The sequence below is a fragment of the Sinohyriopsis cumingii genome, chromosome 8 (genome assembly GCF_028554795.1).
Source record: "Sinohyriopsis cumingii isolate HCF-2022 chromosome 8, ASM2855479v2, whole genome shotgun sequence".
In the NCBI taxonomy this organism is placed as follows: domain Eukaryota; kingdom Metazoa; phylum Mollusca; class Bivalvia; order Unionida; family Unionidae; genus Sinohyriopsis; species Sinohyriopsis cumingii.
The window spans coordinates 109,045,507-109,167,402 of NC_142968.1; the positions used below are offsets into that span (position 1 = coordinate 109,045,507).

The 121,896-nt window shown below is 36.3% G+C and overlaps 3 protein-coding genes across 13 annotated transcripts in view; 2 read left to right on the top strand and 1 right to left on the bottom strand.

Moving 5' to 3' along the window:
• Window positions 1–12,941, top strand: part of LOC149794356 (uncharacterized) — a 59,928-nt gene extending 46,987 nt beyond the window's left edge. For 3 of the 4 annotated variants that reach the window (XM_089968511.1, XM_089968509.1, XM_089968508.1), the window contains 3 exons: window positions 473–643; window positions 6,043–6,154; window positions 12,250–12,941. In XM_089968511.1, the coding sequence (XP_089824637.1) occupies window positions 473–643; window positions 6,043–6,154; window positions 12,250–12,277 (311 nt within the window). In that variant the 3' untranslated portion in view covers window positions 12,278–12,941. The remainder of the gene's footprint in view (window positions 1–472; window positions 644–6,042; window positions 6,155–12,249) is intronic. The other variant, XM_089968510.1, reaches the window with a different exon arrangement.
• Window positions 12,942–35,405: 22,464 nt separating this feature from the next.
• On the top strand, window positions 35,406–54,635 carry LOC149794357 (uncharacterized). Of its 4 annotated transcripts, none has more exons than XM_089968513.1 (5): window positions 35,406–35,717; window positions 41,638–41,744; window positions 43,201–43,236; window positions 44,879–44,905; window positions 50,808–54,635. In XM_089968513.1, exons 3-5 carry the CDS (start codon window positions 43,229–43,231, stop codon window positions 51,733–51,735), a joined length of 963 nt encoding a protein of 320 aa, XP_089824639.1. In that variant the 5' UTR covers window positions 35,406–35,717; window positions 41,638–41,744; window positions 43,201–43,228; the 3' UTR covers window positions 51,736–54,635. The 4 variants fall into 4 exon arrangements, with proteins under 4 accessions (XP_089824639.1, XP_089824638.1, XP_089824641.1 ...); XM_089968512.1 differs by having other exon boundaries at window positions 41,638–41,705; XM_089968515.1 differs by lacking the exon at window positions 44,879–44,905.
• Window positions 54,636–65,190: 10,555 nt separating this feature from the next.
• LOC149794358 (E3 ubiquitin-protein ligase TRIM45-like) lies at window positions 65,191–121,506 on the bottom strand. Of its 5 annotated transcripts, none has more exons than XM_089968519.1 (2): window positions 120,788–121,506; window positions 65,191–69,929 (listed from the first exon to the last, which is right to left on the bottom strand). In XM_089968519.1, exon 2 carries the CDS (start codon window positions 69,564–69,566, stop codon window positions 67,659–67,661), a length of 1,908 nt encoding a protein of 635 aa, XP_089824645.1. In that variant the 5' UTR covers window positions 69,567–69,929; window positions 120,788–121,506; the 3' UTR covers window positions 65,191–67,658. The 5 variants fall into 5 exon arrangements, with proteins under 5 accessions (XP_089824645.1, XP_089824647.1, XP_089824646.1 ...); XM_089968521.1 differs by lacking the exon at window positions 120,788–121,506 and adding an exon at window positions 120,229–120,577; XM_089968520.1 differs by lacking the exon at window positions 120,788–121,506 and adding an exon at window positions 119,959–120,192.
• Window positions 121,507–121,896: the final 390 nt, after the last annotated feature.

Here is a 121,896-nt window from a genome sequence, read left to right on the forward strand (position 1 = left end):
TGTGTCGTTATCAATTTTCGTGCTTTACCGCGTCCATCAATCTTTAACAGCACTATTATCTTCATGGCTCGAAACATTTTGAGTAGAAATTCCATTCTCAAGAGTAAAGTCAGAAAGCTTTATCATTTTGTAACCTGTTATAATAGAACTTGCTAGACCTTGTCACCTTTGGTTCCTTTATGGACTACTGGATTGCTAAATTATAATTGTACCTTGTAATAAGTATCGCATCACTTATAGGTTTGGGACTTTTTTTTGAGTTTCTTGAAGCATTTCGTGAAGTCATATTGTTGCTACATTGTCTTTCATCTACTTCTGTATCAGACCGTCAACACGTCTATTTCTGGACATTTTAGTCGTAACAAACTTGCGTTATCTGTATTAGGCCATTTTCCGTCAGAGGACATCTTAATCGAATGATTTACTTTATTATCGAACATGTTATTCATGATCAATCTTCTTTATCGGGTAGCTGCTGGAGTAATCTACCCTCCTTTGGAACCAAGGCCCATCAGGTCAGCTGAAGTCGTGTCAAAGGGGTGCAAGAGCGCTCCGTTCGAGAGAGTCAGTGTTAGCAGCCTTTCCGGTGACGTTTTCTCAAGGAGGAAGTACATCCCCCCACCGTTGGCCAACATGACTACCGGTAAGTTTAAAATAGATTTGTAGGTGGTTATACGATGGACTTTTGGTTGGAGATGCTATATACTCTCTTTGTTGATTTATGTTACACATTTTTGATTTTCTTTTTTTATTTTTATTTTTTTCTTGTTTTCTTTTTGCGCATAAGAGATTTGGGCATGATCTAAAATTTAACGAACTGTCAGCCATACTTATCGTTTGATCTACTCTAGAGACTGACGGTTTGTAGAGGTTTCTTCCTAGACCTAAACTAGTTTTTCCCCCCGAAGAAACCAGATCGCCATCATAGTGCAAAACATAGTAAGCTTTGAGAGTGTTTATGAGTTATTTCCTTCCATTATTTACAAACTGTGAGTTCTACATTAAACGGTACTTATCGAAAGAAATTCTAACAGTATCCTGACTTTTTTTTAAAAAATGGTCTCTTTTCTTCCGCAATTAAACTATAAAGTTTCAAGTTACAGTCGTCCAAAGTTCTATTTGTTATGATCTCAGTCCTGAAAAGATTGTAGACATTATAAACTTGGCGACTATTCTATAAAGAGGAAATTGCTACAGTGGGAAAGACTCCTAAATTTTGCCTATCACGTGATTGATAGTACCCTTTTCTCCTTCTGTACTATATAGAAGGAAATCATCAAATGTATTGCTATTAACTTCATTTTTAATGTAGGAAAACGCAGTAACTCAATTGGTAGGACGTCTAACACTTAATCCATGGGTCGCAGGTTCGATACCCTCCCAATCTAGCAAGGATTTCCTTCCTCGGCGTGTCCTTAGGAAAGGAATATCATTTCCTCGGCATGGCATAGCCAATAACGCGTTAAAAGTGTCCTTAAAACCAAGAAAAACCCCAAGTCCAATTAATTTTTAAGAGAACAGAATTTAAATGTACTATTAAAATGATTAACAATATCATATTATGAAATGCACGCAAACAGGATTTTTATGTAACTTATTGCAAATGATACAGTTTTGTTGCTAATTTAGCGAGGTAAAAACACAGTATTTTATCCATCATCTAAGGTAGCTTGTCATAAATATTTTATGGTGTTAAAATGTTTTGACATTAGTTTTTTTTTCTTCTTATGTGATTGGAAGTCATTATTCCAAACCTCTAGAAATAAACAAAGGCAAAGTGATGGCACAAAAAATTAGACGTGCAATTGCAATGCGTGATCGATTGCCTCGGCGACAAATACCAGAAGGGTTAAATTTTTGTTTCAAGGGCGATAACTGTAATTGTCCACATCATATACCGTAATTTCCTCCCTTTCATCTTGACAATAACTAAGATACTTAACAAGTCTTAATTGGAGAAAGAACTTTTAAGATATTTATTGAAACGTGGAGATCGAACTGTGACAGTCAGATATTTCTTATTCATGGATATATTTTGGGCATTTGATTTTGATTCACGATTCAATGTTGTAAACGATGTCCATGCACAAGGTCTTGTTTCTGAAAAATGTACGTAATTGATCATTTCAACAGCTATAGACCATTGCTATCCTTCGCCATCTCCTCAGCATCAAACCGAAACTAATGTGTGCTTCATTGAATATTGAATTGCTGAATGTATCATAATCTATCTAATTATCGACATTCAAATTCTCTGTTCAATATAGGTATTAAAAATCTCTTCTGAATAACAGTTTGCATAAATTACGGAAAATGCCCCGGTCCTGGTTTTTTCACTAGAAGACATTACGTTTGAATGCAGAAAGTTCCTCTTTAGTTTTTGGAAGCATTGTAAGTCGGTTCTGGTACCTGAACGTAAAAGTGAATCAGGCAGATTTTACTGCATATCCATTTTACCGTTTAGGTTTCGTTTACAAGAAGGAAGAGAAACATGGTTGACGTATTTGGACAACGTAGGCACTGTATTAGAATGTTAGACCTTTCCTCACACAAAAGACATGGACAATAAGTTTACAAGCATTTCAGTGCCACAGCCTATGCGTATAAATTTTTTGACCAAAAGCAAAATAATGTATTTCAAACCAAGTATTTTAATGATTTGTTAGTATAGCAATCATCCTTGATATGAGAAACATCACTCCATTATTTCATGACCAGTGTTTTTACATTGAATATACGCAACCACTTTCATTACTGTTCGCTACTCGGCGAGGGAATGCCTTCGTTATTCTATTCTTGCTTATGACGAAAAAGGGTCTAGCTACGCGACTGTATGTTGGGATATTTGACGTGTTGAGTTTGAAAACGAAATAAAAGTCATACATTTCTTTCATATGTAGTATGCATCCAGTTTCCTTTTTCCCCATCAGTTGGAACTGCAGTCTACAGCTAAACCAGTGCTATCGACGTATTTCAAACTATCACCCAGTCTCATCGACGCATATGTTTTAACAATCAACCAGAATTATCGACGCATATCAGTTTAAACAGTCGCCCTCTAATATCGACACATACCAGTTTAAACAGTCAGTCAGCACTATCGAAGCATTTCAATTTAATCAGCCAGTACTATAGAATTATATCAGTTTAAAGCACCCCACCCCCCAGTACTATCGACACTTATCAGTTTAAACAGTCGGTACTACGTACACATTAGTTCAAACAATTAGCCATTACTATGGACGTATGTCAGTTTAAACATTCCCCCAGTACTATCGACGCATATTATTTTAAAAAATCACCAACAGTGTTTTAACCAACGTTTTATTCTTGCGCACGTTTATTGGGTTTTATGCACACTTTGAGTAAATAGACTTTTGCTTTGGTGCATAAGCGAGGAAATTCAGGACCCTTTTAAAATTTTTGGACCCACCCCCACCCCAAAAGAAACTTTTCTCCGCTTACTACTCGATAGACAAGAAAAAAGAAAAAAGAAAAAAGGCATGCCATATACTATGAGAGCAATTTGCTCTGCGCGTAGACCTCATATTCAGGCACACAGTGAAGAGATTTAAAATTGAAGGAATCCAAAGCATCGTGTCTTTTTAAACGAACTTTTCGCTGATTTTAAATGCTCTTTAAGCTTTCTTTTACTCTGATGTTATGATTCATAACGAACATTTAAAATTAAAGAAATTATACCAATGTATTAAAAAATGAAAGAACTGCTGACTGCAAAAAGAATATTCTTAGTTTGCAAAAGCGTTACCTTGGCTGGATTGCTTGTTGTCAATTCTGGCGCCATACGGTCTTTAAACTGATTCAAATCTCCAGAAGATAATGTACGGTTAGGGTCCTATCGTCTGCCATGCTATCTTTCTGGCCACGTTTTAACTGTTTAGAATCTGCAGAAGTTAACGTACGGTTAGGGTGGAATCTCCAGAAGTTATTGTACGGTTAGGGTCAAATTGTCTCCCACGTTGTCTTTCTGGCGGTCTTTCAACAGCTTAAACTCTACTGAAGTTATTTTATGGTTAAGGTTACGGTCCAATCAACTGTCATGCTGGCGTTGTTTAAACTGTTTTAAGTCTCCAGAAGTTAATGTACGGTTAAGATCCAATCGTCCAATCGTCTGTCATGCTGTCTTTCTGGCACAGTGCCACACAGCGTGTATTTATTTCATTAAAACATTTTGAAATAGAAATAAAGAAAAAATGTAATAAAATTGGTGTTATTATGGAAATCATTATTTGAAGGAAGAAAACGTTCTTTGGCATAAATGATACATGGATATACAAACTTTCTTCATCGGCACAAGTAGACGGAACATCAGTTTAAAATGAATTTAGAGAGAAAAAGAGAAAACTGATAAGGTAAACCAGACAGTCATTTGAACTTTATAGCCAATAAAAAGCAAACCTTGAACTGAACGTCATAAAAGTCTCTCTCTCTCTCTCTCTCTCTCTCTCTCTCTCTCTCGTATCTAGCACGTTTGCCTTCTTGTACATTCTTCAATTATTGGACACTTTTTCATGTAGTAGTTACAACTTGCATATTTCTTACACTGTAAGGCAAGAAGTCTGTGTCTTATCATAAGAGAGAATTTACACAAATACCATTCTAAGTTTGGAATGTCAGTGTAACGCTGCCATTAGAATACCATCTGGACTGAATGGATATATATATATATATATATATATATATATATATATATATATATATATATATATATATATATATATATATATATATATATATATATACGTGTGTGTGTGTGTGTGTGTGCAATAAACTGACAACGAAAAGTGCAAAGCTAGTATCTAACTAGACTGAGTGCTTTCGACTTTTAACGAGTCTTTTTTAAAGTCAAATACAAAAAAAAGACAAGACAAACAAATAAAACAAAAAGTTTGGTGTTTGCAAAGGCTCGTTAAGAGTAGAAAGTGCTCAAGCTAATCAGATACTAGTTTTGCACTGTTTGTTGTCAGTATATTGCATTTATCTTACTCAATCCCTGACACACGTGATCCCTTGTTGTGTCCAGTGCACTTGCACTTGAAAGGACTGTTATTCGGCATAAGATTTGTATTCTTTATATATATATATATATATATATATATATATATATATATATATATATATATATATATATATATATATATACACACACACACACGAGTCTGTTTGATTTTTAATAAAACAAATCGATCGATTTATGCATATTTTATGCTGAGCTCATGCTTTGGATGTTGCACTAGGCTGTGTCACGTTGGTATTCATCATCAAGTTATTGTATGAAAACAACTGAGAAAACAAGATCCAGTCTCTTCGTGTTTTTCGGAATATGAATTATTCGATGGCTTTTTTATAGCATCTGTGTGCGTCTAAATAGACGGTGTTTCTGTGGATTCTCACTGTGATAATTGTGTAATGTTTTATTTATTTATGTCACGTACGTCACGTAAGTCTGAGTTTCCTAAGTCACCCTTTGAGCTATTCATGTTGTGTCAGTTTACTATTTAACATCATCCTTTTTGATCAGACGGTTGACATGTTCACGATTCTATGGTATCTTTATTAACTTGAACAACATATTTACTTTTGTGCTGCACATGCTTATGTTTGTATTCTTAGCAGTGCAATTCAATTCTTTATTGCCAAAATTACGAACTAATAGGCACATAACAGTATGCAAAAACAAACCAATCAATGACGGTCATTCATAAATGTGTTATTAATATATTTCCAATGAAAGTTTCAATTGCGTTTGAATTGTGAATGTCTGCACCTGGATACGACGTGGATCAGGGATGCCCATGTTTAGTAGACAGTACCCATACATTTTGGAGCCAAAGTTTTGGTTTGTTAAGGAATCGGAAAATATTTATGAAAAAAGAGCCCCATCACCGCCAGAAAAATGCTATCCACATGACACTCTTAGCAAAGCTTACGGTTCAGAATTGACAGAGGGAACTCAGTCTAGTGATTGTTGTTGCTTTAATCGTTCACTCATACATGTTTTGTGCACGTTTTTCCGTGTAGATAACCAAGTCAGGGACCTAGATTTCTGGTGCATATCTAGCGTTAAAGGTCTCGATGCCAGCCGCCGACGCTTTATTCGTCCTCCAAGCAGTAGAGTAGACCTTGCTTCTGGGTGGGTAGCAGTGATGATCATCCGAATGTTTATATTCACGTTTGCAGGCTTTTATACAGCTCCTATGGGAAAAAAATGATTTTCCCATCCGGGTATTTTTGACGCCATCCTCATTGGAAGGCAATACAAACGATCTTTAGCAGAAGGCTTTTAGCAAGTTTGAGACATTTAGTTTGACCTTGACTATACAAGTGTGTGTGTGTGTGTGTGTGTGTGTGTGTTTTAAGCGTTCTGTTGAAAAAACATTTAATTGTACTGATTCCTGGCTGTGTTAATGTAGCAAAGTCTATAAATAGCAGAAAATGCAGATTGTTTATCACCTGTAAGAATCATATCAAGGATAACATTAGAATAAACATGTGTAAAACGTCACGGTGTATTCAATGAAATACATAAGTAAATTACTTGTGAGCAGACGAATTACGTATACATGTAATATACCAGTTTCTTAATAGGCACAATAGATGGCTCCTAGACAGGTCAGAAATATGGATGGACAGGTATCCTAGACAAATTATAATTCATCAAAAACTTCAACAATATACAAGTATTAACAGCAGGGAAAATCACATAGTGAAGTAAATTTCAGAAACAAAAAAGCGGCTTCTGATTAGGCAATTCAAAAAATGACTCGACTATTCAATCTCCAGCAAGATTTCGAAATTACTACGCTAAATGAATATTACGTGTTTCCAATTTTTTTTTTAAAAACTGCTATTTCCAGGGAAGTGTTTTCTCTGGAAATAGGAGCTTTACAAATATAAAAGATATGAAACACGTAATATTCATTTGGCGTAGTAATTTCGAAATCTTGCTATACACTTAAACACTCACCATTCATTAAAAAATATCACTATTTTTTCTCACTTTTATGAATGGCTTTGAGCGATAATTTGAACTTATGATTACATTTTCTTTGTTTTGAAAAACTTTGTTTTTAAATTTTATTATTGAAACAAATCAAGGCTAATGTCACGTTTCACGTTACTTATATGGGAAAAAACTTAGCAGAGGAACTATCTGAGTTTGCATTCACCTAGAAACTTACAGAGTTAGTATACAAACTGTGGATCATTTCGAACTGCTTGTAGAATTAGTATGCAAACTTTATCACTTCGATTTGCTTGTAATTATTATACACACTATGGATAATTTAGGATTGCTTGTGGAGTTAATATACAATCTGTGAATCATTCGAAAATTCTTGTAGAGTTAGTATACAAATTGTGGATCATTTCGAATTGCTTGTCGAGTTAGTATACAAATTGTGGTTAATTCCGAATTGCTTGTAAAGTTAATATACACATTGTGATTAATTCCGAATTGCCTGTAGATTTAATATAGAAACTATGGACAATTTAGAATTGCTTGTAGAGTTAGTATACAAACTGTGGATAATTCCAAATTGCCTGTAGATTTAATATACAAACTATGGACAATTTAGAATTGCTGGCGGAGTTAACATACAAACTGGTTCATTCCGAATTGCCTGTAGATTTAATATACAAACTATGGACAATTTAAAATTGCTTGTAGAGTTAGTATACAAACTGTGGTTCATTCCTAATTTCCTGTAGATTTAATATACATACTATGGACAACTTAGAATTTCTTGTAGAGTTAGTATACAAACTTTGGATCGTTTCGAATTGCCTGTAGAGTTATTGTAAAATCTGGATAATTTCCAATTGCTTATAGAGTTAGTGTACCAACTATGAATCATTTCGAACTGCTTGTATAGTTAGTATGCAAACTGTGAATCATTTCCAATTGCTTTTATAGTTAGTATACAAACTTTGAATTATTTCCAATTGCTTGTATAGTTAGTATACAAACTGTGAATCATTTCCAATTGCTTGTATAGTTAGTATACAAACTTTGAATTATTTCCAATTGCTTGTATAGTAGTATACAAACTGTGAATCGTTTCCAATTGCTTGTATAGTTAGTATACAAACTGTGAATCATTTCGAATTGCTTGTAGAGCTAATGTAGAAACTGTGATTCATTTCGAATTGATTGTATAGGTAGTATAGAAACTGTGAATTATTTCGAATTGATTGTATAGGTAGTATACAAACTGTGAATCATTTCGAATTGCTTTTAGAGCTAATGTACAAACTGTGAATTATTTCGAATTGATTGTATAGGTAGTATACAAACTGTGAATCATTTCGAATTGCTTATAGAGCTAATGTACAAACTGTGAATCATTTCGAATTGATTGTATAGGGAGCATACAAACTGTGAATCATATCGAATTGATTGTATGGGTAGTATACAAACTGTGAATAATTTCGGATTGCTTGTAGAGCTAATGTACAAACTGTGAATAATTTCGAATTGATTGTATAGGTATTGTACAAACTGTGAATCATTTCGAATTGGTTGTATAGGTAGTATACAAACTGTGAATCATTTCGAATTGATTGCATAGGTAGTATACAAATTGTGAATCATTTCGAATTGATTGTAGATTTGGTACATATTCAGTTAGTGTAACGGATACAAATGTTTTGTTTTTCTATTTCTATTATTCATACTTGTTTCAGTTCAATATGAAACCAATTAATTTGTTCGAGTTAGGAATGTGCTTACGAATATAAAGCATGCAATATTCATCCAATGCAATTTATATATTTTTGAGGACGCTTTCAATCAACGATCCCGGTACGTTGAAATCTTCCATATAGTTTTCCCCAAAAGTATGACAGACTGGTTAAGTAATACATTTTAAGAATTATCTGCCATCTAGTAAAGTTAGTGGACGTATTTCATTGGATTCATTCAATTGGCCTGTACCTGTGTAATTGAGTTGTTACATCGAGGATCCTTCATTTCTCCTAGGACCGCTCCGGTGGTCTAGTGGTCAGAGCGTCCGCCTCGGATGCGGGAGGTCGTGGATTCGTACCCCAGCCGAGTCACACCAAAGACTTACAAAAGTAGTACTAACAGCTGCCTCGCTAGGCGCTCAACATTAAGAGGCTAGTGTTAGGACTGGTCGGCCTGGTGTCAGGATAACGTGACTGGGTGGGACATCATGCTATATGTCTGCTGCATGATGTCCAGTGCTAGACTTCACTATGAACTGCCACACTGCGGAAATCGTAGTGATATGACTGAAAATTGTTAAAGCTACGTTAAAAATCCTAATCACACACACACACTCATTTCTCCTAGCGAAAGCAAACGTCTTTCTTGAACATTTTATGTATCCCCCCCCCCCGCCAAAATTCATCACTGATTAAATGGGTGCTAGAAAAGGGTGGTGGTACTGATAGTGGTGGTGCACTCACATATTTTGGTGCTACCTACGTTCGTTAGAAGGGAAAAAAACTACAGCAACTATATCCAAATGAAATGAGGGATCATACCATAAAGATATCAACACAAACTGGCGTTCTCTCCCCAAAGAAAATACGAGAAACACTTCGCAATGGTAATGGTTTGGCAATTCCATGATGGCATGCCCGCTCTTGTCGTAGACGACAATGAGTAATCTGAACCATTCTCAGTCACTAATGCAGTCAAGCAAGGTTGTATGTTGTCCCCAACCCTCTTCAGTATGATGTTCTCTGTTATGCTTAGGTGGCGCTCTACAGTTTCGTATTTTGCATATGGTTAGAATTTTAAAGAAAAAGAATGTCCCCGGGTTTCCACACTGGTTATACTGGTTATTTAAAAAGACCTTATATAGCTTAGGTATTGTTCAAAGAACCTTTTATTCCCTTTAGTTTGGTGCATGATTGATGGGTGTAATATGGGTTATAGACTATACAGCTTGGCCTTACTCCTATATGTGCACCTTTCAAAACATTGCTAGCTCTACTTGGCTATTTTTGCTTCCGGGGCTTCAGAGGTAAATTGTGAAAAGGGTCGACAACGATTTTTGTTACATATGTTATATTTGGTAATTCATTCATTGCACTTTCAGAAGCTGGTATTATCTAGTCTGGCACATTTCATTTTCCATATTTTAATAGCTGCTAAATATAGTGTACTTTAGACTAATTCAGCCTGACTTTTAGCACAAGGGAGTCATTTTAGTTAGGAGTGTGCTTAGATCATGTACACTTTCCAAAAGTACAACATCCAAAGAAATATCATCCACATTACATTAATGTAGCATTGGGTATGCCGACATTCTTTCCATTATGCATGTTTTAAATGCAGACAACTTCACCTTTCATATTTTCTCTCTCTTAAAAGTGTATAATAACTGGTGTGCGCCACCTTACGAATTCTTTCGGTGACTATGACCCCGGGATTGACATCAGATACCGAAATGACGGCAATCACTTCAATTTGATGAAACTACAGGCAAGGACGAATTTACAGGAAGTGACTGTTCGTAATCTCATGTTTACTGATAACTGTTCCCTGAATACCAAAAGTGACGTCTGACATGATTCAGAATATGTATCATTTCTTTTCAGCTTGAGACAATTTTGGTTTCACAATCAGCATCAAGAAGACACAGGTGATGCACCAACCTATATCAGAAACGACCTACCTAGACGGATGCGGGAGGTCACGGGTTCTAACCCAGGCATAGTCATACCAAAGACTTATAAAAAATGATAATAACATCTGCCTCGCAAGTCGCTCCGCATCATGAGGATAGTGTTAGGATTGGTCGGTCTGATGTCAGAATAATGTTACTGGGTGGGACATCATGTTACATGTCTGCGGCATAATGCCCCAGTGCTATATATCACTATAAACTATCACACTGTAGACATCGTCGCGATATGACTGAAAAAGTGTTACAGCTACGTTAAAGATCCAAATCACACACACACACACACACACACAAACCTCTACGTTGAGCCTGCCATCACAGTAAATTGCCAAACCTCATGGCAGTGGGCAAATTGACTTGTGTCACCGTCAGTCTACATCTACGATGAAATCTACGCCAGAATTACCAAAGTAAGTGGCTATTGGCAACCTAGTGCAAAAAAATGGGAGCCCAGAAACATAAGTCTGAAAACAAAACGGAAGGTCTACTTAGCTAATGCATTGCCGACCCTGCTTTATGCATGCACAATATAGATGATGTACAAACGCCATGCCAAGAAGCTAAACCTTTTTCTCATGGACTCCCTGGGGAAACTGATGAGAATAAGACGACATGACATCATCCTAGACACTGATATTCTCACACGAGCACGCAGTTCAAGCAGCCAATGAAATCACATATATGATGGGCATACAACATGACCTGTATGTCAGAAAAGCAACTACCAAAGAAGACATTCAAGGGTAATGTGAAGGAGGGAAAAAGATCTCAGGGTGATCAGAATAAACACTTTAAAGATTCCATCAAGTCAACCTTGATACACTTCAACATAGACCATGAATCTTGAGAAGATGTCTCACAGGATCGCTTCACACCTATATTGGGACAAAAGACTTTGAACTGAGGATAACTGCAGAGGCCGTCCATAACGCCTCCTCTACTGATCAAGCGACACCAAGCGGTGTCTCCAGTCAAGTGTGACACAGACAGTTCAGAGCACAAAGTTGCTTGATCAGCCATTTACATACTCACTGAAACCAAACCAGTTAGAGATGTCATATTCGAACTCGAAGGACACACAAAAACATGCTCTGAGATGCATATTGTAAAGTGAAAAATTACATAACAAGATTTACCCAAACATACACCAAGATTGTATTTAGCCTATCCCCACAAGAAAGTAATACTGGTTAAGACTTGAAAACCATCATCCCCGACCTCCTAGCAAGCAAAATTAAAAAGTGAACATCCCGAAGGACTATAATATAAAATTACCTTCCCCCCTCCATTAAAAAATATTACGAACCTATGTTTTGCTCAGGCATTAGAGTAACCTCCGCTCCAGATAATTACTTCCGCCACAAAATATCATCACCAATTCCACCACCACCATCACTAAACTATTTTTTACCTGTGCATATTTTTACAAGACTGCTGTATGTTATCGTGGGTCAAAACCAGTATCACAACTTTTATCTTACAAATGTGTAATAAGATGTAAATACGCCACAAATCATCAAAGCTAATAAAATATAGAACTTATTGAACTCATTATTAATTTCATTTTTTCCAGGTTCCGTCGAGGTACGTCCAAGAAGTGACAGTTACAAATTCGATGACAAATATTTGCCGTTCATCAGATGCAAGACCATAATCCCATAGAATAACACACAAAAGAGCTAAGCAGCTCCTCGAAAGAATATCAGTATTGACGTTGTTAATGCTTTGAGTGGTTTTCCTTTTTATCAGAACATATATTACGCATTTGTTTGAATTTACGCAGTTAGCATACAAATAAGAAAGAAGTCGATGGAAAATATTAGTTTTACAGAATACCACGGATTTATTAGATTTTCTTACATTTCCTATGTCAACTTAGTTTTTAATTTGTAAATATGTTAATGTCTTTATGTTGTTTTCCTCGAACCCTCGTATGAGTCCTTCTCTTTTTGTATTCGACATCATTGCTCGAGATATTGAACCAGTAAGATTTTCTCGATCTGCATGAAGTGCGGTTAAATTTGTGTATCTACGTATCCATTATAACACCATATTATTCATATTTGATCATAGAAGAGGACAAATAGAAAGTCTGAATACGTTTGTTTCACTGCATAATCAATTAAGGTAGTTCATAAAGAATGAAGTCGTTATTGTGTGAGTCTATTGCAGGCATGTATTACTTGCACATTGTACATTATAATATTATTTTATTTATGATTTTTGAAGATAAAGTGTGTTTTTGAATTAAAAAAGTTGAACCAACGGCTGATAATTTCTTTAAATATCACTTCTTTGTTTCAGTTGGTTTATGATGTGGTTTTGTGTCCTTTGAGCGTGCAGCTGCAATGCCTCATTTAATTAGACGCAATTCACTGTGTTCAAATAATTAGTCAGAATCACTGTGTTCAAATAATTAGTCAGAATCACTGTGAGAAAATCAATGCGCGTGAAATCTGCATTGAAATTAGTTCAGTTCATATACTGTATTTCAGGTATGTATGCCTCGGGTCCGAAGAACCTACATGTACATATGAATACATTTCACACGAAAAGTCATAAATAAAACAAATAAGTCGAGTTCTAATTTTACAAAAGTGTAAGGCATTTGACATAGCAAAGTATTATGTATTACACATAAACACTCCCGTTTAAGGTAAAAGTATACAAACAAATATACGATCAGTTTACAGCCGGTTTTACGACATCAATTAAATGAGTATAAACCATTTCCTTACAAATATATGAGGGAGCTGGGGCCAGTTTTATGTACAAATTTAATGCCGCAATCAGCGACATAGCATAAATAAAATCATAAAAAATCAAATGCACAAGTGAGGTCAAAAAGGTCCATATGTTTGGATACCTATATTAAAACAAATCATAAGAATATTATCTACTTGACCAAAGAAGTCAATGGCAGCTCATAGCAAAAGAAGCTTTGCACCCCAACCCCAATTTTCTACTTGCAATTTTCATATCCGATGGTTATTTTTGACACAATGTGATGCTTACAGTGCAGACACAAGCCCTTTTCCTAGATGACAGTTCTGCAAAACAGTGTGTACTAAACAGGCTGATGCAATTGAAAATAGTTGTCATCCAAGCCGCTTTTGAGATATTGTACTTGCCCCAAACCCGTATGTTTACTGCTATGGGAGGCTAGCTCGTTTTCCTAGCCGACTATTGGTATTTCACTATTAACACACTGCAGAGTGATTATGGAAGGTGTACATGCCTGACATCAATGTCAAGAACAACACACGCCCAAAATACCCAGTTCACAAATATATCCATATCTTTAAATAGTATACCAAAATAGCTGAAAAAGTAACACCTTAGCCTTAAATTAATAAATTTGCCAGGGGTCAATTTTAGAAACTGTACCCAGCCACCTTAACATAAAACTATTTAGGTTCACCTCTAGAGCCATTTTGTGCATCTGGGAAGCAGGACATATATAAGGCGAAGTTGTGTGCATTTGGAACAAGTTCAGTCTAGAACTTGATATAAACTATTATTTTTTTTTTATATAAAGCAACATCCAATTATTTTAGGCCATAAGAGCCGCACCCCGTGCTTGCGCGAGCCGCGCTATGGCCACCCCTGCTAAATATCTAAATTACACCCATACACCAAAATAAAGGGAATTTAAAGTTATTTTAACAATATCTATGATATACTACGTGTTATCTTAACCAGGATAACCAGTGAGGCAAATGTGGAAAATTGTTTTCTTTAAAATGAAAACCCTCTGCAAAGTATGAAATTCTGGATATGAGCCTTATTTACAGAAGAAAAAAAATGATCGAGAAACAATTTCTTTGAAATACACTTTTAAATTATTAACTCATTTTACGACATACCGTAAATGGTATAGCATGAGACAGACTAATATGTCGTCTTGATCAACATTTGTTGCTATGCAGTCATGTTAAGATCTTAGACTAACTGCAAATATGTTAGCGAAACTTACTTTCAAACTGAAATAATTCATGTGGACACGTTTGCTTGGCGAAATTAAGAAACAATTCAAACTTGTCTCTTGGTACATGCATTGCGTTTAGTATACTTTTATTCTAATTTTACACACAAACAGTTTATACACGTTTATTTTAAGCACAATGACATGCGATTTTCTTTTTTTTTCTTCTTCTTAAAAAACGTATACTATGAAATCTGGATGTAGAAAATAGATGAAATACTATAACAATATGTTTCATGAAGGGCAAAGCTTTATTGTAGTAAAATACAGTAATATATAGCTAGTTAGGTAACCCCCCAGCTTTTTTTCACTTTTACCTAATGTTACCACTCTATGGTCTTATGCAAAGAAACTAAAAAGACTAAAAACCAAAAAGTTTTCTAAAATTCACGAAACAATTTATTTCTGTAGAATGCAAGGTGAAAATTTAAACAAGAACTTACAGTGTTGTGAATTCAATCCCAAAGTGTTATCACACGTTCAAATGTATAAAGTTGTTCCAACTGATTTTTCCAGTGGTATTCCAAATAAGTTCCACGTTTAATGTAGTACCTGAAGTCTTGAAAGTGGTAATGTGCCAATGGCTTACTTATGATGATATGCTAATAGTATTTTGGTGAATGACAATAATATAATCCCAAACTGTTCTTGTCTGAATTCACATTAATTTCCAAATAAAGTTCCAGTCCAAGAAAATTATAGATGAGCACTTTGTATTTCCAATGAATAAAAATTGTAAGATAAAAATAATTCCACCCGAATGAATTACTGAACACAATAATATAGCTGATTCTGCCTCATATGTACTATGCAAGAATGAGGAATTTCTCAAGTAAACACTATTATAAATTATGCTAAGACAGAAACGTAGAAACAGGATGAGGGGCAAAGGCTCTTTCTTGAATATTCCAAGTTGTCAACAAAAAAAAGGTCTATTACTAAAAGTATAATAAAGAACATGACCAACTTCAGGTAGACTAGGTTCATCATGGGGATTTCAAATGTCCTAGACTTTTATTAAGAAAACATGTTTACTTCCATTAATAATGATCATAATGTTTAATCGACACTCACAGAGAAATATTAGCTATGCATTATTTGTTTTCAAAATAAAAGTCACTGGTCAGGCACACAATAAACTTGATTTTGGACAAGGTCAAGTCCAAAATACAATTATACATAACATATAATCTTGGAGACAAAACACCAACAAAAATACAAATTAAATATACGTAACAGTACTTATCTTGGACTAATCTTGAACTTATTTCGATATAAACCATTTATGTATGAATAAAGTCTGGGTAGTCTTAACAAAGTATCTATGTGAACCCTGTATTAGCTGAGATGCTGAGTATTTGTGCATTTAAAGGTTTTATGGATATAAATGTTTGAATGGAAAATGATTCTCTGCTTCCCTGTACTATCTTCTTAGTATTCTATGGACAAATCGAGAGCACCAATCAATGAAATACCATGTAACAACTATTTCCATTTTATCGTATTTAATATTTTAAAAAACTAATGATGCAGACAAATCTTTATCTCGCAGACGCTTGACTGGTCAAGACGCAACTGATTAAAAATAGTCTGCTCAAACTTATACTCGAATCAAAATTAGAGTTCTCATCGGTAAGTACCTGGGTGTTAGCAAATCAAACGTCAGGATTATCAGTAGAGTATAAGTATAATACAATTTAAAAATTAAATAGTTTGCATACGCTCGTGGGCAGCCCTCCTATTATCGAAATTTACTTGAGCACTATACTTGAGCTCAGCACAAAAACGTCAAATAAAATGTGACACGTACAATACACATACATCATTGAATTAAAACATGCAACATGAAGCGTAAAAGTTCCACTTGCAGAATATGAAAATTATCTGACTTCGAGGCTGAGGTTCTCGCTGATAAAAAGAGCAATACAACACATGGCCTTGAGATCGTCAGTATCTAAACTTAATTACGAGACTGAGTTTTGACATTCAGCCATTTAAAATTAACATTTTAACAGTAAATCTCAGCACGATTCTTTGACATAAAATCTCAAGGGTAACTTCACGTCATAGTCGTACCACCTCATGATCAGAACCGGATAAAGCGAAGACCATTAATTAGAATAATGGATCAATGAGTTTCAAACGAATCAGACGTAACATGCTACCACTCTTTGTGTCAGCTCAAGATGAATGGATGGTAGACAGGAATTTAGAATGGATGGAAAGATAGGGGAGCTATTATCTGGGTGGTGTGGGTGATTCCAAAAGGACTAATTTAACAGTAACGAACTACGGGGAAGTCAAGCAACGATAAAGATGGGTCTCTGTCTTCTGTTTAATTTATTTTAAAATAACTCGTTCAACCAGGTAGTGCTTCAGTGTGGCAAGAATCATCTTCGCTAGCTAAGCTTCCGATATGTTAGCCCTATCTACACATTGGGGAATCGATAAAATATTTATGTGCTCCGGGTCTGTGAATTTCATTGGATGTAGCTGCAAGCCACCACAATTTTTCACTGCCGGTGCGTGTCTGTACAAATTGATGCTTCCACTCAAATTCACCTGTTATGGCTTCTCTCTGGTAAGCAGACATATTTTTGATTTTAAACTGCCTGTTATGACTTCTCTCTGGTAAGTAGTCATATTTTGGATGTTAAACTTACGTAGTGTCATTTTTGAAGTCCTTTCCTCCGCCATTTTCGTTCGATGTACAATGCACTGTTGTTACACACTATTGGTTAGTTGGCATTACATACTAATGGATGCAACTCATGAAATGTATTACATGTCGCTAGGACAAAGCACTGAAATATCTGATCGATCCACTAATGTGTAGATAGGGTTAACATATCGGAACCTTGGCTAACGAAGATGAGTAAGAATTTCTGCTATGTATCAGAGTACACTTTGTAAAGCATCAGTTAATAACATCACCACCAGAAGAAACATTATCCATTATTAGTGCAATTTACTACTAAAATTAAAAGAAAAGAGTAAGGCAGAATGAATTGTATTTTTAGGACGATACAATTTTTTTATTCCCTTAGTTCACCCGTAACGTGCAAGGCAATCTACACTAGTAGTGTAGTGGGGCACCCTAACCTAAATGGAAAATCCAGTGTAAAAGGTGTCGCGGCACTCTAGCCTCAAGATTTATAGCCTCAGTGGGAATTAGCATCACAGGTCCCCCTGGGCTTGTTTAGCCTCAACACTTTGAAGTACACCCTGGGCCACTATAGCAGCAAGGGAAATGTAACATGGGGGACTACTGGAGTTGTATTGGGACAAGGGAGAGATAGCGTCTGACGTCGCGGTAGGGGAGAATGGTAACAATGTTGCAACTAGGGAAGGTGACGTCACAGTACTGAGCAAAGGAGTGGGACTTAGTTTTATATAACACAGACAAGACACAAACACTGATACAACATTTTTTTAAAAATTGGGAGGGTTAGGTTCTTCTTCTATTTCCTCCATTTCTTCATCCATCTCCTGACCTTTCCCAATATTTGTTTCTTCTTCTTCTTTTCCGACTCTGTCTTCCAGTATGGATGGGCCAATGCTCTAAACTTATCCTGGACTTTGATCCAGTTATTGTTCAGTCTTTCAAATCTTTCTTTTGTCTTTCTATTCTCTTCTTCTTTCCAATCTTTTGCCCGTCTTTCTTTAATCTTATTAACTTCTTCTGTCAGCACTTTCCTCATAATTTCTTCTGCTTTCTTCAGCTGGTCCATTCCCCATTTTACAAAAGACCACTCTGTCCATTCCATCATATCTTCTAAGAAGCACCTCACTCTCATTACAATATCTAGGGCTTCTTTCAAGTTACCCACTTTCACATACTGTGGGTTAATGAAGCATCATATTCTCTTCACCCCGTCCTCTATCATCTCTTTCACAAGATCCATGGCTAGTTAGAGGTTAGTTACTTGTCTTGTGACAAAGTCTTTGTAACTGCATGCCTCCATTCCTTCTCAAGCCTCTCCACTGCATAATAGCCATCCACTATCCAATACCAACTCTCAAGTTGTTTATCAAGTCTGATACTGCTGTCATCTAATTTCGCTTATTCAATAGAATGGCGGACGCACTGAATTTTTATCTGGAAAACACAGACGTGAAGGAAAACATCCCTTACTTTTCTCTTCTCATATTATTTAATGTCCACACGAACGTAATGAGACAAAAAATTTATATAACCAAAATCTACTATCCACACACGGGGAGAAGCAAAATCAAAACCAAACTATACTATCCACACACGCCAAGAAGCAGAAACAAACCCCAAGATATACTTTTCACACACGGGGAGAAGCAAAATCGAACCCAAACTATACTATCCACACACGCCGAGAAGCAGAAACAAACCCCAAAATCTACTATCTACACACGCCGAGAAGCAAAATCAACCATAATCTACTATCCATAAAAACGTACGTGAGCGCTTACAAACACACACACACACACACACACACACACACACACACACACACACACACACACGCACACATCTACATCAGGAAAGGAGTGAGTGTTTATGATTACACTACTCCACATTCACACATTGGCAAATTGAATAGTGTTTCTTTTCTAGAGTTTTGGTTAGCCCTGAAAAGAGCTGTTTTTCCAGGAACTCCAGATGCACCTGTCAGTGATGACACCTTCTAGGCCTGGAACCACAGACACAACGTCTACTCCAATCATTCTCCCAATTTATATTTGTCATTGGGAGTGCTGAAGGAGGTTGATTCGCTTCAATATCCCAGTCTTCACTTTCAGGGATAGCGAAGACTTCCTCCCTTCTCCTATTGTTTATACGGGGATGTTGTCTGATCTCTATTTGTGAGGCGATAGGTCTCTGTGCTGGTTGTGTCGGTGGTACTGGAACTGGTTGTGGAGGCGTCCTCGCCTCAGGTTTCACCTTACACCCAGGTCTCACCATTGGGTGAAACCTGATCCCTCTCTTCTTTTCCTCTTCTTCTTTCTTCCTTCTCTGCTCCTCCTCCTCTTTCATCCTACCTTCTTCTCATTCAGGAGGCGCCTGATGTATTCCAGGTGCATCTGGAGTTTCAACAGTTTTGGGACTCTACTGCTGATTTTAGCCAGACTGACGAGCGTTTCCCAATATATTACTGAAGCATGGGCGTGAAGGAAAACATCCTCTGATACCTAAACTTGCTTGCTTAGTTAAACTATAGAGATTTTCGCTCCATTGGAGCATGTATCACTTGTTTGTTCATGCACCGCGTGATTTTTAATTACTCCTGGCAGAAGGAAAAAGAGCATCATCCCCCAGGCTTTTATGTACTCAAAGAGTACTTTTAAACTTAGCCACTCAGGTATAGGACTAATTAGTCCTTAACAACCTGACTGAAAGGCTTTAAATATGAGTGGGAATAGTCTCATCACACACTCGTGTCACCCGATGCAAATTCACGTAGGCTTCATTCAACTTGGCTAGTCTTGAGCACATGTTCGTAGGAGGATGAGTCAACAATGGATGGCCAGACTTAACTTAACTTACTTGAATTATAGTGATTTTCGCTCCAGTGGAGCATGTATAACTGTTTTATTCACGCATTGCGTGATTTTTAATTACTCCGATGTCAGAAGGAAAGAGAGCCTCATCCCCCAGGCTTTTATGTACTCACAGAGTACATTTTAATTGAGCCACTCAGGTTGTAGTTAGTCCTTAACAACCTGAATGAAAGGCTTTAAACATGAGTGGGAATAGTCACACCACACACTCATGTTTCTTAGTTGGATGAAATGCCCCAGGTGTCAACCCAAGCAGTATGTAACGCCCGCTACGATTGGTCGGCAGCGATGACGGCACATTAGGACACCTGGGCGTGTGGCAGGTGGAAATGGTTCCACATCCTGCCATGTGTACAATGTCCGAGCGTGACAAAGGAGGAAAAAGGTGATCGGTAAGCCGCCATGGACGTCAAGTACTCCCCAAAACGCCAGCCCGTACTTATTTCAGATCAAGTCCAGTTTTTACTAATGGACGATAAAAAATACCAATAGTGTGTTAGCCCCCTATGCAATTAGTTCAAATCTTACAAGTCTGTTAAATTTTCTACTTCCTAACGTATCTATCTAATATTAGTACATAGTGTACATAAAAAGGCCGTAATAGTCCTATTTAAATTAATATGTCTAAGCAACATATGAAAGTTGTGTCACTGTTAGGTTTAACAAGTTGTTAAGTTTGTTGCGGTGTTCCAATGTATCAAGTTTGGTCAGGGAGGGAAACCAAGCCAAAGATGGTTCCCTATTTAATAATAGGCAATCTTTTGAGCTCTAAAAAGGGCTGTTTTTTACTGCTAGAAAGCGCCACGTCGCTCGTTCGCCCTCAAGATCTTTCCACACTCCTCGTCTCTTGACTCTTAATGTCAGGAAATGCGTAGCCTTTATGTGCGGCAATGTAAGCAGCGGAGTCTACCAGTTGACTGAGGGGGTATTCAGTGTTCGCACGTCTGCAGAATTGGGGGAGAACTCTGACCCCAAATCTCCATTGAGAAGGTCTTGGTTTGAAGGTGTCTAGAGATTTGTAGGAAACGTATTGTATAGCTCTTAAGAACTGCCCTGCTTTATTGACGTCATACAATGCCTGATCTAGCCCCATTTCTGTGTACTTCTCATTTCCTCTTCTGGTTCTGATAATTGTTCTTCGGTTGAGGTTGGTAATTCTAAATCCGCTGTAATGGTGTCATTCGCTGTTATTGTTGTTGTGGTTAATCTTTCAGCTGCGATCGCCTGTAATATCGGAGTGAGAGAAAAACGTAACGCCTCCGATAATTGTGTTTGGCATACTGCTTCTCTAACATAATTGGCCCTTTGTTCTTCCACCACTCTTTCCGGGGTGGGTTCTTTGTTAGGAATAGATGGCTGTTGGCTGGATGTTTTTTGTGGTCTCGAGGTGGGGTGTGTGTGTGCCAACTGGCTGGGTCTGCATAACTTGCTTCCGCTGCTGTTGCATATATTTCTTCCCTCCACGCCGAGTTTCGGGCCTAATTCTTTTAACTTCTTTGTCCTCCCATATTAGTAAGAGCGTGGTTCTGTTTTCCTGTACTCTTAAATTCCAGCCGGAGGCTATCTTTAGACCTAAGCCTTGGATAGCGCTCAACGCCTGTGTAGGGATTAATACTTCCGTCGACAGCTCCATTGCGTTGCTCCTTCTATGTTCGCTGCAGACTGAATGAATGGAAAGCGGCACTGCTACGATTCAGTCTCAGGCGGATATCCACTCCGTTCAGCAAATACTTTTCTTGTAACCAGATGTTCAAATGCAAACGATGCAACAGTTCTAAACTACGTCCTTGGAGAATTTGTGAGGATCGTCATCTGCTGTCAGGACTGTGTCGTTAAACGTGTTCTTACCCGCTGTGTCAGGTTTCCATACCACGCAATCATCCAGATGAGTATTTTTGGCTTCTTTTCTGTACGTCAAGAGATTTTCCAGGTACGCTCGATAAGGGTAAGTATCCATGCTGCTGCTGACCAGTTTCTTATTCAAGTACAATCCACTTCGCTGAACAAGGAATGCATGAAAATGTTGACAGGAGCTACTCTAGCAAAGTCTGCGGAATTAGTGTTGTCCGTTTTGATCACTTTGACTTTCAAGTACAGGTAACTGCTATTCAGATCAATGTAATCTTCGGGCTGACCTTTGATATCAAACTCAATGGGAGCGGAATCCGTCAAAGTGGAGACGGGATGAAATTCGACACACTGGGATTCTTGCATCGTCATCATGGTGGGTGGCATGGCATACAGATCCAGTTCCGACTTGGAACAGGCGCAAGACTCTCGGTGCATCATTTTATGTTTCTCAATAATTTAATAATCGAAACGTCTAAGTCTCGAGCAGTTCTTCTTTTCTTTGTCTTTCTAGCTTTAGAATTGTGAAGTCTTCTGAAGGGGTGTTTTCTTCGTCGTCTCTTTCTGCCTTGTCCTTGCTGTTTCTTCAGGGAAGTAGGAATGCCTGACTCCGTAGCGTTCAGGGCATTTATAGAAGTTTCTCGTCGGCCATAAATGTCTTTGCCTGTTTGCAACAAGACATTTTTGCCTGATCTCAAGAAAGCTTCTTTAGGGTTTTGTTTGTCAATGATTGCATTTTGGAGAAATTCATTGCGTTGCGTCAGTGGGGCATCCTTCAAAGCGTGCAATCCTCGTGTCACCATCGGTTTCAACACTGGAGCCACAGAACAAAATGCCGATTTTAACATATCTCCTAAACCATGTCCTCGTTGTCGAGCGATACTTCGGTACACTGGATACATGACTTACAACTCGTTAGAGAACCGTTTTCGAAAATAGAGTTTCACCGTGACTTTTCTTTTGGTGAATGGAATATTTTGTCCAAGATCTTTTATAGCAATGTTGACAGTGTCAAAATACGACTTACTGACGGGCAAATAATGAGGATGTACAAATTCGCTGACAGGCATCACATGTCGTGAAGGGGTTCGCAAGGGACTAAATTTAGCCAGTTCTTGCGTGGACAAATCCAGTAAACTCTGTAACATGTCCGATCTCTTGGACTTTGATTTTGGGAGCAGGTACTTTGTGAATAGCTGCCACTGCAGTTAAAGAGGAGGAGAATGTCGCCACTGGAGGAGAAGTTCTTGGAGACACGCGCTTCCATGGTGTCATTAACGGAGAAGTGGACGAACCTGAGGCTACCGGAGACGCGGTCACCGTCGTTGCAGGTCGTGGTTTGGGAATGTAAGGTTGCGTCCTGGCAGAAGTGCCTCTCTTGCGAGTAGAAGCTATTTTCTGTGGGCTTTACTTTGTTGAAACAAATTTTGAGTGATGTAAATGACACTGGCATTACGGTGATGCCCTTTGCGTGTAAACCAAAGTTTAATTCCTTCTTCGTCTTCTCCTAACATGTCGTCGAAAATGCGCAAATGGGTATGACGGGGGTCAGACAGGATTCCATCGTCTTCGTTAGGAATGCCTTCCACAAACACGATGGAATCGCCTTGACTTTCTTGCAAGAGGCTGTACTTCGATTGCCACTCTTTGTAACACCACACGATTCGTTGAGGTGGACGATCGATCAAATGATGTTTATGCTCAATCAAACGTTTGACAAATTCGGTTTTGCCTGAACCGCTAGGTCTAGCAATGAGCATGTTAAAAGGATGGCGAAGATACAAAGCCTCCCAAGTGGCATGATCTAAGAGTTCGTCGATAACTTTGAAAATGGAGGAAGAGGGAGCAGAGACAGCAGAGGTAGCCATACTGTCAGGAATGTCAATTGTGACACGAAAACAGAAAAGAAGAGTTTTTATACTTTTTTCTTTTCACGTTTATTGATGTTTCAAAAATAAACACGAAAGACTAAAATAAATAAAAGCCAAATGCTTAAGTACAACGATAAAATGCACATTAAAACGATCAAAGTGGAATAGAAACAATTCTCTGTACAACATGTTTTGGGTAACCAAGATGTCCTATGGACGGGGTGTAATGTTCTCACAGATTCTACAGGGGGAATATCCATGACGGGTATTCTGGTACTGTCACTAACACAGGTTGAAAAGTGACTTTTTTTCCTTGGACGTTGGATAGAAGGATCACAGCTCTTGAGCATAATAGGCAACTTCTTCGGTCCAAGCCTCAAAACCCCATTTTTTCCAGTCACGTACATCTGTCCAATTGGGGTGCAAGTCTCAAGCTACACGCACATCGTCATACACCTCTTCGGTACCTAAAAGTTGACGAATCTTTATTTTCCGTAGAGGTCTAGAAGTATCCAGATGAAAACGCAAGGCTTTGAGCAAAATGAGTCTCTCGTGACCATTTAAAGGCACTACTTTCATATTTGAATGGGTGGTAAGTACTGATCGTAAAGAGTCCACAAGGAGTCGGCTGGTAAACGAAATCCCAGAAAACAAGTCACTAAGACACACACCACACGTCGACCCAAATTCAACGGAAACAGTTGTTGTAATAAGTGATGGTAATCATCCAGGGTTTGAATAGTGTCACTGAGTTCCTTCCACGGAATTTTTTGAATCACTTTTGATAAAAGCCGCGGCATGGCAACCTCTTTTTATACCCTCTTTTTGTCGGAGACAGTAGGTGCTGTCTGGTCAGAGACGGTTTTACTCCAGTAGCGAGTCTAAATTGTTTAGTAAGTAATTTGCACATCACAGTTCGTTCAGAAGTTTCCTCTCCCACTAAGGTGACATTGTGTAACTTTTGGTGACTCTCTAACTCATCCTCTGGAATTTGTTGCAGTAAGTCTACCTGGTAGCAAATATAATCATCAATAACAAACCAATCCTTTGAAACAAGGGGTAGTTGATGAATGTCTGACCAATGAAACACTTTCAACTGAATCAGTCTTTTTATAGCTTTCATGTACCAATGGTTTAAACATCGGTGACGTAACGGATACAATTGTTCTTTACGTTTCACTTGTATTTTGATCAGTTCTCGGTAAATGCGTTCTCTCAACTCCACAGGGAAGCCACGAATATTCTCCTGTAAAGTATCAATGATTAAATCAGTCGGTATTATTGTATTTACAATCTTACCTAGAGCGAAAGTAATCAACATAGTGAGTAATTTCAAGCCACTGACATTCAGGGTAACGCCTAAGAATGTCAATGAAATCTTCTATTGTAAACTGTCTAAAGCGGAATAATAGGATGAACGCACCCTTGATCCAGAGAAATCTAACACATTTGTTGACTTCTTTCACTTTCCTCTTGTGAATTTCTCGACACAAAAGTTCTACAGTCACCCATTGGAATTTCGCTCCGGCAAGACCCTGCCAATCTTCCTTGTAGATCTTCTCTTGCAGTTCGTTTGGTAATGATTCAGTATCATTTTTTTAAATGGGGTTTAAATACTGGTCTCAGTGGTGTTCAACATTTGACTCATAGCCAATCTGGTTTCTTCAACGACATCGTAGGTCAATTCAATGACTTGGTCCCACTAAAGATAGGTAGTGACAATTCGGAGACCATCGAGCATGTTCCAGGTAGGCTGAATCTTGCTGTTACCACTGGTGTAGTGACAGACCGCGATTGAAGCACTTTAATTTATCCCCTTCGCCCAAGTAGAAAAATCCGGATCTGGCTAATTCTTGAGGGGTTGGTCCTCCCAGATACTTAGGCCATTTTCCTTTGAACGATTGAAGACGATTTTCAAAAATCGCAGAATTCAGGCAAACGCACAGGGAAAGAAAATTTCGTCTTTCACAGGTTCTCGATGAGGGTAGGGTGACAGGGCTGAATGACATCCGTAGGGTGGTAGACGTGACGGATGACATCCACAATGAAAACCAGTAAAGTGTCCACGATGACGCTTTCGCATCCGTGAGGTTTGACACGCACAACATCACTTTCCATGATAGGTGTTGTGGTAGTAGTAGTAGTGAGAACAAAGTTCCCATGATGCTTCACTGCATTGCTCACATCGCAAGGCTCAGCATTGCACTCCACTTCAGAGGCCCCAAACTTGAATTGTGCCTGTCCGAACTTGTTTTGTGTTTCTCTGAAAGTATTCATCTTGTTCGCACGGTCTTGGTAGTCACAATGAACTATCGAACTTGCACATTGTCCCTTTTTATATGCTGACCAATATCGATGTCACCGTACGGTAACGTAAAGTGATTGGGAAGCCTCACTCGCATCTGGTACACGATTTGATAGACTTTTTCCAAGGGTCGACTGACGATTTGGTGAGTGGGTAAACGTACAATCTTATGCGGTTGGTAGGTGGTCAATTTAATGTTTTCATCCTCTCTAGACTGCAAGGCTTCTTTCAATACGCAAAGTTTACCACTCGACTAGTGCGATAATTGAGAGTCAGTCCTTTCTCTTTACACTCGGCGTGCACTTCTCCTTGTCTGTCCCGGTATTCGTAGCCGTAATTTTAAGGACCACCACTACCAAAACTTAAAATCTTCTCGTCGGGGTGTTCGTCTGTCCAGGCTCCTAAACGGTCTCCTTCGATGTTAAGGTCATGTTGACCCGGGCGATCGATGTAAATGCAACTGTCCGTGTTAGAGTACAAGACGCGATCCCCTAACAGTTATAAAGCTTGTACAATTTTAAGCGAGGATGGACTGTCACGTAAGCCGCTATGATGACATTTCCAAATTCGTCGGCTTGTACAAAGTCCAGACCTTCTTCGTAATTGACTAACATCAAATCCTCGCGAAGCGAACGACGTCCACGAGTTCCATGTATTTGGTTTTGTCGTGAATCATCTGGAAGTAGCGGGAAGGTTCTGTCAAATATTCTGTCTTGGTAAACACGGTCGTTGCGCCATTTTGCCCCACAAACAATTTAACATCACTTTGGCAAACGATCGCCTGCCTTCGTTTTTCTCGATGTGGTCTAAAGTGATCCCTTCCTGGTCCAAGTACTTCTCTTTGAATGTCTTTTCATCTTCGGGAGTGTGACACCAAGAAGGATAGCCACTGGCTTCTTGTTTCAGTTTCAAAAAGGCACCCATGTAGTCTGAAAAATGCCTTTCTGAGTTGGGTCACCCTTGTGGAATTGTTGTGTTTTGGGAAAGTGGTAAATTTCGTACACTTCTAACTGTTGGTATCCTGTGTCCAGAGCTTTAAACAAATCCACGCTAACCCACGTTCCCGTCAAGGCATGTTCTTCCTGGGTGTGCTGACAAGACTGGTCTTGGTAGCACGTTTCGGCACAAGTACGGCACAGGGGAAAGATCAGTTTGCCTTGACAATAGTGAGGTAACACGGGATGGTTGTTGTTGTTGTGGGGTTTAACGCCATTTTTCAGCACACGATAGGCTGTACATGGCGGCCAGTATTAATGGTGGAGGAAGAACACAGGAAAACCCTGGAAAGAACCACCGACCCACGAGAAGCTACCGGCAAGCTTTCTCACATACCCACACTGGCTGATTCCGAACACGGGATGGTACAAGTCGGTGGGAGGCAAGACATTGCATTTGATCAAGCCTTTGTATTATCCAATGTGGTCCAGGTTGATGTATTTCGTCAACAATTGTGGGTGACCTGCAGGAAAGCGACAATATTTGCACACGTATGGATACAGTGAGCACACGTCCAAGTATCTGATTTCTTCTCCTTTCTCTTTGTCATGTTGGTAAAGTAAACAGGTGGCATTTATGCTTCCACCGTACGAACTATCCTTCGGCTTCAGGGGGTCCATCAACTTGTAACTTTCCACGATGCGATAAAACTCGGGATTTGTTTTCAAACGGTGATCGTACTCGTGTTCCCACATTTCCACCACTTGATATCTTTGCTGTTCTAACTTCAAGCGTCGTTGACAAGTGGCCTGGTACACGTCGTCCATGGTTCGTTGTAAAAACTGATTTTTAGTGCCACGTTCAGGGTATCAGACAGGACATCCGTGAAATAAGCAACCGTTCAACTCGTACACGATCTTGGGGTTTTCGAAGTCTCAGCCATCTAAAGAATATATTCCGATGGTCTTCTCGCCCCCTCCGTTGCGGGCGTGCTTTATGATGTCTTCCTTGTCGCAAAAGTAATGTAACCAGCGTATGGCTTTGACCGAGTATTGACGTTTGACTAAGTTGATCGTTTGAGGACTGATGACAGCCAGGGTGTTTTTGGGCATGAAGTGTTGGCGGTACACTAAGGAACACGTTTTGGCAATGGTTAAGGCTTCTTTCAAAGGATCGACACCTCCGTGTTCCATGAACAGTTCTCGAAATTTTCCACAGCAACGCCGTAAAATGCCCACGTCGGAATGACAATACTTTAATATTTCTTCCTGAAAGTCGAAAGGGTCTGAGACTTGAGCCTGGTACCAAGCGTAGAAAGCTTCTCGTTGTTCGATACGCATGTTGTCGGGGTCGTAGTCGTTAGCCTCAGGCAAATGGGGTAGAACGGCATGTTTATTGGCTTTGGTATTGAAAAAGTGTGGAAAGTAACCTTTGGCCATTTCTGTCATTCCAAACGTTTTAGTCATTCGACTCAAAGGCATGGCCAAGTAGCTAATCGAATCTTTAAACTGTATTTGTCCCACTTGCATGGAAATGATTTTGGCTCCGTTCAAAGTCACTTTAGGACGTTCGGTGCCATGTTCCGTATAGTATCTGAGAAGAAACTGTCCATCGTATCCCGAGAAATTGTGAGCCATCACCGTGGCATAGCGATGACAATCTCCGTAACGTTCGATATCCTCTGGCTCCACGTCTCGTCGATGGGGTTTAAGAGCCATTGAGCGAATTCGGCTAGCGTGTTCGGTCACCGAAATATTTTTTTCACGCCCTCCAAGAATCTTGGTGCAGTGAGGGCAATGACTAAAGTTAGGCTCTTGAATGCACTTCTCGCACGCTCGATGAGCCACGCAGAAATTAGGAATGTGAATGCCAGTCTCTTGCATGCATTTGAAATCGAAAAAGATGACAAATATGACATCGTTTCTTTCCTGAACATACGTGTGCCTTGACATTATTGGTAAGTATGCCTCGTCCACACGTAGGACACAATCTCATGAGTTGACAAGCATAATTTCTGCTGTGAACCTTGCGTTGTTAGATGTTGTTGGTAACAGACAGGGCTGACAAAAGTACACAGACAAGCAGGGCAATGCACTCGTTCTTGTCCTTTGTCCAGACAGGGTTGAGAAGCCAAACATCCTGAGCATTTCGAACCACAATGTTTGTATTGCTCTCGATTGTTATAGACATAGTCACATTTCTCACAGTAACAACTGTATCCCAAGAATGCGGTGATACTAGAAATGGTATCGAAATGTTCATGACGATAGACGTGAATGTATTTTACATCCTAAAAATCTTTGCCTCGAAACAACAGAGACCCGCACACTTCTTGAGGGTGCACTTTCGAGGTGTAGCGTGGAGCTAGGACATCTTGTATTTATTGCATTTCAGGAATGCCACAGGGTGTGTCCTTGGACAGGCCAGCTTGTTGTAACAGGAGTTCTGCTTCACTTCGTTGTTTGGCTCGGTTCAATTGTCGAGTAGTTTTCCAGGCTCTTTTCCATTCTACCGTGTCTTTCTTGTTGGCATACGTTCGTCCCACCACGATGGCACGGGCTAAACACATCTGGTATTGAGGGTTGTGAATTCGGACGAAGCTTGTTTTGGTGCTGCGAAGATCGTCCACCAATAACACGTTTTTGCGTCCTGTCCCTTGAGGAAGATAAACGTGGGTCATGGACAGTGTTGCTTTACCATCGGTGATGTCAAACTGGTCATTGAATTGTTGCACGGGTTGATCTGTCGATGACTTTGAAAGGTTTCAGTTCTGCAGAACTGCTAAACTCGATCCAAACAAGGGATTTCACACCACCGTGATGAATGGAAAGTCACAAGCGATCGTCTTATGTGGCTTGACATTGGTGTTTCATTGTGGTTAACAAAGAATCCCACACCTCGGTGATGAAACCCTCTGCTTTCTCCAGTGGTACGTCGATCTTGAAATCTTTAAACTTCACCCTGTAAGTGGAAGCCGTGGTTCTAAATTTTCTAGAGGAGCGTTTTTCCGTCTCTCGAATGTGATAGTAATTTTCAGGGTTTACTAAGGGTGGTGAACTTTGACTGAGTGTAGAATCGCTGGGTCTGGATTCTTGTTCACTCATGTCAAAATCACTGGCATGAATTTGTGCCAAGACTTCAGCTATGGTACGAGGCGATACATCATGTTTCTGCCTCTTACTTTCTTCTTCTTCTTTCTTCTCGAATTGATGAAATCGTTTCATCTTGACTGCGAAAAGTGAAATGACTATATGTTAAAGACCATAGGTCACTTTATATCCATGGCAGACCAGCGTATATATAAAGGGTATGTGTCTTGCCTTCCACTGTTCATTTCACTCTCAAACCGAGCAGAACGATGTAAGAGCCTACACAGATTGAACTTTTTATCAGAGCTTTGCGAGGGGTCATCAGAAAATTTTCGTCAGACAAGCCGACGGACTACTCCCCCTTCTTTCGAGATAAAAGTCAAGATACTTGCTATATCTGTAAGAAGAAATAGCATTGGTCTTCAGAGTGTCCAGACCGTCAAAAAAGCAAAACAGGGGCTAGAAGAGACAAATGTCAAGATACATGTTAACATTGTTCTTCAGATTTCCCTAAGAAACAACAGGAGCAAGAAGAAGAAGAGTGGGATTCTGGAGAGGAAGAAGAGGTACCCTCCCCCAAGGAAGAACTCAGACACGTGCAGAAAGAGAAACAAGAAGAGTAAAGAAGAAGCGGATAAAGTGAGGAAGAAATGGAGGAAAAAACTGTGAAAGTAAAGAAATTTTAAAAACAAACAGAGAGAGTGAAGACAGACACAGACGAAGCCAAAGAACTTTTTAAAGTATTATGTTGTGCTGTGAATTGGATTGTAAAATTTGTACTAGAATAGACCAGGCATAAAACGTAAGTGTCTCTTGGTTTTTGGTTTTTAGAATAAGAACCTACACTCATGCACTCATACATTCACACGTACCATAGGAGTAAAATGGGCTTTTGAGTGTTAATTGATGTTGGTAATTGAAAAAGTATCTCTTTTCGAGAGAAATGGGTGGCCCTGAAAATGGCATTTTGGGTATTTTTTGTTTAAACAATAAACTTAGGAAGAAGTCAACTTTAACTGTCTTAAGCCTTTGCCACGGCCAAGGCCTACTTCTGGACTGCGTACTGTCGATGATGATCTGGTAGAAATCACTAAGGGTGGTATGGCAGGCGTAGTCACAGGGTTGGGTTGTTTAGCTCGGGAAGGTCTTTTTCTCTTCGGTCGTAATAAAGAAGTCTGATACATTTGCTTCAGACTTCTTAACTCTGCTAAAATGTCTAACAGTACCGTGACCGTTTGACTTTTACACCCTTGTTTCTTTGCTGCTTCTTCTTCTTGTTTCCTTCTTACCTCTTTTTCTTGCTGTTGTTGCTGAATGAGAAAAGCTTGTTCTGCTTCCTTTTGCTGATGTATAAATTTCTCCAATTCCTCTTTCTGTCTCTGTTTAAAATTCTCCACGTGTGGTAAAGAAGGAGAAGGTGGTGAAGGTACTGGTTCCGGAACAAATTCTTGCGAAAGAAAATCCTTAAAATCCCAGTTAAAATTAACCTCTTCTGGAAGTAGGTCTGTGTTTACTTGGGTAGTCCCTGCTATTGCATCGCTTTTCGTCTCCACAGCCGGTGCACCCCAGTTCATCGTCTTCTTAGTTTCCGTCATGTTTGAAAACGGTGTCGCATGGATTGAATGCGCACAGACGCTAGCGTCTCTGTATAGGGAATGTGACGTCACAGACTGCTCTCTTCGGATTGGACGACTGACTCCGTGTGGTGACTGTATTTTGTAACGCGTGTTTGGGTTGGTGAATGAACTCGATCCCTTTCGATCCTCCCTTCCCCTATAAATAACCGCAGTTGTTCTCGTCACAAAGATGTGGACCAACGTAGAATCCTCTACTCTCTTATCTTCAATGATGTTCCGTACGGTCTTACCCATGTATGTCAGATCGTCGTGGACCATTGTCAGGATGACGGATAAAAGCGTTTGGAAAAGAAGAATTTATGTGGAGAGGCAAGGCTGTTTAAAGAGGATTTTGATTTACGGACCAGAAGTCAGACAAAGTTTGAGGAAAAGAAGGAGACCTATATGATGCCATCTATGTTAACGTAATAATGTTAACATAAACCCAAAGGCCCTTTTCAGGGCCACTCCTTTGCCTCGAAAAGAAATTGACTTTCTTGCCTAACCCTCCCCAATTTTTTAAAAATGTTGTATCAGTGTTTGTGTCTTGTCTACGTTATATAAAACTAAGTCCTACTCCTTTGCTCAGTACTGTGACGTCAAATTCCCTAGTCGCTACATTGTTACCAATCTCCCCTACCGTGACGTCAGACGCTATAGTTCCCTTGTCTCTATACAAATCCAATAGTCCTCGTGTTTCATTTCCCTTGAGGTTATAGTGGTCCAGGATGTGCTTCAAAGTCTTGAGGCTAAACAAGCCCGGAGGGGGGGGGGGGCTGTAATGCTAATTCCAACAGAGGCTATACATATTGAGGTTAGAGTGCCGTGACACCTTTTACACTGGATTTTCCACTGAGGCTAGGGTGCCACACTACACTACTTACACTTTTCTTATATTTTCACATAAAAAATTAAATAATTAAAAGGCAAAATAATTTCTTTATTTCTCTTTTTTAGATTACCCAGCAGCACTCAATAAAGAAAGACACTTTTTCCTACCTAATTATTTATCTTTATAAATCTTGATCGTCCACTTTTTTTGCGAATGCATTTACTTGTATCAGATGTCTCCCTCAAATTACAAAAAAATCTCACTTTCCTTTATCAACTTAAATGCAAGCTTTTAGCTAGTAGTACGTGTATAGAATAGCCCCGTATCATGATGATTTGTCGAGATGTTTTTTCCTTCTGTACGATGTTGTATATCTTCCAGCTGTAGAGCTGAGGTTCACTTGGGACATTTGAACCAGCAATATAGGATCAACCATTTACTTTTCAATGGGGTGGGGGCTGAGAAACTAGTTTTGTTAATTTTTTAAGCTCAGACTCCCAAATTGCTAAACAAGATATTCTTGCTTTGATGGGGGGGGGGGGGATATTATCCGTCTTATTAGTTGAAAAAAAGTATCTTGGTATAAAAGGATGAAATAAAAATTATGGTTGGAAAGCAAATCCTTCAGTCTAGTGTGGTATGATAGGTCGGCGTTTAGACAACATAACTTTCTCGACTGCATGGAACTAAGACTCTCCGACGTCGTTCTCCAGCAGACGGGAAGAAGTGACGTGTTTGGTATCATTTCTTAAGCATTTCACGTCTGTTATCTGATCTGCACGATTTAAATTGGATTGTCGGTTATTAAAAAAGAGCAAGATTCCATTGTTTCACGTCTGTTGTTCAACAGCATAATCGCACAATTTTATATCCATTATGTGAGTGGAATTCGGCATCTATTGCATTTGGATCACTAGTCGCTGGAATGGCCTATTTCATAGGCATCTTGCTGGCAGGAGTCGTGATCTTTCTCAAGGAACTTTTTCTGAATGTTGACTCTGAGTTAAAAGGAAATTACGTTATCATTGCTAGACTGTCTTATATTCTTTGTCGATTTCTTCCAAGCTGGTGAGAAAAAAGACAAAAAATAGTCAAGGACAATGACCGCACGTTTGAGGTTCACACGGAACAAAATTTACGCATATTTAAAAAGTGAATGCAACAAGATCTCGATCTCTCTCTCTCACACGCACACACACATACAAATACACACGCGAGACAAACAGCATAAACAGTAGTTCTGACTAACTAATAAAACAGAAGTTACGTTTGTAAGATAGGACAGAGAACGTGATATTATAATTATGTAAAGACAAATAAATTATGGCAGAAAATAATTTAAAGAGAAAGAGAAAGAGAGAAAAATAATTCGTAGTCATGATACAGCTCATTGTGCACACGAAAGAAATGATCATAAACGCACAAAATAAACGAGGGCTTTTTAATTGTAAGAGTACGGTGCGGAAGCAGATTCAGGAAATGTTTTGGGTTTCAATAGAAAACTTACGCAAAGCATAGTAGTTGACAAAGAGCACCAGATTTTTACAATGTAAACTAGAGATACCTAACCCTAGCTAAACCCTTTCAAACAGTTTTCTCATGAATATCTCTTGATTGGTCCACTGAGCACTTATTTTTTTATAATTCTTTTCAAGTTAGCATGAACTCTTAACAAGACTGATTTGATGCGATCATAATTTCACGTGTACGAATGGTATTAACTCCGCTTGTACTTTATTTATTTATTTATCTATTTATTCATTTATTGACTTATTACGCGAAATGTAAACGAGGATGCGAAGCGTGACATCATAGAGGGAATGAACGCGGATGGGGTTGTGACATTATTATAGTTAAATGCAGTAGTTTTATTAATGATTTGCGTCTGAAAAGATCAACATGCATGTATATTTCTCCTTCCTTTTCTTTCTTTCATTGATTATTCCAACCGCTCTCTCCTTATCTCTTGACAAAAAGCATCGATCTGTCCACCCATCTAATCATTATATCCATACAATGATTTACCTTTTTCCGTTTTTCCGTCAGTTCATTTCTTTTCGAAGTGTAACTTTTAGCTCAGTCTTCTGTCGCCAATCTCTTTATCGCACATCACATTTACGATTGCTTTGCAATTTTTCAGTCTCTACACGTTAAAGCTATCCTTGATACGTTTATTGTGTGCATGATATTCTAAAGACCTTTTCAATAACTCTGGTATTCCAATCGGCAGATGTGTATGATTTAGCAGCTTCTTTTTCAGAGCAAAAGGTGCAGATTGCTTCAACTGCAATCCCTCTAATCAAGACAGGTACACGGTCTTCCAGTTAAGCCTGATGTACATAACCAGTCCAATTTTCAAGGTCAATAGCAAACAACTGAGTCGAAAACTGTAATCTTGTACAAACCTTCAATGACTTTAAGTCCTTTGACTGATAAAACATATGTATCGTATTAGCACGTGTTCAACGAGCATCGTGCTACGAACGGCGACGCAGATTTACTTCAGCATAATGCGTTATTAGTCGTTTACGTTTCTCCTACCAATGATTTCATAACCGTAATCTTTTGGCGCACTATGAGGCTACATATCATGGTCTGTGCAGTTCGAGGTTGTATGAGAGTTGTATGCATGGGGATAAACGGTAATACCGGTGAAGATCGTGTCTAATTTCGGGTCCGTCAAAGACACACAGGTTGATCTTTATCAGGTGCTTTATCTATGTGGTGTAGAAACTAATGGTACCGTTTCTCACATTCTCACAACTAAGGTAATACGGATCCCCAAAATCAATATTTGCAATCTCGGAGTTAACGACTGTCGGTATGGAGAGATTTATGGCATGTGACAGCTGTAAACTCGAATGAGGCGATCATATAAAATATTCAAGCTTCCATCTTTTTGGATTTTATTTATGTACAGTTAATGATAAGAGCCCGTGTACATGAATGGACGACTGCATACCATACATCTACAAAGGTGCATCCGTCATGGAAACAATATAACATTCATCTACCACAAAAACTGTAAGTATCATCTTCAAATGTATTCGTCAAAGAGTGAATAAGAATAAGGCACTGCGTTAAAAAATGTTACTCTGTCCTCGAAGACACATCTCATCAAGGTAACAAAGGAATAATTTTCTTTCGAAAACTAGCATTATTTAAATCTTTCGTTCATAGGTAATAATCCATCCTATTTGCTTTTATGAATCATCATTTCCGCGATTGAATTTAGTAAGACAAGGTAGAAAGTAGGCTTATCTTTCTTTTACAAATGGTGCTTATATCTTTATCGTTTCTTGCTCGCCAATGGAATGATACTTCATCACATACTTTTTTCAGACTTATGGCAGATGTGGTTTTTGTTCTGTTTTTTTTTTTCTTTCTTCAGGATGATTCCGAATCCTGGGCAGGACATTCAGTATTAAAATAATATATATTCTTTGAACTCTTCTCAAGCTCTGATCGTTCAGCGCGACTCACTTCTTGGTTGTTAACCTGAATTTGTGATATCCAAAATTGCCAGTGGGCAGTAATTTTAAAAGGCTACTTAATATGACGAAATAGTCTATTTTGGCTACTGATTTTGCATCCTTTGTCCATTGTAAAAAAAAAAATACAGATGTTGTGATGTTGTGATTACAAAATAAATTTACATTACAGACGTGGGAGCATTGTTTTATCGCTTTATCTTTGTTTGCATTTATTTCTTCATTTTAAACGTAAATCTTCAAATTCATATTCTTTATTTGAGCTGGTATTCCAGTATCTAATGTAAGCTCTATTTCCTTAATTGTGTTACTTTTACGCCAACCATCGGACCAGCCTGGCTCAGCCACCTTGGTGTGTCCTTGGGCAAGACACTCTACTGCAAATGCCTCGGCACTAAATAACCTACTACCTACTTGTGTTACTGTGCCTCAAAACACCAAACCAAACACTAGCCATGGAATGTATGTTGTCCGCCACGTTCAAATTATCACAACTGATATCCTAAGTTACCACTGGAATCTATAAGGACTGAACCTTTGTGTCTATTTTCGTTCAAGTTCAAAGGCTTACCAGGGTTCATCCAAGTTCAGTTTCTTGTCAGGTTTTGCGTTTGACGATAAAAACTGTAGTCATGACCATGTGCATGAAATGTTGATTTCGAAACTTCTTCACCGCACTTTATTTGATGTTTATTGTGCTCATATACAATACATCACATCTCCAACATTATTGTCAATTCTTAGTTTTTTCCTGACATTGATGGCTCTGGTATTGACACTTATTGTAACACTCAGGACGGCTACCGGTTAATACAATATATCCAATATTCCTTCAGATTCCAGCATTTTACACTGATTTCCCTGTGACACTAGAACTTCACTTCACTCTATCTTTAACATCAAAATCGGCTTAAGATTATCAGCATTTTGCCTCGGATCATGTCAGTAATCCATAAATAATTATTCCGCGTTTACTTCTACTGATACTAGTACTGTTACGTTAAGCCATAATGTGTCTAATTATAAACGCACGTCTGTCAGAATTTACAAATCTATGTTGGTTTAGATCTTATTTTTGATATCATATATAATATTCCGTTTGTTAAATTATACTTCCATCATTATTAAAATAATTCTTAAAATAATTATAACTTGCGGAATTGTTACGATGTTTTCATAACACGGTCGATTTATGCAAAGTTCCGGTCCCGTATAGCTATGTAGTAAGTAAAAGACCAAGGAAATTAACAGGAAATATAACATTTCCTTTAATCATTGTTATTATTAAATGACAGCCTTTCACGTTTAAATATGGGGGGGGGGGTAGAGAGGAGGAGTTAATGCAGACTTGAACAAGTTCCGTGATCCTGAACTACACCCAATCTTGGATGTACAAGTTGTCGGATACAGATAATGTCCACCTGTGTTGGATCCCCACAATTTGTGTCAGTACAAGACATGTAGTAAAACCGGTATACATCAATTAGAAGATACATTTACTCACTAGAGTATTTCTGCCACGGCATACAGCTGTAAGTTGCTTTCAATCTTGAAAAACACAAGAATGGAACAAACTGAGTTTGGACGTGCGGCAATTTCGATTTTTCTTAATTGATTCGTATTCTTTTCGCCAGAAAGAATGCCCCTATTAACGAAAGATTCGGTATGGCACCAAATCGTTCGTTACAGTTTAGAACAATTGTCTCAAGATATAAATGCAGACTGTTAGGATTCGATGGGTATAAACCCTCTGATTAACAAGATCACAGGGAAGCTTGCCGTTTAGTGCCAAGGTCGTAAAAGGATTTGATGGATATAAACCCTCCGATTAAAAGATCACAGGGAAGCTTGCCGTTTGGTACCATGGTCGTAAAAGGATTTGCGTTTGATAACGATTGGAAGGTGTAAAGAATGATTTATTATATTTAAAAAGATGGCATGGATAAATGCGGAATATCTTGCATTTATAGTGAATACCACTTAATTGTTATGAATCCAGTCTTTATCTTGTTTGAAAGTTGAAAGTGTTATATGAAGCATCTTAACACTGGCAGAGTTAGTTTAAAAAATATTTATTTACGTGAATGTTCATATAAGTTGCTGTAATTGTTGTGTGCTTAACAAAATTTGTCAGTACATGATAGGCTCTATATGGCGGTCAATTTACCTGTTGGAAGATGAACCCTGAAAAACAGCGGGAAGAACCACCCATCCACGGGAACCAACTTGCAAGCTTTCTCACATACCCACATTGGCCTATCCCGAGACGAAAACCCCACGCGAGACAGATGAAATGGCAGTGGTCGATAAAGGTGGGCGCTTTAGACCACTAGGCAACCCGGGGAATAAGGTTTTACAAAAAATAATTACAGGATTTGGAGTAAAATGATAATGGATAAAAGTAATCGTTCTATTTGACACAACGATTTTATATTAATGTCATGCACCCAACGAATCTCAAGGAAACTACATTAGGGACGTTTAATTATTTTGGGGCTTGGGGCCATCCCAGGGTCGGGGCCTGTATTTTCTTTCGCAGAGTCATTGTTTTTATTTTACATCAAGATAATTTTTGTTCAGTTAATATAATTGATATAATTAGTTTTTTTTTCTGAAAATCAGCCCATGAATATTCTTTCATATGCGTGAAAGGTTCCAAATTATTTAACTGTTTATACGAGTATGCATGTAATTATTCTACGTTCTGTGAAATCATTATATAATTACCACAAAAATTCACAAACATATGATTTAAAAAAAATTCATATGTCAATAGTTGAATTATCCTATTGCATCACAACTAAAACTATCACTCCATTCTTCTCTGCCCTTCATCCATCTCTGTTAATTATATTTTTACGTCACGGGTCTTGACATTTACCACAACGCTTTCCTGCATACTGATTCATTATTTTGTGAAGTTAATAATGGAGAGAAATTTGTGAGTTGAAAATCTTTGTTTCCAATTCTTTTGTCTGTTATACAAATTTGTGATCTTATTGGCAGTGAAACATGTTTAAACCACACCATTATGTTCAACACACGAGTGAATCTTTTTTTCCACTAGACTGGTACACATAGACATCTAAATAGCCTTTTGAACTGATGAAAACAACTGAGTCATCAAAAGTTTTTGGGGAGCTAATTCCAACAAATAAGGGACCTATCATTTTTTGTGATCTTTGTGTGTGTGTGTGTGTGTGTGTGTGTGTGTGTGTGGCCAAAGGCTTTGATTTTAAAAAAATCCAGCCCCCAAGAAAGCTTAAAAAACCTTTTTACTGTTTTGTGCGGAAAATATAACTAGTTGTATCTATATTTCTTTTGATTAAAAGATATCCTAGGTTGGAAAGAAAATCATGCTCCCCATAAAAAATAAAGTGGTTTATACCTAGTGAGAAGACTGTAAGAAGGATTTCTGACGAAGTTTTCATCTGACCCTAACATTAGCTATGTATTCCGCTGTCTAGACATTTAACGTGAAAGAGTAAGGGACAACGATACTTCCGTGAGAAAATCTCAACCCCGATGTGATTCCTGTGTGACTATTGTCCGCATATGACGTGTAGTGTTGCCTATAGTAACGAAATCAGTCTAAACTCTCACCAGTCGTACGTGCTCTGACAATTTGGAACCAAGCTCCTTGTGCCACACTCAGTCTAAAAGTCTTATGTCACACTCAAAGGCCTTATGTCAACGAAAATCACTCGAGTTTATTTACTTTCGACAAGGGCATCACATAGTCCGTTATATAGATGTGTCAGTTAAAAGAGAGTTGAATCTTCAGGAAGGAATCAAGATTGTAACTTGGTTATTAATTTGGTTTTGTCAAGAAGTTAAACGTCCTTTTAAATATGACTATGATTAGTTCCAACCCTTTCCGTATGACATTAAATAATGAAATAAATCGATGAATTGTTATGTATTGATACAATATTGACCATATTCCAACTCTCAGATACCCGTAAAGAGATTTGTTAAAATAATTTTGGAGAGTAAATGAACCAATTCATATTTTCCGTGTTTGAGGAATTTCAGACTGATCGGATGGGGGCCTGAAGAATTATTTGTCTTCAAAGACATAATACACACATTCTTCACGTTGTCGGCTGAAATAGTAACATGGCTCCGAGTAGGGGTCGTACCATGAGGAGTAAAGACTGGTAGAATGACACCATCATCCAAGTAATTAATGGTGAATGAAATTCTTGTTGAACAAATCCGCCTTAAATCGATTGTCTAATATGACAGTGCCATCATGTTGACACGGTGGAATGAAAATTTTCTCATTTGCTTCAAATATTTTAATACTTAGTTGACCCAAGTTCTCTTTGATATTCCTGCTCCATTAGCGGGATTCTAAGTGGACTAAATGTTTATTTACACTCTACTGTTGACATACAGGAGACAGTAGGCTTTTAAAGCTTTCGATTGCTTTGTAGAATGCGGGTTTATTTATAAGCATGTCTGTCCTTCTTTGACCTTGATTCAGATGTCAAACATCGAGGTTTGGACGTTTCATCAATATTTCTTCGAATTATGGTGGAATTCGTAACTTGATGGATTTTTAAAGACTTTCGAAAGTGGGTAATTTTATGTTTGCGAAATCTTTTACAATTTTTAACACAGAAATGGAGTGATCTTAAAATTTTCATTTTACATTGCAACGATTAAAAACCTTCAATCTAATTAAAATCAGACCTCTGCTGTCTTAGGTGAAGAGTAGAGATCTGATTTTAATCAGGTAGAAAAACCTTCAACCGCTATCCGTTCATATATTGACTGTAAGAAAGGAAACGATATACCGAGGGATCGTAGAGTGAGGGATTACTGTACATGTATTATATATAACGGCAATGCCTAGTACTAACGCTTACTACTGGATATCTGATACGGGTAAACTAATAAAACAGTATATAATCCGTTATCAATATATTACATTAAGTACCGCGTGCGGATAACATCAACGCAAATGCATGGCTATAAGAATTGTATGGGTTTTGTCCATGTACAATTAACATCAACACCGTCTCATTGTGACGAGTCCTTAAATGTCATGTAAAGCAAAGCAAGTTATTAGAACACTGTTTGTAACAAGATATTCGTGTCGTAATCAGTTTGTGTACATGTGATGAAATTAGGTCGCCTTTATTGCTTGGCAAATTAAAAATGGAATGTCACAGTTATATTGGTGATTAGCAGCTATATAAGGATCCCAAAATATTGTAATAAATATGCACCACCCCAACCCCCACCTCGTGCATATGGTAGATATTGCTACAAAGCGCATGACTATACACACTTATATCTGTTTGTAGGTATGTTTATGTATTGGTATAATGTTTATATATTTATATTTATTGTATTCCTTAATGAAAAATGCAAAGTAAAAAACAAAACATTTGCTTTATAGTGTTCATGCTTAAGCTTCAACATTAGCTTGTATTTATTTCCAGGAGTGCGTGATCTAGACTTTGGGTGCAGGAATATGAAAGAAGAGTTCATCAACAGAGAAATCGATGAGGTAAATAGTCAGCCGATACTCTTAGTCACATAAAATAAGGTAAATTATTCATATATCTACTTCTGAAAAAATTTAATTCGTATATTTGGTAAATTTTCACTGACTATCAATTCAAGAATGGTGTGTTTAAAACTTAAAGATTTTACAGCATATGAGAATTGAGTGATACTGTCAAAACTGTGAAAACTTCTCAAAGACAGCCCACAAGATCTTAATAAACGTTGTTAATAAATAAATTGCCTCTCTTTAACGGTTATCAGTGTGGATCGAATGAAAAGAAAAGCTTTTAAAACGGTACTTTAAATATGTTATACTTTTTTCTTTAAATATGGAAATAAAATATCCATTAAAAATGAACTATATCTACGTATTCCGTTTTATCTGTTTACATTTATTTATTGTCAATATGATTAAAACGGATATCATCGACATAATGGACATCTGCCTATATTATAGGTAGATTTTGAATTTAATCAGATTGGGTTATTGTATACATTTCAATGTTTCCTATCTATTCATTATATGCATATTTATTGCACGACAAGTATAAACATTTATTTGGTCATTAAATCAAGATCACACCTTGAATTCAAAACTGAACGACTGGGTTGCCAGTGTATCTTGAATGAGACAAGATCTATACGACTTGTTTGCCAAGTGTATTTTGAATTAGACATGATTCAGACGACATGTTTGCCTGTGTATTTTGAATGAGACAAGATCTAGACGATTGACTTGTCTGTGTATTTTCAATGGAGCATGATCTATACTTGTTTGCCTATATATCTTGAATGAGACATGATCTAGACGACTTGTTTGCTATGTGTATTTTAAATCAGACATGATTCAGACGACTTGTTTGTCTGTGTATTTTAATGGAACATAATCTATACATGTTTGCCTATGTATCTTGAATGAGACATGATCTAGACGATTTGTTTGCCTATGTATCTTGAATGAGACATGATCTAGACGACTTGTTTGCCTGTGTACCTTTAATCGTAGATGATCTAGACGATGTGCTTGTATGTGTATATTGAATGAGACATGATCTCTACGACTTCATTGCTTGAATGAAACATAGTAGAAATAAATCGACGGTAAAAATCTATTCAAAGAGCCTAACGACAAAAAGAAATCACAACATAATCCGAAGCAGTAATGATATATATATATATATATATATATATATATATATATATATATATATATATATATATATATATATATATATATATATATATATATATATATATATATATATATATATATATATATATATATCTGATATATTTATAACTCAGAAGCTTGGAGAAAAAAGGAATACGAACCTATGATCTTTCTAAAAGCGTGGAATCATATGACAAATGATAAATCACTTAACAGTCTTTATCCTGTGAAGTTTTTCTTGTGCTTTCTGAGTAATTCATTTTTGCTGCAGCATATTTTACATTACTTTATTCCTAGCTTTCAGACAAATTTAATTTTTATTCAGATAAAGAAGTTAAAGGTCAAAGGTCAGGATGTCAAGGTAAGTTTGTTTCATCTGTTTGAATACATCCCATGAGTTGTTGGGTCCATTGTTAATATATTCATTTTCTTGAAGCTAAATTTGAGAATATAGCACAATAGAAATAATTTAAATGTCTGCTACCATAGAGTTAAGGAATTAACAAGACCGACAATGCAAAATTGTAGCATGGGATGCTTTTCTGAAAGTGATTTTCTCAATGCAGGCCTTCAATAAAACAGATTTACTCAGATGGGATTAAATTTCTTAAGCTACTTTACTTATATGGGATTAAGTTTCCAAAGTTACGTACACGCTTGAGTCTTTAATAAAGGTCAGTTGAAGTTGTGACTATACTGCTTTAGACGAGACCCGAGTGTATCATTTTATTATATAAGAAATCAATAATCCGAAGGCATTCCATTCCCGGAATAATAGACCCTTATGGGGTCGATAGATATATATACAGCTGATTTGAACATCACAAAAAAAAAAAACAACAAGTCTCCAACAGAGAATCTTAGAGCAACTAAGATTATCTTCATTTTATCGTTGTAAAGTATGAGGCGCCGTAGCGGACAAAAGGTGGTCCAATGAGAAAGTTGCTGTTGAAATTTCGATGTCGTATGTCGAGAAATCCAATATCACGTGGTAGATCAAATTGCATGTCCTTCAAGTTCCATTTTCTAGATCGAGATTTTAGATTTTATATGTCGACTTATACAGTGGTGGTTTAAAGTTCTATTTCCTATGTCGAAGTTTTACAGTGTATATTTTGAATTACACAGCGGTGGTTGAAATTCCAATATCATATGTCGAGAATCCCTAATTCATATGTTGTATGCAACTGTTTGGGATGAAAGTTCATTTCACATGGCGAGTATTTATTCATCGGTTGAATTTCACAGCAACGGGAAGCAGCCTCCTTGTTTAAAAATAACCCTGTCCGTTTACGAGAGCGACCTCTAGCAATAAATTCATAGTAATTCTCGACCTGTGAATGGTAACTTTCAAACTGTAACTGCATGAAATGTAATGGCGCCTCATAATTGAATACACGAATGATGTATCTTAATAATTGATATTATTTTGAATTGTTAAAGTGGACATTGTGTAATGTTACTTTTAACACACACACATCATTTCACCATATCAAAATAACAATTCTGACAAACACAATAAAATGTCCAATCACCGCTGTGTAATTCAACAGATACAATCTAAAATCTCGACCTAGAAAATGGAACTTTAAGGACGAGCATTTTTGATATAACACGTGAAATTAGAATTCTGGACATAATGACAGTAAAATTTCAACGGCAGCATTCTGATTGCACCAGTATTTGTCCGCTACGGTGCCTCGTATTTTGCCCACCATTGGTATACTTGAATCTCAGGAAAATGAAAGAAACAAGCAAAATCAAAGAAAAGACACAAAGAAAAATTAATGATCTGATAAAACTCAGATAACTAACATTTAATATAATCCACTTTAAACAAATTACAAGTATGCGTTGTAACAGTGGGATAAGACGACGACTGACCTAAATACAGCCATGACAATTATCACATAAATATGAAATATTTTTTACAAACTCATTTTGTTTTTATTTTTTGAAATGTTGGCTTTATTTTCATCTTTGATATTTATTTTGCTTTACAGAGAAGTTTCGGCGTCTAGAGCACAGCGGTATTATTATATGTTCATGTCATGCGTGTTAGCATTTGCAGATTTCATCAGTGTCAAATTAACATAAGAGTGAAGTGTCCGTTCTTTGACTTTGACAGAACTACTGCCTTTCTAACTCTAGCTACAACTGCTAACTTTTCCCCACCAGACATACTATTATTGAAGTTATTCCTACGGTGACAGTTTGGATTTTTAAAGGTGATTTTTTTTTTCGCAACTGATCGGCGTCAAATTTTCTGGCTCTAATCTAGGATTATATATTAACTAGATTTGTTGAAGTACTTTGATTATTGGAAAACATTCTTCAAAGCATCCAAACTAACTTGAATATCTCTATTAAACCCAGTTTTATCCTTTTTTTATCTTTTCGATGTGTGTGTTTTCGTTTATTTATGGTGAGTAAGAATAAACGGATGGTTTGATTTCTTCAAATAATTGATTTCTATGTATCTTGGCCGACACACCTGAGCAGGTAAATTTCAGTCCTTCCGGGTGGGTACTTTTATCTTCAGGTATGAGGTATATTATGCAGTGTCACCTTTTGAACGGAAGACATGTGGGGAAAAAACAGATAAAAGCCATTTCCGTTAATGAAATTCTGCTGTGCTAACATCCTAACCGTCTATATCAACCCATTGATACAGGAATTCTTCTAATCCATAGACTACACAACATTCTATAGAAGTTCGTATTGAATATTTACGTAAAGAAAGTTTTCCATTGAAGACACAGCCAACGCAGTATGAATTACCGTATTTAACAGTATAATATATTTGCTCTACATTCATTGTAGTCCGCAGGAATTTTTCCGGGGCCCTTTTCCCCTCCCCTTCCCCTGCAGATGTCCATGTCTCAATTCGTAATGAGCTGGTAAATAAAGTTATACACGCAGTGGCGGCATGAAAGGGGATTGGCGGCATTGGAAGGGGGTGCAATTGCCCCCGACACCAGGCAAAGGGGCGCCGTCGTTTGCTGGGGTGGGGAGCAGCTGAGATTTTCATAGTATTTTACCTTCATCTTAGTCTAACGGGGACACTTCTTCACAAAACGTACATGGAGGGAGGAGGAGGTGGGGGAAGAGAGGTTGGCAAGTGACAACAACTGCTCAATAGCCAATTATGGGCGCCACTAAAGAACATTAGCCCCGGACTTTTCGGTACGGATGCCACTAAGGAAAATTCCCCACGGGCTTCTCGGTACGGATGCCACTAAGGAACATTCCCCACGGGCTTCTCGGTACGGATGCCACTAAGGAAAATTCCCCACGGGCTTCTCGGTACGGATGCCACTAAGGAACATTCACCACGATCGCCTCGGTACGGATGCCACTAAGGAACATTCACCACGATCGCCTCGGTACGGGTGCCACTAAGGAACATTCACCACGATCGCCTCGGTACGGATGCCACTAAGGAACATTCACCACGGTCGCCTCGAACTATCGCGCCGCCACTGTCTATACGGTTCGTTTTACCACTAGGGCAGAGTCTTAATTTCCGCAGCTAGGCAACTTAACTGTTGCACTGGTAAATATGTAAATACATGGGTTCATTGAAACAGGTATAAAATATCAATCGCACCATCCTACGTCAGTTGCACGTGACAAACTTAAAGCTGATTTTGGCAGTGGCTTTATGTCTTAGAACTTAACTGGACAACAGTGCAATAATATAACATGTCATTGAAATGTCATGTCATGTCAGTGGCATCATGTCTCAACCAGCTGCAACAATCACTTCAAGTATTTTAATAAATCAAACCGACCCATCAACCCGCCTCAATAAAAACAAGAAAACTAAACAAAAACAGCCGAGGCAGAGGCAAATCACTGATTCCTGAAAACTATGCGTTAAGGCGGGTTATTTAAGTATAAGCTACTTAGCATTGCTAATTTTCTTTTCTGAGTTGATTTTTGCTTACTCACTTCAACTTGTTTGCTCTCTTCGACTTGTATGCTCACTTTAACTTGTTTCAATAGTCTACATTTGAAGCTAATGCTATAAGGTGATTAAAACCAATCTCTCTCTCTCTCTCTCTCTCTCTCTCTCTCTCTCTCTCTCTCTCTCTCTATATATATATATATATATATATATATATATATATATATATATATATATATATATATATATATATTATATATATAATATATATATATATATATATATATATATATATATATATATATATATATATATATATATATATATATATATATATATTGTGTGTGTATTTGTGTATGGAGTAACACTCCCAAATATAAACTTTTCATGTAAGTTTCACTCACGCACAGATAGACTACATATATGGGATTGAATTCCATATAGACTCCATATTTGAGATTGTATTTCATATAGACTCCATATATGCGATTGTATTCCATATAGACTTCATATATAGGATTGTATTCCATATAGACTTCATATATGGGATTGTATTCCTTATAGACTTCATATATGAGATTGTATTCCATGTAGACTCCATATATGGGATTTTATGCCATATAGACTCCATATATGGGATTGTATTCCATATAGACTCCTTATATGGGATCGCATTCCATATAGACTTCGTGTATGGGATTGTATTCCATATATACTTCATATATGGGATTGTATGCCATATCTGGAGTTTCAGTCAGCTCCGTATTTAACAAATACTGTAGGGTGTTAAGGCCTTTATGGGAGTCTATGGACGGTCAATCACCATAGAAGAAAGGATATCTGAACTGAAGCGAATCTGAGGTCCATATACCATTGGATGGTGACTAAACCATTAAATAAATTACCATTTGACAGTTCCGAACCGTGCTGTGTTTATTTATTACACAAAAATGAGCATCGATCGTTTTGTGAGGGTAAACAGGTTAGCAATATGCAACTCCATGCGCTAGCGCGTGACTTGTATACGGAAACGAACCGGTAAAACATTGGTAAAATATCGCATTCTACGACCCGGTTGAGTTACCAGAGATAAGAAAGGAACTGAACTGTATGAGATATAATGTATAAAGATAGGGCTCCATACATGGGATTGCGTGCTCATATAGCTAGTTACAATCAACTTCATGTATCAGGATAGGACTCTAAGATATATATATATATATATATATATATATATATATATATATATATATATATATATATATATATATATATATATATATATATATGGCATTGCCTGCATATATAACAAGTTTCAATGAAGTCAATATATCAGGCTCGTACTTCATATTTGAGATTGCGTGCATATACGTGGAGTTTCACTCAGCTCTACTTATCAATATTTAACTCCTGATTATAGATTACACTCCAGTTCTATATACGAAGATGGAACTCCATGTCTGGGATTACACGTGCATATATAGATTTTACTCCAGTTCTATATACGAAGACGGAACGCCATGTTTGGGATTACACGTGCATATATAGATTATACTCCAGCTCCATATACGAAGATGGAACTCCGTGTCTGGGATTACACGTGCATATATATATATATTACACTCCAGTTCCATATACGAATATGGAACTCCATGTCTGGGTTTACACGTGCATATATAGATTATACTCCAGCTCCATATGCGAAGATGGAAATCCATGTCTGGATTACACGTGCATATATAGATTATATTCCAGTTCCATATGCAAAGATGGAACTCCGTGTCTGGGATTACACGTGTATATATAGATTATACTCCAGCTCCATATACGAAGATGGAACTCCGTGTCTGGGATTACACAGGCATATATAGATTATACTCCAACTCCATATACGAAGATGCAACTCCATGTCTGGGAGTACACGTGCATACATAGATTATACTCCAACTCCATATACAAAGATGGAACTCCATGTCTGGGAGTACACGTGCATATATAGATTATACTCCAACTCCATATACGAAGATGGAACTCCATGTCTGGGAGTACACGTGCATATATAGATTATACTCCAGCTCCATATACAAAGATGGAACTCCATGTCTGGGATTGCACGTGTGCATGTGCAGATTATATTCCAGCTCCATATACGAAGATGGAACTCCATCTCCGGGATTACACGTGCATATATAGATTACACTCCAGCTACATATATTAACATGGAACTCCATGTCTGGGATTGCACGTGTGCATATGCAGATTGTATTCCAGCTCCATATATGAAGATGGATCTCCATGTCTGGGATTACACGTGCATATGTAGATTATACTCCAGCTCCATATACGAAGATGGAACTCCATGTCTGGGATTACACGTGCATATATAGATTATACTCCAGCTCCATATATTAAGATGGAACTCCATGTCTGGGATTACACGTGCATATATAGATTATACTCTAGCTCCATATACGAAGATGGAACTCCATGTCTGGGATTACACGTACATATATAGATTATACTCCAGCTCCATATATTAAGATGGAACTCCATGTCTGGGATTACACGTGCATATATAGATTATACTCTAGCTCCATATACGAAGATGGAACTCCATGTTTGGGAATGCACGTGCATATATAAATTATACTCTAGCTGGATATACGAAGATGGAATTCCATGTCTGGGATTGCACGTTATAGTCTAGCTCCTTATATTAAAATGGAACTCCATGTCTGGGATTAAACGTGCATATATAGATTATACTCCAACTCTATACATTAAGATGGTTTGGTTTGGTTTGGTTTGGAACTGTTTTGAGGTATTTAATGCCATTTTTCAGCACAATGCATTGCGGCCAATATAGTTGGTAGAGGAGGAACCGGGAGGAATGATTCACGCACGGGAAGCTACTGGCAAGCTTGGTCGATCCGAGGCTTGAACTCACAGGAACTGAAGTGGGATGTGTGAGTAATCTGTATTGGCAAGCGCCTCAGACCCACACGACCACCAGGGACCACGTATTAAGATGGAATTTCACGTATCGAATTGCACGTGCATGAATATATATATATATATATATATATATATATATATATATATATATATATATATATATATATATATATATATATATATATATCCATTTGGGGATATACAAGTCTAAGCATATTCAGATGCTACTTGATACGTTGAAGTACGGCGTCATTATAATCTGGTATTCTCTGTGGTGGGGAAAGGATGCTTCACCAGGTTGCAACATTTCCACAAGAGCTGTAGGTTTTTTCTTTTGCAAACTAAAGGGGAGAAAAGATAATTAATGCTCATGTTTTCTTTGAAACAACTTGTTATTTACCTAAAGTACTTTTTCAAGGTATTTAACTTGAGGGTATATTATTCAATAAATCACGAATTCTAACAATGTCGAATGAAGATAACTCCTGAAACTACAACTACACTTATGTAACCAGCCGAATGAAACGTTTGTATGTCCTGGTGAAAATGTTGTTGTTGCTCTAGGGTTTAATGCCATTTTCAGCACAATATAGGCTATACATGGCGACCAGTATAACTGGTGGAGGAAGAACCCTGGAAAACCCAGGGAAGAACCACCGACCCATGAGAAGCTACTGGCAGCTTTCCTACGTACCCACGCTAGCCGAGTGGTGAAAATGTAATAACGTTGGAAACAAAAACAAAAACAACCATAAAATTGTTAATGACACATTTGTAATTGAAATAAATGTTATGACGCCAGTATGAATTACCATAAGAAATAGAAATAACTTTGCATACATGGATGTTTTTGGTTTAATTAGGAGTAGGTATTTTAAGAAATTTAAAGAAAAGGGCAAATAATATTTTTAATTTGTATCATTTAGAAGGTGCAAAATGTAACAAATTGATCGGCATTTTGCTTAAGAAGAAGACAGACACATTCCATGCATATATCAAACTTATCATTTACCTGTTCCATTGCCCTTGATTTTCAGTCTATTATTTTTTTTTTATTGTTATGGCAGGAAACTTGAGAGAGAACTTCGTTTGAGCAATTTCACCTCACGTCGAGCATGGATGGAACGCGAGAAAGCAATGGAAGCAGCCCGGAACCCTGGATTTAGTAAATTCGGAGAGTGTCTGGTCAACAGTCATGCCAAACAAGAAAAACTGCTAAATTGTCGACTGAATAGAATTAACACAGAAATTCGAAAAATGGAGAAGGTGAGAAATCAAGAAAAGAAACACTTTGTAAAATGTAGCGGAGTTCTAAATCATGATCCACTTATACTGGTAGAACGCTTGCCATCTCCTGGTGTCGTTAAGCGCGCCATGACGCTGATGATAAATGAAGATATCGAAAGAAATGAGGATGATTCAAAAGCTCCCGGATATATGAGGCCGCTTAGGTCACGTACTCGAGCACCGTCAATTCTTACGACTATTGATGCATTTGTTTTAAAGTCAAAGAAAAAGCGAAATGTTTGGGAAGAAGCGATGAACGATAAAGAACCTCTGGTATTTCAAAGCATGGCTCGTCCGTACACCAAACTTACCGAAAGAGATAAAAGTGATCTCCAGCTAGGATATTCCGTCCACAAGCCGAGACTAACCCCCAACACTGTTTTGACTGAATCTGATGACGGCAAGAAAAACAAGTCCCTTGCATCCAAGAAAAAGATGAAGCAAGCTAAAAGAAAGCCGACTGAGATCGATAGTGAAGCTAGCAGTGACTCGGATGATACGACTCCTTTTATTACACAAATGGCCTCTGTACGGAAGAAAAAGAGGGATAAAAATGAACGTATTACTGCTGATTCGGTACAAGAAGCAGTAATTGACAATAAGGCTGTAAGGTTTGCCTCCCCTGTCCCACTCTTTCCAAAGGTTCACAGAAGAAGACTCAAGACTAAAGAGACCAAAATAGTCCACAAAACTCAAACTGTATACTAGTCTAGTCTTTTATACTTTTAGGATTAGTAACGTTTATGTGATCAAATAATATAGATTGAATATCAAACTGCCATCAAACGTATTCATCAAGTTTCCTTATTACTGTCAGAACTCGCTTATAAGACGAGTCCAATTGCAAACTGCACAGACCCCAGATCTTCCGTTGCGTAATGCGCCGACAGATCTGGGTCTATACAGTTTGTTGGGAGTAATCAGTAGAACAAATAACATAAACCCTGGTCTGCCGGCGCATTATGCTACGGCAGAACAGACCAGGGTCTTTGTTTTTTGACAGTTTGACTCGTCTTATAAGTGAGTACAAACGGTAATATAGTTCACATGTCTATGTCATTTTATCGTAAAAGCTAAATTTGAAATGGCACGGACAACGAATGTACGACGCCGCGTCACGCGGTTACGGCAAATTGATAATGACCCGCGACGTTGATTTGTCCAGTTTGTTTCTTGTATCATAATTTTTTAAGAGTTATAGTCATCGAAAAAGACCAAATTTAGTTTATTATTGGAGTCGATTCATCACATTGAGGAAAAGAGGATTTTATCAGAATTATTAATTTCACTTTCCTAAATCTATGGACGTGACTGTTTGACGTGTCCATTAGAAATACCACCTGAGTCATGCTAACTTTCTGATACCAGCTATAGCGTTTGAATACATGATTAACTGATGTTAATTTCCTACCTGTGCTTCAATATTGTAATACCTAACTCAACAAACGAGAATACCAGGCACTTTTAACATCTACATTCCCTTTCCAATAATAATAATAATAATAATAATAATAATAATAATAATAATAATAATAATATAAACAACTTGAAACAAAGTTAGAAAAACCTGATGCATTTCACTATTTTGTAATGCATTTATGGTATTATGAATGGAGTTTTGCATGCACAAATGTTTTCCATTCAATGTGTCAAGATTATTTGATGTTAAATGTTGGGGCGTGAGATGACATTCGACCTACCAAACTGGCATTTTGATCACCTCATTTTATTTGTCACTGAAAACATCTACCACGTGTGAATTGCTTCTTCCATTTCTGAACGTATGCCTATCCGCCCCCCCCCCCCGCCCCCCGCCATCGTTTAGATCGCCGTCTGCATTCTCATATGGACCTTGTTCTGGTCCTCGTAATGTGACATTGTTGTCATGAGTGTCAAGGAATTCGTCTAACTCTACAAGCCTTATAATTATTATGTTTTAATTCTTTATAAAGCCGCTGCTATCTCCCACCATACTGCTCAAGTTCACTAGCACTAAAATTATTTTTCCATTGAGAGATCACGCTACTATGTCAGAATGTATTTCAGTCAATCTAATAAATTAGCGGTCAGAAATTGACGCGTATATCTGGAAAATGCACATTGCCTTCATGACGTCATGATGTCAGTATTAATTGAGGTGGTGTTGTTACATTTTTGCAAGAAAAATATAAATATATTCGTTATGAATTTAAAGAAGACAGAAATCATGTGATAGATCGAGGATCTCGAATGGGTAATGATTTAATACTGAATTTATGAAACGAGTTGACGAGCATAATCTGGACATTACTCAACGAGTTTCATAAATTTAATACTAAATCATTACCCATTTGAGATTATGTTTATCGCATCCTTTCTAATTTAATGGGAATAGTTTAGAGAGAAAGAAGAAGAAAAATTCTTTCATACTTGATCAGGTACTGCACATTTCTTTTGTTGCGCGTAAAATAGTCCCAGACGCTAGTTGAAAATAATAATGCACAGCTCTTTAACTGCTATCTTGTTGTTATGTTGCTTGTTTGGATTTTATTATTGATGGTCACTCTCAGATCGAAAAAGAGAGAAATACAGGCGTCGTTCTGGCCTTCCTTTGCTAAGGCGTCATTCCATCGATGACGGTGTTGTACATCGCTGGGGTGCGGAGAGGTTCTCAGTTTAAGCTGGAAGAGGATGTAAGAAGTCTGAACACTCAACGACACAACACTTTATTATCAAGATCAAACAATATACATAGAATTACACATAAAATTATTGTACTTATCCAAAGCGTACCAACTTCATACCATACTAAAATCTCTCTCCTTTTGAACTTGACGTAAGTAATTAAATATCAATAGAACCAAGACAGATAGACAAATTATACTTAAAATATAGTAACTAATACCTAAATTATTTTTTTCGTACGAGCAAATCATTAATTGTTGCTCTGTAAGTAGCAAACTGTCATATTTTCTGACTTCTGAGGTATTTAATTCCCAATCAATTACTACTGAGCGTGAAGCCGGCAGCAAGTCATTTTAACAATAGTTTAACAAACAATTACAACACATATAATTCATTGTAAAATCAAACAATCGATAGACATAATTTATAATTGATATTAAAGAATAAAATAATAAATAACAAAAGAATACAGCATGCTTCAAGAGGAAACTCAGTTATTTTCCATAATTGCCTTTTAAAAATAATGAAATGCATCGAGGTCCAAATAAAGTATCTCGACTATAATAAAATAAATCGTTCGTACCTACAAGACGAGGTCAACAGTCTGAAACAGTGGTACAATATTTAATTTAGCTCTTTGCGTTGTGTATTTATCTATTTTTAAAGCGTACATATGTGTTCCATAAAGGACAAGTTTGTTGAATACGCTTTCCGTTCCCATAACTGGTTTGTCAATTAGATACATATAACGCCATCTGACTACAGACATTACGACCTTCCTCTCGCTGTTTTATATTTTCAGCCCACGTGTAGTGTGAATACAGCAACCGGTATTTTTAATTTTCTAACATTATTATATAATATAGCAAAGAATGACGTGAATATAGTTGCAGATACATGCAATTTTCATGAATTAAAATATCGTTCACCTAGCGTGACATATACGAGGAATCATTCCTTTGTAATTTATATTTTTTTCTACAGTAAGAAACACTGTAGTGTTCAAGCAGTACATTTCTGATTTTGTTGAGAATAATGAAAGTTTTATTATGATAATAAAAATGGCATTTTATATATAAAAAATCACTAGAAAATCCAATCGTAATATAACCCGTAACATTTAAAACTTTATTTGTTTTCTTTACGAATTATGATTCAATGAGCAAATGTACTTCCAAATCAGTAAAACATTGGACACAGACAGCATCATGAGACAACATGAAAATTTCACATACTAGTAGTTGACTTAGTTTAGGTTGGCCAAGCCATATAGGCCTACCCTTATTTCGATGAGATTGTTTCCAATGTTTCAACCTAAAGTGTGTCGGCTCCACACTACAGCCTCTCCCTCATCCGTTGACTAATACCCTCAGTTTTATTTTTATCAAACCCCTTTGGGGTAAACTGGCTATATTCCGACTCAGACAGACGTAACCATTTCTTTTCCCCAATGCCCCTTGGGCAATCGATTCTAGAAATGGCCGCCACAATGCTGGTTGTGATAGTAAAAGAAATGTGCCAGAAGGCGGAGTAAGGAAGATTCGCACAGTTGCAGCCAATCAGTGAAGAGAAAACTGCCCATTATGTTCATGGGCATACTTGGACCGATCAGAATCACATAAAGTGATATGTTGTCATATCACAAACATTAAGCAGCACAAGCTATATGTAAAGTGGTCCGACTATGTGATAAAGTGCTGATATATACAAATGCAATAAACTGACAACGAACAAAGAGAAACTAGAAACTAGTTAAAAGTTTGAATTCCTGTAGAAACAGCCATGTAAAGTTTCGCAAACATAACCGTTTTTCTGTTTCATTTGTTTGTCTTTGTTTTGCATTTGCCTTTGAAAAAGACTCATTAAAGAGTCGAAAGAGCTCAGGCTAGCTAGATACTGGTTTCGCACTGTTCGTTGTCAGTTTATTGCATTTATCTTAATCAATCCCTGACACACGTGATCCCTTGCTGGATCCAGTGAACTTGAAAGGATTGTTATTCGCCATATAATATATATATATATATATATATATATATATATATATATATATATATATATATATATATATATATATATATATATATATATATATATATATATATATATATATATATATATATATATATATATATACACATGTATATATATGTATATATATGTATATGTATATATATGTATATGTATATGTATATATATGTATATATATATGTATATGTATATACGTATATATATATATATATATATATATATATATATATATATATATATATATATATATATATATATATATATATATATATATATATATATATAGTTCAAACAACAATAACTGTTTCAGCTTTTAATGCTCAAATCCATTTTTAAACTGTGCCATAAAAACGTAGCTTAACTTTTTGTACAGCAATATTATATAGCTGGCGAAAGGAAATTTAAGTCTTGGATTTAGTTAAAAGATATTGCTTGGTCTCGCCTTTCTTTTGGCGTGTTTACGATTGTGCATCAAAATTAAAATAACATACAGTAACAGGAGGTTTGTTTTGCTTTTCTTTACTTCACCAAGGATAAGTTCGAAATTTAGCTTCTTGCACAGATTCGTGAATTGATGATGATCCTTGTGGGGTTATTTTTTGTGTTAATGGTATTCTCAACACAGTATTGCTTAATTCATTCCGAGCACACTGAAGCTAAGTGTCTTTCCCAATGACACAGAGAGTCAGTTGACCCTCGACCCTTGGACTGCGTGACGATCAGGACGGTATAGGAGTTTTATAGTTTGGTAGTTTAAATTTAAGTAAATGTAAAAAAGATATATTTATCATTAAAAAAGGAGAAAGGTTTTTAAAAAGACGATTTTAAGCGCACAACATCAAGAAATGATGGTAAGGACAACACTTTTTGCCTTTTGGAGAGTTGTACTATTCATAACTAAAATGTAGGTAAGTGAAAAACGTATTTTGGTGTTTCACAGCAATTCAGCAAAAGTAGATTTTTAGTACAGAATTAACTGTAGGAAAATTAGGGCTACAACGTAAAACGTATCAATGCTCTTACAGGAATTTAAATCTAATTGAGTATCCTTACTATGATGCATTTATCCTGTAAGAATCAAAATCAGACAGTAGCAAATGGATGCATTTTCATGTTCCGTTCAGTTGGTTGGAATGCGATGGAAGCCGGGAATGCCGAATTCGGATTAGTTTGAAGAATGTTTCTTGAACAAAACAAATACAAATAAAAGGAAGTGTTGAGATAGTTTCATTTCGTTCAAGATATTTACCATTCATGTAACCAATTCCGGCACTCCTGGTTTCCGTCGCATTCCAACCTCCTGAAATGTAGGTCAACGAAACTTGAAAACACATCCATTTGCTTGTGTAAGGATTTGAATTTATTTGAAGAAAAAAAAAACATCAGAATAAGTAAAGTCCGCGTAATTCAACATGACTTTAATCTATGGAAAAATTTCAATATCTACCGCCAAGTGTGTAACATATTGTTGAAATTTTGGTCGCTCGTTCCGATGTTAGTGAACGTTGGAACACGCTACGCAAGGCCTTTATTTGGGCAGTAGCAAAACATAAATAACGTGATACGTCTTACATTGTTGGACTAGAATAAAATGTATTGCCTACGGACACACCACAGTATCCAACCCTGGCTGATCAGATGGTGGGATTCTGTCACTTGTCCTATCGTTCGCAAGTCAAACACTTTAACCAATGAGCCAACTAGGATTATTACTCCATTATAGTCAGCTTCCGATCAATTACGAATCGTACTCAACGTTCTATCTTCAAAATTACTTACCTGACACAATTTTATTATTAGCCGTGAATTATCTAATCCCTTGATAGCTCACAAATTTAAAAGCATATTTTGCTCCGTCTGCGCAAGCATATGTAATTTAGAACAGAAATTACTCGTGAACAACAAGTACAATGTTCCATGCTATTTTGAAGAGACGGAACAGCCTGATGTACATAATGTGCTGTAGTGGGGTGATGCTGACTCTCGCAGATGTAACAGAAAGTCGGTAAAAATATAATGTATACACCATGCAAGATTCGTGAGGCACTAGCGGCGTTAGCGAGTTGCGACAGGTACGATCCCACCTCGACCGCAAGCTAGGAGGGCACGAAAATTTTGAAGTTTGTTGAAAACAGATTATAACTAAAGCAGAGGATTTTAAAATAAATTTGATTTCGGAAACAAAAATGTATTTTGCTATAAATCTTTTACAGAATTTCTTTGGTGATATAGAACTTAGATTTTAGGGGCTGTCACGGGGGGGGGGGATATTTGATCTCCACTCCTTATGGTTTTTGTGTATAGTTATCTAGAAGTTGGTCGACCATGTTGTTATTACCCGAATCGAGTAAAAAATAAAACTCGTTCATACCAACGATATATTATATGACATTCTTACAATACATGAATCAGATAACATGCACGATTATTTTCTGAACTCAAGGAAAAATTGAAGCTTGAATATAGTACGAATAAATTTAACAAATAATTACAGACTTACATGAAAAAGATATGATATGCTATTGAGACAATACCTGTGTGCCTTCCCAAACCCTCTCTCGCTTATCACCAGAGAATTCCCGCTGACTCTTCTCTGATTTCGGGTCTCTCAAATTTCCAACTCTAATGTCCCTTGGACGATTTATTTAACGAAAAGAGTACTTTTTTTTTACTGATCTCGGAATCGAGTTGCCCTTTCGGAAGAAAAGCTCGGACTGTCTAATATCGAGAGAGAGATTACATTAAAACCTTGAATTTCATCTGGGAAACACACGCCTTCGTTTAGCTTAGCAATCAGGATTACTTTCTCTAACCGCCGAAACTTTTAACACTTTCATCGAAGTCAGAAAAATCCTCTGTAGTCTACTTTCATTAATAACTATTCAGGAAAATATAACTTTATGACACCTGTTTCAAACAGCAACATTTCCCAATATTGTTGTTCTAGTTTGTCTTTACCCTGTCTTTCCCTACACTTAACCCTGCATTCACATATCTGTCGGACCCTTTATCGACCAGACTCTAATCAAAATTCAGTTCATAACCCAAACTGAGCAGATCCCATCGCTTGCAGTCAGCAATTTATTGTGAGTTAAGCCCATACGTTAGACTTAATGATTACGCGTCACTCTGACCACGACAGAATGTACGGCGAAAATAACTCTACAAAATTTTGCGCCATTACAGGGGCCCATTTCACGCCGGGCCCTCACAGCCCTAAAACTGCCGCTGTACACACACACACACACACACACACACACAGAGACATATATATATATATATATATATATATATATATATATATATATATATATATATATATATATATATATATATATATATATATATATATAATTCGTTTGCATCTGCAACATGCAATATGGAGAGAATGTTGGCATACTATTTATTTATTTATTTTCATGTAATTTCTTTGCATATTATACTTGTGGAAATTATACATGATCTAGGCACACGGCCGACCAAAATGTCTGTTCCCATGTGCCTGAACTAGTTCAAAGTACACTAACTTTAGCGGTTATTAAATTAGAAATTGTGCCAGAGTAGGCAATACAAGCTTCTGAAACTGTCAAGAATTAATTACAAATATATCACAAGTAAAGAAAAATAGCTTTTTTTTCAATTTATCTTTGATGCCTGGAAGTGAATATTACTAAACCGAGGAAGCAGTTTTTTATTTATACGAGTACGTCTGATGTAAGGTCAAGCTGTAAACTCAAATTACATCCATCAATCGTACATCCAAAAGGGGAATTATAAGTTATTTGAACAGTACCTAAAATATTTGATGCAGTTTTTGAAATTATCAAGAAAACCAGCGCGGAAAAGTGAGGAAATTATTTTCCTTTAACAATTAAATCATCTGCAAAGTACGAAATTGTAGAGCGCTAGCTGGGGGGAACGTCATTACCGTTTGAAGTCTTTTGCACCATTTATTTAGGACAGGCAGATGTTACGCTGGATGCCAGGCAGATGATACGCTGGACGTGCACATAATCGTTTCGAAGAAGAAATATGCAGACTAAGGGATATTGTGTATTCGGACAGAAATACGTCGACTACCATTCTGAATCTATATTGGTTTTTGATGTTTTTTTTTGGCAGGGCAACACAGGTAGGTTATATATTGCAGAATCAGTTGGTTTAAGTACTCAGGCTGGTCCGATGATAGGATTTGAAGCAGCAACCTTTCAGTCTCCAGTCCTGAACGTTAACCAAAGAGCAATTTAGACTTCAGCATTAAGAGGATAGTATTAGGACTGGTCGGCCTGGTGTCAGGATAATGTGAATGGGTGGGACATCATGCTATATGTCTCCGGCATGATGCCCCTGTGCTAGACATCACTATAAACTGCCACACTGCAGAAATCGTAGCGATATGACTGAAATTCTTTTTAAAGTGACGTTAAAAATCCAAATCACACACACACACACAAACACACACACATACGTGCATTTTCGTTAGCTGATTTTGTAAACGTTTACAAGTAGGGAAAGGTGCTAAGCCGTTTATAATTGTAAATGTTGCAGTATTGTTTCTGCAAGCCAAGTTTTCCAATCAACGAGACCCAGCATGATTTGTGTAGTTACAGAAGCAGGCAGACAAAAGCTTGATACTATAATCCCCAAGAGGGGCGTAGCTTTTTCCTTCATTTTAGATGTTTGTTATTCTGTTATTTATTTAGTATTTATTCTTAAAGATAAATGTTTCTACAAGATGCAGTCATGTCATTTGACAATTTTTAAAGTTTATTTAGCCATTATATGAATTATAATATCAATGATTTAATTTATCAATTGAATTTACGATTTCTAATGTCCGTAATGTTCTGTTATTTAGTAATTTCTTTGGTGGTAAATTTTATTCGTGTTATATTTCCTGGGCTTGAAATATTTATCTAATTAAGACTTTCTTAATTCCCTATGAGAATTTTTATTCGCAACTCCTAATTGTACCAATGTAACTGAGTTTTCCTGGTGGTAATGATAGAAACTGAATTTCTGTATTCTTGTCTGGGTTATGATTGGTCAGGTTTTCTTATCACACGTCACCTCTTTACTATCAATTTGTATGCGGTCATTGAACAAGCCAATGCATACTCATTTCTACGTTATGCATTATGTGTGCCGTGATTGGAGTTCTCTCTTCACGTCATCGTTACTCCGTTCCGTAAATGTATTTTTGAATGAGTATATTTATAATTTAATATATTACACTTTATATGTCTGACACTCAAATTTAAAACATTAATGTATAATTTATATGGGTAACATTATTTATATTGGAACCTACACGACTGCCAGTCACAATGGTAACCAATACAATACCAGAGACATAACCCAATCATAAAAGAAGAATCGTCACAGAACATGTTGTGTCCCTTGATCTGACAGTAACCCATTCAATCAGCAGTTACCATTATCGACAAGAATGTCAAGAAATAAATTCGTCTCTGCCCTAGACTGTCGATTGTACGGATCCACTCCCCCAGCCACCCTTGATTCGAGATGTTGTTAGTAGTTTCCACTGCTCACTGGCGCACATGTATCTGCCAAGACAATGCCCCTCTGAAACCTAAGTTTGCATCTTCGGGCACATCAGTACGATACTGTCTAGAAGGTGACGATTAATATGCAAATTTTAAAAATGCCAAGAAAAAAGGAGCAAAACGAAAAAGTAAAAAAGGACAAATGCAGATAGGAAGACGGGTGTAAACATGTAGTAAAAACAGATGCCTCAGACTGCTGACGTCTGATATATTGAGGTGCACTCTAATTTTTATTTTTTGATCTTTAATGAATGTTACCAAGTGAAGTTGGTGCACAGAGGCAAATGTCTGATTTTATTCCCGATAGAGAAACAAGGTTAAGAGAACAAGACATCCTATTACAACGTGTGAAAACAATATTAGCATGTAATAATGGTTTCAAAGGAGAACAACAGTCCAAAATCAGAAGTGTTCAAGATAAAGCAGAGGATCCCTCTGGAGATACGGGGTGTGGGTGTGGTGGGGGTTGATGGTGAAGTAGGAAATCAACGTACGAGTGCTCGGCAGGAGATACAGAAGCGGCTAACAGTGAAGAAGGAAGCAGGAAAGGGTAATAATTTATAAAATGCCAACCAAACTTCTGGACACTTTAAAAACATTTAACAGATCTTAAATCTTAAGATCTTATCCCGTGATGAAAAATGGCGTTAAACCCTACAGCAACAACAACAACAAGAACAACAGACTTAGACAACATATGTCCAGAGTGGATGATATTAAACTTTGAAGAACGTTATATCCAGAGTGGATGTTATTAATACTTGGAAGAATGTATGTCAAGAGTGGGGATGATATTAAACTTGGAAGAACGTACGTCCAGAGTGGATGATTTAAACTTTGAAGAATGTATGTCGAGAGTGGGCACGATATTAAACATTGAAGAACTTATTCCAGAGTGTGAAAGGTATTACAACAACTGGAGACAGAAGCTGAATCTTGAAAATTGCCAACAGCTGAATTACCATTTTTTTCTTGGGCACGTGATTTCAGCAGAGGGTGTGAAACTAAATAGAGAAAAAAAACTCAGAAGCTTTCAAATCGTACAATTTCCATTTAAAAAAGGCGTCACAAAAGTGAGTCAGATAATATGCATGGGAAGTTACTACAGAAGGTTTTCTAAATACTTGTATTAGGAAGACTTCCTTAAACCACTAACAGAGTTAATGAAAAAATGTCAAAGCGTACAACTGGAAAGCTAAACCGTTAAATTAAAAAGTCTGCTCGATGATAAAACCCAAGGCATGGAATACCCAATGCCAGAGGAAAAATTTATTTTCTTTAAAGATGAAAGTTATTTGTACGTTGAGACCGTCTTGAACGAAATGCAAGACGGCTTCAACGTACATATCACTATGGTAGTCGAAAACTCCAAACGGCAGAAACGAATTACTTCGTGAAGGACAAAGAATTGTTAGGTGTGAGATTTTTAGCATACAAGTACAGGCAGTACTTGTATTTACTGGTTATGAAGTTTAGAGTCAGATGATGAAGCACTAGTCTGAACAATTAGATTTAATGAAACAAACAGGGATAATAATAATATGGATGATGTGATGTGATGTGATTTGGATTTTAAACGTAGCTCTTACAATTTTTTAGTCATATCGCTACGAGAGAGAGAGAGAGAGAGAGAGAGAGAGAGAGAGAGAGAGAGAGAGAGAGAGAGAGAGAGTTTATGGTCAGCGGTACTGTTACTAAAGCAGACTAATGATTTAGGTCAACTGTAAGTATATTAAAATATTTTAATTACCTCTCGTTGGTTCGTAATTTTGCTAGGTTCCTATTCCACATTCATTGCCATGCGCCGGTTCGTGAATGGCTCAGCGTTCATGTGAATGGCTCAGCATTCATGTGAATGGCTTAGCGTTCATGTGAATGGCTCAGCGTTCATGTGAATGGCGTAGCTAACCAAGTGTTTGTAGTGCTCTATTTTTATCGTTAAAACCATCTTTCATGTTTAAATGATAAGTGTGTATTATATTGATTTAATCAATGTGAAGAAAAATAGAAACTAAAAAAGAAAACAATCAACTTATCAATATGTTAGGGTGACTGTGAATAGCCACAAACGGCACAGAACTACATTTTATAGCGGACACACTCGGGGATGTGAGGAGTTCATTCATTCCGTCAATACAAAGCCGCCTGTAGTAAATCATATCTCCGTTCAAAAGTCAAATATATGTATTTGTATGTGATATGAATAAAATATATGTACAGTATGTACGCTGTATCAATGATATATCACTCGTTGTATAAATTTTTCATTGAAAGGAAACTCGGCTAGCCTAGTTTCCTTTTAATTAAAAATTTATTGATCTCATTGTATATCATTCATACAGCTTGCATATATATATATATATATATATATATATATATATATATATATATATATATATATATATATATATATATATATGTGTGTGTGTGTTATCTCGCGTATTTTATTTTATTTCCATGACCTCCCCCTTCCTCTCTTCTTTGTCGTAAATCTTCGTCTTTATTATAGGATGGGTAACTATTTATATTTTTATAATCTGGCAAGACATGAATGCCAATTTTTGTGGGCGCTAAGAGGTTCTGTGAGTGCTGAAAAAGCCCAAATAAATTTAATGATGAAAATAGTCCACGCCAATTTAACAACTTCAATATATCAGTAAAAGTTTATTAAGAACATTTAAGTTGTATATAAGCCATTAGTCTTTTGACGTCACGAGTATTTTGACGTCATAATCTCAGTGGCATCAACACTTTCTCTAGCTTAAAATTAAAATGCATGCGTCCAATGTAAACAATTAACAAGGGTGAGTAGTTTTGCCTTTTTTTAGAATGATCTGCACATTTTCTCTGCAGATGCAAGTTTGAGCAGGCTAAAACTAGTTCCACAGAACCGTTTTAGATTTTTTTAGCACAGTGAAGATAAAGTATGTGTTTTGTGGTGTGAAGCCTCTAAAGTTTGCACATTGAGAAATAGAAAAGCATGTAGGTCATGGTACGATTTTATAATGTAAAATGGCCCTTCAACAGGAATTTTACATGAAGCAAATCAATAGACAGTTGAGTGTTTCGATACATTATGAAAACGCAATCGGTGCGCCTTGGGGTCAATATAATCTGATTGTATTGTATTTCCAAATAATGGCTCACTCGTTTTGAAGAATGGAAGGTGTTTTATAGAATGTGTTCAGATGAAGATAAGAAAATAAAGCTACCGTCTATACTCGTGTACAAGACGAGTCCAACCGCAAACTGCACAGAAACAGATCTGCCGTCGCATAATGCGCTGGCAGATCTGGTTCTGTGCAGTTTGTAACGAGCAATCGGCAGAACGAACAACATAGACCCTGATCTGCAGTCGCATTATGCTACGGCAGATCAGTATCTTTGTTGTTTGCAGTTTGACTTGGTTTGCAAGCGAGTATTAACGATATCTAAACTTTCCTATTCTAGTCGTAAACACGTAATGTCTTTATATTGTTATGCTGTAGGCAAATAGGCTTATTAGTGAAAACGGTGTAACTTAAGGACTTGTATAATCTTTGTCATAGATAGAATTGAAACAACAAGTGTACCACTCTTTGCATTTGGCATCTTGACAAACGGACAATGTATAATATAAATAATAACCCAGATGGACTCTTGGCTTGTTAGTATAACGAATGAATACACACTTAGACACTCACGCAAGCGCGTGCAAGGGCGTACATGTGACACATTCAGTTAGACACTTTAAAAAAAACTGCCATTCTTAAATCGTTTTCAAAAGTATTACGATTGTTATGCATGGAGTGTGTATATACTCATGCAGGAATTATATATATATAATTGAATTACAGAAAATTCTTAATGACTGAAACGCAGAAAGAAACAGAGACAGAGACGGGATATAAAAGGAACCTTTAACTGTATTGTCTCAGATTTATTTGCATATTCATATATAGTCATAATGGCAAAGCGCTGTATAAAAAAATGTTATACAAAATACAAAGTTGAGATATCGAGTTGGATATAGAATACACATATTCCTTTAAACAAATAAGAAAATACTGAATATGAAGTTTATACTCTAATGTAATCGAATACACGTGTTATTCAAATTAAATTACTACGTTCAGGTGTTAAGTTGAAATTTACTTAATTTGTGGAGAACCAATTTTTGCAGTTTTTGTTCAAAATTTTTACAAACTAAGATTTAACGAATAAATTAACAATGATCTTTTTTATATAAAAGACAACCAGATCCCATCCCCACAAGGGATATAATAACACATTTAAAAGCCAACGAAAATGTCTTTTTTGTTTTGCAAAAGTACTAAAATTGTTGGCCAAGGTAAAAAAAATATAGAATCCAGTTTTCAACACTCTGCATTGAATAAAGTATATAGATCATTTACATGAGGCTCGTTTCGTATGAATAGTGTCACATGATGAACGAGTCTCGTGAGCATTAAAGAATAAAATATTAATTGTACTCGAGGAGTTTCAAGAATTCAACATAACATGAGCACAGACTCAGGGTACTATTTATCACATGTCGAAATCCTAATTACAAAGGCTTCAAAGGTCGAGTTATGTGCCTTTGGAGTACGGTCTCAGTCCTAAACACTGGATATTAGACTTTTATTTGTTCCACTTTATGGCATGCTCTAACATGCAAACACGCGTATAACAGCTAGAGTAAAAGATACGTTTATGATACGTTATATCCACGACACCATGTGATGAATGACATCCTATCCAATAAAAAAGAATTATAAACAAAGTTTGGATCGCATTTTTTGAATTGAATATGTGTTCATATTGATTAATGATATCCGATTACTAATTAGTTTATACAAAACAAATATGTTTATTTGCTGTGTTTTTTTTTTATTAGTAATCTGGACTGGTTCACGTTCCAATTATGTAATTTTTATATGCTACACATATATAGCAACCTCAGCATTTCTACTAAAAATATTATAAATGATACAACAAGATAAAGACTTCTATATAAAAAAATATAACTTTCAAATAGGCTTACAAAGTTAGGTCCTAATTTTTACGGAGCATGAAAAATCTACAATATACGCCTAGAAGTACATGGATAAATGGCTATGGTAAGACATGGATAAAAATAACAAATGTGAACATTGGTTTGTGTTTGCCGCAATGTACAAGATTATCCGCAGGTTATGTTATTTTCCAAAATAGATCTCGAAATCAAAGATTAAATCATTCGTTCCTTCGACGAAGCTTCTATCTTTGACTGAAGTCATTATGTGAATCACTCGCGTCTTTGGCGAAGTTTGCAGATTTGATTGAAGTCAATATTTCAATCATTGGTTTCTCCAGCGACTTTTGCAAATTTGATTTAAGTTATATCTGAATCAATCGTCTCTTCGAGGAAATATTTGATTGAATTCAATATTTTAATCACTCATTTTCTTAGCGACGTTTGCAGATTTAAATGAAGTCAATAATTTAATCAATCGTTCCTTATGCAAAATGTGTAGATTTGATTGAATTCGATATCTGAATCACTCTTTTCTTATGGGAAGGTTGCAGCTTTGACTAAAGTCAATATTTTAATCACTTGTTCCTTCAGTGAAGGTTGTAGATTTAATTGAAGTCGAGATCTGAATCACTCCTTTCTTCGACAAAGGATGCAGATTTCACTGATATCAACGTTTGTTCTTTCAAGGAAGGTTGCAGATTTGATTGATATCAAAGTTTGTTAGCTCAAAGAAGTTTGTAGATTTGATTAACACAAAACTACAGTGCCGTGTAGGCTTGCCATAACTATATTGAAGTCTGGTGAATCTTGGGTACATGTTTCCACAAAATATAACATACTTCTTAACGAAACAATCACATTAGTAAAACACGTCCATATTTTATATGGTTTTATACTTTTTTCTGGCTGCGACGTGGATCAACATCCTTATGATTGCAGCTGACAATACAATCAAAAGATTAAACGTATGTTTTTAAAATCCATTTTCAGTATATTCTTTGCCCTTTCCGAATGTATCCTCACAGTTCATTTGGAATTTCCGGGACTATTCAGATGAATAAAGATATTTACCTTGATGTCAGTGCTAAGTTTAAAACAAACTCAACTCCTAAATACCGAACAATGCTAGAATTGTCAGTCATTTGTAGGATAAAGCAATTCCACCTTCGTGACATCGAATTTCAGTAATCATTATTCCGAATTTAGCTGCGCACGCACCATATACATAGGCCGTCACAGAAAAAATCAGCGGTAGGAATAAAACAACTCGTGAACAAGGCACGACAAAAAATACACCAGCCGCATAAAGCATAATTCAGAGCCTGACCAATGAAAAGTTTTTGCAGGAAATGTATTCGGAACGACATGCATTGATCCTAGGAGTAACTGTACACTTTAACCATGCCATCGTTCTGGACAATAATCAGTCGGTTACTACTACTGACCCTAATAGCGCATGGGTGTTCTAATCCAGACTCTTTCTGTAGAATGAAACGCTGGAAAGATCCGTAACTGGTCAACAGTTGAACCCTGTTATTACCATTGTCTGCCACAAAAATGTTTCCGATTTTGTCCACGCATATTCCTTGTGGACTTTTTAATTCCTTGTCAGAATCTGGTTTGTAAGTGAAAACTGTATAACCGTCCATATTTATGCATTTTACAAGATTATTCGAAATATCTGAAATAACTATGTTTCCATCGACGGAGGCTTCAACGTACCTTGGCTCATCACATAGGAATTCCCCAGTCATATCTTTGCAGAATGAGCGTACAATGGCGCCATCCAGCTGAATCACGTCAATTCTTTTTTCGCGCACACAACTGGTAACAAGGTATCCATCAGTTCTGCTGTAGGAGATACCATCATACTGGCGTTCTGTCCGAGTCTTTTTCAACAGACGCAAGGTAGAGCGTGTGGACAAGAACATGATGATTCGACCAATCACTGTCACGGCTACGTCATCAGTATCGCCGCATGTAGTTATGTCCCTCGGTTCATCATCAAGTTGAATATGGTCCACGAGTTCGCCATTTCTGCTGAACTTCTGGATTCTGAGATTTTGACAGTCTGTGACGATGATGTCCTCGTTAGATGTGCAAGTGACACCCCATGAAGATAACCCAATTTCTGCACCAGTGTCAAGGCCAATGTCACCCAGTGATTTAAAGTCTTTAATAAACTTATCTACCGGTTCACTGGTGGAAAAACTGATTTTCACTTGCATACAGTTCGGATTAAGTGTTCCAGTAGAGCTTTCGCTTGCTTCCATTTGCTTCTGAACTTGGTTATATCCCAATAGAATCTCAACATCACTGCCGTATTTCATAAGGACCCTCATTCTTTTGTCAGCGGCTTTGATTTGTTTGAGGTTTGCCTTCTTAGGTTCGATTCTGTCGCTAAGAAGAGAGCGCGCTTCTGCCGCCTTCTCGTCAAGAGTCTTCAACAAGCGTTCCTCCTGTCTTTTGATGGATTCACAAAGGGAGTTACTGAGGGATCTGATGTCGTTTCTTGCCGATGAAATTGTTTCCTCGAGCTTCTTTTCCAGATCGCCCAGGCCATCGACTGAATCCAGCGCAATCTGAAGAGCGTTGAGCCTGGACATGACGTCACTGACGTCAGATCTTGACCTCATTGCATCAGCCACCGTAATGACATTCTCACATCGTCTGTGGGAGACGGCCATGCATTGCACGCAAAGTGGTTCACGACAATCTACACAGAACAGAGTAATAAGCTCTCCGTGGACATCACATGGCGTCTTGTTCTTCTTCCTCATCGAGCTCTCCAACGGAAGTCGCCTTAAATCATCTAGTTTTAAGACTGCATGTGTGGCCGTCAGTTTGCCGTGAAGATGGACTTTGATACAAACATCGCAAAAAGCATCAGAGCAATCGAGACACCAGTCGGTGGCAGGAGATATACTGGATGACGTGGCAGTCTCCTGGCGTCGTTTGCAAATATCACAGTGCTTGTCATCTTTTGTTGCAGACATTAACTCGACTAACTTCGCCATGAAAGAGTCGTCATGAAAAAGCGCCCCATAATTTCCTGGTTGCGCTCCCAGTGGAATTTCAATCTTTACTTCACATGTTGGGCACTTAAAGCTGCGTTGTCCATTTAAATCAGTTGATTTTGAAATATGATCATCCAAACAGGAACGACAGAATGTATGAAGACAAGAGAGTAACTTTGGATCATTAAAAAGTTGCCCACATAAAGCGCAAGTTGTCAGGTCCTCAGCAACACCACCAGTAGGGTTAAGAATATCAGGGGTCGCCATTTTGTCCCCGTGAAAGGGTACTTAACACGTGTTTCGCTTCTTCAAGCGGTTTAAGTGTATTGTTCCTCCAGAAAAGTATATTTGTGTGTTGCAGTACTGCTCAGCTCCCCATACAAGCATGAAACACCGTTTGGTGCCTTTTGTTGTCCATGAACTCAAGGTTAAACACTTATGCAAAACTTAATAAATACGGTTCCGGTACCTTTTGATGCGCTCTCGGATGGTCAAAAAGGAAGTTGGTGGCTGCCAGCTAAATGTTGATGGTCACAATACGCTTTGGTGCTATATGTTGTCTGAGAAAACCTTTTATGGATTACCCTTGCCTCTGTGTCAAGAAAGTCCCAGGGCTGGCTCTTCGATTATCTACCAAAAAGAAAGAAGATCGATAGATTAATGCGTCAGTATTTGACCCTTGCTTATCAATTATCTCAATGATGACATCTTCACATCGACGACAGTGGCATTTACGAACATTAACAATTCACCTGATAGCAACGAGATCCTCTCTGAAGAATTTTTCATCCTACAATTTGGGTTTTCAATATACTTCCCTCTGCTTGTATATATTATCCAAATATATATGCTTCTTTCCTATTTGTTTAAAAAGTATATAACTTTTAAAATATTAACTATCAAACATTCAATGAACGATTAGCTTCATGGTCAAACGTGACTTGATACTTGTAGTATTCTTTCCGTGGAATGTAATATAATTTATTGTGCGAGTAATAAATCATGGAAGTTCTAAATTCAAACATAGGAGGGGGCCAAAAAGAGCCTACCCAACTCCCCCCTCCATGGGACAAAAGATAAATGGTGAAGATGCTGTCCAGAAAATGCATGATTTGCAAAGAAAGATTTACACAAGAAAAGACTACTGTTCATTTATGTTGCTAACTACTACTACTGCTACTGCTTGTGCTACTACTACTAGAAACTTATAATAGAAAGACGGCATATAGCCACGAAATAGTTCTCTAGGACCGAAATAAGACCATAGGCACTTGTTTTCCGTTTCATATGAGGCATGCAAACAAGATGATTGGTTGAAAGTACAAATGGCAGAGTTTAAAAGTCTGTCAGATATCGTACTGGAAAGAAAAATAATGCTAATGAATACTGTGTTATAACCAGAAATGACTACCTCGTTTATACCAAAATATATCCTTATGATAATAAGTGAAAGTAAGTGAAGTTTAAACTATAAACAAGGTCCGTATTCTCAGAACTGACTGAGTGAGAGATAAATGGTACCAAACATCCACGAATTTTCACTGATAAATAGCTCGATGAGATTCACAAAGACGGCGATTACATCCCGGGTGAAATATCCTTGATCCAAAAGATACACAAAGCAATATGTTTGGAAATCGTGTTTCACTTAATATCCCATACTATAATCAATACAGTCTTACCATCTACACGCTCGCATAAGTTTGATTCAACTTCAAACTGTGTATACTCAGATAAACCATCGTATTACGCGCCGGCAGATCTGGGTCTATGAAGTTTGCTAGGTCTAATCAGCAGAAGAAACAACATAGAACCTGATCTGCAACCGTATTATGTCACGGCACATCAAGGTGTATGCTGTATATTGTTTGACCCCATTTATATGCGAATACATACAGTCCAAATCGTATGTCCTAATTTTTATTGTTTGTTGAATTCACGATTCCACTGGTATACTTGATACAGTTTGACACCAGCTGTGAACCTGTACAAATTCTCTTGAACTTCACAGGTCGACTGTTTAAATTGCTTGGAATCTAATACAAGTGCGCTACTAGAATTTATAATTACTAACTTACTCCACCAGGCTAACACAAAACTATGTATCTTTGTACTTTATCACAAACCCATAACAAATCTATTTAAATCCATGCTAGGCATTTCTTCCAAAACGGAATGATGATATTAAATTCCAGAGACCTTCTCTGCATAATTAAACATTCCGTGAACTACATCAGTGCCAGAGAGAACGGAGCTAAGAACATTTGACTACATATTCAGGAAGGGCCTAACATTAAATAATATTTTTCCCCCGCATTTATCACAAAATAAAATTCTGGATTCAAACCAAAACTCTTTTCCCTGGTTTTCTAGAAATGGTATCCAATTTTCTCTCTTTTTCCACATGTGCTAAAGAGTGCAGTAGAAAAATAACTGAGTGGTCAAATGTAAATAACGGTGAAAGTGGGAACAAACCAAGATATACAAGTCAGTACGTGTCGGCCATTTTCATTATGCTGGTGGGGTAAACATAATAGTTATTATATATCTTAAACCGCTGATAGATTTACATGGGCAGTATGAGCAGAAAAAATAATACAAGATCAAATTTCCCCACACATATTTATAAATCTCTTATTAAATTGCCTTCATTACTTGGCCTTGAAATGGTTGTGGACATTTGAAAGCTTGGGTTTCATGCGAGTGAGTAAACTTGTTATTGTGGTAATTATAACCGATCAGATCTCAGGTGTATTCATTAGGAATAAATTATCACCTGTAATCTAAAGCAAAGAAATGGAATGTGTGAATAGCTTCATTTTGTACATTACTAACACTTTTATTTAAATAAAAACGTTTTACACCAAGACGGATCAGATTACTATTTTGCAATATACCAGGATTTACACAATATCAGATATTCTTTAAGCTTTCCTATAATTTCATTTGGCAATCAGGCTTACTGATTGATAATGTCTGTCCCGATGTCCGTCTGTCCGTCTCGCGCCAACCGCAAAGTTCACTTTCTCAGATGCTATTGGTTGTAGAGTCCAACAACTTAACATGTAAATGTTTAATGAAATGTACTATAGTCATCTGTTCAAAACTAATTCACTTTGACGAGAATTTCACAATGTGCAATTCACTGTGACCATTATTTCACGGTGTGCAATTCACGTTGACCAGTATTTCACGGTGTGCAATTCACTTTGACCAGTATTTCACAGTGTGCAATTCACTTTGACCAGTATTGCACGGTGTACAATTCACTTTGACTAGTATTTCACGGTGTGCAATCTGGCCGTACCATCACTAAGCGTCTTCCTGTTTTAAATAATGTATTAAGTACATGAACTATTTTGAGTCTGTTTAGATTTGCTGGAATAAATAAGGACTTCTTGTAATGAGTTAAAGTTACGCAAAGCACAAACCAAACCTGTCGTTAGCAGTTATGTATGGGAAGTAACGAAAGTTCACCCTCAAAACAGACGGTCGCTCAGTAGAGATCAGTTTTGAACAAATGGCTATATAAGACAGTTGATTTTTTTAAACAGGTGACTTTTAAGGATGGTTGGACTGTATGTAAATTAAATCCACATAATGAAATATTTTTTTTCGGCTAATCAGAGGTTGGTTTCAATCAGACGAGAAACTTGTATTGCCGCTCTTTTTCTGCCTGGAACGTTCTCGTTAAAATTACAGATATTGCGTTCGTATTTGATCCTACACGTTTTAATGTCTCCAGTTACAATCACATTAGCTCAACAGACAAACTTCTCGTCTGATTTTTGTTTTGTTGCTGTTATTGCATAAAGTATGTTTACATTACCTTTTACACAACAACTTGGAATTCAGACCGTTACATATTCATGAAAATATATCAAAGTAACAGGACTGCCGTTTCAAACATAATAAATAAGCTTATCATAGTCATTCCCTTTTGATACCACTCAATCACAGTATATTAAATTTCTCCTCCATGTCCTCGTTGAAACCATCTGCGCAGTTAAATAAAGGGTTGAATTTAAGCTTGGTGATTACATGTTAAAAAAAGTAAAAATAATCGAACTTGCTCATACCATTAAGTAAATTCATTCATTTTTTTCTTTTGTATCGTAGTTTCATTCAGATTTAACTGGAAATGTTAATAGTAATCCATTCAAACAAGCATAGTGTTTGTATGTTAATAGTAAGTAATCCATTCAACAGGCATAGTCGTATTACCGTATATAATCGCTTATAAGTACGAATCAAACTGCAATGAAAAAGATCCTCATCTGCCGTAGCATAATGGACATGCAGATCAGGGTCCATGTTGCTTGCTCTACTGATTAATTCTAAATGCACAGACCCAGATCTGTCGGCAGATCTGCGTTCGTGCAGTTTGCAGTTGGACTTGTCTTTAAAGCGAATATAAATGGTATATTAATATGGGTCACTGTCTGATTTACAACCTAAGGTTCCTCCCACCACTTCTTTCTCTCTCAAAACTGGCGTAAATCATTAATTGCGTAACCAACAAAAGGTAGCCATCACCATAAACAGAAACAAACTCTACTGGCAGAAACTGAACAAGTAGTGACAAGCAGTCCATTCTCCCCCCCCCCCTCCATAAGAGGATACAGAAAAATGTGTTTACTTTCTTGTTTGTTTAAGATCCGAGTAGACCATTGTTGTGGTTTGTATAGCACAGGGAGTTGAGTGAATGATTCGAATTACACTAGATATGCATCAATAATATTTCGTCTGATTGGAATAGACAATATCAGATGACCTAATTATCATGCATCGCCCTGTTGTTTGTGGCATCGCTGCAATTATATTCACTCCGACAGGAAACCAATGGGCCCTGAGTGGTCTGAAGCGCTCGCCTTGACAGATCACTGACATCTCACCTCTGTCAGCGCGGGTTCGAGTATGAGAATGTGGGCCAGTATCTTCTCAAGTGTCGGTGTTTCTTCCCTGGTTTGTACCGGTGCTTCCTAAACCTGTTATACTGGCCGCCATGTATAGCCTATTGTGTGCTTATAAGTGGCGTTAAGCCTACAAGAAGACGAAGAAACCATTGCGGCGCGTTTATCTCGTTGGAGTGTTCTTCTTAGGTGCATAAGATATATAAATTATCGTTTAAAAAAAAACGTATTGTCGTCTTGATGTGTGATACAAGTATTTTTTTTTATTTCCACTGTTTAAAAGGGCAAGTTACCGTAAATAATTCCTTATTGTTCTAATCTAACTGCATAAACCCAGATCTGTCGTCGCATAATACGCCGGAAGATCTAGGTCTGTGCAGTTTGTTAGAAGTAATCAGTAGAACAAACAATATAGAACTTTGTGTATCATACGACGGTAGATATGGGTCTATATTCTTTGCAGTTGGACTCTAGTTATAAGCGGGTATATACGGTACTCTAGAGCTCATTAGCGCTAGCTCTTTTAGAAATTCGCTAATCACAAATGACGCATCACGTGTACTCCATATCTGCTTATTTCAAATATTCAATGGGGCATTCATCCAAACGGGTATGAGAAATAGGGACATAAATGTGTAAAATAATGTCATCACAATTTGTCTCATTTGCACCAAAACATCGCTTTTGTTGCCTCGATTCTCGATTTTTCTTTTCCCTATATTCGCTTGAGTAAAACTCGCTTTTCTCAGCTCAAAATTTGCTTATCTCGACTATTCACTACTACGAAAAAAAAGAAGAAAAAACCCAACCCTCTCATTGAAAGAATTGTATTGAATGTAAAAGTCAAGGAGACTAAAGTCGCCATCCTTATTTAAATATTATCTTCTAGTCTGAACTGAAGCATTATGAGATCAAAGACACATCAACAACGACGAATGAACCGTGACGCTTCGATATTATGAACAACAGTGACGGGAATCCAGTCTCGCGATCAGTGGTTGACCTTGACCTTTACAGTAGTCTGACAAGTGTCTAGTGACATAAATAACATGTATGTAGAAAAATCATATAGCGTGCAAACTGCGAACATTTTATTTCACTGCACGTAATTTAAACCGGTACCACCCCGCCATATATTAAAATGCACTAGTGACCCAATTTTATGAAGCCTTCAAATGCAAATAACTTTTTACAAACTGTGAAATATGCGAGTATAAACAAAGCACATCAGATCTTGTGAATATATGGTCTTTAAAAAAATAGAACATTTCATTGACATAACATGATCAAAGTGGGACGTAGACATCGACATACAGGTAATCTGAATATAATATTACTCCACCTTACCAGTTAAAAACGTGGGTATTCCTGTCTTACTGTCGTGTGCCTCGTACCTCGAAAACGACCGACGGATCAAGGCAGATCTGTGAATGAAATCGCGTAGGATATTGGTGGTGGATTGGGGAAAGGGGCAAGCCTGAGGAAGGAAAGATTACACTTAGGTGACGAAAAGATTCTAACTACGCCAACACCTAGATTTATGAAGCTGCCAGAGCAATACAAGAGTACATTGAGACTTGTAGATAGATTTTGTATGATAAATTATTAGTAAACGGAGAAGACAAAACAAAAAAAAAAAAAAAAAAAAAAACAAACAAATGGAGCCCTATAATCACGTGACCGGAAAATACCGTTTCGTTGTTCAAACATTGATCGACAGAGCATATTTGCGTTTCCCAGTTGTTTTGTGTCCCAGCACTTCACCGTTGCCAGATTACATAAGCCGGCGTAAACATAAAATTAGTATCATTCGTTTTTCCGTGTCAGTGGAGATGATAATAAAAGTTATAGAACCGATAATATTTATTCATTATCAGATATTGTATTCATTATTTGCTAAGACATGAAAAACCAAAAACAAGAGAGATTGCAAAATCGACAGTGAAAATCTGATTTCATTTTGCACAGTAAACATCGTACTGTTCTTGAGACACCGAGGCGCCTAGACTGATTTGTAAATTCCAACTTGATACAGAAACATTTATTTATGAAAGGAAATCATATTGGTTTTTTATAATAAATATAACATTTTAAAAAGTATAAACAAATACGTCCTAAAACCAACGTCTATTCTGTCCACTTTTGGATGTCTTTATGACTCCTGTTTGGACACCCTTGAGGTGTCCCATCTCCCTTTGCCGAAAACAGAAAAAAGGATATATGTATGTGTTTCCCCATAAAGTCTGTGGTGTTTCAGTGAAAAAAAAAAAAGTCTTCCTGACGAACACAAAACCTGTAATTTCAAATACTCTACTGCGGACTCTGGCCAACCAAACCAGGTACTGATTGTGTGATGAGAAATACATATGCCAGGAACTTAAAACCTGTTTTATTACAAGAATTTTGGGCTGTGCCGCTTTCACAGTATACAAAAATTATTTATTTTTGCCTGATGACGTGTTCGGTATTTTACGCATTTTTTTTTATCTTATCACTTTTGCTCATTACTTCGTCGGAATTTTAATTTAAAATACAACGTTTTATGAGATCCCTGGAGATGAAAGATATTTCATTATTAAGTTGATACATAAACCTGATTGTTGCTAAGTTTCAGTGTCTGCCGTCATACCTCTTAAATATGTTTTAAAAGTAAGGTGGGAAACTGGGGTAAAATGAATCCGTTTTGTGACGTAATTTTCTATAATCTGGCGAGTATCCAAATCCGTAGATTCATAAGTTCGTACTTCCTAAGACACGCGAAAAGAAATTCATGCCTCCTAAACATCCGAAATTTATAAAAGTTATAAAATGTTGAGAGGCCCGGCAAGCAAACAAGGATTAAAGTCGGTATTTCACAACATGGACTAAATAACGCTATACATTCCTCAGTGGTATAAGTGTACTTTTTGCCTAAGATCCGCATATAATTATAGGTGTGCCGAACCTAAGTGGCTGTCGAAATTTATTGATCTGGACTTGAAATGTGACTGCTTTTCGAACGCAGAATTCTAATCAAGTCCATGTCTAAAAATAACTGAATAATTTCAACTTCTGATTTGCAAACACGTTTCCAACGGTATAAGGCAGTTAGAGCATCAGTCTAAAATCTAAATATTTAACCGTGGATTTGGGTATATTTCATTTAAAGATGCACACGTCCCTTCATCAAGGCGATTATTTACCACCCCAACCCCCACCTCCCCTTTTGACTTTCGTTCTCAGTTTCTTATTAGAGAAACGGTTTTGCAACCATTTGGTAAGACCCGTGCCTGCAGTATGCTGAATCTGTTTATCAACAAAGACATGTAACTGATGCGCATTTAGAAGTATGTTCACCTCCACGGCCAGGGCAAACATGCCGCACCCTAGTTAACCCAAACCCTGTCTAATAACCTCCACGGCCAGGGCAAACATGCCGCACCCTAGTTAACCCAAACCCTGTCTAATAATCTTTAATCCACTCTGTAACTTTACATTTGTCCTAATAAAGCTAAGGATAATGAATGCAAATTTAGTTTCTGCTCGGACGGTATTATATGTTTTGAAATAGTTACAAACATTTACCAAGTCTTGTAACAAGCATTCTATAGGTCAATATTTCATCATGCGAAACAGTCAACTTGAAGCTATTAGTTCCTAACGCCAGAAAGGAACTATTTCAGTATTCATGTGCCCTTCTTGTGTACATTTAGAATAGTTGTAAATAATGGTTCGTTTTTATTTGTATAACAATTTGTAATTAGAAGAACTGGATGTCATATTTACAGGATTCATGAAGTCACAAGGCTTCTCACTAAGCATGGACAGTCTTCGCTTCTCTACGGCCGTTCACGCAACATGCAATGGTATTTGAAGCTTCGTGACTTAATCAATCTTGTAAAATATAAAATTCAGTTCGTAAATATTTATTTCAGCTTCTGTTTTTAGTTTTCGGATTGGAATATGAAGATTCATTCAACTTTGGATCTCTTTATTAGTTAAATCTAAGCTGCGACTATCGTATTTGATTGCCATTTTGCACATGAGAACAGCACACATACCCCCGTCGGTTGGCACAATGACGTAACTGATTGACATGGGGTGGGGAGAGGAGATTCTGAGAGCAAGGCGCGTTTTTAACAATGACTTGTGCGTATTGATTTTTATAAATAAATTGTATCCAACTGAATGCCATGAACTATTTTGATTATTGTTTGAAATACCTTAGATTTAATATAATTATCCTAATAATTCCATGTAGCTTTGCAAAACGTGCTGAAAATTTTTTAACTCTCTGAACCAACCAAGTCATTTGCCTCTACGAATTTTGACTTTTGCCTTTGCCTCTACGAATTTTGACTTTTGTCTTGGCCTCTACGAATTTTGACTTTTGTCCTGGCCTCTACGAATTTTGACTTTTGTCTTGGCTTCTACGAATTTTGACTCTTGTCTTGGCCTCTACGAATTTTGACTTTTGTCTTGGCCTCTACGAATTTTGACTTTTGTCTTGGCCTCTACGAATTTTGACTTTTGTCTTGGCCTCTACGAATTTTGACTTTTGAGCATGCGAGTGTCAGCTTTTACCTCAACGAACTTGGACTTTTGGACTTTTGCCTCTACAAATTTGGCCTGTCATCGGTACAAGTTTTAGTTTTTCTCAAAAGTTAATAGCATAATGTTCTGAGATCTGTCTAAGATGGTCTCAGTAATGTAGTATAAGATAAGATTCACATGGCGACACTTTTGAACAGGGAAAAGTTGGACAGTTTCTACATGGATTACCAGACCAAAGATTAAGATCCATTGTTTTAAGGAGTTTATTCAGCAAGCACACGATGCTTAAATTTTAAATTTTATATTAGACTTTATCTCTACATTTTTAATATCGCTAGAAAATTCAGGTGCTAGGCACGTTATTTTGAGTTTGAATGCCCTACACTTGGTTTGTTATCGTTTCGAGTTGTCTGCATCACAATATGGCAATTTAGCAGCCCTATTTAGTATACCGTCATGTAACACCCTTTAGGGTGTTGACGTGAATGAAATCTTAGCTATATAGTTGCGCTGCTTCACTTTATAAATTACTTAGGTTTATTGTATTATTGTGCTACATCACTCTCCAAATTACACTCGTATGTCATTCAAATGGAATCTAGTGAATCAAAGTCGTTGACATGACCTACAATAATATATCTACTACAGCTGCTTCAGAAATGTTGTGTTCGCAACACCCTTAAATAACGATATACAACACAGTTCAGTATTGATATACAACACTGCTAAATATCGATATGCAACATATTGATATACAGCAGTGCTAATTAAAGATATACAACACTGTTAAATATCGATATACAACTCTCTTAAATAGCGATATATAGGCTGCAGAGTCTTGCTAACGTGGATTTCATCGCTTTTCTTAAATTACTTTCTCAACACACACACACACACACACACACACACACACACACACCTATTTTTAATCGTTAGTATTATCCCGTTGTACCTTGCTTATAAGGTGCAAATAACTGCGAACAATAAAGGCCCAGGTTGGTGGTCCCGTTATGAGCCCCAACGATTGCATTTTTTTTCCCCCAGCGTTCTTTGCTTATGACTGTAAATGAACAGCCTAACTTCCCTAATGTGTCGGGCATTGTTCGACAGCCAGCTTGGGTATAATCTATCAAGCTTGCAACGGGATGCGTTTTATACACGAATAAGAAACGGTAGTCTAAAGAAAAGGTAAAACTCATTTTTTTGCATTAAAACCCATATCTACGTAAAAATCAAATGCATGGTTGAATGAACTTAAATAAAGTTAGTATCGACATATATTAAGGCTATATAAGGTGTTATCAGTTTTCAAAGTTAAATATTTACGTCAATATTTGAAAAGTTACTTGTTAATTATATTTTACAGATTCGCTGTATATTATCTTGGACTGCTAAATTTCTATAATCGAGGCATAACTAGAACTTATTGAAAATAATGAAATATGGATTTTGAATGGTGCTGGATTGCCATCAGCTCTTCCTGCAGATAGCAAACAGTGTGAGAACCACCTACAAGCAGGGAAAATACACGTTATATACACAGTTTTTTTATTCTGTCGCATAAAAAAAGATTTCCCTGTCTCATCGAACGAATTATAGCGACTTGTTATGTGTCAGAGGCGAGAAAACTGCGCGACATGAGCGGGGTTCAATCCTGGGATCTAGACACGGCTAGACAGATGCTCTACATTTGAACATTCTGAGCAGATACTTCCAGACTAATTCAAGAGACACAATGCTTTTCAGAAATAATTCTTTGTCAATCCGTTAATACAGCACGTACGCCCTCAGACAACTTCACTCTTCTGTGCCCATTAGTCATCTTTGGTGCTCTACTAACATTACAATGAATTTGTTGTACCATCAAAAAGTATACGACCGGCCCGGGTATAGAACGCGCAACCTCCCTTAACTCAGACGGGTGCATTACCGTCCGAACCGATACTCCAAAACGGTTTCCATTATAATAATACTTTCTGAATTTGTAACTTTAGATTTTTTAATCATAACATATAATTCGAAGATCGACCTTATGTGTGGGATGAATTAAAAAATAGTTTATTACACTAACTCACTGAGTAAACTTGGTCGCACGGAATAGTTAAGCCAGATAAACGGATATAACATCTTATCGTTTTATCATTCTGCCTTTTCAGCAAATACTCCACCGAACATCGACCGATAACAGACACACCAGGTATTGCAAGTGTTATTATTTCTAAATGATTATGTATACTTGTGAGTTAATATATAACAGCACTGTTTCATGCATGCGATATATAATTCATTTAATGAAATAGGTATATTGATCATCTCGAGTGTGAGTGGAATAAATTAGTTGTGACATTTTCATATCTGTTGATCATCATGGCAAAAAAGAGTGTGAGATATATGGGATGTATAAAGCGAGGTTTCAAATGACGCACACTTTCAGTTAATTATCTGTTAGAATCTTGGCAAATTATATCAATTTAATTAAATTTGATAACACGAATAATTGTTCGCAATATTCAATGAACGCTTGCATGCTCTGTAGTGTAACAAAGGCCCGATGCGCCCTCTTGTGTTTTTTACGAGATGACTAATGGAGATAATTTGTTTGTCGTGGGTTGAGTTCCGTGTCGGTGGAGCAGAGGATGCTGGTAGTTGAGCAGAAGAGAGGGCGGCCATTGATACTCCTGTGAAACAAACAACTTCAGCCACAACTTCAGACTAAACTAGCGATCAGAATGACCCGATACGACCCTTCTTAGTCACGTCAAGCTTTAGGGGTCGTATTAATGACGGAGTCAAACTCCACATATTTCCAGACTTTCAAAAGTCACCATTAGGATTTAGGAAACATAGTGTAGGACGGTGAAATTCAATAAAGGATATGGCCTCTGGAGGCGGTGGCAGGGTCAGTATATCTGCTTTACTCGAGTATATCATGCCATGAAAATGAAATGAAAGAGCAATGCACCATTCTTATCTCTGTAACGTTGTTGAGGTCTGAGGCGACAGAGTGCACGTGGGACGAAGTAATTGTCTTCTAATATAGGAATACATGGTAAAACATCAGTCAATAGTGGGAAACCAAGTTTCAAAAGGATCAGGAATATTGTAACCCGTGACTATGAAGAGGAGACCGTTTCGAGTGAAGGAAATTTGCCACGGTATATATTAACTAAGTCAACCGATGAGAATCAAAGCTAACAAACCTATGATCTTCTGTGACTGCAAAAGCACTAAAGGGTCAGGCTGGAAAGCCAGACAGTATTCTTTTTAAATTAGCCGTGGTCACTTACTTGTACAGTGCTGCTGCAAAGTTCATGTTTGTAGAGATGCACATTAGATATATTCACGTAAATATCTCATCTCGTGTAGAGGTTTTGTTCGCTCATTAGATCTCGATAGCTGCATTGAGTCTGCAATGCCTAAAAATCTTAGCTCTCAGAAGGTCTCCCAAGTGAAAGGAATCAAAATTCGGCAAGTTAATTCTGACAGACACTTACGTTAGTCTTTGCCACTTTGCCAAAGCCGCGTCCTTGAATATCTCTTGAATATCCCAGTCGAGCTTTTCAGTCCTAATCCCATGAAGCACTTTAGCAACCAGAAATATGGTCATCGGAAAAATGGGTCCAAAACTAAACAAGTTCGCTTCTTATGTGGGCAAGATGGCCAAGCTTGATCATCATATCACCCACTCCCCCCCCAAAAAAAAAAGCCACAAAAGGAAAAAGAAAAAAAAAAGAAGAAAGAAAGAAAAAAAAAACCGCATGTAAGATCTGCTAAGAAGACACTCTAGAGATTCCACCAAGAGGAAGCATGAGCAGAAATACAACGGATAAAACACGAGAAAGGCCTGTAGAAAGTTGTGGAAGCCACAACTCCATTTAGTACGTCATTGCAAATACTACGCGAATGTGGCTAGACTGGAGATCAAGTCTTCCACAAGTTTTGTCTGCACTTAGACACTACCCACAGACCGCTCCGGTGGCCTATTTTAGGGGGGAGGGGACTGAAAGTTTCTCCTCACTCAGAAAAATGTTGAATTTGGAGGATCTAAGCCCGAATTCACAAACATATTTATAAAAAGCGTGATTGCCTGAGCTTTTGTCCCTTCTGGAGTCCTGTATCAACTTTATTGAAAGGCGTGGAGTCTAAAAGTGTATACAAAAGACCGTCCTGACATAATATCCGTGTCTCATTAGTTTTTAGTTGAATGCTTCCTATTCAGTTAGTCAGAATACACGTCTTTTTTTTGACATGTCATTGAGTGCATTCATATACTTTTCGCAGGACGACCGTGTTACTCAAGTTAATAAACCCACTTACCACATACTTGGTACACTTTACACACATTTGTTTGTGGTTCATTATTTTTAATATGTCAACACGTTAACATATCACTTTCTGTAGGTCTGATTTGTTCAAAATACTCTCCATGACATCCTGTCACAGTGTTCTCATTAATAATTTGCTGCGATCGTGAGAATTTTCCTTCACCGCCTTCGGGTATAATTTTATTTACTATTACTATTAAAACAATATGGCGACATCTTTCCAATCGGTTGCCTAATAAAAATGGAGTAAAGACGGGCAACTATTACATAAAGGCACAGTTATGTATGTCGGAATATGACACATTTATCCTACACCGAATTTAACGAATACCAACAAAAACAAGAACATCAGGAAACCCGCCGGACATTCGCCTAGTCAAACTAAAAATGTGGGAAAACCGAGAAAAAAATCCATCATTCTGTCCAAGAAGAATATGTCGAGTCTATGCAGAGATGCTCCCTGCAGCCTATTGTAATGCAAACTGTCACCTTCTCGTTATTACTATTACGTGGTATGAATCTTGTTGCATCCCACCCCGATAAAAACCCTGGTTTAAATGTCAGCCTGCATGAGTAAAAAATTCACCTTTTTTATAAAATTAATTTCCATAAATGCCGATCTCTTAACTGACAAAATTGTATCTAGCCACAACATTCTTCCATATCGAAAAATGCAAATATCCGGCCACAAAAGCATTCAAGAGAGCCATGCGAATGTAAATCTGCACCGCCATATATCTTCCATTCTCAACAACATCGCATTATCTTTAGTACCATTTCTGCCTCCAGTAATCATCCCTTCAGACAAATATTTCGCCTACCATATCCAGTGCTGCATCTGTGATGAATTTCCAAGTGGAATAGACACCACTTCCCTGTGGAAACATTATAAACAGTCTCATCAAAATGCTGAATTGTAGGAATGCATCAATTACTGAAGCTGACTTGGCCGGGTGAACAATGTGACATCACACAGGAATGTTCGTCCGGGATCCAATATTGAAAAATGATGTTCTGGTCAAGTGTTCTATTTACGGGAAGGATATTTGCTCATTGATTTCTTAAAAGATTTTTTTAAAACATCTTTAACTTGTATTGGTTATCGAATTGGGCAATATTGTTTCTCCTAAACTGCCATGTAAGATACACTCAGTAACATCATATGAAGTAATAACTACGTCATAACACAGGTAAATACATTCAGAATTTTTCCTTGTGGATGGATACTTACCGAAATGAAGCATATATTTGTCTCAGCTAAGCATTTAAAGGTCACCATTTCATTGTAGATGACTGAAACCATTACAAATACATGTATTATCAGTACGTTGCATGTCCCATTTTGTTATTCAATAAAGTGAAAAAGCAGCTGCAGCAACAACAACAACAACAACAACAGCAAGAAAACAAGCTAAGAAAATAATCTGACTTGCAATTGTCGCCCTACTCTATAGGCAATCAGCTAAACACTGCTTTTTGAATATTGTAAGAGATAATTAGCATATTTTTATTTTTTTATTCCTTGTTTTAAACCTATTCCCCCCCCCCCCGATTGGTTAGAGTCAGGTTTTGAAATTGGACCTGTCCCTAAGCTTCATGATACTAGTTGTTGTCACACTTACTAATACATGTGCAAGCGCAACTGCTGCATACATGACTTATTGGCACGTCAGCACAATACTGGCTATAAGTGCCAATTAAAGGTGACGTTCGAGAAATGGAGAGAAAATAAACGGAAAACAAAACGACCACAAAACTTTAAGATTATAAACTCTTCCAAAGAAAGCTAATAAAATAGTAATAGACAATAAAAGATAAAAGGTAAAGATGTTAAATTCTTTAAAAGGTATATATAATAAAATTTAAAGATAAAAATATAAAATCCTTACAATATAGGGTCAAGATTTGCTAAAGAAACCGCAGTCTTGTAAATATTTCCAGAGTTTCTCTGGTGGCATTTGTTAAGTGAATTCTGAAGATGCCATAAAACAATAAGGAACACAATCCCTGAAGATAATATTTTGGGAAAATGCAAATTGGAAACAAAATAAGACAATGACATACAATGCTGACTCAACAGACAGTGCCAGTTGTGACCACATAGAACAAAAGCTTGTATCATTATATCAAAATATTAGTGTTGAAACAAGAAGTTTTTAATAAATCCAAACTACAAGTCCTTTCCTTAAAATGCAAGACTTGCAATTATTGAGGTATTTAAGTCTTGAGACTTAAAATTGACTACTCACCCGTTACTTCCGATTCTTATCTACTCGGAATCAGGGTTTAAAAAAAAAAAACTACTGAAAACTCAGACTAACTATTCTACGAAAGTAAATCATGAAATGTTAAATTAATTGACTAGAAAATAAAACCTTCAGTGTTCAAACATCAATCTAAGGGGCATATCTAGTTCTGAAAATGCTGAAGAAACGTTGACAATTCCAAAATAAAACACGTTAAAGGTGATGATGAAATGCATGAAAAACATATTATTGAGGAATTGGAAATAAGGATTTTAGCAAAAAAAACCAGACCCAAACAAAAGTTATGTATTGCACGGACAGCTGGAATGTGCTGAAATGTAAAGAAGCGCAGTTAGACATAAAACAATGTTGGGGAGAGTTTTCATAGAAAACACTGAAAAAAAATCAATTCAGATGATAAAGACAAATCACCATGAGGGAAAGGCTGAATTAACTAAAGAAAATGTTGTTATCATAGCTAATATAACTACACAATATATTATATAACCATACAATAGCTACTATTACAATCCAATAGTTACCATAACTATCCAATAGTTACTATAACCACACAATACCTAATATAATCATACAATAGCTATTATAACCATAAAATGGCTACTATAACCATCCAGTAGTTAATATAACCATACAACAGTTACTATAACAACACAATAACAACCATACAGTAACAAGCATACAATAGTTACTGTAACAATAAAATAACAACCATGCAATAGTTAATATAACCACTGCAACTGGAACATGACTATTGCTCTGTTTATAACAAATTTGGTTAAAGAACTAGTAGTAGGTGGACAAAGAAGTGGTGGTAGTGTTTATCAGAAGGCAAAGGTGATTCTTTTATTGACAACGATGAAAAATGCTTAATAAATATTAGGAATTATTTGTTCCAGTTAGCCAAAACAGTAGTAGCAGTATAGACTGAAATTATTGGCAGTTAAAAAGTGGCTTTTGAAAACAGCTGGACCGGTCCTTCCTTTTTAAGCTGAATATGTTAATTTACTTCATTTTGGCATTTGCGGGTTTATTTTCTTCCATTTTATTTGGAGGTTTAACACAGACAACTATTAAAGCTAAAGGTTTGTAAACCATTTCGAAAAAGGAAATTTGACTAACTTGCACAGATAACGTGTATAGTAGCACAATTGTTTTGGCAGATGAGGATAAAGGACTAGTGGGATCAAAATCCGTCGGTATACCTCTTATCTTCCTTTTGTCCCTTTAATTTCTCGTTGCACTGTCACATATTGTTTATTTACCTCTGGAATACCGTTCTTTTCTTACTATTTATTAACTGTAGGGTTTAAACCAAGTTTAAAAGAGTCACGGCATTTCTGTAAATTGTTATTGTGTCCGATTACACTACCCATTTTCATAACCATACCACTCGCTAACTCAGTAAATGAAACAACATGGTATAATTCGACTTTTTAATCTGCGATGTATTGTTGAAATGTTACGATAATATTTTTCGTCTGTGTTTGCTGACAGAAACGAATACATTCGTTGTCTTTTTAACAGTGTATGATACTGCTAAAACAGACTGTGGAATATATATTCTGTTTTGTACCAGTACACATAGTATGCAGAGTAGACCAAATATGGAGACTACTCGCAGAGTTTACCTAATATGCAGAATACACAAAATATACAGAATACACATAATATACAGAATACACAAAATATATAGAATACACATACTATACAGAATACACCTAATATGCAGAATACACCTAATATGCATAATACACCTAATTTGCATAATACACCTAATATGCAGAATACATCTTATATGCAGAATACGTTTTATATGCAGAGTACACATACTGTGGAGACTACTCGCAGAGTTCACCTAATATGCATAATACACCTAATATGAATAATACACCTAATTTGCATAATACACCTAATTTGCATAATACACCTAATATGCAGAATACATCTTATATGCAGAATACAAAAAAGGGATTAAATCTATATATACAATCATCTTTTAATCCATTGTTTGTTTTTGCGGAAAGATATATATATATATATATATATATATATATATATATATATATATCCTCATTGTTCGTGTAACTGTGTTTTAATCATTTTGCATTACGTCTTAACGGTCAAAAAAAAAATACCCCAGTCACAAGCACATTGATACCTAATTAAATTATGATTCCCATCATCTAATAAGTCGAAGCCACTGTTGTAGAAAAGGAGATCATTGTGTTAAATCCATTTTTTTTTCCTTATCGTATCCCAATCATGATGACGAGGAATGTTGGTCCTTTTGCAAAGTTTGTTAAAATATTTAAAATGAACAGCATTATTGTTAGCGTTAAATCATTTACATCGCCACGTAATGGAATAAAACATTCAAACAGCCGTATCTTTATTTTAAAGTAAATATGAAATTTGTAAACACATTTAATAAGACCAGGAACACCTGAATATGTTAAAGGCAAATATTACATACCACATTATGTTGGTGTCTTCCACACTGCCCTGGCTAACTGATACTCTCCTAATTTCGTATTACACTATGATCGGTATCAATTCACTGAATCTCCGCTTTCAGACTGCATAATATAATTATTGTTATTAATGTTGACAAGTTTGGATGGGAAAAATTGAGTGAGGGCATAGTAAATATATTATCTCGTTAAACATGCTTACAATATCGGGATTAGGATTCCAGTTACACCGTGCTTCAGGACAAGGAAAGTTCTGTACTTGTAAATTATTAATTTACTTTATAAAAAAAAAAAAAACTCTAAAGCCCATTAAATAGATTATGCAAAGAGTGTGTATGGCTTTTCTTTTGCAGACAGATATATACTATTTTTACCGTTTTTCAACATTAACGTGAAAATTGTCTGTTAAGTTCTCTCTGCAATCGTTTCATTCTCTACTGTAGTACCAGTTTTATATCTAATTCCAATTAAGTATTCTTCACATATCCGGTATTTCATTTTTCAGTTTCCACTATAAACTTTTTTCCGTTGCATTTATAACATTTTGCAACATGTTGTATCGGGGAGACACTCTGCTATGGGCACGACTGGACTTCGTCCACAACATACAATGCTGGTTGTACCATTTATTTCTATGTTTAATTTCATTTACTATTTAATGTGAAATTAAAGTTATTAAAATTTAGATATTTAGAATCTTAATATGAACACACAGTTCATGGTGTCTTGGAGTTTACTTCAAACATTTCACGTAACAATGCCTCTCACATCAACTGATGTTGCTTAATTTTGTAGAAATCGTATGGAAATCCTATGTGACTGAAAGTTTTCTTGATACATTATTACTGAACATGGTAAATATTTTGCTCAAGAAAAATTCGTAGTTGATTGTGTCACTCGTAGAGTTGCTACACCTTTTTTCGAAGAAATTCGAGGATAATTGAAATGACCTTATGGTTGCATAACTATTTGATTGATTTGCATTACAACTTTTTTCTCACCGTCCTTGTAGACCATCTTGTCGCTTTTGACATGGTGTCTGCATTTCGGCTTTTGAAATGTAATTTCTTTTTTTTTTTTTTACATTTATTATTACCCAGCTAACACTGTTTACATTAGAAATATGATCCACTACGGCGCTACATACGGTCAAGCCCTGCTTTCATGTCTCAGGCAACAAATTATTGTAAGAGTTGTGGAACGTGCCTATGTGTGGTACTATATTAAATACCGCATTTAAGAATCAAGGTCAGTGATTGGTTGAAAATACCAACAGGAAACATTAACGTCTTGTTTCAGAAGAATGCAATAGCATGCATAAACCTAAAATTGTTATCATTTAATGGCTGTCGCCACCCAGAGATTATTGGGTGTACATGGTGTGATCTCAAAGGGACGGATTTTTATAGTGTTTACATACAAGGAAATGACTCGAGAAAATGAACTGAGCAGCACCACATACAATAAAAATATAATAATTTGGTCAAATAATAGCATTACGGACTACGGGAAATAAATTGTTTCTCTAAATCCATAAGGCTTTATAACGTGAGGACAAATCGGTTCCTAAGCTTCGCTGACTATATATCGACACCAGTGACTCGCAGACACCTTGAACGATTTAAGTATATATTGTTCAAATCAATTAACTTCTCAGATTTTGTTAAATTTCGTCGAACTTGTTTTGGGAATCAACGTGATAAAGCGGTAAAACTTTTGAAGGAAAATCTTAAGGTGACAAAACCAACAAATGGAATACGATCAGGTGCGGAAAGGTCACTTTCACCAATATTCCCAGTCATTAATTTTGAATGCAGCAATTTGCTTTTGAAGATGCAACATAACCTATTCTAATTTTCTATTTAAATATGTTATTCATTGATTATTGTCTTACATAAGTCAGATAGCCTGTGTGCATCTGAGTTATTGACAAATGTACCGGATTATATTTTTTAATGTAGAAAAATGAATCAAATTTACTGGTAACGTAATTAGTGTATTAATATCCTTTAGCGGGCAAAGGCCTCCTCTCATGTCAGTCTACAAAGAGATGTTTGTATGCAATACACTCGTGCATTTAAGAAAATGTATTTACATCGTAAGTGAAAAATAGAAGAAAATGATTTGTATTACGCTATGCATTAAACCTCAGGAGATGAAATACAGGGAAGAGCCGAGTGCAACCGAGAAAAAGTAGGGTACCGCATAAAGTGGGCGGCATGCAGCACCTTTTTAAATCAGCATATCGACTACATTGCATCGGTCGAAAGAAGAATAATGAACTCACTTGCACTGATGAACAACAAAACAAGAAAGTAATAACTTGATTGAATAATGTTTCGGGTTTGTCTTTACACTATTATCGTTATATATCCCTCATCTTTAAAATTAATCGAACATATAGACAAAGCACGCTGGTTGTTGTATTTGTTGTGGGTTTAACGCAATTTTTCAGCATACGACATGGTGGCCAGTATAATTGGTAGAGGAAGAAGTCCAAAAGCTCGCTGGCAATATGTGCTTCATTCAAAGGCTAGTTCGATGGGTTGAATCTTATTCAAGACAAATATCCCATCTTGTCGAAAGGTGTAGAATATAGCAACGTAACACGGATTATTTTGAGGTGGTGTATCTCTCTATGCAACTATCTAGTTCACAGTTTAATTTTGTACCCATCTGATATGTATGTATTTATGTATGTATGTATGTATGTATGTATGTATGTATGTATGTATGTATGTATGTATGTATGTATGTAAACTGTTATATGTATGTAAACTGTTCGTGTCTTTGTTTGATTCTAGATTCGGCATATGCAACCAACGGTCCGGAATCGGATTTTATCAGGTTACATTGGCATCATACTGGTACATTTGCAAATCAATATCTGGAATAACCATGTTGAACATAACTTAATTTTCAAACTCTGAATACTCAAAAATTATAAACTGTGCGTTTTGTCTTGACAACTTCAAGTTTTCATTTTTGGAATTAATAAATCATAAACGATAAATACATTTTAAAATATTTACAAATACAAAACGCATTTGCCATTTTCTTTTATATTTTGTGCTACTAAAGAGATACTGATGCCACTGAAATGCGTTCGAGTTTCGTTGTTGAACTTCATTTTGGTCAAAACAATGTATATGATCTATAATTTCACCCACTTTAGAAATCAAAAAACATTAGGTGTATGTTTGTCAGATATCTTTCCTAACATGCATGTGTATTTATGCCTTAAAGGTTCGTTTCGACATCTCTAACATGCTTTTAATTAAAAATAATCTAAAGTATAAAATCAATGAAACAATTGAACACATAACTTCTCACTTTATGTCTACCTACAACCATTATAAGAAAATGTATGGAGCACTACAATGGTCGCCTTGGAACAATGGAATTGTCTGAATTCAACTGCAGAAAACAATGCAAACTTAATGGTAACATCATCGATTAATAGGAAGGAAAAAACGTAGTCTTCATGTTTAGAACGGAAATTCAAAGAATAATATTAATAGTGCCATTTCAAAATTGAATTTAAATTGGAAGTGAAGACATTTAAGAAACATGACAAGGAAATTGTGTTCCTTTTTCTGTTGAACATATGTTTCATCCAGATCTTGCAAAATCGACGAATTTTCAGATCAAGGACAGGAAAGATTAAATACAACAGGCATTGAAGCCCCTTTTTGACGTTTTGTAAAATTGATGTTAATTTGTCTCCGACTTTATTTATGGGTGGCATATAATGGAGATAAGGGCATCAGTTAAGTCTCAGAGTAATGCTAGATTTAAACAACCAGAGTAATACTATATTTAATCAACCAGAGTAACACTATATTTAAACAACCAGAGTAATATTATATTTAAACAACCAGAGTAATACTAGATTTAAACAATCAAAGTAATACTAGATTTAATCAACCAGACTAATACTAGATTTAAACAACCAAAGTAATACTATATTTAATTAACCAGAGTAATACTGGATTTAAACAACCAGAGGAATACTAGATTTAAACAACCAGAGTAATAATATATTTAAACAACCAAAGTAATGTTAGATTTAATCAACCAGAGTAATACTAGATTTAAACAACCAGAGTAATACCAGATTTAATCAACCAAAGTAATGTTAGATTTAATCAACCAGAGTAATACTAGATTTAAACAACCAGAGTAATACTAGATTTAAACAACCAGAGTAATACTAGATTTAAACAACCAAAGTAATACTAGATTTAAACAACCAGAGTAATACTAGATTTAATCAACCAAAGTAATGTTAGATTTAAACAGCCAGAGGAATACTTGATTTAAACAACCAGAGTAATACTAGATTTAATCAACCAAAGTAATGTTAGATTTAAACAACCAGAGTAATACTAGATTTAATCAACCAGAATAATACTAGATTTAAACAACCAGAGTAATACCAGATTTAATCAACCAAAGTAATGTTAGATTTAATCAACCAGAGTAATACTAGATTTAAACAACCAGAGTAATACTAGATTTAAACAACCAGAGTAATACTAGATTTAAACAACCAAAGTAATACTAGATTTAAACAACCAGAGTAATACTAGATTTAATCAACCAGAATAATACTAGATTTAATCAACCAAAGTAATGTTAGATTTAAACAACCAGAGTAATACTAGATTTAAACAACCAGAGTAATACTAGATTTAATCAACCAAAGTAATGTTAGATTTAAACAACCAGCGTAATACTAGATTTAATCAACCAGAATAATACTAGATTTAATCAACCAAAGTAATGTTAGATTTAAACAATCAAAGTAATGTTAGATTTAAACAACCAGAGTAATACTAGATTTAATCAACCAGAGTAATGTTAGATTTAAACAATCAAAGTAATGTTAGATTTAAACAACCAGAGTAATACTAGATTTAATCAACCAAAGTAATGTTAGATTTAAACAATCAAAGTAATACTAGATTTAAACAACCAGAGTAATACTAGATTTAATCAACCAAAGTAATGTTAGATTTAAACAATCAAAGTAATGTTAGATTTAAACAATCAAAGTAATACTAGATTTAATCAACCAAAGTAATGTTAGATTTAAACAACCAGAGTAATACTAGATTTAAACAACCAAAGTAATGTTAGATTTAAACAATCAAAGTAATGTTAGATGTAAACAACCAGAGTAATACTAGATTTAATCAACCAAAGTAATGTTAGATTTAAACAGCCAGAGGAATACTTGATTTAAACAACCAGAGTAATACTAGATTTAATCAACCAGAGTAACACTATATTTAAACAACCAGAGTAATATTATATTTAAACAACCAGAGTAATACTAGATTTAAACAATCAAAGTAATACTAGATTTAATCAACCAGGTTAACACTAGATTTAAACAACCAGAGGAATACTAGATTTAAACAACCAAAGTAATACTATATTTAATTAACCAGAGTAATACTGGATTTAAACGACCAGAGGAATACTAGATTTAAACAACCAGAGTAATAATATATTTAAACAACCAAAGTAATGTTAGATTTAATCAACCAGAGTAATACTAGATTTAAACAACCAGAGTAATACCAGATTTAATCAACCAAAGTAATGTTAGATTTAATCAACCAGAGTAATACTAGATTTAAACAACCAGAGTAATACTAGATTTAAACAACCAGAGTAATACTAGATTTAATCAACCAGAATAATACTAGATTTAATCAACCAAAGTAATGTTAGATTTAAACAACCAGAGTAATGCTAGATTTAAACAACCAGAGTAATACTAGATTTAAACAGTCAGAGTAAAAGTAGATTGAAACAACCAGAGAAATACTAGATTTAAACAATCAAGGTAATGCTAGATTTAAAAAACCAGAGCAATACTAGATTTAAACAACCAGAGTAATACTAGATTTAATCAACCAGAGTAATACTAGATTTAAACAGCCAGATTAATACTAGATTTAAAAAGCCAGAGTAATACTAGATTTAAAAAAACAGAGAAATACTAGATTTAAACAAACATAGGAATACTATATTTAAACAACCAGAGCAAAACTATTTTTAAGGAACCAAAGTATTACTAGATTTAATCAACCAGAGTAATACTAGATTTAAACAACCATAGGAATACTAGATTTAAACAACCAGAATAATTATAGTTTCAAACAACCATAGGAATACTATATTTAGGCAACCAAGGTAATACTAGATTTAAACAACCAAGGTAATACTAGATTTAAACAAGCAGAGTAATACTAGATTTTAAACAACCAGAGCAATACTAGATTTAAATAACCAAGTTATTGCTAGATTTAAACAACCAAGGTAATACTAGATTGAAACAACCAGAGCAATGCTAGATTTAATCAACCAGAATAATACTAGATTTAAACAAACAGAGCAATACTAGATTTAAGCAACCAAGGTAATACTAGATTTAAACAACCAAAGTATTACTAGATTTAAACAACCAAGGTATTACTCGACTTAAACAACCAAAGTACTTTCCGCACGATTGACCACTTTAATCGCAAGAAGTGGAGAACGAGATAAGAAAATGGATTTCAGAAGATGGGTTTAAAATGCCTAATAATATTTTCGTGTTGGCACATGTATTAAAATAAAAATCAACTTTACCAGAATTTATCAAAGTTAATAGTTGTATGCCCTAATTGTTTTGATCAAAGGATCTGATCAATGTAGATCAATTGGTAGACAGGTAATAATGTTTTATGTTCTTTTACAGTGATCGCAGTTAATGGACAGTCTGGTTTGAAAGCTATGGACAAAAGTGTCATAGGATAATAAAAAGAACGTTAACATAATTGGTCAAGGGTTGATGAATACAAACATAGCTGATAAGGGGTTGATGAATGCAAAGTACTAAAATATTTATCTAAACACCAGAAAAGGATTAAAAACATAGCCTTGCAAGCTGACCCGTCCTTTTTCTCGCCCCAACCTTTATTGATATTTGTCCATTCATCTAATAATGTTATCCGCCTGCTAGATGATCGTTCAGTATATATATATATATATATATATATATATATATATATATATATATATATATATATATATATATATATATATATATATATATATATATATATATATATATATACTGTGTGTGTCTGTGTGTGTGTCTGTGTGTGTGTTTGTGTCTGTGTGTGTGTGTTTGTGTCTGTGTGTATGTATATACGGTATATACATTTCTTACTCTCATCATGCTGAATCTGAAACACACTAGGTTTATACGATTAATAATTTAATTGCCAGTTGTTGGAATCTAATGCCTCATGGTTACATCTAATAATAAATATCCAGTGCAAAACATGTTGAATAACTGGCTTACTATTGTAAGCCCTTAGTCAAGGAAGGGTGATTTATTTATATTTAATGTTTCATGCAGAACATTTTCTTCTGGTTACAATATTCTCATGCATGCTTCATTAGCATTACACCTAGATACGGATATAATTTGACCTTTTACTTTTGAAATAAAATAGAGATCAATTCCAACATGCGTTCTTTATTTTTATAAAAGCTCCAAAATGTCGGTACTCCAAACAAATTACGCAAGCTGACTGAGAATCAATCTTAAGAGAAATAAAACCAGTCTGTGTCTTGCAAATGCCACTGCTCTCAAGAGAAATAAAACCAGTGTGTGTCTTGCAAATGCCACTGCTCTCAGGAGAAATAAAACCAGTCTGTGTCTTGCAAATGTCACTGCTTTCAAGAGAAATAAAACCAGTCTGTGTCTTGCAAATGCCACTGCTCTCAAGACAAATAAAACCAGTCTGTGTCTTGCAAATGCCACTGTTCTCAAGAGAAATAAAACCAGTCTGTGTCTTGCAAATGTCACTGCTCTCAAGAGAAATAAAACCAGTCTGTCCATGGAAATGCCACTGCTTTCATACAAAATGTGTCAATTTTAGAGGGGTTGTAGATTTATTAAGCAGTTAATTTTACAGTTAAACTATATTTGTGAATACAGACTTCGTCGAAGGGTGTGAAAATTGTCTACAAAGGAAAACTGTTTTTCAAAGACATTAACCTGATTTTCACAATCAATTTATTAAGATAGCTTATCTCGAATACCGACAATGAAAATGGCTTTGTATCAATATGCTATATTTCAAGGTCAGAGATATATACATCATATACATCTGTACCACTTGTATAAGTCTTATGTATGACTTGGCGAGGGTTCTAACCAGCGACCTCTCGCATCCGAGGCGGACGCTCTAGCTACTTAGGCCACCAGAGCGGTTGTATTGCATCTAAAAGCCTAACTTTAATTAAAATTGATTCATTAATATAATCACAGTAAAATATGCCGAAAGTGAACACATACACAAACATACATACAAGTCACCATTTAATTTTTAGCTGGAACGGAAACCATTTCGATTCAGGCCGACAATATGCAAAAGTTCTCGTAAATACCTTTCGTGTGATTGATTATTCATATAATATATGGCTTGAGTCGGTGTGAATTTTTGTCTCAAAGCTAGTATTGACATGACAAAAACCACTAATCCATTCATTGTGTAATCTAATGCACAATCTTCGGAAACGCAGTCAATTAAAAACACCAAATGCAGTCCACCTACTGAAAGCTGTATGGCCTTGTAAAAGGCGTTAATAGACTGTTAATTGACTTCGCTAATCTTACAGTAATCATCCAATTAAACGCCTCATTGCATTATTCTAAAGACACCAATCAGCTACGGGCTTAGTTTTGACACAAAATGCTAGACATTTTGACAATGAAAGAGATACAGTATCTAGCATTTTAGTGAGTCACCGCTCCGGTGGCCTAGTGGTTAGAGCGTCCGCTTCTATGACTGAAACATTGTTAAAGCTACGTTAAAAATCCAAATCACACACACACATTTAAGTGAGCCGTTTTTTTTATATATTTAAATTACAATTGTGTGTTATTCCGATTTTTGACGCAGATTTAACAGTTTTTCAGTCATATCACTAGGATGAATGCAGTGTGACAGCTTAATGTGATGTCTAGCACTGGGACATCATGCCGTAGACATGTAGCATCATGTCCCACCCAGACACATTATCCTGACACAAAGCCGACCAGTCCTAACACTAACCTCTTAATACTGAACGCCAAGCGAGACAGCTGCTAGTACCATTTTTATAAGTCTTTGGTATTACTCGACCGGGGTTCGAACCCACAACCTTCCGCATCCGAGGCGGACACTCTAGACCAATTTGGCCAACTTTCATAAATAATTACACATATCCAAATATTACAGGCATGGTCTTCCTAAGTGATAACATTTAGAATCCATGTTGCTCTGTGTCTCTCAAACATTTAAGCAATATTTTATAAGATATATGCTAAATATACATTATCGGAAATGATGATTATACAATTAAGAAAATCGTAGTTGATTATGATTTTAGACCAACTAATCAAAATGAGGACATTGACAACTGTTTGTGGAAAAAAATTGTGTGTGCGGGGTCACTTGATAGTACGAGAATAATATAGAAATGTTTTACGTTCTTGCCGAAGTTTCCAAGTATTACTTTGAGATTTTAAGAAAATAACGACTGCATTTTGTTTGTCTTAAATATTAGTTATCATTGCCACAAGAGACAAATCTTTTAATGAAATCAGAAAATTCTTCCAAGAAAGATATAAAAACTTGTGGACTGAAAATATGCCAAATACTGTTACAACAGGGAAAGCCTATTTATTTCTCTAATTAATGAGATAAACTATGAGCATGAACACACCATGGTCTTAAACTAGGTAACAGAAAAGAGCGAAAACCAGCACGTTTTGTAAAATTCAGCAAATAATTTACTTCCACATAATACAAAGTGAAAATTTAAAAGAACTTACAATATTGTGAAATAATAACCAATTTCACAAGTCCGAACATATGGAGTTCCGAACTAATGCCACTGGTGTTCCAAATAAATTCCACATACTGACTTTACTGGAGTGCTTGCAGTCTCGAAAGTGCTAATGTACCAATGGTCCTGAATGTGGCGACGTGTTAACAGTTTTGATGTAACACAATAATATAATCCTCAAGGTCCTTGAATGAATTCACAATAATTGTAAAATAATAATTCCAGTGAATAATAACTTTAATAAATGATCCACCCAGCTTAAAAACTGAACACAGCAACAAGACTGATTCCGCTTCCAACATTAAGGAAGGAATTAGCAATTTTGATGTAAACAGCATTAATATAAAAAGCTAAGACAATAATAGAGACAGGATGTAGGTCAGTTTCATTTTTAAAACCACAGGCAATATAAATTAAATATACATGACACACACTTACAGACACACACACAAACAAAAAACCACCTGTTATATTCATCAAGAATCCTAATCCTTTTAATATGCAAAACTGACAATGCTAAGGTACCAAGAGAAGACCCGAGTGAAATATTGCATGAAGCCGAGTTGTGACTGTGTTCCCCGTTAATGAAATCACTCCAGATTAAAGATTCGTATTTTCTTTCACGCTGATAATTGATACAAATGTGAACGCCTGTGCTAAGAGTGAACCATTAGAACATTTCTGTAGAGTGCTGTGTCTCGCCTGCATCGCCTGTACATAATCATCAAACTAGCTCCGTCAGTTTAGCAACAAAAGTATGTTGTTGCAGCTACAACGTACTTGTATTTGTTGGCCAGTTCAGGAATTTTGGCTTAAGTAAGAGTACTCAGTGATATCCAGCGGATGAGAATGTAACCAACATATAATACTCTACAGATCATATGTGTGAAAAAGCTTGCCAGTAGCTTCTCGTGGGTCGGTGGTTCTTCCCGGGGTTTTCCAGGGTTCTTCCTCCACCATTAATACTGGCCGCCATGCATAGCCTATCATGTGCTGAAAACTGTCATTAAACCCCACAACAACAACAACAGGTCGTATGCACTTTTTTCAGGATCGGTGACACGACCAGACTGGACAGTTTAGTACTATCATAAGTTCCTTTCCTTTAAAGTTCGTTGAACATACATGTTTATCCGACTGAAGAAGCAAACGGATGCATGGAAATAAATCTTGCATGCCGAATGCATGTGATTAAATAAAATGATTGCAAATATCATGCATATCATGCAATGAAAAATCATGCTATATCAGATTTTTTTCTGAAACTTTCTCAATGTAGCGTAGACGGGCATCACATTAACTCATACATATGCAAGCCTTCACAGAAGTCCCATTAGGGTGTATAAAAATACACATGTAACAATTTCGTTTTGCACCGGTCTGTAACTGACACCTTAGCCAACTGAAACTGCTTTAACAAATAGCCCGTGTATCGATACGAGATAGTACTTTAGTATTGCGTCCGCGTGCGAGTTTGCGACTTCGGCCAAACCATGTATGCTTGTACATTCGGATTACGGGTACATATACATCAAAATCGATGATATACCTCCTGAAAGTAATATAATCTACGCCTTGATACGGAGCATCAGACGTAGTCCTTTATTGTCAGGCACACCCCATTTGCGACTTCGATGTATTATTGTCAGGCACACCCCATTTGCAACTTCGATGTCAGTCCTAGGGATCATACCTCGAATGTGTGCCGATAGATGCCATTAGTTGCCCTTTGGATCAAATCACTTATTTGTGCAACAAGAATTGACCGAGAAGCTGTTGAATGCGTGGAACCTTTTAACTTCTTAACTTCTCGGTCAATCCTAGTGTCAATCCAATCGTAGAAACAGCAGAGGCGTTCCGAATTTATTGCAGTTTCTTATTTGCAATTAAATTTCCGGCGAAACAAAACATTTTTTCTGTACATTACTGCGCCGATATATATGCAGGGAAGATTTGTGTTTCTCAGAAATATCACAGACTGTACGAAGGAGTCACACCCTTCTATTGGATTCGGGTCATAATTATTAACACCGGTTCATTATCCAAAAATGTAATGCAGGTCTGTTTTTATAGATATTTTCCCCTCTCTTTAATTTTTGTGATAATATAAGAGTTAGATTTAGGCATTCTTATCACTGATTTAAAGGTAAATGCTTATTGTTTAGACTATGAACATTAATTATGGTGTGGTTGTCTGTGTGTATTTTGGCGATAGTGCACAATGGGTAATGAGGCATTGATGCCGATCCGAAAGTTAAATTTGTGACCCGTTGCATGTTGCTTTTGTTTACAGTCCAGCCTCTCAAAACATGCCGGATAACCTATGACAAGAAATTCACAGCGACTTTATCTTTGAAAGGAGTTTCAGTTAACGTATGATTTATTAGGATTTGACACATAGGAAAGTTCATTACTGAGAAACAAATGTGAGGACTATCGTTCTAGCAGAGAGTATGCCTTATACTACTTGTTACAGGTCCAAGCAAATAAATTATGTATTTATGATGGGGTGATTGTATAACACATATCTTCTAGTATGGCTTTCAGTAACTGCTTATAAACATAGTTATATGATATTTAAAGAAAGGATGGAGATGAAAACTCCACAGAGGAGCCTTCTTGGTTTATCTACTAAGCCATTTAAAACTGTGAGGGAATTTTTAAAAAAAATCAAAAGAAATATAAGCCAAGATGATAAAATGAACTTTATCCAAGTCCTTTTACATTGGATGTAAGAAAACACCATAATTAAGTAAGTCTAACTCAAAATGCATTCATTTTTATTATTCTTTTTGGTTCAGACGTTGACTGATAAAGTGTGGCATTGTGGTATAAGCTGATATCCCATGTTAATGAACCATTTACTTTATACATTGTTAATTACTTATAATAATTGTTAACTGATCTTAGCAAGGTTAGATATACCAAATGAGCAAATTAATATATATTTTAGAATGTTTCGGATCAGAAGTTCACATTCAATACATTATATAACATATGATTGTACATATAGTGGATCATGAATATGTTTATCTATAGTAATATATTTAAATGTAATACTTCGATAGAGTTCGGTATTGTAGCATCGTCTTGTTTCACATTCCAATTAACCATTCTAATTAATAATTGTTAACCAGCACTTTTAAAAATACACTAGAAATGTTCCAAAGATTCATTTGAATTTGCACAGTTTATCTTATTAGTACATTGTACATGTTCCAGATATACAAATATCCATCCCTGTTTTCAAGTTTTGGGGATCAGAATTTCCCATTTAGTTGATGATATAGGATCTATTGGCACATATAGTTGATCTGCGAGGCACATCATGGGTCGTATTCATAAAAGTTGAAAAGGAAGTAACAAAAAAATAAAAATGAAAATCTGCACCGTGTATTGTGATCTTTCACATTCCAATTAACCATTCTAATTAATAATTGTTAACCAGCGCTCTTAACAATACACTAGAAATGTTCAAACGATTCATTTGAATTTGCACAGTTCATCTTATTAGTAAATCGTACATGTTCCAGATATCCAAATATCCATCCCTGTTTACAAGTTTTGTGGATCAGAATTTCCCATTTAGTTGATGAAATAGGATCTATTAGCACATATAGTTCATGTGCGAAGCACATCATGGGCCGTATTCACTTGAAATATTCAAAAATTATATTGTCATCATTAATTATTAGGTTACTTATGGTAATATCATGTAACTGAGTAAATTGTCACTTAATTTCCCTGTATAGTGGTATATACTAATTGTTCCACCAATGATCAAACCTCACCATCCCCACAATGCCCTAAACTTTATGATAGCTAGTGTACCTTATTAGTTATTTAACCTGTTGAAGGCTGAATATAATCTTACAAAAAATACGCGTAGAAACTTCGTATGTTTTTGGTATGAATAGTCATTCTAATGCATGCCCATTACTTTGCATTTCTGAGTGTCGCTTTGTCCAGTTTAACGTTTTTTCCTTTGCTTGCAACCTCAATGTTATTTTTAATCTTCACATGTAGTCCATTCTAACTTCATTTACCTACACCCAACAAATCTATAAGATTACAAGTGGCACATGTTATATATTTTCAGGTCTAGCCTGGTTTCTGAAAAAAGGTGGAAGAGTTGGATTAGCTTGGAAGCTCTCTAGAAGACAGATGGTGATACCAAGATATCATTAAGACATGTCCAATGTACCCATCATAAGTTATCAGGATTAGTTCATACTAACACATTGATATATAGCATCTCGTACACATGGCTTAGTTCTATTGTTCAGTTAAGGCAGAGCCTCTCTGGAGTTGTACTTTCCCATTATACTGTCGTCTTTTGGGTTATTGACATTGAAACGCTATGGAGTTTTGCTATAAAATATGGTACTGGTCCCCACAAAATAGGAAATTTGAGTGCTCTATTATTTATACTAACAACTGGCAGAGTACCTGACACAATAAATGTGGAACAATAAATGTGGAACATAGCACTTATCATTGTTTCTTTACTGTGTACACCTATACATACATACATACATACATACATACATACATACATACATACATACATACATACATACATACATACATACATACATACATACATACATACATACATCCATTCATCCATCCATCCATCCATGTGGATGGATAAATGTGGAACATAGCACTTATCATTGTTTTTTTACTGTGTACACCTATACATACATACATACATACATACATACATACATACATACATACATACATACATACATCCATCCATCCATCCATCCATCCATCCATCCATCCATCCATACATACATACATACATACATACATACAAGACTGCATTCATGGTTTGTTTGGATTGGGCATTTAAAGCGAAATTTAATATGATGTAGAGTTAAAGTAATTGCTGTTGATGCAGTTAGGCCTAGAAGCTTTCATTAGTAATTACTGTTTATGCAGTTAGGCCTAGAAGCTTTCATTAGTAATTACTGTTGATGCAGTTAGGTCTAGACGCCTTCATAAGTCAGATCAAATGATTTTACTTCTCTGATTTACAACAAAACACGAATGTAGTTTTGTATTTATTACCCATATAGAGTTTTTACACTTTAAACTATTTGTAGCTGTACAGTAAAATTCCTACTTATTTAATCTTACATTGTTGAAATTGCGTTCAATTAAAATGTTCAATCCGTTTTTCGTTATCGCACACCTGGACAAGAAGAACTTACGTGTCTTTATCTGACGTCTGCGCATAGATATATTTTAGCCGCAGTCAATAGAACTTCTTTAAACCTCAGTTCATTTTAGATATCATTTACACTTGCGAGCTACAAGATGTAGAAAGCGTAAAAATGGAGGGGGGAGGGTTATGGTTGTTAAAATAAACTTAAAGCACCATTCGAGTTTTGTTCAGCGGAAAGAACTCGCTTGATACGGCTTATGAATTCGTCTCGGCCTCGACGTACCCCTACTCCAGGCCGAACTTGCTATTTCTGCTGGTTCAGAACAAAACATGGAGTTTTTCTCGTGTCTTTATTGTATATGTAAATTTGCAAATTTTAATGTAGTCGAATTTCTCCCCAAAAAGAGAAAAATAAAGAGCATTGCTTGCACTTAGTTGCTATTTTAGTCTCCGAGTTTGAAACTAATGTCGATGTGACACTCCCCAGTAACTCAAGTTGAGACATTTCGTCCTCCTAGTAAAGTGTCTGTTTGCTTCTGCTGCCATATAGGCGTGGTGCGGGTGGGGGCATACCATCTAATTCCTTATCGTCCCCCTCTTCCTTGCACTGTTACTAAAATTTCGGAAACAGAATCAACAAAAGCAATCTTTTTGTTGATTACATGTTATTAGCTGGTGTGAAGGGATTTAACTCTCTGCCACCTGCCATTAGTATTAACAAGAGACGTTACAATGAGCTCGGGGCCAAATGACTAAAGCTTTTTCTCTCAGAATCTCGCCAGTCACATGAATATTCTGTGGGTTTTATTGCGTTGGAAAACTACAAATACCACGCAGTCTCTACATCTGCCAGCTTTGCCGTCCTCGTTTTTTTTTTTTTTTTTGGGGTGGGTGGGTGGGTGGGGTGGGGGTGGGGGGCTAAGTTATCATCATCTCAGTTTTTACACTGAGAACATCATTGATAATGCACATCTTGACAGAACAGTCCCACAGATCAGCACATCTTGACAGAATAGTCCCACAGATCAGCAAAGTCACGAAAAATCTTCTACTGAATGACCTTGAATGCAACTTAGAATCCAGGACTAATCTATTTTGCTTTATACAACTCTCACTAATTTCCTAGGCTCGGGGGGAATCCATTTAGTGCGTACGCCAAAATCTGGCAAAGCTTGACCCTTTCCCCTCTCCCTGTACGCATGCGTACTTTATCTTACACCCCACCCCCGCGTACGTACGCTTGACGTACCCCATGGAATTTTATAGAACGTCATATATTTAAACCACGTAGAAACGATCAAGGATTAATAATATTAACGTTTTTGATAAAACAGATAGTCCACCGACGTGGAATGTCTGGCTGCATTAAACTTGCAAATAAGCTGCGTAACTTTAACAAGTTTGTCTAGTGTCCGCTAAAATTCAAACGCCGACAGAACCCAGTCGAGCAGGTTACGTATTAAAGACATTATTATCAAGGTTTCACCCACCCCATCCCCGTTTCCTATTGCGTACATACATTATCAGTAGACCCCCCCCCCATACTCAAGCGTATGCATTTGGGTTAACCCCCTCCCCCCTCCATGCGTACGTACTAAATGGACGGCCCCTTAAGTGGCAAACATACTGTCCACCCCTTTTAACGATACAAAAAATTTACTTAGACCCAGTTAGAATTGATTACACTTTTCATTTTAGCAGGATCTGGAAGAAGGGTTCACGTTCAACACGCGCGGTGCACCTAGTGAGGGTTTACCAATCGAACAAAGAATATAGGCAGTGATTTTGCCGGCGCATTGACGACAGGTTAGTTGTTTGCATTTGGAGCATACATGTACGCGAGTATATACGATATACCATGAAGTAGATGACATGCTACGATGGCAACCAGGTGACAGGAAAGTAAGTATCGCAATGCTATCTAGTTCTCTACCGACAGAAACAGTTAATTATGGATCATAGTCATACCGAGAGAGAGAGAGAGAGAGAGAGAGAGAGAGAGAGAGAGAGAGAGATTATCAGAATTCTTAAACACAAATAATATTATCATACAGGTTAGATAATTTTAATTCGTACTCTTCGGAGATTTGAACCCGGGTCACCGCGTTACATCACCCATAGTCTTGCCTCTAAGTATCAACCTTTCTACCATCTCGACCATGCACATTTAAACAAATGGTGCTACAAAGTCGCTGGTATAGGCATTCGCGCGTAGCAGACACAACTTGCATGTCGACCCTGTAATTAATTCTCATCTAAGTACACTATCACTCTGGATTCCTACGACAGATATTAAGGTATACAGAAGCTATTCAAGAGAATTACAAATATACATCAAAAACGCTGTTACTGTATATTAGCATTTTATATATTGACTGGATATACTCACTGGAGCATGCAAATTCATACAAACCGGATTCCACTCCAGAACTAATTGAATTATAGTAAAATTACCGGACAGAGAAACAAAACTAAGTCGTTCATACTCACGTTTACTCTATCCGGTCGCAGGCAACACATTTGTTCAGCTCCAAATATAATCGGAATTATTTCTCCAAAACAAGTGTTCGTATGTGTTTTCATAGGACAATCTCAAGAAAACAATCTTTCTTTTTTTTTAAATCCACGCCTGTCTAGCACTGCAGCCATAAAAACCACCTATGTATACGTATGTGACAAAATGAATGTTTTACGGCTTGAACCTGCAAACGGCTTAATCAAACATATCGATCTTCACATACCTTTATAATCCACCTACTTTTTACCATCTCATTGAGCTGCAATTAAGGTGTGCAAGTTACACTACCATTCAGCTTTTCTCGTGTATATAAATCAACCTTTAAATTGCATTTTTAGCCAATCAAGTTGTTGTTGTGATAATTCTTTTATGAAGGCAATCGAGAGTCCATACAACAGATGAGCGTTGTCTTACATTCCTGCACTGTTAATAGAAATATTTAATTCCACTATTACGTTATTTTCTAGTGTAGAAGATTCGATTGGTATAAACCTTCGATCAATCGATCGATCAATTTAGAGAATTCTGGAATGGATTAGGACAGTGTAGTACTTACCTGGATTTACCCTGGAATACTCCCGTAAGCTAATTGTGACACATGGATACCTTGTATAGATCTCAGGTAAATAATATACGAAAAGAATTATTGTACTTAAGCTAATGTTCTCATATTAAGAAAAAACTGCTGTCTTGTACGTAATTTAGGCTTTCTTGATCAGCACTTTTTCGGGCATGCGCTAACAATATACCAATGGTAACTGAAATTTTAACACGCTTTCCAGTTGTAAGGTAGAACATGTATATTGTCCTGAATTATTGATTACGGTTTTGGGCTGGAAAAGCATATTCACTTGGATTTCAAAATACGCCCGAACTGTAGCTGCATCCCAAACCTTACAAGACTGTTTCCTCTTTTGCGTCCCGATCGCTAGTATATAACAGGTCTTGGGAGCAGTTTTCGAGCCATGTAAGGTAGGGTTTGAAAGGTCAAATTTATTTATGCAGGTGTTAGTTATTTTAGGCATGCGTTGATCAATAAACCCAATGGTCATTGTCTGGCACAACAAATTAGCATGTCTACAATCCTGGTATGAACAGAGTGTTGTCCTCAGTTGTCCACCATAATTGAAAGCCTATATACTTCCAAGTGTCATCAATAAATAATACAAGCATTCATTGTCGTTAAATATGAAACCAAAATATGAATAGAGTATTTTGTACTTAGAATTCATATGCTCTACATTTCTTGCATTTGGTAATGACGTATGCTAAAGGCTCTTCTCATTCGATAAATGATATAGTCGGAATTCTTCACATTTTATCACGGCATGAGTATGGTTGATATCCATCTTTATATTGTCTTATTTTTGTCCATCTCTGTCTGTTCGTATGTACCTCCTCCCTTCATAACAGAGGTTATTTCGCAATCGCATTGCTTGTACATCCATCCTTACACTCGATCTCTATCTTGTTGAAAGACAATATCAAACATCGGTGAGAAAATAGTCCATAAACTCCTGTTTGTGAATTGGATAAGTTTCAAGGGGTTAGGTTTTAGTCACAATTTATGTCCAGCGTCACTTTTGAATGTTTGCATAGATACGTATATTAGCTCATGGGCAGGCCATGTGTTTTGAAGAACTGGGATTTAAAAGAATGGCCTTCCATGTACAAGAAAGACTCGATATGATTAAAATCAGATTTCCACTGTCCTACTTGAAAATCTGACAGCGACCGTTTAGGGCCATGTTCTGGTCACCTTTGAATTACCCGATGGAAATGCATTTTTCAGAAATTTGAAAGTGGATCAGATCGTTCGGCTCACATTGATGCTCTTCAGCCACACAGCCAAGTCTCCCAAACGCAAAGATATAAGATTTCATCTGACTGGCTAATAAAATTAGCGATTATTATAATAACATCGGTCACCAGAACATGATTTCTTAGCGGTGGCTGCCAGATCTTCGTGTGAGACAGTGGAGATCTGATCTTAATTGGATTAAGGAAAGAGTAAGTGAATTCATTTAATGTCAGTCAAAGATGCACAGCAAGAGAGCTTTGATTGTTTACATAATAATTGCGTATAAATAGTAAATTTATACAGCGATAAGTCATACAAGTAAAACAAAATTTTCCATAATTCATTCCCTTGGGTTTGGAAATGAGGGGGATATAAACTAGAACCTATTCATGAATTTTCCCCTTAGATTAGATACTTTACTCCTCTAGGTGGAATAAATAGAAACCCACACAGATCAGACAATCAAATGCCTATCATAAAATATTTTAAAATAGTGTTACCATATTTAAACTTTCAAAAAGGAGGACACGTCGTAGAATGGGTGTATCTGTCCCAGTGTCTTTACAGTGATTTAAGAACTGAAATGGAGGATATGTCTGGGAAAAAGAGGATGTTTTGCATACATATTTTTAATGGTTGACAACCTCAGAACAGTCGCTTAGCCCCCTTTCTAGGCGGACAATTTCTTTCCAACAGACTCGGAATGTGCATTCTTAAGCAATTCTTGCTTCGATAAAATAAGCTCATAAAAGTTGAAAAGGAAGTACCAAAAAATAAAATTGAAAATCTGCACCTCGTATTGCGATCTTTCACATTCCAATAACCATTCTAATTAATAATTGTTAACCAGCACTCTTAAAAATACACTAGAAATGTTCCAATGAGTCATTTGAATTTGCACAGTTCATCTTATTCGTACATGTTCCAGATATACAAATATCCATCCCTGTTTTCAAGTTTTGGGAATCAGAATTTCCCATTTAGTTGATGATATAGGATCTATTGGCACATATAGTTGATCTGCGAGGCACATCATGGGTCGTATTCATAAAAGTTGAAAAGGAAGTAACAAAAAATCAAATGAAAATCTGCACCGCATATTGAGATCTTGATAATACGTATTTCTCCTCAACACAAGAAAACTATTTGCCTTTGAAGTATTACGGAATAGAGGATCTAGTTCCATTTTGTGCTAGACTGAAACGGTCGTCAGGTTATGTTGACCTGGATTTTGTAGTTGACTCCTTTACGCTATCGGTAATGTGAATAGTCGTCATTGGGTGGGTGGGTGGGTGTGATATAGCCAAATATCATGTAAATCACGTCATAAGTGGAACATAATAAATTATTAACTTTAAAAAAATGTCATTTAAATGTGCGGGTACAATTTGTGTTTGCGAAACGAGTATTTTAAAAAAAAAAGCTAAACTATACATTTTGATATTGCATTTTACGCGCAACAGATCTCGATACTGATTTGGAACTGGGCTATTGCATTATAATTATCATGTTACGTGGAGACGAAGCAAGACGCGAAGAGCGTTACGTTTTGCATATACATTATGCTTTGCATACACTGCGTAGCCAACATCACGATGTCATGTTATGGGGGCTGCCATATTGGCCTGCAGTCATGTTATACGCGTTCATGTAACTCGATGACTATCCAGCTTTCCATATAGAAAGTACAGTTGTGATCGGTACTGTTAATAGCGAAGACAATTCATAAACATTCATGAAATACATGCTATGAAATGACTAATTCGCTTGTTACGTTTCACTTCTCTTTTCTTCACTTATTTCACAGTACATACTACTTAATGTAAATGTCAATCCGCCCAAGGTTATATCAATGGGTATTAGCAGTCCTTCCTTCTTAATACCGGTCAAAAGACAGTGAAAAGTACTTGCCATAAGTTATTTATCCTAACTAAACATATATATATATATATATATATATATATATATATATATATATATATATATATATATATATATATATATATATATATATATATATATATATGTATATATATATATGTATATATGTATGTATACATGTATGTATGTATATATATATATATGTATGTATATATATATATATATATATATATATATATATATATATATGTATATATATATGTATGTATATATGTATGTATATATATATATATATATATATATATATATATATATATATATATATATATATATATATATATATATATATATATATATATATATATATATATATATATATGAAAGAGAGAGAGAGAGAGAGATGTGCTTTTCTGTCAGTTCTACGATGTACTGAATTTGCCATGTTTATGAAAAGAGTTGACACTTATTCGTAAAATTAATTATCCATATTAGTGGTGATTTAGTAACATTTTTCGGTATTTTTGATAAACAGTTATCGATATTGTTTTGTGTGAAGCATTTGAACAAAGGGTAAAATAGTTTTACAGGGTAGTCATCTGCAAATACATGGAGTGTTTTAGAAAGTAGGATGCAATGAGGCAGCTTAATATAGCTGGTGGTCTACATAAAAGGAAAATATTAGATCAAATTCTTACATTTCGTAGAATTTTTATTGAACCCATTGCAGGGATACCGAGAACGTGGTCAGAGATTTGAACTCAAGACTCAAATAACTAATACAGTATAGAAAACTAGATCGCCAATTTGTGATAGAATAAATAGATGTACAGCATGTACATAAATACATATGAGCAGAAATAGTCCAGACAGTGTATTTTGGGAACCATCAGATTGTCAATAAAAATTTGGTAATTATTATTATTAATAAAATACATGTACAATTGTCTCTTTGACTTCATCATAAAATGCTGCTATTGGACATTACAGACATCCGTACCTTTGTTTTAAGGAAATACGGCCGGCCAAGTTTGTTCAGGATTGACTGACAAAAATCCATTTTGTTTCCAAACAATGTGTGCAGAAAAACAGTTCATGTTCAATTTTCTCCAAGTTTTATACAAAATCTACCTCCCTTTGCCACTAAATGGGATGTTCATAAGTGTCAATGCCATTTCTTTTTCACAACGTACAGACTCCATATTGCAATACACTGCATCAAAGCCGGTAGACAAAAATGTATATAAGTTATTCTTTCACCATTTTCGCTAGCCAAGGTTCCGATATAATAACCCTATCTACACCTTGGCGGATCGAACAGATATATTGGTACTTTGTCCTAGCGACATCTATTGGATTTCATGAGTTGCCTCCCTTAGTATGTAATGGCAACTAACCAATAACGTGATGCATTGTACATCGGTCAAAAATGGTGGGGGAAATTGACCTAAAATGATACCTTGGAAGTTTAACATCGAAAATAAAACTATGTACTAGAGGGAAGCCATTAAAGATGTATCTGAGTGAAAGATATTTATGCAAACACGGACCGGCACCAGAAAATTGGTTACTTATCAGTTCATTCAAGTTGTGTGTTCCCCTTGTCTCGCTCATGTAATAACAGTGTTAAAATTTGAACATCATAATTGTCGCCGCATCCAATGAAATTCACAGACCCGAAGCACAGACATATCTGCTCGATACGCCAAGGTGTAGATAGGGTTATTACATCGAAACCTTGGCTAGCGAAGATGTTCTTTCATACGCTCACTGCTAGATGTTGCATGATACTTAACTGAGAGAAATGGGACATCCTTTATTGTCATCAATTTGAGCCATTTCTTCACAGAGTACCATCTCCACCAACTTGTACTGAATTATTCATTTCCAGTAGTCCTTGACGAGTTCATAACTCTACCAGGACAAGTCAGTACAAGTTGAATTCTTTTGCAAACGGGCTTCTAAAGAATGTAACGAGTCTGTACATAATTTACCTCCTTATTTACCAATTCATCAACTAATATTGAAGGCAAAACAATCCCTTAATCAATTAATCTGGGTACCGCTCATCCATATGCATTCCTACTTTTTGTCGCTTGTTAACCAAGCCCCTTTTCTCATTTACCTGCAAAGTGATACTTTCCCAAATTGCAACATTCCTCATTTACCCTGTAAAGTGATACTTGCCCAGATTACAACAAGAGTGAAGGATTATTATTTTTTTTTTTTATCTGCAGGAGGTATACAGCTGAAAACTAACTTCCTGTTTGACTTGGTAAACAACTGACCAAATTATATATGGTGCGAAAATTTTTCATGAAAGTACCTCAGTTTAGTGTGTGTGTGTGGGGGGAGTCGATGGTGTCCTGACCCCCCCCACCCCCGCTATAAAAAGTACACACACACACACACGTAAAGTCTCTTGAAATTGGACTATCGTTTTATTCTTGCGCACGTTTATTGGATATTATGCACACTTTGAATAAACAGAAACATAGACTTTTAATGTGGTGCCCTTTTGAAGAAAGCGAGGGCCTTTTGAAATTTTGGAAATCTGGAAGAAAAACCCCAACACTTTAACTGGTCTGGCCCAAAACGTTCACATAGCGTACATTTTCTTGCACTTCCTGGATTACATTCGGAAACTGTATGCATAAATGGGATGTTGGACTCACAGTACTAATTCAATTCCCATAGTAAACATATGCAAACACCATGATATTAAAAATTCAATAACTTAAATTTCTGAGTGCTCATGATCAAACCTATATTTATTAGCATAGATGAAACCTGTATGTCAGCTTCTGTGTAGAGGAAAGGATATGAGCCACGGCATTTTCTGAACCTGCATGTGTTTGAACCATGTGCTTTCAATTCCGCACTAAAGAGTCATGTACTAATTTTATTAATGTGTGTTCCAACTCAAGACTGTTAAAGGACTGAAATTCCATCAATAAAACAATGTCTCTATTTTTTTCAGTTACAACTAGGATAAGCTCTCAAACGATTCTTTTTCCTAAAATATAAATTACATTATTAACTAATCCTGGTCAGCCAAACCCATATATACTCTATTTTAGGTTCGCCAATTTCCAGGCTTGTTCCTATATTTCCATATAATTAGTAACTTGTATCTTGTTCGCTAAATGTGATCAAGGGAGAATTAAACATAAGGATCAATTGTAGCATGATAATAGGATCACTCTACCAGTTATGTACCTATTTTACGTACCTATAGTTTATGAATTTGTCTAAATTACGAATCTTACAAGGAAAGTTTATGCATATGTCAATAAATGTGTGAGGACTCATAGGTTTGCTAACGCGAGTTGCAGACGACAATAATACGACAAAGCGGATGTTTTGAACAAATGGGAGCGCATGTGCCATTTTGTCGTCATAGGGGCAAGAGTATGTGATAACTGAAAAAGGCAATAGGTCGAGCCGGGCGCTTCCAGTAACTTGCCCTTAACAATGGATATTTAAGGCTTTAGTGATCCAATTTTTATGTCAACAGAGCGTGAAGAATGACATATTGAAACTATTGACTACTGATCATAAGAGAATAACGACAATACACGGCATGTAGCATGTAAACGTTTGCGGAAACACTCGGAAATTACTTTATAAACTCCGGCCATACCATTGTCTTTCCTCGTGCTCCGGGAGACATATGACTCCTGTAATATCATGGTCCAGTTGAAAACTAATGAGAGACGAAGTTGTATTAACAGGTCGAAATTCCTTTGGAAAGAATTGATTTTTAAACTCGCATGAATCGCATGTTTAACTTTATTCCCAATATAATATCTTTCTTCATAATTAATGGGGTTGTATAAATTTGTATACGATATGTAAGATGTAAACTGTGTCGCTAAGTTGTTCCTTTATGATGGTAAAAGGGCTGGGGGTGGGTGGTTGGTTCATCATACGCTGGCCAAGTTGCTGTAATAAAAAATTAGTTTCAAAATCGACTTATTTTATTTCATAGACTAAAGCTCGATTGTAAAATTTGTTTAATTCAAGGAAACCTTTTGATGGGTTTGTATCGTATCTTAAACCAAATTCAAGATGTTGATGATTGAGCTGCGAATTAAAAATGGATGCATACTGATCATGCTGAGATGATAAATGCATCTCTAATCGTAAAAATCTAATTAGCTGAATGCATCCGATTTTACGCATTAGTTTGAAATCTGTTTCCTCAGAAGTAAAGTGTTAATGGATTCATATAATTTATTTCTAAGGCAATGTTTCAACAAAGATAGCTGTATATTAATAAAACCGGTAAACAAGGCTACATTGTCTTGATGAGTATTTTTACTCGTGTACTGAGATATGAAAGGGAAAACCCCACTGAAAGTTGTTAATGTTATAAAATGCTGACTTTGATATTTCATCATATAAGGATATTTTTTGGAGTCCTCAGAACACAGACTTTGATATTTCATTATATAAGGCTATTTTTATAGTTCCCAGAACGCAGACATTGATATTTCATCATACAAGACTATTTTTGCAGTCCCCAGAACACAGCCATTGACATTTCATGACATGAGGCTATTTTGGAATCATCAGAACGCTAACTTTGATATTTCATCATACGCGGTTATTTCGGAATCTGCTGAGTTTGACGTTTCAGCTTTCATACTCAAACGTTGTATTTCGAATCATTCTTTTAGCTTTCTGACACGATTCGTAATGGGGCCCCGAGTGGCCGAGTGGTCTAAAGCGCTCACCGTTACGGATCACTACCATCTCACCTCTGTCTGCGTGGGTTCGAGTCTCGGGTTCGGCCAATGTGGGTATGTGAGAAAGCTTGCCAGTAGCTTCTCGTGGGTCGGTGGTTCTTTCCCGGGTTTTCCCGGGTTCTTCCTCCACCATTAATACTGGCCGCCATGTAAACCCCACAACAACAACAACAACGATTCGTAATAGAAGATACTTTTCCCTAAGTTATGAACTAGCTGATTACGTCAATATAACTATTTTGTATATTTTTCTTTATGATTTGATATGTGCTTGAATACACAATCAAGTTCATCTTTTGCTACGATCATGCTCGTGCTGTTTTACAATATCTTACCTGAAAAGAAGATTGATTTGAACATTGAATGATTAAATAATCAGTTAATTTTCTCGCTCTGCACGTATTGTATGTTCACTTAGCAAACGGTTCAGTACATCTAACCTGGGTTACAAAAAAATAAAACAGGATTAAGAAAACATATACAATCTTGGCAGAAATCGTTGGTGGATGAAATTAAATTTAAATACCACTGCATGTAGTTGATAATGTCAAATATTTATGGCCCTCATTCATTTAGCTTCGAAGTACCACCTGAAAGCTAATGACGCTGTTGGCAAAACACACACAAATAACCTCTTGGAAGGCTGTAGAAGTTTCCCACAGAAAGGATTGCGCTCCGATAACAGAGCAGTCTTTGTTTTCTTTCAGTCTAATATCTCGTACCACGCGAATTTTTGATGCGCAATGTAACCTTTGACATTTGTTATGTATATTTGATTTAATTTAATTGTTGTAAGTTTTAAGATCTTTTTATTTTTAATTTCATTACATGCCATAAAAGTAATGTAATTTTGTTTACTAGGAATTTTATATTTTCCAGAAGTTAGTTTGACCAGACTGTTTAATCGTAAACACCGAACTTTGTATCTTTTGATGACCTAGTTCCTGGCCTTGATTGATAATCAAGTAAACTACTTTTTATTTTAAATTCATTTTTGATGTGTGATTGATAATAGTGAAATCGAGGCTGTACTGGAATACGTGACCTTAGATGTGTAGATACTTGCTAAACCATTATGTAATTTGATCATGTGACCCTCATACGAATATCTGTTTTGTGCATTATTTGTCTGTATAACCTTTATCTATAGAGAAATAATCTTGGCCGGGCTTCAAAACATTGGCACGTAAGGTATTCGTTTCGTTGTGACCAGTTTGAAGTTCTATTTTAATTTTTATTAAAATTATTTGGATTCTAAAAGATCCTGGAAATATTTGAGTACTCATACATAATTTTTAGACAAAGACATTTATTTAATTTTTAATATGAAATTTAAACAGCGGAATATTATTGTCTGTGGAGTAACAAAGAACTGTAGACACTACAACACTATACTGACTACAGTATACGCCATCGCCTTCCATTCTGGATTTTTCGTCGGGACTCGAACTTGAATTCATTAGAACATTTCATTACTAGGACTTCTAAAATTTAATTCGTAAGTTTTTATTTTTTTCTATTTTTTCTTCTATTTTTTCCAGGGAAATAAATTATTTGTTATTTTTTCAAAGCTTGTTGTTTTCACTCTTTCTTTTGTTACTGTTTCTTAGAGCCTAAACACGTAGCATAAGACATTTCGATTATAAAAACATGATCTCGCTTAGTTGTTTATGCTGAAATATTACATTGTAATCTTCGCAATCAATTTTATGAGTAGTAATATACTAATTGCTACAAGTAACGAAAATGGTATTTTTTTTTATTGCATTAAACTTATACGTGTTACATTCATGCATCGACACACACCTCCCAATGATACACAGTGATACTAGGCTTGAGAGGAGAAATTAATAATTCCACTTTAGTTTTGGGCACCTGTCGCATTTACTGATATATTTTGCATAAGTTATAGGAATTAGTTTTGGATGTCAGGAATAAAACTCCTATGTAAGAACGACCTTTTCGTTTCCAGTATTTAATGTACTTTGTTTCAACTTTATCTCTAAAGCATAATAACCTCAGTATTAAAACTGTGTGTCATTAATACAGAGCGTGTCTTATATTTGTGTACAACAAGACCATTATTCAGTGGCGTCACTCGGGTTGGTGTCACCCAGTGCGGTAGCTCATGTTGTCACCCCCATGGTCCTCCTTCCGTAACAGACCATGCAGAATCCTTAGTAATGTCATTTTGGTGTCACCCCCTCTGATGGTGTCACCCGGTGCAGTCCGCACCCCCCGCATCCCCCTAGCGACGCCACTGCTGTGCCTGCTAGTCATGTATTTAACTATGATCGGTTATCCGCTTATGAAATCCGACTAGACCGAGCAGCGTGTGCTCTGTAAAATTTGCAATTTTTCATTTTGGTGTCATCCCTCTGAGATGGTGTCACCCAGTGCGGTCCGCACCCCCTGCACCCCCACCCCAGCGACGCCACTGCCATTATTAAAGGTTTATTTCCAAGTAGTTTTCTCACCCGACTGTTTTTTACAATAAAATCTAGACCAATTAAAATCCCAACACAAAGATTTCCTTAGATCATTGCTATTATTTGAAATCGTTGTCATTATTCAAATAAGGAAATAAATTTAACGGATAATTGGTTCGCTACTTTCTTAATAAAATATATATTTATCAATTTGAACATTGAAAATGGGCCAAACGACTAAACAGTCTGCAAGTTAATGATACTTGGAAATATTACAAATTACAAACGAGTATTTTTGACATGAAGTCACAGCTGGCATGATAGTCTTGTTTTAAAGTCTATTAAAAGATTTGCATGTTACTGTTGTTTTTGTATGCGATCAGCTAATGATCCTACCATTTGTCGTAAATATATAATGTTTGCGATCAGCTAATGATGCTACCATTTGTCGTAAATATATAATCGACCGATGACATCCGTTCCATGTAAGTTATTATTTCAACTGTAGTCACAAATGACTGTGCACGGTGGCCATCATATATTGTTTGTTGTATATTTATGCAGATCAAAATACACTCCACAGAATAATAACTTTAGGTGGCGCTATACAGTTTCGCATTTTGCATAGGGTTAGGAATTTAAAGAAAAAGAATGTCCCCGGCTTTCCTCACTGGTTATACTGGCTATTTAAAAAAGACCTTGTATATCTTAGGTATAATGCAAAGAACCTTTAATTCCCTTTATTTTGGTGTATGATTGATGGGTGTACTATGGGTTATAGAGTATACAGCTTGGCCTTACTTCAAATGTGCACCTTTCAAAAAAGTGCTAGCTCTACTTGGTCATTTTCACTTCCTGAACTTCAGAGGTCAATTGTATAAAAAAAGAGCCGAAAACTTTTTTTACATTTTATATATTTGGTAATTCATTCATTGCACTTTCAGACGCTGTTATTGTCTAGTCTGGCAAAATTCATTTTCCCTATTTTAATAGCTGCTATGTATAGTGTACTTTAGACTAATTCAGACTGATTTTTTAACACAAGGGAGCAGTCATTTTAGTTAGCAGTGTGCTTAAATCATGTAAAATTTCCAAAAGTACAATATCCAAAAGAAATATCATCCACATTACATTAATGTAGCATAGAGGTATGCAAACATTCTCTCCACTGTGCATGTTTTAAATGCGAACTACTTCACCTTACATACGTCACTCTCTCAAAAGTACATATTATCTGGTGAGCGCCACCTTAAAGAATTCTCTCAGTAAAAAGTAGATGTTAAGTGACACGCGCAGTGGCTTATCAACCTCCCAAGGAATCCGCGCAACTGCGCCAGAGGGAGGTGGGGGTGGGCACTAAAGAATTACAATAAAATAATTGGAGGGTGGGGGTCTACTGAAGACCTGAAATTACAATAAGTTTTTTTTTTATTGAGATAAGGTCAAGATTACGTTTTGCAGCCGGGGTGGTTGGGTAGAATTTCTTGATAAGCCACTGGACAAGGACAAAGTAGAGTCAAACTTGCCTAAAATAAGTAACCTTTATTTAGCAATAATTTGTCCTACTCCTCGAATTTTTTAAGAGTCCCGCTAACCCTACTGTTGTAGAAATAAAAATCAACCACCCAAGTTTAGAGTTATGGTTCGCTATTTTCCCCGAGGTGGCTTATTAAGACAGGCTGGATTACATGAAGTTTCCCAATGCTCATATAAGTGAACAATGTAACCAGGAAGTGTGAACATAAATGGCCGAGTTTCATACAAACATGTTGGAATATTAAAAACAAAGTATGAATGAGAATATATGGTTTCGCAACTGAATAGTGTAATCAAAGACGGTGAGGAGATGTAGTTTGACAGTTTGACAGCAAGCTACAACTCTAACCAGGAAGTATGTAGATGTAGTTTTTTTTTTCAGCACACGATAGGCTATACATGGCGGACAGTATATCTGAATGAGGAAGAACCCATATAAATCCACAGAAGAACCACCGACCCAGGTGAAGCTACTCTCACATATCCACGCTTGACCGAGTCTGAGACTCAAACCCACACAAATAGAGGTGAGCGCCTTATACCACTCGGTCACCCGGACAGCTAAGTATGCACGTAAATTCGTAAGTTTTGCACAAATATATTTGAATATAAAGGAAAAAACATGAACAAAAATATATTGTTCCAGTATAGAATATTGTTAACATATTAAATATAGCGTGCTCTGCGGTCATCGTTGTATGTTATTTTCTTGTTCATGACCATAAGTTGACATAGTTTTCGAAAGAAGAAAAATATGAACAATGTTCAGAATCTGAGAAAAACATGTTTTGGTAATTTGACTTTATCTATTTCAATTAAAACCCTACCTGATTAGTAATTTGACTTTATCTAGTACAACTAAAACTCGACCTGATTAGTAATTTGACTTTATCTCGCACAATTAATCCTCTGTGTTTGGAAATTCGACTATATCTAGAACAATTAAACCTGTAAAGGAAAATGGAATATAATGTTTAGGAAGCTGGGTGAAAATGCATGTAAAAATTGTAAGGAGCAAGTGTCATAGAAAGCGATGCGAAAAGACAGATAGGTAGATACAACAAACTACACTATCCTCTTGAGTCATTTGTTTATACCAACAACATTAATTTAGATATTCGATAGAGGATGGGCACAAACACTAAAACAATCTACTTAAAATATTACGATGTGTAGCTTTCAGTTCGAGAAGATTAAAGTTTCAAACAATACAAGTGTGTGGAAACTTACCTAGTTGATATCCAAGCAATTCAAGACAAATGATTCTAGTCTACAGTAACAAATTGTTTTCTTTGTTAGAATCGTATACAGAACATCAATTGACAGAATTTCATTCGATCCAGTTTGCATCAATACTCGTTACTCAGTCCCTTATTAGTATTACACAAGGCTTTCATCAAAGTCATCTATGTGCTACGTCTTACCAAGAAAACAAGCTAATTTATATTCCACACCCGTATTTGCGCTGCACCCACAAACAACTACCTGTCGATACAGGTGTGATAAACTGAATATGTTTATAGTTTACTTGGTACCTGTTCTGATCAGGAATATATTGATTGTCAAACATCGTCATTTCCCCATCTTAACAACTGCAAGCCAGGTTTGTACGTTTTATTGCCCTATAACCTGACCCGTAGGAATTATTCAACTTTCAACTGCACCAAAGCAAACAAACTGGTAACTTTCAGATAATGTGCTGTGTTCATTCATTTTGAAAGGCGTTACAATTTATTCAAAGGTTTAACATGCTGTTATCCTCTGACTTTTCCAAAGCGTAAGTAATTGTGTTATCTCACGGCGTTTGGGTGTGATGAGATAGTATGGTTGATCCCTTCTAGTACGAAAAAGGAGGAAGAGATTAAGTCACACAAAAAGGACATCTTTATCCACACATGAAGATTACCATCTCTCCAGGTGAGAAAGCTGATTTTAACCCAAGAACCAATTATACAGGTCTCAGACTAATATGGTATGTATTTACATATTAAAAGGTATGTGAGGAAATATAATGTCAGCTAAATTATTAATGCCATCCAATTAAACAGCACGGAGATTGAAACAACACTGTTACCAGACTTAAACTGGCCTAATTCTAGATTGCAATTTTTGTTTAAAAGCTTAACACACTTTCCAAGTATAACAGTGACTACATTCTTACCTGTGGGAATCCAACAACTCCAAGCACTTGGATCCAACGTAGAATAAATAGTTTTAGAAAGGTGACTCGGTAAACATTCAGTACTGAACTCATCACTACCTATGGACTTTACTAATTCACCCTCCAGATATTTAGCCCCTCGTAGGAATTATATAAAGCTTTCATCCGAACAAAGTTATATGTATTTGATCACTCAAGACTATCTTAGGAAGAAAATAAATTATTATGGATTCCATACCGGCACTGTTTGTGTACCCATAAAACACCTACCTGTCCATACTCGTGTGACAAGTTAATTGTGCTTTACAGTTTTACAAGGTAGTTGCAGCGATCTGGAAAATATCGATACCCTCCAAGATCGATATCTTATCGACCTCCTCTCCATCTCAACAAGCTTCAACCCTGCTATGTAGGTTATCCTTCCACTGAGACCCAGTTACGGAGCCAATACAGGTGTCTGTCGGAGGATGATGTTTGAACCGTTGAAGCGTTTTCGTCAACAATGAAAATTAGACGCAACTTTTCGTACGTTGTTGTTTGGTAAGTTGTACCCCGTGCATGCTCCGAAATATAATTCGCTAATATTGTCATATAGAAGTGTAATATTTATGTGTAAAGCACATCCCTTCAAAGACAATTTAACACTTAAGGAAGAATATATATATATATATATATATATATATATATATATATATATATATATATATATATATATATATATATATATATATATATATAGAGAGAGAGAGAGAGAGAGAGAGAGAGAGAGAGAGAGTTATCGGGGTCAGACGACAAGCTAAAATACGATGACTAGAAAATGCTAACCTACCTGTGGCAAGTGATTACTCTCCCTGTTGTACAAGCTAACTATAACATGAGGATCCGTTGTATAGGTCTCCAGCAAATAATATATTTTATGCAAGCTCAGATCTGTGCCATCTCACTTATATTCAAAAGATAATGTTGGAAAGCAAGTAATTCAGCCTTTCTTTATCCCATCTGAATGGTCGGGAAGTTTTGTAAGACCACACCTTAGTAATACTGACCCTCTTTTAGACTGCTAGGGTATGTTGGACAGTGTTACACATTTTTCTGTAGCGAGGTTGATCGTCTCTATTATTTTGAATCATCGATTATAGTTTCTGGTTGGAAAGGCTTATTGACTCGGATGTAATAATACACCCCGGCTTTTGAACGGACTTTCCAGGTGTATCGCGTTTTCTTACTTGGTGAAACGGCTAAATCTCTTCTTCTTTTGTGCCCCGAGCTTTGACGTATAACGGGTTTAGAGACTGTCAAAGTCTGAGACATAAAATTGTACGGTTTTGAAAGGTTTACTTAGGACGGGTTTTATTATGTTAATATTGTGAAGATCAACAAACCCAATGTTCCTTATTAAAACATTATTCCTTGTCTGCCGCAATAAAACAACGTGTCGACAAGGTAGATAAAGATATATACTGGTTCTAAGTTCTTGACCGTTATGTAAATACAAGTGCTGTCAGAACAATACGAGAGGATTTTGCTGTCTTTGAATAATATAAATAAATGCATTGAACTGAAAAGAGAAGGATTTGTTTGATTTGACCAATGCCTTTTTCCAGCTAGATAGAAACAGAGGGGTACTTTTCTCCCTTCTGCTTTCAGTCCTCTTCCATTTGCCCTCAGTGACCTTGTAGTTTGTCCCCACTTTATCCGTCTCTTTGAAGATAAAAAACCAAACTTAATATGTGTTATTTCTATTTATTTGCACTTATTTTCTTGCTAATTTCATGTAAGATAAATGTATGAATGTATTTTGTTTTGTTTTTTTTATTCTAAAAAGATAAAATGTAAACTATTGTCACATGCATCACATCCTTTCACAAAAATTTCCTTTTGTTCCAAAACGTACCCTTTCCCTCAGCAAGTGTACCAAGATCCCTAAAAGTGCCCTCT

What these genes read in the sequence shown, in the direction of transcription:
- LOC149794357 (XM_089968513.1), top strand. An exon ending in TCGGCGTCTAGAGCACAGCG is followed by an intron (nt 44,906 to 50,807) that starts GTATTATTATAT and finishes TTGTTATGGCAG; the next exon opens with GAAACTTGAGAGAGAACTTC.
- LOC149794358 (XM_089968519.1), bottom strand. Translation starts at nt 69,566, where the DNA reads ATGGCGACCCCTGATATTCTTAACCCTACTGGTGGTGTTGCTGAGGAC.